Here is a 144,179-nt window from a genome sequence, read left to right as displayed (position 1 = left end):
GCATTTGCTCATAAAAAGCGCTATTTTTAAAATTCTGGTTTTCATTCTGATGCCAAATCCTTCTCAGCACAGTTGCTTCTGGTGGATCTTCTCCTCAGATCAGTCATCCTCCCCATCATGATCCTGTCCACACAGATTCTCACTCCATTCACTTCACTTTCCTTTCTCAGTCAGAGGTTCCCATCTATAAACCAGGATTTCTCAGCCTCAGCACTACTGACATTTGGGGCTGGATAATTCTTTGTTATCCAAAGAATTGTGGGCACTGTCCTGTGCGCTGTAGAATGTTTAGGAACATCTCTGGCCCCTCCCACTAAAGGCCAGTAGCACATCACCACCACCCCTCCACACACACACACCCAGGCTGTGACAACCAAAAATGTCCCCAGACATTGCCAAATGTCCCCTGAGGGTCAAAACGGTCCCTGGTTGAAAACGATTTGTCTATTAGGACTGCGGAGAGCGGGACCCACTGGTAACCCAAATTAGAGTTTCATATGATAACCCTAACAGCATAAATTAAGTCTCTGGTAGAACAGGACAGGATCCGACAACCTCAGAGGTGAGAAATTAGATGTTCTCCCTTCTGTACAGAATGTACAATTAGCTGGTTAATCCCGCTTAAAAAAGAAAAACAAGAACTTGTCACATTTCCAAACTTCTCACCAACTGATGTGAAGATTCCCAGGAGATGGTAATTAGGTACCAACTGCATGAAGGATACAATGCATAGAATTTTTGAATTGAGAAAATGCAGGGAGAGAAAGTAAGAGAGAAGGGAGATGGGGAGGGAGGGAAGGAAGGAAGGAAGGAGGGAGGGAGGGAAGGAGGGAGGGAGGAAGGAAAAAACGCACAGCCCAAAAGCAAAGTAGGAGTTCAAGTTTGTACCAAATTGAACTTTGCACTTTTGTATTCCTACATTTAACTGTAGGAGTTCAGTTAAATACCAAATCTTAATCTACGACGGCAAAATGATGTCAAATCAGCCAACTCCCCATTGCCAACAGGATAAAATTCAAATACCCTAGGCTGGCAAGCAAGGGCCCTAAATAATCTGAGAGTCTGTAACCTGCTCCTGTTACTGTGAATGCTTTACTCTATTCCTTCTTGTCCACTCACACTTCTACAAAGACACCTTGCTAATGCCTGCCGCTGAGCCTTTGCACACACACTTGCCCCCTCCTCTCCAATATTTAACCTGCGAGGCCCCATCAATGCCTATCTCATTCATTTGCCCGCTCACTGTCACACACCTCAGAGCTGGGCTGGGGGCAATGATGACAGCCGTTTCATAGTTGTACTGCCGTCACCACGGACCAGACACTGTTCTAAGCCACCTTTGCTCTGGATGCTGAAGAGGATTTCCTACTGTCCAAGGCCACCCAGTGTACTACCCACTGCTACCCCCATGAAACAGACACAGACCTACGGGGGCCAGCGCGCATCTGCCATCGTGATAGTGGCCTTTGGTTCCCTTTGAGAGCAAAAGTGCAAAAGACCAGACTCCCAGCCAGGACAGAGATGGGTCTAAAGACTGGCCCGATTCAGCTGAGGAGGGACAGTGAGGGCAGGGGGGGGGCGAGGGGAGCCGGACTCAAGTCACAGGGTGTGGGGGAAGTGCTTGTCAGCCCACAGTGACCTTCAGGGCTGGAGAGAGGAGGGAAGAGGAAGCACATTTTTGCTGCTCCTTGCTCAAGGCTTCCTGAAGGCGGGGCTCTCTGTTCTTTGCGGCAGGTCGAGCTTTCCTCCGGGCACACGGTTCTCACATACCCACACATGGGCGAGGTTCAAAGCTTGCAGCACCCAAGACGCCGCTAGTAACTCTGTCCCCAGATTCTTCTGGATGCCGAAAGTGAGGCCCTGATTCCGATGTTGAGACGCTGGCTTCAGGCTTCATAATAACTTCATTTCCCAGACTTGGAACCAAGCTGTCGGAAGAGCTGGCCCCAAACCCCAGCCTGCGTGAATGCCTCTAGAGTTTCTGGCTTCGATATCAGGATTCACTTGAAATATAAAACGGCTTTGTTGAATACAGAATTGTCTCTCCTCAGCTTCCTTTCCTCTCTCCTCATTTCCTGTTTCTTCTCCTTGTCTCCCTCACATCTGCTCACTTATCAGAAAACTGAACTACAGAAAACTACTTTCAGCAGTGTCCTCGGGCCCAGCCAGTGGATTGAGACCAAGGCCTGAGCGTTTTGGGGTGTCCACAGCCAGGTCGTACCTCTCTCCCCAAACCGAGCATGATAACCTTGACCTTTTAGGGCAATTCTAATCCTCTTATAAAGGAGCCTTGTCTGTTTGGGTTGTAAGTGGCTTTGCCAATCTGGTCCAATTCTCCCACTCCGAAGAAACGAGAGTAAGAAATATTAACCCTAAGATTGTGGAGGTGTAAGTCACTGGAAACTAGCATCTCTGGTGAAATCAATATTCTTTTATGGACCCAGTTTCTGACTCTGTTCACTTCCCCTGCCCGCCCTCCCAACCCCTCTCTTCCCCAGATCCAATTAGAGTGGTATTGAGAAGCAGGATAGAATGGCTGAGAATGGAGATTTTGGATTCGGACGGTGCTGCTCTTAACGCTCAATGCCAGCACTTGGGCTACTCAGTTTCCCCATCTGTAAAATGGAGGTTTGCTGGAGGTTTGCTAGGAGGATGAAATGAGACAATGTATATGTAAAGAGAAGAGCATTTTATTCATCAGAATTCCTCTCAGGAAGGTAGAGCTGTGTTTGTTGAGAAAATACTTCGCTAGAAGTAAAAACTGAGATCCTTAGGGCCGGAGGTGGGCGGGATGCTCCCAGCAAGACAAAGGGAGGATTTTCTTTGCAGCTCCAGAGAGGAAGTGGGGGGGGGGAGGGGCGGAAACCCTTTGCTCCAGAAGTGACCCCTCCCCATGACACCCACCTCCATCCACCAAAATCTTAAGTCAGGTTTACCAATCCATGGAATACTTGAAGTAATGAGGAAAACAGAGAAGGGGCTGAGTCTTGTCTCCAGGGAGCTGTGGGGCAAAACTATGATAGCGTTTCAGGATGAGAGAGGTGAAGGCAGAGAACACCTGAAGACAGAAGACTCAGGGACCCTCTTGGGAAGGGACCATCAAGGGCCATGAATCTCAGAACCAGACTTCTCAGGGGTAGGGGGTACCCACTGACAATCTGGTTGAGCAGGCAAGAAATTGTAGCTTTAGTGTTCTTATTTCCTGGGTCCTCCCTTGCTGACCTGCGGTCTCAGTGTAGACATCACTTCCTGCAGGAAGCCCACTGTGATTTCCCAAATATGGGTTACAGTCTTTAACTCTGAGCCCCCACTGTGTGTTCTCATCATCGGAGTTTTCACCCTGAGTTATAATTGCTTATTTGGATGTCTGGTCTCCTACAACACTATACACTCCATCTGGTTAAAGAATCTTTTACACCACTGTGTTCCCAGACCTGGCATAGCACCTTACACATTGTACGTTCTCAATGTGTGTGCAGTACATGATGGTATAGTAGAAAAAGCAGAGTCTTTGGTATCCTTCAAAAACTAGGTTCAGATTCTGACTCTAATACTTAAAAGCTGTGCACCTCTGGGCATGTTACCTAACCTCTCTGAGCCTCACTCACCTCCTCTGTAAATAGGATGGAAGGTCAGGGTCAGCGTGAGGAGGGAATAGGAAGAAATGTAGAAAGTGGTGCCTGGCCACACTGGGTGCTTAGCAGATGTTGGTTCCTTGATTCAGTCTCTGACCACTGGCCCGTCTCTTCCATCCAAACATCCCCACCAAGTCAAAGCCCTCAACACCTTACCAACTCCTACTTTGTCCCCCTACTTCATACTATTTCTCTAGGATTTATTAAGCTCTTTCTCTGTTCCAGACAATGTTCCAAACTAGGAGTTAGCAAACTATAGCCTGCAGACCACATCTAGCCCAGCACCTGTTTTTGTACTATCCCTAAGCTAAGAAAAGTTTTTACATTTTTAAATGGGGGGAAATTTTTTAAAAGGGATATTTCATGACACATGAAAATTATTTGAAATTCAAATTTCAGTGCCCATAAATAAGGTTTGATTGGCTCCCAGCCACACTCTTTTTCCTATTGTCTGTGGCTGCTTTTGCACAAGAGTGGCAGAGACCGTATGGCCCACAAAGCCGAAAACATTTACCATCTGGCCCTTTGTAGAAAAAGTTTGCAAACCTGTGTCCTAAGCAGTTCCCACACGGGATGATTATTAAGCCCTTGTAAGCGCGACATGAAGCCAGTACATGCAGTTGAGGAGCATGAGATGCAGAGGTCAAGGGGCGTGTCCAAGGTTACACAGCGTGTCATTAGAGTTGGGATCAAACTCCTACTGCCTCTGCAGTGGTCAGGTGACTGGGGACAACTGTAGACAGCCTGTACACCACGCTGAAGAGTCTGGCCTTGAAGGTTCTTGATCAGGGGAGTGACAGGATCCAGTGAAACCTTAGGCGATCACTCTGGCCAATGAACTGAAGGAGAGGGAGGGATGGGAGAAGTAGCACAGGGTAGGGCTTCAGAACTTGAACTCTGGGGCTGAGCCTCCTGGGCTTGCCTGCAGCCAGCCACTTACCTGCGTGACCTTGGGCAAGTTACTCAAACTCCTTCGGCCTAATTTCCTCAGCTCTACAATAGGGGGAATAATAGAATCTAGACTCTCCCCTAAGGAGTTGTTGTGAAGATTGGAAACTGTTTTGTTAATCTGCCTTTGAGGCGCAGAGCCGCCTGCCCCTCGGGTTGGCTGTCGTTATGCCTATAATTCATCCCAGCAAGAAGCTGCTGTTCCTGCTCGGCTCCAGGCACCATTCCAGGCAATCAGGATACAAAGAGGAAGAAAGACAAAATAATCCGACCAGTCTCCCGCCTATGGGGAGCACCCAGTCCACTGAGGGGGACAGGAGGGTAAATCCATGCCTGGGAGCAGGGTCAGGGTGGGCTGGTAATGGGAGCCGAGTCCAGAAGCGCCCCATTCTGCCTCTCCCCTCCAGGGCTCAGGTTCTCACTCCCTCCTGAACGCGCCAGGCATCCTGCTGGGTTTGCCTGTTCCCTTCTCCCCAGGCTCTTGAGCTCGCCTGAACGGGGAATACTACGAGCCCAGGCAGCCATCCAGCGCCCTGGCACGGGGCTGCGTCTAGAAGACGGTAGAGCACAAGTCAGCTCAGGGTACAAGGCCACTGGGAGAACCTGGGCAGAAAAATAACTTGGCCACTTCCACCTGCCAAATCACAAAGCAACAAATTCACAGGAAGAGCGACGGATGCTGAAAAGCCTACCAGGTTCCAACCTGGAAACTGTCTCACTCATGTGCCCTGAAGGTACAGTAAGAATCCAGGATAATTAGGCATTTTATCCTATTATGTGCCAGCATCTCCTGCTTGCCCTGGTATTTTTTTTTTTTTACAACCATTTGTTTTTGATTTGTCATTTATAAGTGTGTATTTATGTGTATACATATGTAGCTATGCATAGAAAAAAGATTGGAAAGACACAGTAGTGGCTTTCAGTTGGAATGGAGGTGGAACATTTGGAACGTGGAAGGGAAGAAGGGAGGCTGTTTATTTCAGTATCACCTAATTTTTTTCACCAGATCCTCATGCTTGCCCCTCCCCCTTGGGTAGAATACTTCAAGCATATGCGTCTTTTTAAAAGCTCCCCAAATAATTCTGATATATGCCCCTCCCTTCCACCCCACCCTCTGCCTGAGTTATAATCATTAATATACACCAAATGTTAAAGTAGTTATATCTGATACTTAAACATTTTTTTCACCTTTTTGCTTTGCTGGTGTTATTAAAATTCTACCTCGAACATGTAGACTAGCGTAGTAAAGTGTGTTGGTTCTGAAACCAAACTACCTGAATTTAAACCTAATAGAGGCAGGTCACTGTGCCTCAGTGATGTCATCTGCAAAAGGAGAAAAATAATAGTAGCTACCTAACTGGACTGCTGTGAGAAGTAAATGATTTAATACATTTATATGATTTAATACATATAAAGTTCTTAAGAACTGCATATAAAGACAGCACCTGGCACATGTGATGTTCAGTATGAGTTACCCATTATTATTAAGACATAAGGAAAGAATAGCAATACAGTTTTTAATTGTAGAAAATTAAAAAAATAAAACAATGGAATACTTGAGAGTAAGAAAACACTGGCAGAAATAGGTACTTGTGACACTTAGGATAAGTGTGTGTGCAGAGGTCTGTACTCTGGGAACTTGGCTGAGGAGCAGCTAACAGGTATCCATTTATCCAGTTTACTGTTATAAATATTTTTAGGGTCTAAGATATGAGGGTTAGTACTTTGTTTTTATTAGACTGTGACTTTGATACACAGTATACCTCTAACTAAATTTCATAAATTTCCCAGGTCGTAGGTCAATGGGGGCATCCACCAAATATGTTCACGTTGACCCTCTGAGAATCAGGGCAGAAAAGCCAGCCCCTAGAGAAATCATGTAGGTGTGTAGTTTGCAAACCGTGCCCTAGGAAACTCTAGGGCAGTAATTAGAAAACACACACACACACACACACACACACACACACACACACACACTAAAGGGGCCCTGAGACTATATATATGGTATAGATATACTATACATATATATTGGGGGGGGGAGAATCCACGATATTTGCATGTTTTAAATATTATTGAAGCTGGATAGCAAGCCCAAGCCCTGTTCTCCCCATCTGTGAAATGGGAAAACAATAGACTCTACCTGATTCTGTTTTGAGCATCATTTTGGAAGGGCTCTGCAAACTTTAAAGGGAGGAATGTAGTTATGATTAGGAGGAGGATTAACGCAGCATAAAAGAAAAGCCACACAGACTGCTGGCCGCAAAGTCTATAGCGGCAACAGGAAGGAGGTGGCTGGGCTTCCCCTTCCGTCTTGTTGGTTCCAGCCCAGAAACTCCACCCTGGCTGGAGAGAGAAGATTGAACCTTGTTGAAAGGCATGCCAACCATTCTCTTTTTTGTCAGACCTTCAACGGTACTCTCTGCTTCCTATATGCGTTTCTGTTTCTTCTCTCCCAACTCATTTTGCTTTGGTGTCTCTGCATCATTACTTACTAGCAAGTTACAAGCAACCTAATAGCTACTATTCATGGATGCCGGGCATTGTTCTAAGACTGCCTGTAATAACTAATTTCTCCTCCAAGTAACTCTAGGAGATAGAGATAGTTGTTTTTTTGTTTGTTTGTTTGTTGGGGTTTTTTAGGCCATGCCGCGCAGCATGCGGTATCTTAGTTCCCTGACCAAGGATCGAACCTGTGCCCCCTGCTCTGGGAGCGCAGAGTCTTAACCACTGGACCTCCAGGGAAGTCCCAGAGATAGTTTTTTATTATCTCCATTTTACAGAGGAGGAAGCTGAGGCATGGAGAGGTTAAGTAATTTGCAGTCTTTAGCGGTGGATCTAAGATGCAAACTCCAGCAGTCTGGCTAAAGGCTGTTGATGCTTTTGGTCACTACACTAGAATTCCTTTCAAACTTGATGACGGACAAGACAATTGGGCGGAACAGATTCCAGGAAGCCCACCATACAGCAGTCCTCTAAGATCTCAAGCTAAAACCCTGTGCAGAGGATTTACTGAGACTGGAAAGTGGGGCCCCCATCTGCCAGCTGAGCTCAGCCTTGAGACCCCTTTTGGGTTCACCAGCCCTGGGGAAGCAAGGAGGGAAGCCCAGGTAGCCTGACTCCACAGCCTGTCCTGCTCATCATGAACCTAAACTGTCTTGAAAGGAGCACAAATTGGTAAAAGGCTTTCAGAAACAAATGTTGAAGCAGGATGTTGGTATTCATGGAGCCTCCACATTCAGAATCAGTTTCCACCCATTGCTTCCGGCAATTGATGAATACGACCGTAAACACATCAGTATCCAGAAGCAAGCTGCCAAAGACCCTCTGTTTCAGGAGGAACGCCCGGCCCTCACCGCTCAGGGAGGAGCTGAGGTCATCTGATGCCAGGTGATGTTGACTGCTCTGACAGTTCCTGGGATCCATTCCTCCAGGATTTTGGTCAGCGTCTGCTCTGAAGGTGGCCTCTCCTCCTCAGAACATGATGTAACTCTCCGATCCTAAGCCTCAAATGGTTTGCAGATTTTCTGGGGTGACTATTTCCTTTGTTCTGAGATCCCAGGTGGTGAGAGCATTCTGCCTGACAACTGTGGACAGCATTTACATGGAAAGCCGCTCGTATCAGTCAGGAGGTGCTCGGTGGCCCAAAATGATGTACACGAGAAAGGGGGGTTTGTTGGCTTGTGTAACTGAACATCTCTGGAAAGATTTCAGGTGAGGATGGATATAGTGACTCAAACAAGTAACAGAAAAAAACCCAGCTTGCTTTTTATCTCTCTTCTCTGCTTTCCATGATGTCAAGTTCATTCTAAGGCTGGTTCCTATCAAAGGAACAAGAGGACTACTGGAAGCCTCAGGGAGCCAAGCTTGCTTCCTTGTTCATTTCTAGCAGGAACAGGTGTCCCGAATTATTAAATGAAAGTCCTGGGCCTCTGACTGGATCATCTAAGGTCATATGCCCAACACCGAACCAATCACTGTGGCCCTGGGCAATAAGCAGACCGTGATCTTTTTAAAAATTGTTGCGTGTGTGTGTGTGTGTGTGTGTGTGTGTGTGTGCCCGCTTGTGCATCCGTGTGTATTTTAGTTGAAGGTCCCTTGCAGGTCCTGCTTCCAGGAGAGGCTGCAAACATGGGAAAGGGGGAGGGATCATCTCTTCAACTTTCCCTTTATACACAGAACTAAACAGACAAGCACAGCATCACTACTGTGGTTAGAGGTCTGCAGTATGGGAAGGGGGAGGAACAAGTGGGGAGTCGGGGGTGTCGCTGAAAAACTACAGACCCTCCCTGAACTGCAGTGCCGCGGAGGCACTTGGTGTGCTTCAACTCAAGAGGAATCTGAACATCAGAAGTGGTTTAGGAAGCCAGACCACCAGGGATGGAGGGAGGAGGAAGGTCCATGGGGTGCGGGGCTGTTTGCCGCTGAGTGAAGAGACTGCCCTCCCCCTGCTGGAATCCCCCAAATCCCTCGGGTCAGGAAGGGGGTAGCCTGAAACCCCAGTGGGTAGGTCTGGGGCCAGATGCTCCAGGCAGGGGGCCGGGGTTCTCACAAAGGCTGTCCTCCAGGGAGAAGCAGCACTGTCCCTCCACCCCCAACCCCGCTGCTTCTCCGCCAGGGCACAGCGGTCCTTGACTTCCTACTACCAGTGTGCTTGTATTCATGCTCGATACCCTTCAGCTTCTCCTTGATGGGGTCCTTGGAGCTGGCATAGATCATTCTGCTCTTAAGGAGTTCAGACTCGGGGGTCCAGAAGATCAGTACCAGGTCCTCCTTTCACTCTCCTCGGTCTCCTAGTTTACGTCATAGAGGGCATAGCGGCAGTCCTTCTCCGGTGGTGCCCTGACAAAGTTGGCAAGGGGTCATCGTCAGCCTGGCCCACATCACCTACACCTGACCCTCCTCCCAGAGGATCTTTCTGTCCTCACTCAGGCAGAAGAGCACCACCTTCTTGCAGTTCTTCACCTTAGCAGCTTGCGCACCTGCATGTCACTGAATCCCTGATGCCACCGTCAGAGACAGCCACGTGGGAGGTCATGTTTCCAGAAGTGAGAAGGGTGCGGCAAGGTGAGCCACAGAAGGTGAGAGCCCCTGCACTGCTGCAGGCATCCAACTCAGACCATGACTGCTTTCAATCAACCTACCCCTGCATCTGGGAAGCAAGCACCACGTCCCACCCCAGTACACTGTTCCTTTAATTTCTGACATGACTTTTTCTGAAGTCATTAAAAATACCAAGTATGGTTCATGAGAGCAATAAAGTAAATGGCAACTGCATTCTTCTATTTGCTCAAGTCAGAACCTTGGAATCATTCCTGACTCCTTCATTTCCCTCACCCAGACCCATTTCCAATCAAATATCAAACCCTATTAGCTCTACTACAAAATATATCTGGAATCTGACCCCTTCTCACTTTATCCACGGTGTCACCCCAGGCTAAGTTATCATCATCTTCCATCAAAATATTGCAATGGCCTCCTACTTGGTTTCCTCTTACTTGCCCCTGCCCCCATCACTTCATCCACAGAGAAGCCAGAGTAATCTTTTTAAAATAGTAAGTCATATCATGTCACTCCTCAGCTCAAAATCTTCCAGTGGTTCCCATATCACTCCAAAGAAAAGTCAAAAGGCACAACAATTGCCTGGGTGACCCTACATGTTCCAGCTTGTTACCTCTTCAATCTCATCTCCTACTACTCTCCCTTTGCTCACTCTGCTTCAGCCAGAGTGGCTTCTTGATGCACACTCAAAATAACAGGTATGCCCCTGCCTTAAGGCTTTTGTATGTGCTATTCCCAAAGCCTGCAACATCCCTCTTCCCAGTATCTTCTTAGTTCATTCCCTTTGTTCAAAAGTGATATTATCAGAAAGGTGCTATATGACCACCCTGTGTGAAAACATACCTAGTCTCTCTTTAAGCCACTGACCTTGCTTTATTTTTCATAGCACTTACCATTATCTAAAATATTTAAGCATATGTTTACATGTCATTTTTCTCCCCTCCTAGAATAAAAGTTCTATGATAGCAAGGTTATTCACCACGATAGCCCCAATATCTACAACAGTGAAGGCATTCAATGAATAGTTATTGAAAATGAGTGAAAGATTTTGAACAAATAAGGCAGAAAAGAGGAAACGGCTAACAACAGATGAAAAAATGTTCAACCTTTCCAATAAGCAAAGAAATTGGCCAATTTCTTGTTGGCCAAGATAATATTTTTGCCCATTAAATTGGCAAGAACAATCAAATAATAAATTCACTGCTGTTGGTAAAGCAACGGAACTGGTATTTTCATGTATTATTAGCAACTGATTTATTTACAAGATATTTATTGGGTACCTACTATATACCAACGATTGTGCAATTTTCCAATATATACTCTAATCCATAATAAGGTTCAGAGTCTATGTATTGGTCAAGATAAAGTAGGTTAGCTGTGGTAACAAATTAACTCTGCAATCCTAGTAGATTACCATAACAAAGTTGACATCTTGCTCACTCCACAAACCTACCCCAGATTGGGAGAGAGGTAGTATTTACATGGCACTTCCCTTCACATTGCATTGTCCAAAACTAGTCACACAGCCCTACCCAACAGCAAGGAGGCTAAGAAATGAAGTTTCCCACATGCCCAAAAGGAGAAGAGAAACAGATATTGGTAAATATTATTAATATCTACCATAACCTTTGATCAAGAAATCTTACCACCCTACTGGAATAATCTAAAACAGAGCCACATTAAGAAAAAATGTTCATTGATGTCTTATTTATTATTTTGATAGATTGAGAGAATCTTAAATGTTGAATACTGAGGAAATAGATAATGGAACTATGGTTCATCCATATAATCGATTATTATGCAGTCATAAAAATGACAGTTAATGAAGAATATATATATAATTATTATAAAATAGTAAGTAAAAATTAGGAAGCAAATGAAATGGATAATGTGATTATACCACCATAAAAATACACCGAATAAAAAATATTCTAAACAAATACATTCAAATGTATTCATTTAACAAATATTCATTCTACAAATACCTCCTAGATGTTAGGTTCTGTATATTCAGAGATTAAACATACGTACTGTTTGGCCTGGAGATGCTACAGTCTTATAAGAATATTTAGGGTAGACTAAAAGAAACCCCTGCCTAAAATCAGAACAGTTATTCTAATAATGTTATGGTTACACCTAAGGATGAATTTTTGTTCCATTTTGACTTGACATTTTACACACACACACACACACACACACACACACAAAATGAAATATTACTCAGACATAAAAAAATCTTGCCATTTGCAATAACATGGATGTAACTAGAGGGTATTATGCTAAGTGAAATAAGGCAGCCAGAAAAAGACAAACACCATATGGTCTCACTTATAAGTGGAATCTAAAAAACAAAACAAAAACAGACTCATAGATACAGAGAAAAAATTGGTGGTTGCCAGAGGGAAGGGGTGAGAGCTAAATAGGTAAAGGGGATTAAGAGGTACAAACCTCCAGTTATAAAATAAATAAGCCTTGAGAATGTAATATACAGCATAAGGAATATGGTCAATAATAGTGTAACAGCTTTGTATGGGGTTACTAGACTTCGTATGGTTACTAGACATATCATGGAGAACATTTCATAATGTATGCAAGTATCTAATCACCAAGTAGTACACCTGAAACTAACATAATATTGTAGGTCAAATATATCTCAATATAAATAAATAAATAAATAAATAAATAAGGTACAAATTAAGAGAAGGTAATCCATAAGAAAATATGTATTTTAACATTCAGGCACAACTACACTGGAAGTCAAAAACATCTCCATGAATTCCAAAAAACATTCACTATGAGATGGTACCACCCCACTGAAAACCAGCGACCTTCGCCGTCTGGTCTCTGACCTCAGCACCAACTGTCTTGCACTTCACTCGCTCTGCACCAGCCATGCTTGTTCTCCCTACTGTTTCCAGACCGTGCAAGCCATGTTCCCATCTGGGGCCTTTGCCATTGCACTCTTTCTTCAGGGAGCCTCGTGGCTCACTCCCTCACGCCTTCAGGTCTTTGCTCAAGGGTCTCTCTCTCAGTGGAGACCATCCCTGACCACCCTCTTTCAAATACCAACCTCTCTCCCCACACAGCACTCCTGTCCGCCCCCTCCCCGCCACGTAGTTTTCTCCATACCACTTATCCTCTGACATACTAGGCATTTTATTTATATGATATTGTCTGTGTCTTCTCCATGAAGTCAGAGATTTTTACTCTACTATATCCCCATTATATAAATGGGTATCTGAAACATCGTGGGTGTTTAATAAATATTTGCTGAATGCATGAAAACAACGAATGAGGGGTATACACTGAGCAATTGAATGGATTGCTACAGACTCTTAGCAATCACGGCACTGTTCCTGAATGAATCACTTGCCTCCACGCCCCTGTATCTCACTGCTCCCCCAAACTTCTCCTCTCCCACCTGCTTTCCACTAGATACTTTCTCCATCCATCAGTTTAATGCTTGATCTGGCTTCCTTCAGCCTTGGCATCACATCTGGATTACGGATTTGTCTCACTCCTGGGTATGATCGTATTGTGACAGCTTCCTGGCGACGCCCGTCTTGTCCTCCTTTCACCTTCTGTCCTGTCTCCCTCCCCTCCACCTCCCCAAACACTCCACAGCTCTGTCCACAAATGTACTTCCCCTAACACGCCCATCCTTCCACAGTAGGTTCAAATGCCTCCTTCTTCCTCAAGGAAGTTCCACCTTCCTTCCTACGTCCACCATTCAGAAGTTAGTTTCATATCCCAGAGACCTCATCACATTATTTGTAACCCTTCTTCCCCCATTACAGCCCGTGCTGTGTAAAATCTTGGATTCACCTTATCCTTCCTGCCAGAGTTTAAATTAAGGACAGGGAGTAAGTCTTACTCGCCTCTTGCTTCTCCCATGGAACATGGAAGACGGTCAATGAATATTCAATGAGATAATTTATGTCAAGCCCTTATTACAGTTCCTGGCACAGGATGAGTGTTCAGTCAATGCTGGCTGCTAATACTAGTTTGTACATGAGGAAGGCAGAGTTTGGTCCCACCCAGAGGAGAGAGACGATATTTGAGGTCCACTAGGTGGGTTTTGAGAGGCTGTGATATGTCTGGGTCCTTATTTCTCACTCTTTGTGTGCCTCTTCCCACCTGTAGCAGGTACCCCAGCTTCCCTGGGTCACCCGAGTTCCCCGGCAGCTGTGGACAGCTCCTGGGCCAGCTGACAGCGTCCCATCTCAAGTGCCTATGGATGTCTTCTTCTATGCCTGTCAACAGGAGCTTGCTAGGCTATTTGTAAATACAGCCCATAGGTTGGGGAGAGGGTGTTTGATGCTCCTGGGGCCAACCATCAACCAACACAGATGGGGGTTGTTGGGGAGATGCCCCAGCCTCCTTGACTTCCAGAGGGACAGTTCTGAAGCATGTTCCACCTTGTTTCTCAGAAGGTCCCCACTGGGATTAAGTTGCCCCTGACAGTAACCTACTTCTGGGTTTTCTCTCTTCTCTGACCTACCTCCCCTACTTCCTTCAGTGTGCCTTCTGGATCACTCCCCCCAAAGCTACATATGCACTCAAGCCCTGCTATGGGGGAAACCACCACCACTCAACATTTCTGAAGGAATGGCTGCCCAGCGCCTTAGTCTGACAAAGCCGGAAACGCCTCGCATCCTGACACTCCTTCCCTGTGGTCTATCAGCACCAGCTCCCTGGCTCCCGACACACCAATGGGCGGGGGGTGGGGGCAAGGAATCCTTGGATTATCTGCAGAGATGAAAAGTGGAGGCAGGAGGTACATGTCGAGTTTACCCTAGGTTTGCCTCTATCCTTATAGAAATTGCCCCCAGGAAATGGTTGCAGTGACCTACCATTAAAAAAATAAAATTAAAAAAACCCACACAAAAAAAACCTTACTCTCACTCTCAGGTGTGATCAAGCACTTAGACCTCTGTGAGGACACATCTGTACCTTATGGAGACCATCATGCTATGAAGATGCAAAGGACTTCCTGGTTTGTGGCTCAGTTTTCTTGGTGTTGTATGTGTTCGTCAAAGAGGCGATCATGTGTTCACCAAAGCCTGGTCCTTCTCACTGAGCCCATGGCTAGATCATATCCCTCAGCCACCTCTGTGTTAGATGTGGACGTGACTGAGCTATGTCCAGTGGAATGTGAACAGAAATGATGAGTGTCACTTCCAGGACTGGCCATTAAAACCCTCCCATCCTCTGTGTCTTTACTGATCTACTGACTGGAAGCAAAGGACTCCGTGCCCCCAGGGCATGGCAGAACTCCAAGTGGCATTAGCCTGAGGGCCTGAAGCACCATGTAGAGGGTGCCTACCCTGGCTTGACTGTGAGAAGAAATAACTTCCATTGGATTAAGCTACTGAAATTCCAGGGTTTGTTATAGCATCCAGTTACGCCAACCAATGCACAATTGGCACCTATAAGTGGCATACTGCCATAACAAAAACCTAAAATAATATGGCATTGGCTTAGCAGTTCAGTGGTAATTGGTGAGGAAAGTGACATAATATGCTGGAAAGAAGGAGACTTGTTTCTATAAAGTGTCAAAACATCTGGTAAAACTGTTGTCTTCAGTGGCAGACAGCATGCCCACTGAGCCTTTAGTTTCAGGGGAGGTGGTTAGGAAGAGTCAGAGTAATAGGGTGTGTCGACCCTTCCCAGGGTGGGGACTAGGGTGAAGTGAGTGAGGCACCTAAGGCCCAAGATTAAGGAGGTGGCTAGTTGCACGACTCTCCTCTTAGCAAGGAATTACAGGGAAGAGGTGAGTTCAGGAAATATTGGCTGGTTTATCAAAAGTAAAAGAGGCTTGAGAATCCAGAAACACAGGATCGCAAGGGTTATAAAAGCCTACTACTACTTCTGGATCCCACATGGTAAGATTATTTGAGAGGCAAAGGCCCTTTCTGACTCAGACCTACTAACAAAGGTCTGAGTAAGAATGTGATTTTCCCATTTGCCTATTATTTCAGATGCTCTCAAGACAGGCACTCAAGAGAGAGGCATGCATGAGAAAGCAAATAAACAGACGAAACTTGAAAATTATGTATAGGAAAAAACTTTGGGTATGAACCTCTGCTCATGGAATTGTTGAGAAGCAAAGACTAGAGCTTTCTAAGTTTTTAGGGAATTATATTGCCAAAGAAACAATGAGCCTAGATTTAAAGGCCTTTGACAGAACCTGGAACCAAACCTTGAGTCTCCAAACTTGCTCAAGGAGGAAGTGGGCTTCAAAAGCTGTGCAGCCCTCTAAGAGAACGGGCTCCCCAGCGCCCCACAGGCTCATAGGTGGTCATGGAGGATAACAGTTAAGGAAGAGCCTTCCAGAGTGCAGAGGTGGACCACAGAGAGTAAAGGACAGGAAACTCTTCCTGGAGGGACAAATCAGGGCTCAATAAGAGGCGGGCAGCCAAGGAACTTACTCCTACTCCTAAGACAGGGTCATCACATAATGTCGTCACATCAGGACTCCACCATCGGCCAGGTATGTGTGCTGTGTGTCACCATTCTTCCCTTTCCAAATGGGCATGTGAATCACTTTATCCCATCCTTGCCCAACACCTTATGTTGGGTATGAATGGAGTAGAGATGGCAGCTTGTCCTTTCAATTCAGAGGTCAGTGGACAATGAGGCGAACACCCCAATCTTGATGGAAAAAGCCACATATCACCCAGAAATCCTGGATTTTTAGCTGAATGTGATAACTGTAAAGGACATTGGGTTGTCTCCTTTGGGGAGGGGATGAGTGTTTCATCTGTGTGGGAGGAAGGGTTAGGTGGGTGAGGTTATTTGGTAACCAAAGGGCGAACTGTGGCAGATATACAGTTCACCAAAGCTATTTCCTGTTTTACCTGGAAATATAGCCAGACCCTATTTCTTAAACACTTTCAGTTAGATGAGGCCATGTGTCTGAATTCTGCCAAATGTCATAGCAGAAGATGTGCACTGCTTTCTGGCCTCACGAACAGAAAATGAAAAATCCTCCTTTTTTTGTTTTCCAGTTGCTGTCTGGAAGAGAAGGACTTTGGGGCTTCTAGGGTATCGGAAAGCTGCAAGATGAAAGGAGTTTGGGTCCCTGAACCTCTTACCAAACACCTGCAGAGGAGTTATATGGGATGAGAAATAACCATCTCTTGGATTAAGCAAGTAAAATGTTAGGGTTTCTTTGTTACAGAAACTATCATTGTTCTCATACAACTTACCTTATAGATTTGTTATCAGGATTGAGTGAGTTAATATGAAAAATGGTGCCTGGTGCCAAACATATGAAAAAGGGTGCTATATAAGTCTTCGCTACTCTCATTCACTTGAGAACAGGCAAAAATTTGTCATGGACTATGGCTTGGCAAAGAGCAGCAGCAGCAATGGAAAGCAACATAATTCAGCATAGTGTTCCAGCTTTAATTGGAAAGTCTTGGAGTCTATAAGAGCCAGACCCTAAACTGGGGGCACATTCGGGTATTTATAATACCTAGTCTAATCCATCTCCTGAGCCAACCCTAATTTCCACTCCTGTAGTGCCATGTACGTTTGAAAGCCAAAAAACTATTTACTTTAGAATCCCTCAAACAAACCCAGGACAATGTGTGTTATGCAAATATCCATGTAAGTTAAAGCACTTAACTTCATAGAACTAAAAGAAAGGTGAACACTTTCGATACTGCCTGCCACTGCAGCAGAAAATGGAAATCCATTTCTATCTGTAGCTGCCGAACTTGCTGAGTTTGGTCCCTTACCAATCTAAGAAAAAAGGTAAGGCAGGCTATAGTTTCTTTGAACACATTCTAAAAGGAAAGTCAATTACTGACACATTTTGCTTACATTCTGAAACAAGTTTTTAAGGTAAAACTTGCTATTTCATATCAGAATTTGTAGCTTTGTGGTATTTTGAGAAGTTTCATTTCATTCAGTTTGACAGATACTTATTAAGGGCCTAGTATGTGCATGGCTGTTCTTATGCATTTCTGCAAAATGTCATGATAATTACAGAATATATTATTTTTAATACACAATATGCTTACAAGTGCTATAAGGAATGTTGTACGTGAATAAGCAGAAAGGGAACCATTACAAAAGGAAGAAACTACTGGCATAAGAAACGAGAACAATGTTAAAGTCCTGTGGTCTTATCAACCAATGACAGCTATTTGTGGATCTAAAATTATTTGAATAATCAGACCCCAAGGTATTAACTTAAAGACTCCAGTTCTATGAAAGGACAAGATTATTGTCAGCATCCAAGGCCTTCTGTAGGTCTTTGGACAACCTCTCCCAATTCACCCAGCCATCAGCTCTGATCGGGTTTATTTACTGCCCTTTCCAGTTAGGATTTCAAGGTCAGAGATGAGCACCACTTCAAAACATCATGACCCCTTGACTTCCTACCACACTCCCCTTCCCAATTCAAGTAACAGTCAAAGTCATTCATCGTCCTCTTCTCCTGTTTAGGTGTCAGAAATATAAATGACCTACTCCTTTGCAACATAATTGAATGACAAAAGATTACTAGCCTTACTAAAGAATTCCTACTAATCAATAAGAAAATGAAAATATTCCTAAAATATGTAAAAGATACAAATAGCAAATTCACAAAACAATTAACACAATTAGTGAATAAACATTTGAAAAAAATTGACTTTACTGGTAATCATATTAATATAAGTTAAAATAACAGATATGATCTTTCTCCTCTCAAAAAGAAAAAATTTAGAAGAGGAAAATATATAGTACTATGAGGGAGTTCAGAAATGAGCACTTTTATAGATTGCGGAAGAAATATAAATTAGCAGAAAATTTTTAGAGGTCACTGTGGCTACATAAAGCAAATGAATTTAAATAGCACATGTCTATGACATAACTTTTCTTCACCTAAGAATTATTTTCTAGGAAACAGTCATGGCTATGAGAAAACTTTAGTTAGAAAGAGGGTTATTGCAGAGTTGTTTATCTTTGTTAAAAGTTGGAAATATAGGTACACCTCAGAGATATTGCAGGTTCAGTTCCAGACCACCACAATAAAGCAAATATCGCAATAAAGTGAGTCACATTAATTTTTTGGTTTCTCAGTGCATATAAAATTTATGTTTACACTATATTGTAGTCTATTATGTATGCAACGGTACTGTTTTTAAAAAATGTACATACCTTAATTTAAAAATACTTTATTGCTAAAAAATTCTAACCATCATCTGAGCCTTTAGTGAGTTATAATCTTGCAATAGTAATATCAAAGATCACTGATCACAGATCACCATAACAAATACAATAATGAAAAAGTTTGAAATACTGTGAGAATTACCAAAATGTGACACAGAGACGAGACATGAGCAAATGACATTGATAATGACATGGAAAAATGACATTGATAAACTTGTTTGATGCAGGGTTGCCAAAAACTTTTAATTTGTAAAAATAAAAAAAGAAGTATCTGTGAAGCTCAATAAAGCAAAGCACAATAAAACAAGGTATCCCTCTAAATTAAATGTCCAACAAGATCAAATAAATAAATGAAGCTATGTCATTTTACAGACTACCATGCAACTCAGAATAATGTTGTAGTAGAATATGCAGTGACCAGAAAGATGTTCATGGTACATTACTAAGAGAGGGAGAAAGCAGAGTAAAAAGAGATGCACATAAGTATCTGATTTGTATGTGTGATTGTGTGTGTGTTTCTAGCTATATCTTAATAATTTTCATATCCATATTTAGAAGGATGTTCCCCAAAAGTTAACTGGTTATCCTTGGGTGTTAGGATAGGCTCATTGATATTACCTTATTTAATTCTTACTACAACTCTATGAGTTAGGTTCTATGTTCTCCTCTTTTGCTGTTAAGGAAACCAAAGAGAGGTTTAGAAACTTCCCCAAGATCACACAGCATGTAAGATGCAGAGCTAAGCTCAGATTGTTTGACCCTAAAACCTGCATTATTGTTGTATGAAGGAAGATGCAGTGAGTTATCTGTGATACTAAACTTATTCAATATAAATAATAAGTACTATACTATTTGAGATCAGCTCCTTCCTGCCTTTTTGAGATTAAAACAACCATTCTTTAATGAAAAGATAGAGATTATAAATAGTAACTTTCATTTTTTAATATCTTTAGTTAGGACAATTAAAAGTTGATAACCTGACATCAATTCTTTCCATTCTATTTTAATTGCACTGCTACTGAAATTCAAAAGTTAGGGAGCCATGGATGAATACAGGGGGTCAGTATCTGTGAATCTCGTGAAACTAAATGTAAAATGATGGTTGTGTAGCTACATGCTTTTTTCTGGGGAGAGTCTCCATAGCTTCCTGGCCGATTCTCAGATGCACCCAGATTGAAGAGATTAAGAGCCTCTATTTGATTTTTTCACCTTTCATAATCCAACACACACTTCCACCAGGCCATGGCATCTCATCCCCTCTCCCTTTTCTGAGACCATCCTTCATGAATTATATTCTCTCTCTCCTCTCTCTCCCCTTTATACCCTCTTTCTTTCTTCTGGTGCCTTCTCATTATCCTACAACGATTCTCTAGTCTCCCTAATTCTTAAAAAAAATCTCCCTGAGATCCTACCTCTCCCTTAAACTATCCTCCATCTCTTCATACAATAAGAACATACTGAGTATCTACGCAGTATTCAACCCCTGGAAACATAAGCATGAACAAGACAGATAAGGTCTCTGTCCTTATAGAAAATCACCTTTAGAAGAAGATATGAAAGAATTACCTTAACAGTTAAGAATATTTTGAGCTACAAGCATTGGAAACCCCACTAGGTATAACTTAAACTCTTCTCACATGACAGGAAGTCCAAAGACAGGCAGTTGTTGGCATCAGTTGCCACCAAGGACCCAAGCTCTTTCTATTTTTCTGCTCTGGCCTCTTTAGCATGTTGACTTTTTAATACCATGCTTGTCACTCATAGTCATGAGAGGCCACAGCAGCTCCAGGATTCCACTTTCAAGGTAGAAAGAAGAAGGAAACAGTAGAACAACAGTGTCTATCTCTCTTGTGAGGAAAGCAAACGCCTTCCCCCAAACATATCAGACTTCCTTCTGTTTCATTGCTAGGAGGGAGACAGGAAAATAGGCCTCTGACATTCCTGCATCTGCCTGGAAGCAGCAAGTAAGAAAGAGGCTGAGAGTGGCTGTGGGATAGCCCAGAATGGTGTCATCCAAAATGCAAAATTGAATAAATAAATACAACAACTTAAAAAACAACAAGGGCATGACGCCCCACTCCTTAAGTGTGGGCTGTGCATGCTGACTTCCTTCCATTCCTATCAAAATGAGGGGAAACGAGTAATTTTACAGAGAACCTGACAAGCACTACCTCAGGCAGGTGATCAAAGTCAACATCAACATTCATAAATCAAATCAGATCGTAAGTCATAATGTGATGAAAATGACACTTACCTCCATGTTCTTTCTCCCCAAAATCCAGAACCCCAGAATGATCATGAGAAAAACACCAGACAAATCCCAGTTGAGGAACATTCTTCATAATACCTGATGTGTACTCCTCAAAACTGTGAAGGTAAAAAAACAGAACAAAAAAAAAACAACAACTGTCAAGGTCATCAAAAACATTATCACAGCCAAGAAGAGAACTAAATGTACTGTGGTATCCTGGATTGAATCCTAGAACAGAAAAAGGACATTAGTTTAAGATGTATCAATACTGGTCCATTTATCATAACAAATGTTCTACACGAAAGATGTTAATAATACGGGAAATTGGGTACAGGAGCAGGAGTAAGGGGAACTCTTTGTACTATCTTTGGAATTTTTCTGTAAATCTAAAACTATCCTAAAAAATAAAGTTTTTTTAAAGTAATAAAGGCTAAAAGTAAATAAAATAGGGTAATGGGAGAGAGGAGGGTAGGAGGGTGACTTTAGAAGGATGGTCCAAGAAAATCTCTAAGGAGGTAACATTTATGCCAAGACCCGAATGCTTCAGATAAGCTGGCTATATGAATAGTGGGGCAAAGAGCATTTCAGGCAGAGGGAATGGCAAATCAAAAGTCTGAAGAAGTTTAAGGAAGAAAGAAGACCCAAAGTAAGTGAAAGGGAAAGGTCAGGTGATGAAGTTGGGTGGGCAGACAAGACTGATGGAGTCTGCAACCTCCTCAGGTCGAGTTTTGCAATCGACAGCATACAAATATTAAATAATAGTAATAACTGTATTGGTCTCCTATTGCAGCCATAACAAATTACCATATAAGTCAAATTAGTGGTGTAAAACAACCCATATTTATTCACTTGCAGTACTGTAGGTCAGAAATCAGACACGAGCCTCACTGGGCTAAAATCAAGGTTTAATGGGGCTCTGTTCCCTCTGGAGGCTCCAGAGGAGAATCTCTTGCCTGTCCTTTTCCAGTGTCTAGAGGTCGCCGGCATTCCCTGGCTCATGGCCCCTTTCTCCACCTTCAAAGCCAGTGATCCCGGCATTCCAACCTCTGTTTCCATCATCACATCTGCCTCTGCCTCCCTCTTTCACTTATATGAACCCTTATGATAACACTGAGCCAAACTGGATAACCCAGGAAAATCTCCTCATTGTAAGACCTTAATCACACCTGCAAAGTCCCTTTTGCCATGTAGTGCTCACATGTTGCAAGAATTCAGATGGTCATATGATCATCTCAATAGACGCAGAAAAAGCTTTTGACAAATTTCAACACCCATTTATGATAAAACCCCTCCAGAAAGTAGGCATAGAGGGAACTTACCTCAACATAATAAAGACCATATATGACAAACCCACAACGAACATCGTTCTCAATGGTGAAAAACTGAAACCATTTCCACTAAGATCAGGAATGAGACAAGGTTGCCCACTCTCACCACTATTATTCAACATAGTTTTGGAAGTTTTAGCCACAGCAATCAGAGAAGAAAAAGAAATAAAAGGAATCCAAATCAGAAAAGAAGTAAAGCAGTCACTGTTTGCAGATGACATGATACCATACATAAAGAATCCTAAAGACTCTACCAGAAAACTACTAGAGCTAATCAATGAATTTGGTAAAATAGCAGGATACAAAATTAATGCACAGAAATCTCTTGCATTCCTATACACTAATGATGAATAATCTGAAAGAGAAATTAAGGAAACACTCCCATTTACCACTGCAACAAAAAGAATAAAATACCTAGGAATAAACCTACCTAAGGAGACAAAAGACCTGTATGCAGAAAGCTATAAGACACTGATGAAAGAAATTAAAGATGATACAAACAGATGAAGAGATATTCTATGTTCTTGGATTGGAAGAATCAACATTGTGAAAATGACTCTACTACCCAATGTAATCTACAGATTCAATGCAATCCCTATCAAACTGCCAATGGCATTTTTCACAGAACTACAACAAAAATTTTCACAATTTGTATAGAAACACAAAAGACCCCGAATACCCAAAGCAATCTTGAGAAAGAAAAACGGAGCTGGAGGAATCAGGCTCCCTGACTTCAGACTGTACTACAAAGCTACAGTAATCAAGACAGGATGGTACTGGCACAAAAACAGAAATATAGATCAATGGAACAGGATAGAAAGCCCAGAGATAAACCCACACACATATGGCCACCTTGTCTTTGATAAAGGAGGAAAGAATATACAAAGGAGAAAAGATAGCCTCTTCAGTAAGTGGTGCTGGGAAGACTGGACAGCTACACGTAAAAGAATGAAATTAGAACACTTCCTAACACCATACACAAAAATAAACTCAAAATGGATTAAAGACCTAAAATTAAAGTTTTATAGGCCAGACACTATAAAACTCTTAGAGGAAAACATAGGCAGAACACTCTATGACATAAATCACAGCAAGATCCTTTTTGACCCACCTCCTAGTGTAATGGAAATAAAAACAAAAATAAACAAATGGGACCTAATGAAACTTAAAAGCTTTTGCACAGCAAAGGAAACCATAAAAAAGATGAAAAGACAACCCTCACAATGGGAGAAAATATTTGCAAATGAAGCAACTGACAAAGGTTTAATCTCCAAAATTTACAAGCAGCTCATGCAGCTCAATGTCAAAAAAACAAACAACCCAATCCAAAAATGGGCAGAAGACCTAAATAGACATTTCTCCAAAGAAGATATACAGATCGCCAACAAACACAAAAAAACAACAGAAAAGGATGCTCAACATCACTAATCATTAGAGAAATGCAAATCAAAACGACAATGAGGTATTACCTCACACCGGTCAGAATGGCCATCATCAAAAAATCTACAAACAATAAATGCTGGAGAGGGTGTGGAGAAAAGAGAAACCTCGTGCACTGTTGGTGGGAATGTAAATTGATACAGCCACTATGGAGAACAGTATGGAGATTCCTTAAAAAACTAACAATAGGGCTTCCCTGGTGGTGCAGTGGTTGAGAGTCCGCCTGCCGATGCAGGGGACACAGGTTCGTGCCCCGGTCTGGGAAGATCCCACATGCTGCGGAGCGGCTGGGCCCGTGAGCCGTGGCTGCTGAGCCTGCGCGTCCGGAGCCTGTGCTCCGCAACGGGAGAGGCCACAACAGTGAGAGGCCTGCGTACAGCAAAAAAAAAAAAAAAAAAAAAAAAAAACTAACAATAGAACTACCATACGACCCAGCAATCCCACTACTGGGCATATACCTTGAGAAAACCGTAATTCAAAAAGAGTCATGTACCACGGTGTTCATTGCAGCTCTATTTACAATAGCCAGGACATGGAAGCAACCTAAGTGTCCATCGACAGATGAATGGATAAAGAAGATGTGGCACATATATACAATGGACTATTACTCAGCCATAAAAAGGAACAAAATTAAGTTATTTGTAGTGAGGTGGATGGACCTAGAGTCTGTCATACAGAGTGAAGTAAGTCAGAAAGAGAAGAACAAATACCGTATGCTAACACATATATATGGAATCTAAAAAAAAAAAAAAGGGGGGGTGGTTCTGAAGAACCTAGAGGGGGGACAGGAATAAAGACTCAGAGGGAGGGGTAAGGGTAAGCTGGGAGGAAGTGAGAGAGTGGCATGGACATATGAACACTACCAAATGTAAAATGGATAGCTAGTGGGAAGCAGCTGCAGAGCGCAGGGAGATGAGCTCGGTGCTTTGTGATCACCTAGAGGGGTGGGATAGGGAGGGTGGGAGGGAGATGCAAGAGGGAGGAGATATGGGGACATATGTATATGTATAGCTGATTCACTTTGTTATAAAGCAGAAACTAATACACCATTGTAAAGCAATTATACTCCAATAAAGATGTTAAATAAATAAATAAATAAATATCTTTTAAAAAAAGAATTCAGATGGAACATATTTGGGGGGCCATTGCTCAGCCCATAATAATAACAACAACATAATTCAACCCATAACATTGCTTTTATGGAGATTATCGCTTAGGAAGGAGCTGTATGGTAAATGTATCATCATACAATTAAGTATGAAAATACCATTTGTGGTAAATGTTCTAATGGTAACAAGAAGAATAAGAAATTCTAGGGCTTCCCTGGTGGCGCAGTGGTTAAGAATCCGCCTGCCAATGCAGGGGACACAGGTTCAAGCCCTGGTCTGGGAAGATCCCACATGCCGCGGAGCAACTAAGCCTGTGTGTCACAACTACTGAACCTGGGCTCTAGAGCCCATGAGCCACAACTACTGAAGCCGGCGCACCTAGAGCCTGTGCCCCACAACAAGAGCAGCCACCACAATGAGAAGCCCGCACACTGCAATGAAGAGCAGCCCCCGCTCGCCGCAACCAGAGAAAGCCCGCGTGCAGCAAGGAAGACCCGATGCAGCCGAAAATTTAAAAAAAAAATTAATCAATTAATTAATTAATTTTAAGAAAAGAAAGAAAGAAAGAAATCAACTCCTAAGAAAAAAAAAGAGGGTTTCCCTGGTGGCGCAGTGGTTGAGAATCTGCCTGCTAATGCAGGGGACACGGGTTCGAGCCCTCATCTGGGAGGATCCCACAGGCCGCGGAGCAACTAGGCCCGTGAGCCACAACGACTGAGCCTGCGTGTCTGGAGCTTGTGCTCCACAACAAGAGAGGCCGCGACAGTGAGAGGCCCGCGCACCGCCATGAAGAGTGGCCCCCGCTTGCCACAACTAGAGAAAGCCCTTGCACAGAAACGAAGACCCAACACGGCCAAAATAAATTAATTAATTAATTAACTCCTACCCCCAACATCTTCTTTAAAAAAGAAAAAAAAAGAAATTCTAACAGGACCAGCTGAGCTAAGGTTGAAGGAGGTGGTCAGCAAAACTGAAGCCTGAAGACCCTCCAGGCTGGAGCCTCCCTGGGAGCCCCAGGCCGAGGAGAAATTGACAAGAGGCACATAAAACATCCCCCACAAAGGCTGGGTAGAGAAACCCTGAGAAGAAATAGTCTCTCTTGTATCACTTCAGAAACCTAAATTGTGTTGAGTAGGAAATTCAGTTACTCCGGCGGAGCCTCTGAAAGAAGGAAGGTCTGTCTTATCATCAGGTTCTCCTACTATTTAAGGGGTTATTTTGTATAGTTGTTTTAAGGACCATGTTGAGTGAGTCAAATTTCACTTACACTCTTCTCCCCTCGGGATCTGGCTGAGGCCGACGGGTGTTGTGTCTGACTGGGCAGATATGACAGAGTCACTTCCAGTTTGAAACATTTGAGAAAAACACGTTGTATTGAAGAGATTTCTGGATTAGTGGAAATTGATGCAAGAGTAGGATTTCAGTCGGTGCTGCTGGACTCACTGTGAGTTTTCAGCACAACACCGTTCCGCGAGCAAACCTCTGAAAGTATGCGTTTATAGTTTCCACCCACCCCCCTCAAAAGTCTCCAAAACTCAGCTATCCTAAAGGGAGTTAAGACTTCCTGAAGCAGGAGACAAAGCATTGAGTGTTAGGAACCGCTAGGCCAGGTTCGGATTACCTACCACGGCGACTGGGTCACCGTCTGTGGCCTGTATTTTCAGAGCTACGTGGAGAGAAGGCACGGCCGTTGGCCCTGGAAAGGCTGTGCTGGGCCTGGGTGTGGTGGGAAGTCACCCTCCCTCTTTGGGGACAAAGTGTCCCACCCTAAGCCGGATGGTGGCATATCACAACTCGGCCTCCCAGTTTCACCCACTGGCCCCCGTTTTCCATATCATCTGAGGTCAGAGAGACCCCAGCCAACAGACATGACTGCACAGCCTCACAGGAAGCGAAAGCTGTGAGCGTAAGGCTGGGCCACCCCCGTGCCCGGCCCGGAGGAGCTGTCTGTGCACCTGGCCGGGGCCGCTTCCGGGCCAGCGTCCAGGTCTGCTCCTGAGGCCCAGGTGGTGTTGGAGTTCGCCCACCACCCCTCCTGCGTCACACTTTCCAGGAAGGGACAGGTGGGGACGGGTGGTGGGTGGGGACGGGTGTTAGGTGGGGACATTGTCAGCAGTGAATGTTGGTGGGTTTTTTTTGAGCCAGGGCCAAAGCACTGTGTGTTTCAGGGGGTCTGGCCAACTGCCTCCATGAGGGAGACATCCATGACAAGACCGCTGCCCCAGGCTGCTGCAGCTTTGTTTGAACTTCACAGGGGAGGCTGGGCACGGGTGTGAGCTCCATCATGAGAGCCAAGCCTTTTTTTTTTTTTCCTCCTTCAATCTTCAAGCAAATGAAGCACCGGGGCTGAATGGTGGACTTGATGAAGTGGGAGGGTGCTGTTTATTACCAGTCTTGCCAGCCATTTGCAGGGGTTAGAAGCCGACAGAGATTTCTTCTCTTGCTAGTGTCCAGTACTGGGGTCTAGGTCTGAGCCGAGGCAACTGGGCCTTCATAATGGCTGTCCAGCTTGCAGTCAGGGGAGCGTCACCAAGCTAACTATTCCTAACTATTTATAAGAACTTTCCACCGTGGTTAGACTTCTTCCTGACATCACCTAGCACTCATGGCCTAAGCATAACCAAGGAGGACAAAAGCAGGAGGAGAGGGTCAAAATCCAGGGTGCCCAACTTGCAGGAACTTTCTGGGAAGTTTTCCACCAGAAACTGGTTGGGCTAGCACAGAGCACTTCTTACGGAGCTGGGTTGCTGCTTAAAGTGGGTTGAGCTTGATCCCCTTCACATTGCACCTGATCACAGCTTATTTCCATTTGGAAGGTTCGTTGCTGCAGGCGGCTTCCACCTGGTGCAAATCGTAGGAGCTATTGCTGCCAGCCATTTGTTACAAATTTGAGGCTTGTGGTCCTTGAAGCTGCATAATCACTGGGCAGCCTGAGCTGGTGGGGAGGTTGCGTGTCCCTGGAGGAGACTGTCCATTTTCTGAACACACAGCCTGGGTCGTCGGTAATCCCATCAGTTGGATTTAGCAGATGTAGCAAATAAAAATGCAGAACGTCCCATTAAATTTGAAATTCAAATAAATAATGAGCACCTTTTTTGTTGTTGTTTTTTAGTATAATTATGTCCCAAATACTGCACTGGAGATACTTACACTTAAAAAGTATTTTTTCTTGATCTGAAATTCAAATGTGACAGACAACCTGTATCTTCTCTGGCAACTTGAACCCAGATGCAGGATACCTCCAGAAACTTCCACTGAAGGCAGAAGTGGAAGGCAATGCTCTGTGAATTCTGCCTTCTTTATTTGATAATTAGCCTTTGAATTCTTCTAGGGGCTGGTTCTCAGACTCCAGAAGTGTTCGTTTATGGGATGAACGATTTAATGTAGGGAACCCTAATGGCTGGTTATCACCAACCCAAAGGGACTCTTCACAGAAAAGAAACGCTGGGGCTTCCCTGGTGGCGCAGTGGTTGGGAGTCCGCCTGCCGATGCAGGGGACACGGGTTCGTGCCCCGGTCCGGGAAGATCCCGCGTGCTGCGGAGCGGCTGGGCCCGTGAGCCATGGCCGTTGAGCCTGCGCGTCCGGAGCCTGTGCTCCGCAGCGGGAGAGGCCACAACGGTGAGAGGCCTGCGTACCGCAAAAACAACAACAAAACGAAACCTTCAGGTAGCAGTATCTCAACAGCAAGCTGATGCCTTAGTGATGAAACACCCAGCCCTCTCTACACCATGGAGGAATACATATGCCTGGCAGGCAGCCGGCTGTGTTTTCTCTGCTTTCCTTGCCCTCTTAGCCTCTGCCTTGGAGCCTGAGAAGGGCAAGCCCCACTCGCTCCCTCCAACGTAGCTCCCCGTTCCTCCATTTACAGTATTTCCCTGAACTGTTTGCCTGAGAATCTGGGCCAATATTTGGTGGGAAAAGCAATTTAATTTTTTATTGAGGTGAAATTCACGTAACATAAAACTAGTCTTTTTAAAGTGTACAACTCCGTGGTATTTCGTATATTCACAATATTCTGCAACCACCACCTCTATCTGGTTCCAAAGCATTTTCATCACCCCAAAAGAAAACCCCAAACCCATTAAACAACCTTGGCAACTTACTTTTGGTCTCTTCAAAAATGGTGCGCTCCCCCGTGAGGCTTGGGTGAGGGGAAGGAGGGAAATGCAAGAGCCGCACACAGAACCGGCTTACAAGCCTCCTTGCAGGCTTTTAATTGGCTTGAGCAATGGAAGGCTTCACAATTAAAGGGCTCTAGAGAGACAGGTGTGAGGATGAATGTGTCTCCAGGTGATGGAAGAGGGTGCACATTAGGCCTAGGGCTCACCAGGTAGGAGGCAGGAGCTGCCAGGCTGTGAATCAATCGGGAAAGGAGTCACCGGGCAACAAAGGGTGTCTTGCGAAAGGTGTAGACCTGCTTCTTGGGGAGAAAGGGAAGAGAAGGCTTCCCAGGGAGGTGCCCAACTTCCGGGTTCAGTGGGAGCAAATGAATTGCTCTGGGGAGGTACCGGGCCTCCCCTTGGCCAGTGACTGCTTTGAGGTTTCCTGATTTACAGAGGGAGTTAGTTCCTTCTCAAAGGAACCCTTGACTCTCCTCTCTAGAGGGACTGACCCTCCTTATTGTTTAGAAAATCTGGTGCAACTGCATTTTTGGAGACAGCTGCTATTTCCTGCAGTGACTCGCGGCAGTTTTATTTTCCAGCTGGTTCCCGCTTCCTTTATTCTTTTGCTGCCAACAGGGGTCCCCAGCTCACCGCAAAACTAGAAGCTTCCCAGCTTTGAACAGAGGTGGGAGGGTTGGCCCCTTTGTTCAAGATTTGGGGGTCAGGTGTTGAGCTAACGCCCCTTACAGTAAAGGATGCAAGCAAAAGAATGAATAAGAGGAAGATCCTCCTGAGACTGTTGGAGCTGCCAGGGTGGCACAGAGTTTAACAGTCACTCATTCAGCAAACGTGCATTGAGTGCGTGTTTTCAAGGAGGCACTGCACTAGAATGCAGGTGGTAACCGCTGAGCTTTGGGCATCACATCCTATGTACCAGGCACTGTTTTAATGGCCTCACTTTTACTAACTCACTGAAGTACAACAGTCCTGAGATTTTATTTGTGTGAAAATGGGCTTGCCTCAGGGTGGACTTGTCTACAGTGTGGTTCATCCTGGGTCCAGGTCTAATCCACCACCCCATCTGAAGCCGAGTCCCCCCAAAACCAAGTTCCCTTACTGAGTTTATGATTAATCTCTCTATCCCAAACTTTATTCCCTTTCTTGCCCCACCCCTATTCCCTTCAGGATTGAGAAGTATCAAAGAAAACAGGGGTTTGAAACCCAACAGGACCCTATGGGGCCTTCCTGGGTACAAAACCACCTCCGTGTTCCCCATTTCTTGTTTTCAGAAAAAAAAAGGCTTTAGTCTCCTAGGCCTTCCCTGAGTTGCAAAGAGCAGGTGCAAGCAGTTAATGATTAGGACAATAGAGTCACGGGACTCCTAATTCCTCCTGCAGGGATATAGATGGCAACTGGATGCACATCTTTGAGTTGTTCTGCAAAAACTAAGACCCCCACCACCACCGCCCCTCAGGTGGAGGATGGTGACGACATGCTGACCACACGCCTGTAGACCCCAGACTGGTTGGAACCAGAAGGTTGATGATTGAGATTCCTGGAAACATCACCCTGTTACCTCCCCACCAACCCATCAGAAGAAGGTCCACGAGCTGATCACTCATCCTAAAACTGTCTTTAAAAACCCTTGCCTGGGCTTCCCTGGTGGCGCAGTGGTTGAGAGTCCGCCTGCCGATGCAGGGGACACAGGTTCGTGCCCCGGTCCGGGAAGATCCCACATGGCGCGGAGCGGCTGGGCCCGTGAGCCATGGCCGCTGAGCCTGCGCGTCCGGAGCCTGTGCTCCGCAACGGGAGAGGCCACAGCAGTGAGAGGCCCGCTCACTGCAAAAAAAAAAAAAAAAAAAAAAAAACAAACCGAAAACAAAAACCCTTGCCTGAAAGCCATCAAGAAGTTCAGGTCTTTTAAGCATGAGCTGCCCATTCTCCGTTTGGTGCCCTGCAAATAAACCTTAACTCTGCTGCAAACACCCGCTGTCAGAGTTTGGCTTTCTGTGCCCCAGCACACGAGCCCCTGCTCTGCTCGGTAACATAACCGTCAAGGGGAATTCAACCTCCTCCCTTCACTCTTCCCCGTAAACACTAATCATAGAATGCAAAGAAGTTGTGGTCGTGACAGCAGAGAAGTGGTGGAACGCAAATACACTCACCGCTCTGTGCACAGAGCCCGCCCCACAGAAACCTTCGCCCTCCAAACACCTCTCCATTGACCACAGGGTCCACGGAGTTGGAGCATCTGTCCACTCGGCCTGGCCTATGCTATGGACATTTTGCTCAGGTATCAGAGAAGACAGCATTCAAATGGATATCCTGAACAAATACATCTACTTCGGCCATCAGGCAGGTGTAAAGGTGAAAAACCCTAGTACAAATCACAAGGTTGTGTTTCCATAAACAGAACTGGCCCAGCCTGGAAGGCAATCATTCATCCTGGGTTTGGGGGATGAAGGATCTCACAATGTAATTATACTCCTTTCTAATAAAGATAATTTGTTAAGTTAACAATTTGATTTTATGCTCATGAGATTTCTTTCATCCTAACAAATCCATAAATTATAAAAAAGTCTTTATTGCATCCTGCAGTGAGGATCAGGAAATATAGGTACTGTGTTTTTCCTTTCACACTGTACTTAAATAGAATTGTGTTCTCTTTAAATTATAATCCATCTGAAATTATGTCTCACTTTTGAATGCATTCTTGAATACTGCATCCTCTCACCTTGTTTCCTCTCTCAGATCAGGTTGTAGATGGGGTGAGTGTGTGTGAGTGTGTGTGTGTGTGTGTGTAATGGAAGTCTTTCAAGGAAGGGTTAAAGAGTCATGTGCAAATTAGCTTCTCCCCCAGGCGGGCACTTAGATTCACAGAGTTTAGAAGAAGTGGGATAATGAGGGGGTCGCTGGTTGTGACATTGCTTCCCTGAAAAGTTTCAGGAAGGGTGAGGAGACTAATTGGCTGGTCTGGCAAACAATTCGAGATGAGTCCAAAAGGAGGAGCCAGCAGCTGGCAGGAAGTGAATGGAACTTCACCTCCGCACTTGCCCTTCAGTGGTTGGTGCACAGATGGTGAAAAGCAGAACCCCTGGGGAGAGAGCAGACGCCTTTCTCTAAATCATCTGTCCAGAGGGGAGCAAAGGGATTTGCCTTCCCCTCCAGGGAACAGCCTTTGCTCTCCTTTCAAGATCATCTAAAGAGTTTGCCCACCTCTCAAACCTGTTAGTATAAACTTAGTGGCTTCAGGGAGTGTCCAGGCAGTGCAAGTGAAGGGCTATGGGTGAGGCTTTAGTGGCAGCAAAGTAAATGGAAATAACTAGTTTTAGACGCTGTGTGGGCACCCTCTAATCTGGGATGACCCAAATTCTGGTTACGCCACTTATTAGGTATGTAACCCTGGGCAAGTTACTTTCAACCCTTGGAGTTTCATTTTTCTTATCTATTAAGTGAAGCTATTAATACTATCCACCTCCTAGGGTTATTTTGAGGATTAAATGAGGTATACTCCTTAGCTACGCACCAAACACATAATTGTCTCTAAATGAGTGTTAGCTGTGTTACAGCAAAAAGCACTGGACAGGGAGTCAGAAGTTTTTCATTCAACAAACATTCGTTGTACATATACTATGTGCCAAGCTCAGTTCTAGAAACTGGGCATTCTGGAGAGTCAGATAACTAAGACATACACTCTGTCCTTAAAGGGACAAGTTCAATGGGGTGGTGCTGGGGTGCGGTGGCGGGGAGTGGGAAGATGAATATAACCTGGGTACAAGTCCTGGTTTAAGCCTACAGTTTTCTTTTCAGCTTTTGGATTGATGCCTGGCACATAGTAGATGCTCAATAAAATATTTGTTGAATGAATGTCTCTATATAGTGAGAATTAAAATTCTGACTCACAAAAATGTTTTGAACTACAAAATCCTATGTAAATGTCAGTGAAGTCAGGAACACTGATAATCATTTGTCATTATCAAAATAATTGTTTTATATGCAAATTAACACTATCAAAGTTTCTTCAAGTGCTTGGAAGCCATTTGACTTCTTAAATAGACTGAAATCTTATTTACATTATTTTCCTACTAAACTCATTCCCTCATGGACTGGAAAAGAAAACTTTGAACCAATTAATATCCAAATCATGGCAAATATAGGTAGGCTCCAAATGAATAGGATTCCACTATGTAATTTTTCTGTGTTTTAAATTTCTTTAAAGTTATGTTACATTCATTGATTTCATCTACAAAAATAGAGTCAAATTTGTTAGAACTTAACAAATGACAGTCTAACAAATTCTAAAAATTATTGGTGACAAAATTGAGTCTGTTCTTCCAATTTCCTTGTAATTATGTTATTCTGACTTTTACTATATATTTTTTTTAGAGAATCAAGCTGTTTCCACTTAAGTTACCTCTAAATCTTCAAATGTAGCTGTATTTAATATAAATCAGGGGGCAATTGAAAGTTTGAGAGAAAACAGAGGCCCAAATTAATGTCATGCTGTAGGGGAGGGCTGCAGGGACTATTATCACATGCCTTGTTTCTCTAAAATGTTTAAATCAAATCTGGGAAAATAAAAAAGTAAAGTGTTGTTGAATGCCCAAGGCCAGAAGTGGAAAAAGCAAAGGTAAGCTATACAGAGAACTAAAGTTGGCAGGAAATTGCAAGATGAGATTTGGCTTGAAAATATAAGTTTATTTACTGAGAAGGAAACTATGAAAAGATCAAAGCACCCATTCCCCCTTGCGCATTCTCCCAGTTGATTCTGGGTATGATTTGTGAGATTAGGGTAACCACTACTATATTAAAACTAGAGGAACTTTGAATTTTCCCCTTGCTACTTTGCCTGAAATATGGGTCACTGTCCCGAGGTGTACAGCAGTGCTCAGTTTATAGCTTCTGCCAATTAGACAGGCTTTTGCATGCATGGATAACTGCATTTCTTTTTTATACCCTATGCTCCATTTATATGTTTTTTTCCCATTAAAAAGATCTGTTGAAAGAAGAAGCATAAGTCGTAATCACTAAGAGCTTTTTTACATATTCAAAATAAAGTAAAAGCTAGATCAAGGGTTAAAGTCACACAAATAAACAGGTCTAATAGAATTCCTTCCTCATTAAGTCAACTGTTAACATTATCTGGTTGGGCCTCAGAGGATGAGTTAGGAATTCGTTGTGAATCTCTGGGACAGAAGTCTTTTATGAAGAATTCTTCACCAACAGAGATTATTATATATAACGGAAACCTTCGGAGGATTTGCCACCCATAGCCCCACCTTTGTGGCCACAGCTTCTGTTGGGCGGCCTCTTTGTGACCCCAGCTCTCACTGGTCTCCAGTGACACCTTGTCCTTCAGGCCTCACGATGGTACCAGCTTCCTGCTATTATTAATCCCTTAAAGCGTCCTCATCCCTTTTTTGTGCTCTTAACCCTGCCCATACCTACATAAAATATAATCTTTAAACTTTTGTTACTTAAGCCCTATATGTATGCCACTTGTTTCCAGCAGGGACTCTGACAACCACCTTCCCTGTAGTACTGCCTACTGCTGTTCTAACAAATTCCCACTCTTCTGGGTTCCTGGACCCGATTTCAATGTGTGTATACCGGAGGGAGGGTCATTCCCCCACACCAACAAGCAATTCTCCAGACACCTGCTGGCTGTCCTACAATTCAACTCAATTCTGACACTATCTACCCAGAAATAGAATCAGGTCCCACCGGTTAAGGGCTCAGTCCCACAAGACTGACCACCCCTCTTCAGATACCAGTGGCAAGCTCTGTGCTTCTGACCCACCGGTTACAAATTAGAGATTCCAACGGCTCCCTTCTTGGATTTGATTAATTTGCTAGAGAGGCTCACAGAACTCAGAGAAACATTTTTCTTACTACATCACAGGTTTATTATAAAAAGATATAGGGGCTTCCCTGGTGGCGCAGTGGTTGAGAGTCCGCCTGCCGATGCAGGGGACGTGGGTTCGTGCCCCGGTCCGGGAAGATCCCACATGCCGTGGAGCGGCTGGGCCCGTGAGCCATGGCCGCTGAGCCTGCGCGTCCGGAGCCTGTGCTCCGCAACGGGAGAGGCCACAGCAGTGGGAGGCCCGCGTACCGCAAAAAAAAAAAAAAAAAAGATATAGCCCAGGAACAGCTAGATGGAAGAGATACATGGGGTCAGGCATGGGGAAAGGGTGTAGAACTTCCATGCCCTCTGCAAGCACACCGCCCTCCCCAGTCTCCCACATGTTCACCAACCCAGAAGCTCTCTGAGTCACACCCTTTTAGATTTTTATGGAGGCCTCATTACATAGTCGTGATTGATTAAACCATTTGCCACTGGTGACTGATTCACCCTCCAGCTCTCTCCCCTCCCCAGAGGTAGGGTGGGACTGAAAGTTCTCACCCTCTGATCACAGGATTGGCTCCACTGGCTCATCCACAGCTCATCCACTCATTAACATAACAAAAGACACCTTTATCGCAACACTTGGGAAATTCCTAGGGTTTGGGGAGCTGTGAGCCAGGAACTGTGGAGGAAGACCAGAAGTATGTGAGAAATATATTTTGCTGATCTGAATGACCAAATATACATTTTTCTTGTAAATCTCAATATCACAACCATAAAGTTGGTGGTATTTATTATCTTACAGTTCTGGAGGTCATAAGTCCAAAATGGGTTTGACTGGGTTAAAATCAAGGTGTCGGCAGGGCTTTATTCCTCTGGAGGATCTAAGGGAGAATCTATTTCCTTGCCTTTTCCAGCTTCCAGAGACTGCCCACATCCTTACCTCACGGCCCGTTCCTCCCTTTTCAAAGCCAGCAGTGTAGCATCTTCAAATCTCTCTCCCTCGCTCTCTTGACCTCTGCTTCTGTTGTCATATTGCCTTCTCTGACTCCCATTCTTTTGCTTTCCTCTTTCCCTTATAATGTTAGGTAGCTAGTCAGACATGAGCAGGTCCCCGCCCCATCCTGGATGGGGTCATCTTTCCCTCCCCCACCTGGACACTGGTGATCAGAACATGCCCAGAGATCCTCCCTCTTGTAGTCAAGGACCACCGCTAGGTTTCCAGCCATATCAGCACCAAGCAAGATAAAACTGCCAGCACAGGTTGGTGCAGGCGCATCAAGACCTAAAACGTGACTCAAAGTGACCCGGGGTTCATTATGCTGTAATTATAATAAATTAGCATTGCAGTTACGCGCCTCCCACCCCCCCCCCCCGTGGGTTTCACTTGGATGCTTATGGGTGAGCGCCTGTGCACTAGGAGAAAAGTTACGTAACTTAAAGCTGTCAATCAACTTGTCAGTCAAATGACGCAGGATACAGGGAGGGCCCACCACTCTAAAAAACCCAACTCTACCCCATTGCAGGGCTACTTCTGGTTTCCAGACAGCTCACTCTCATCCTTTCTCAGGAGCGTACTTTTGCTCTGCTTAATAAAACTCTTGCTACTTAAAACTGCTCTATGTCTCTCTGCTGAATTCTTTCTCTTTGAGAGGACAAGAACCAAGGAATCGCCATTCTGCTGGTGACAATAAGGCTCCCTGAAATTAGGTTGAGTCTGTCCAAATAATCCAGGATAGTCACCCCATCTCAAGATCCTTAATCTGCAAAGTCCCTTTCGTCATGTAAAGTAACATATTCACAGTCTGGGGATTAGGACATTGCCATCTTTGGGGTGGGAGCAATATTATTCTATCTACCACACCTTCCTTCAAGGTTCTCTCTGTTTTCTTTCCCAGTAATCTGTTCCCCCATCCTCTATTTTACCTATCTCCCTCACAGCATTCCACCAAATTTTATCTGTCCCGTGTCTTACTCTATCTGAACTCTGAGAGGTCAGAAAGTCTGAGGAATTAACTAGTACAAAGGGGTCCAAAGGAGAGAATAGCTTTCAGTGCTGCTGCACCCACCTCGTGTTTACATTTTAACCAGATTGCTAATGCCTCAAGGAAGAGAACAATAATGGGGCTTTCAGGTAGTCAGCGAGGAGATTATACAAATGGTGTTTTAGAGCCCACTAGACTGTCCTTCAAAGCCCAACATAGGATGTTGTCTTCCTGGAGATTATGAACTTTTGCAGGAATATGACATTATTGTCCAGTTACTGGTTAGGAGTTTGGGCTCTGGATTCAAATCCTACCTGAGCTTAAATCCTTTTATTGCCACTTACTAGCTGTGTGGTCTTGGGCATGTTTCTTAACCTCTCCATATTAGTTACAATATAGGCTAAGCTTCTGTAGTGAAGACACTCCAAATACATTGGTTCAAGTAAGATAGAAGGTTCTTTCTCATTCACATAATAATCTAAAGGTAGCTTTAGGGTAGGCATGTGGCTTTGTCCCATAAACTCATCCAAGGACCAGGTTCCTTTTATGCTCTTCCCAGCCTTGCTCTCACGGGCAAAGCTGGCTCACTACTGCCCCATCCTTGTCCAAGCCTGGGGACAAAGAAAAGAGGACAGAGAGCAACCAGCTTCCTTTGAAGAATGGAACCCTAAACTCGCAAATGTCATTTCTACTCACATCCAATTGGCCAGAATTTAGTCACATGGCCACATCAAACTGCAAGGGAGGCTGAGAAATGTGACTATTCTTGGGCAGCCCTGGACCTGGTCGAAATTCATGGGCTTCTATTATTTAAAGAAAGGAAGAGGGCCTCCCTGGTGGCGCAGTGGTTGAGAGTCCGCCTGCCGATGCAGGGGATACGGGTTCGTGCCCCGGTCTGGGAGGATCCCATATGCCGCGGAGCGGCTGGGCCCGTGAGCCATGGCCGCTGGGCCTGCGCATCCGGAGCCTGTGCTCCGCAACGGGAGAGGCCACAACAGTGAGAGGCCCGCATACCGCAAAAAGAAAAAAAAAAAAAAAAGAGAGGAAGAGAAAATGAAAATTAGGTAACAGTTAGGAGTCTCTCCCACATTCTCTGCAGCTTAGTTTTCTCAACTACAAAACGAGAGCGTGGCTTTAATGATTAAATGTAATACATAGAGAGGGTCTAGAACTGTGTGCAGCACATAGTAGGTGTTTAGTAAATGCTAGCTTATACCATAATACTATATGCCTCCCTTCTCCCCCTCCGTGCTTGGGTTCTAATGTCTGCTCCAAGGTAAGTGTAGACCATGAAAGATCCAAGGATGTTGGAGGCTCATTCCATTGGGTATCGGTCTCTTGGATGTGGAAGGACGGGCTAGTTTAAAGATGCAAGGATAGGGTGCACCCTCTGGCGCTCACACAGAGCCTGGCTCCCCCAAGGTACTGAGCAAACATATGGTGTCATGAATTACATCATCTCTTTATGAACATGGAGCAAGTTCAGCCTGAAGAGGAGAGTAAAGGAGAGAAGCCAAAGAAAGAAAGTGATGGGGAGGAAGGGAAGGAAGACAATGGAGGGAAATGAGGGAGGCCAACACTTCATGTGAATTAGGAAAAGACTTCCCGGGCTTCCCTGGTGGCGCAGTGGTTGAGAGTCTGCCTGCTGATGCAGGGGATACGGGTTTGTGCCCCGGTCCGGGAAGATCCCACATGCCGCGGAGCGGCTGGGCCCGTGAGCCATGGCCACTGAGCCTGCGTGTCCGGAGCCTGTGCTCCGCAACGGGAGAGGCCACAACAGTGAGAGGCCCGTGTACCGCAAAAAAAAAGAAAAGAAAAGAAAAGAAAGACTTCCCTTCATCAAGACATGTTACTGCCATCTGTCTCAGCACGGTCATAATATACGAATATATGCTGAGTATGATATGCATGGTGCCCCCCAGAGCTGTTTAGTTTACAACCTGTACAACCAGTCCTAGAAAAGCCATACAAAGGTTGAGGGATGGGGATGAGGATAGGAAATAAGGAAGAAAAGTCACATTGGTAAGAAGTACAAAAATAGAGATTAGAAATAAACATGATGTTATGGACTGAACTGTGTCCCCCCCAAATTTCATATGTTGACTGTATTTGGAGATATGGCCCTTAGGGAGGTAACTAAAGTTAAATCAGGTCATAAAGGTACGGGCCAAATCTAATATGACCGGTGACTTTATAAGAAGAGGAAAGATACCAAAGATCTCTCCCTGTGTGCATGCCCAGAGAAGAGACCATCTACAAGCCAAGAGAGAGGCCCCACTGGAAACCAACCCTGTAGACACCTTGATCTTGAACTTCGATCCTCTAGATCTATGAGAAAATAGATGTCTGTCACTTAAGCTACCTAGTCTTTTGTTACGGTAGCCCGAGCAGAGTAATACAGTAAGAAAAAGAGAAAAGGTTCATCACAGTGTAGAGAGAGCAGAGATTAGAGGAAAAAGAGGGGCAGGAGAAAGAAGAAGTTCAGTTCTTTTCTTCATACTGTGCATCTGGGACTTCCGGAGGAAGTTTCAATGAATCTCTCCAAGCACAGTTCCTGGGGGTTGGTTCATTCCCTATTAGTGAGGCACTACAGCCACCTGGTGGCAACATACTTAATCCAGTCATTCATTCACTCGGCAAATACCTATTGAACACCTGCTCCGTGCAAGGAAGGGTGATAAGCAAAGGGAATATTAGTAAATACTGATTAACACCTACTATGTGCCAAGCTCTGTCTCATTGCCGTACACGGAAAAATGATTTAAACTTCATTACAACCCTCAGGGTACTGTTATCTCTGTGTTACAGAGGAGGAAACTGAAGTACTGAGAAATTCGGTAACTTGCCCAAGAGCCTACAGCTAATAAGTGAGACAGTCATCTTGAACAAGGGAGTCTGGCTCCAGAACTCTTTACAGACGTGTTCTCTGCCCGTACAGTTTCTTCTTAATAAGAGATAAACAACCAGTTTAAAGGAGTTGTATAATATACTAATAATTTTAAATGTCAGCATATTGTTTTATTACGGATTCTGTTTTTGATTCACCATCAAGAATCGTCCTCTTCACTAAAAGAGGTCATATTTAACTGACTCATTGTACATCCACTGGGTTAGGGCACTGGCCCAGACTGGGAGGGTTTTAAAAAATAGAAAGTCCACATTCCACAGGAGCTATGTTAGCAAGAGGGAGACGGATGGGCCCGAGGATAAGTAGAAGGGAGAGAGAGAGAGAAAGAAACTAGAGAGCTGAATTATCCAACAGGGCAGCCACTAGTCACTGCTTAAATTTTAACTAATTAACTTAGACTGAATTAAAAATGCAGTTCTTCAACTGCACTAATCACGTCTCAGGTGCTCAGTAGACACGTGGCTGATGCTGCTATAATGAACTGCATAAATATAGAGCATTTCCATCATCACAGAAAGTTCCCATTGGACAATTCTGCCGTAGCTCCCTTGTCCTGGAGAGCGGGGTCTTCCCCATGGCCAATCCATGCATGGGTCACAAAAAGACCTCACAGCTGGGAGTCTGCAGGTCAGTGACAAAGTCGGAGAACAGAAGTGCAATAATCCCAAAGCAAAATAGACAGTGCCTCTCCATCCTGCTGACCTGTCCCCGAGTTGGGCTGAAAGTGAAGATGTTGAGTCTCAATAGGATTCGGCTCCCTTTTAAATTTTTTTTCAATATCTTTATTGGAGTATAATTGCTTTACAATGGTGTATTAGTTTCTGCTGTATAACAAAGTGAATCAGGTACGCGTATACATATATCCCCATATCTACTCCCTCTTGAGCTTCCCTCTCATCCTCCCTATCCCACCCCTCTAGGTGGTCACAAAACACCGAGCTGATCTCCCGGTGCTGTGCAGCAGCTTCCCACTGGCCATCCGTTTTACATTTGGTCGTGTATGTATGTCAAGGCTACTCTCTCCCTTCGTCCCAGCTTACCCTTCCCCCCCTGTGTCCTCAAGTCTGTTCTCTACGTCTGCGTCTTTATTCCTGCCCTGCCGCTACGTTCATCAGTACTGTTTTTTTAGATTCCATATGTGTACATTAGCATATGGTATGTTTTATTCTTTCTGACTTACTTCACTCTGTATGACAGACTCTAGGTCCATCCACCTCACTACAAATAACTCAGTTTCGTTTCTTTTTATGGTGGAGTAATATTCCATTGTATATATGTGCCACATCTTCTTTATCCATTCATCTGTCGATGGACACTTAGGTTGCTTCCATGTCCTGGCTATTGTAAATAGAGCTGCAATGAACATTGCGGTACATGTATCTTTTTGAATGATGGTTTTCTCAGGGTATATTCAGCTCCTTTTTAAGGTGATGGGATGGAAGAAAGAGGGGCCTTGTTCCTCCTTTCCACTGGATCCTAGAGCTGGTTGGAGGGTGTTGTTATTCATACCTTTCATGGGTCTCCTTCTTGGCTGGTGGATAGAGAAAGCAAGGGCAACCTCACCTCCCAATCTCCATTTCACTCAGGGCCTTTGCTTGTAGTTGATGCTCCATTAAATTGTCCAGGAGCTGCCTGTCACTGCAAACTGAGTTCTGCAGGCGTCTGAGCTCCTGGCCCTGCCTTTATGAAGACCTGAAGGTGTCTGTTTAGTAAAAGCTCTTTTTTTGTGACCATCAGGCATATTTGCTCATAAGTGAGCCTCTGATTCTCCAACATTAATTTTTCCACTTGCGATAAACTGGCAGAGATGCATGCTTTAGACAGGCTGGTAAAACTCAATGTTAATTTAGGCCAGAAAAAAAGCTTACTAAAACAACACAGACACAAACACACCAAACGGGGTAGCACCTAAGCTAACTATTGTTCCACCCCACCCTGTATCACTGCCTTGAGAATTCCTTATCTAGTATCTGTCCCTTCCCTTTCAATCCCACTCCAACCTGATTGAGTCCCTTGATCACATCTTGCACCAAGTTCATTATCCTCCCTAAAGATGTCCGTGCTCTTGGGCTTCCCTGGTGGCGCAGTGGTTAAGAATATGCCTGCCAATGCAGGGGACACAGGTTAGAGCCCTGGGCCGGGAAGATCCCACATGCCGTGGAGCAACTAAGCCCGTGCTCCACAACAAGAGAAGCCAACGCAATGAGAAGCCCGCACACCACAGTGAAGAGTAGCCCCCACTCACCCCAACTAGAGAAAGCCTGCACGCAACAACAAAGACCCAATGTAGCCAAAAATAGGTTAATTAATTAATTAATAATAAAAAAACGATGTCCCTGCTCTAGAACTATATTCAATATCTTGTAAGAGCCTATAATGGAAAGGAATCTGAAAAAATATATATTCAGTTATATGTATATAACTGAATCACTTTGCTGTACACCAGAAACATTGTAAATCAACTACACTTCACTTAAAAGAAAAAAAGGTGTCCCTGCTCTAGGCTCAGTCCCCTTCAAAACACTCTTCAACTAAATTCATTCAACAAATACTCATTGAGCACCTACTGCCCTCAAAGAATTATGGTCAAGTAGGGAGACATATTGATATAATGAAATAGATATGGACATATAGATATATAGTGGAATATATCTGTTGGTTAGTATTCCTTTGGTTGCAAATGATAGAAAACTCCAACTGGCATAAACTGAAAAGGGGAATTCATTGGCTCATAAAGTCCAAGAGTATATCTTGGATTTAGGTGGGGTGTGATCCAGAGCTTCTAACAATGTCACCAGTAGACTCCCACGCTCTCATTTCTTTCTCGCTCTCTTTATTTTGGTGTCATTCTCAAGCACAGCATGATGACAAGATGGTGGCCAGCAGCCTCAGGCTTACGATGGGAATGTGTAATGCAGCACAAATTTGGCTTAAAAAAAATCACAACAAAAGAACGACAAAACTTTATCTTTCATGTGATCATTTATACAGGTGACATTATATATTGTATATAATCCCATCCCTTCTCATATAAGAATTGGCCTCTATCCAGTCATACTGTTTGTCAAAGCTGTTATCCCACGGTTCCGCATTTTATAGGAAATGTAGTTTCTCTTTCCGGCTTTTGTTTCCTAAGGTCTAATCTTGCAGACTTTTTTTAGCAAAGTGTTGCTCAGTTGAGCCCACCCAGCCACGAGACAACAATCTGACCCAAACAACCATGAAGAAAAGGAGTTTAACAGAATGTACACACAACCGACTTTCTGCCTGTATACGTTTTGTAAATGATAGGCTCTGAAATTGGGCCAATGATCTTGTAATTTGTAGTCTGTGTGTTACACCTTCTTAATTAATTAATAAATGTGTACATATTAGTGACTTTGGCCAGATGTTTTCATTATATTTCATTCTTTGGAAACCCTCCAACCTCCACCCTGAAGAAACAATGACTTTCAAAATGGTCTAAGCAAAAGGAAGTATACCTTATTCCCAAGGTTTGATGCAGTGGGGGAAAGAAAAGAAGTTAGAAAAAGGGTTGTGGTGAGGCCAGAGTATTGGGTAGTGCTCAGAAAAGGATGTGCTCTGGGGTCACACTGCCTGGGTTTGAACCCCAGCTCTGCCTGTTGCAAACTGAGTGACTCAAGCAAATTATTTATCAGAGCCTCGGTTTCCTCCTCTATAAACTGAGGGTGATAATAATGCCAACCTCATGGTAGTAGCCAGCCCCCAAAAAGGCCCGCAACGATCCCCACCTCCTAGTATTTGTGGCTTTCTGTAGTTCCTTCCTATTGTATCAGGGGTTTTCTATGTGACCAACAGAACATTGCAAAGTGGTGGTATGTCACTTTCAAGGCTCATTGATGCTAGCTTAAGGCGGGAAAGATAGCTTTCCAGTGGCCGCTAACTTCTCCTCTTCTAGGGAACAGGAAACCTCAATGAATCCCTGCCCTGATCACCAAGGCAGGGTGGAGTCGACAGTCCCAGGGCACATAGTCATCTCGTGTAAAATGCAGTGGAGCCATCCTTTGGAAATACATCTGGAGGTTCAAGAAGTGTGTTATTTTTCTGAATTTGCCTTTGGTATCTGACTTTCCTCTTAACCGTCAACCTCATTGGGAGTACTTTCCCTTTCAATTACCCATCCAAACTTTACACATTTATCCAGAAACGGTTCCAGAGTGGGATGAATACATACACACAGCCATCATTTGGGTGTGGGCAGAAAATATTAAATCTAATATTATTTATGTCTGTGTTTCATAGGCATGACTTCCGAGATGTAATCATATGCAACAACATTCTGTTCTTCTACTGTTTCTTTAACTTCTCTCAGTGGGTAGTGTCTCCCCTGCCCCTGGTTAAAACCTCCTGCAGACTCCTGACTTTTCTGGACACTCAGGTCACTCAAAGTTCTAAGGTCACGTTTCACAAATTGCAGACTCAAAGCAGAAGGTAGAATGTAGCATAAATGAGCCACAAGAAAATGAGAGAACTAAAGATTCTCCTACTCCAAGATGAAGTAGGCACACTGACTTAAGGAACAAAACAAAACAATGATGATCAAAATCAGATCTGACAAGAAAGTATCCACCCCACCATGCCAAATCAATATTATCAAGATGGTTATTTAAAATAAATGTTTAGGGTATTCCCTGGTGGCGCAGTGGTTGAGAATCTGCCTGCCAATGCAGGGGACATGGGTTCGAGACCTGGTCTGGGAAGACCCCACATGCCACGGGGCAACTGGGCCCGTGAGCCACAACTACTGAACCTGCGCGTCTGGAGCCTGTGCTCCGCAACAAGAGAGGCCGCGACAGTGAGGGGCCCGCGCACCACCATGAAGAGTGGCCCCCGCTCGCCTCAACTAGAGAAAGCCCTCGCACAGAAACAAAGACCCAACACAGCCAAAAATAAATAAATAAAATTATAAAAAATAAAATAAATAAAATAAAATAAAATGTTTATATTCATGGTCCCTGACAATGAACTTTGCCCTCAGTGTATTCTGTTCCTTAGTCATTAATTATATTAACACATGTAGAGAAGTTATAAATGAGCAAACATGTATTGAGGGTGTGCCCCAAATTTTTACTGATATTAGTTAGCAATTAAAAAATTTAGAGACCCTGTGTTATGGTTCAATGCAAGCCTCACTGCTTCCAGGAAGATGCCCACTGATGTCTCTATTGAATTCCTACAGCACTTGCAGACTGGTCCACCTGAATGCCCGTTAATTATTCAGTCTCCTACACTGATCTTTAGCGGTTTCACTTTATGGTCTCCATTTTCCCAATAGGTTTATGAACTTCCCAGGGACAAGCAGGCATCCATGCTGCTTGGTGCCCACGAAAGGTGTCTGATGTTGCTGCCAAGTTGTGGTTATGCCTGCTGTGAGTACCTAAGTTTGGAAGTTCTGTGGTTCTCTCTCTCCAAGTGAAGACCAAGGTTGGGGGGTGGTGCAGGGGGGCAGGGAGGTGAGGAGAAGGAAAACAGAAAAACTCAAAAGAATCTGGAAGATTTGCTCTGTTTGATTCCTTCAAGAACAGAAATAAAAGTCAAATCTATCACAAAATATCACTTAATTTCCAATTTCATACTATTCTAGTTTAATGACTGCTCAGAAATAAAGAGGAAGCATTTGAGGACTGAGAGACTGAGAAATTCTGGGGACCCAAAGCGTCTTAGGCAAAGCAATAACGTCAGCTTCCTTGATTAGGGCTTTTCTTTCCGTCCTTCTCCTTCCTCTGTTCCTCCCCCTTCCCCTCCCTTCTGTTTCTCCTTCCACATCCACTGAGGACCCACCACGTTGTTTGTACTGAGCTGGGTGCTGTGAGACAGTTAAGGTAGGCTTGGAAGAAGCCTACCAGCTAACTCCTCTGGGAACAGAGGGAGAGAAGTTGAAACAAACAAATGCAAACTAACTGAAGAATGAGAAGTATATACAGTTGATTGATTCTCCTTATCTGTAGCAATTATGTTTCATAAAGTCACCTTGAACACTGGATTAGTGAATTCTGAACCATGGCTCCCAGGGGAAATACAGTAGGTTTCTGAGAGCCTCTGATCATAACATTTTCATCAGCCAGTGAATATATAACCTTGTTTCATGTGTGTTTCTGTCTAAAGGCACCTTATTTATTATACAGTTGATTCATTAATATTGAACTCACGGCCAACAGCACTTGAGCACACACCTGAACAAAGTTGACCTATAACACACGTGCGTTCCCCATGGGGCACATCGCAGCCTTCTCGTGCTTAGGAACACGAGACAGCACTCCAACGTTGGCTTGGAGGATATTTTAAACAGCGAAATCACCAACAAAAAGCACGAAAATGTGAAAAACGTGAGACTAAATAAACCACAAAAATGACAAGTATTCACAGTATAAGAAGCAGCAACAAGAAAGCTGAGCTCAACCTCAGCTGTGCAAGTCGAAATTTTTACAGCTGTTTGTGTGCACAGATGACCGCACGTATGGATTTGGGGGCAGAAAATAAATTTTAGCAAGTAGACAAACTCACAAATACGAAGTCTGCGACCAATGAGGGTTGACGTGTGTGTGTGTGTGTGTGTGTGTGTGTGTGTGTGTGTGTGTGTAAAATTTGCACTGAGATAATTTAAGGATCCAAAGGGAAAGGAAAATACATTAGGAAAATATTCATGGAGAAAGGGGGCGGTGAACAGAGGTGAGAGAAGGGGGTCTTCTAGCAGGGACCTGGACGAGTACAGCTGAGCACGGTGAGGTGTGTCTGTGGGAGAGGAAGTGGGGTCTGACTGGAGAAGTTAGCTGCGCTTGGGAGCCAAGAGGAAGCAGCTTGGAAGGGCGGTGGGAACCAGGTGGAAGAGGAAGAATGTGCCTCAGCTTGAGAAATACCGAGACACGTCTGCGGGAGAAGGGGAAGACAAGTCAAAACCGTGAGCTTCTTACACGCGCTGCTCAACTCCAAATACGAAGTAAGGGGCCTTTGATAAGAAATGACAGAGTAATAGTTACTTCCTCAAACACGGATTTGTAGATGAGAAGAATGTTTAGGAGGAAAGCCATGGCGGGGGGGGGGGGGCTGAAAACATATTTCATCAGCAAGTAGTAATAACAGGCTCTGTTGGCAAAACATGAGAAATTGGGCTCAAAGCCATCCAATATGAGACAGAAATTTTACTTTTGAAAACGCAACCCTGTAGACACTTGTCAAATCCAACTCATGCTTTAGAACAAAAGGTGGAAGTACCTGTTCTGATGAAATACCACTGGCTCTTTGTAGGAAAAATGTAAGTAGAGCTGGAATCTCTGAGTCAGGAAAAAACCCGGTAGAGCTAAACCTTGCAATCAGTCACACCTAGAAAAGAAACAGAAGTGACCGAGGTGTTAATAAAGTATGATCTAAACCAGTACTTGCGAAGAATTTTATTCTTATAACTTGAAAACAACTTCCCTCCCTGCCTGATCCACCTTCACAAGTTGGAGGGTTGTTGGGTTTGTGTCCATGACTAGAGATCCTGTGTTGCCCCAGTGACTGTTTTTTCGCTTGGTGCAGGGGTCCCACAGGAAATTTCCTGGAAAAAAGCTACCCAAACTTCAAAGCAGCACATCAAAACCTGGCTACAATATGTTCACCAAGACATGTTCTGGAATGTCCATAGCAGTGTTATTCCCAGAACGGAAAAGCACTCTGATGCCCATCCACAGTAGAATGCATAAATAAATTGTGGTCTGTCCACACGTGTCACACTACACAGCAATGAGAATGCACAACCTGGAACTGCACACAACGATATGAAGGGTCCACAAACGTCACGAGCTAAAGAAGTCAGGAACAAGTGGACCTCCTGCACGTTTCCATTTATATAAAGGAAATATAAAGAGTAGGACAGGTAGAAACAATACGTTACTGCAAGTCAGGCAGCAGTTAACCCTAGGGAGTGAGATTTATAGAGACTGGAAGGGAATTTGACGGGGCATCTAGTGGGGTGGTGGTCATGTTCTTTGTCTCATCTGGCTACTGCTTGCACCAGTGTGTTCAATTCATAAGGTTCAAAGAGTTATACACTTATGTTAGGTGCAATTTTATGAATGGATAGTTTGCTTCAAGAAAAATGTTTTTAAAGTGTATACCATTAGCAAGAGGGTGGTAAGCGCATTCCCTGTTGCAAGCAAACGTATTGCCTGGTGACATCAGAGGACAAGGAAGTGCTCAGAGGGCAGTTTTCTCTCTGCCCCATAGTCAACACAGAGCAACGCACTGAGTACAAGGATGCCTGGAACCTCATATGAAATCTCATTCATTCATTTACACATTTGTTCATTCATACTACAAACATGCTTTGAGAGAGAAAATATACGTCTGGGACTTATATTTACTGACAGTTATGCACAGTGCGGTCGAGTGCTGTGCTTGGGACAACATTAAGGTGTTATGGGAGTACTGATTTTTTTTTTTTTTTGCGGTACGCGGGCCTCTCACTGTTGTGGCCTCTCCCGTTGGGGAGCACAGGCTCCGGACGCGCAGGCTCAGCGGCCAGGGCTCACGGGCCCAGCCGCTCCGTGGCATGTGGGATCCTCCTGGACCGGGGCACGAACCCGTATCCCCTGCATCGGCAGGCGGACTCTCAACCACTGCGCCACCAGGGAAGCCCGGGAGTACTGATTTGAGGGTCCAGGGCTGTGACCTCCAAGAGAAGGAGTCCTGCCAAGTCTGATTAACTCTGGAACTGAAGTTCCCCAAAGTATCCTTTGAGCCTATAAGGTAGTGGTTTAATTTAATGTGCACATGAATCACCTGGGGATCTTGTTAGAATGCAGATTGTGATCCCCTAGGTCCGGGATGGGGGTGGGGCTGACAGCTGCTGGTGCTGGAACCACTCTGTGTGGGTTACCAGAGACTGTCACGTGACCAGAGTGATTCTTGGGCTCGAACCCAGGACAGCTTGATAATCTCTCTTGTTCAGGCTGGTCTCTCCCGAGGGCACAGGCAGAGAAACAAGACAGGCCGTGGTGGGAGACCAGGTAACTGATGAGGCTCTCCTGACCCTGCCTGCTGTCAACCGTATGAGGGAGGGAGGGAGAGAGGCGGTGCCGGGAGAGGGGGCAGGTGGAGGGGCGGGGGTTTTACGAACTTTGTTCCTTTCATTTCTGCCTCCCCAGCTGCCCAAACCTTTTCTTGACAGAAAGAACAGACTGGAGATGTGAATGTAAATCTAAAATTCTTGCACAAGGCTGCACAAGCAAAACCAGATTTGACAGAAAAATGCAGAAACGAGTCAGGGCTGCCTCAACCCTTTTGGGAGCTAAATATAAAAAGAGGTGGCTGAAGCCTTCTGTTTTCTCACCCATTGGAAGGAGGATGTGAAGGCCATCACACATACCTCGTTCCATTAGGGAAAGAGATCCTGCTAGACTCCCACCCAGACCCAGGCTGGAGAAGGGAGGAAGCGTCCTGAGGAGGCAGGGGAGGGCCCTGCCGTGGAGCAGCAGGGAGACGGGCAGCGCGAAGAGGCTTCCTTCCAGATCAAGGGAGAGCAAGGGAGAGCGGAGATCTTGGGCAAGTTGTGTTCAGCATGGCTGAAGCGCGGCAGGTGGAGCTGACTGCAGGGCTCCAGAGCCAGGGAGCTTCACGTAAATAAGAAGTCACAGAAGGCTGTTTTTGGTTCTGCTTGCAGGTTTGGGGTCTGGTGACATTATTATTTTTTTAATATCCACAAATCACTTTTTTTGAATAGGTAATATGTTCACATACATCAAAATTCAAAAGGCTTAACAGATTACTTGGTCGAAATAGCTCCCTCTCACCTCTGCTTCTTAGCCACGTCACTTCCCCTCCCCACAGGCAAACCATACCGTGAGTTTTTTGAGATTCCTTCCGGAATATTTTACATAGGTATGAGCAAACTTTATATATATTCTCCTTCTCCCTTTTATATAAAAATAGGCAGTCATCCATAATCTTATTCTGTCAGACTCCCCGACCACACCCAAGCCCTTTCTTTCCAGTTATGGACCCTGATTCCAGCCGTCCTTTGGCCCGCCAGGAACTCTAATCCGCTGCCTCTACCTCTACATGGTCTCCCACACCTCTGGTGTCTGCACCTTGCCACGCTTCACTAAACCACCCCTAGGCAGCCACGTCTACCCAAAAGGTAGAGAATATCTAGTGCAGATATTGATGGGATCTTGAAGGCTTTTAAGCAGGGTAGTGAGGTGATTAGAAAGAATGCTCTAGCAGAAAACACAAGACAGGGGGAAGAAAGCCGATCTGATAACTTTTTTCAAACTTATCCAATAGTCCACAATAAAGTGGTGACAAATGGATGGACAAAAGTAAGTATCTGGGGCAAAACTGATAAACCCATCCAACAGAGACCAGGTGTCTTGGTAAAGACTGAGTTCCCAGGAGATGATAGAAAACCCCAAATAACTGTCTTAAACCAAGTGGAAGTTATTTCTCTCTTAAGGAGAGGAAATCCAGTCCACAGGGGCCTTCCACGATCACCAGAGACCTGGCTACCTCCAGCCCATAGCTCCTTCTAGGCTGCTGCTTCACCATCCTCGCAATGGTTCCAACCTCATGATACAACGTGATAGTTAGAGCTTTAGCCATCAAGTCTGCATTCCAGATAGCAGAATAGGCAAAGCGTTTATTAAAGAAATCCCTGTTAACGACGCTTCCTAAAAGTCATAACTGACAATTCTGCTTACCTTCCATTGGCCAGAACTTAGTTACATGGCCATAACTTCAAAGAACTCTGGGAAACATAGTCTTCTGGGAGGCCATGTATCCAGCTAAACACTGAAGGTTTTACTACTAAAAATGAAAAGAAATATATCTATTGGGGAACAGCTAATGGTCTCTACCATGTCAGATGTATTACCTGGATTTTAGATTCTCTACCCCCAGAATTGTTCTTTCCCAAACACATCTCTGCTTTTTGCCCCATGCCTTGATTCTTTTTCTTAAAATTAATTAATTAATTAATTAATTACTTTTTGGCTGCATTGGGTCTTCGTTGCTGCGTGCGGGCTTTCTCTAGTTGCGGCAAGCGGGGGCTACTCTTTGTTGTGGTGCGCAGGCTTCTCATTGCTGTGTCTCTTCTTGTTGCGGGGCATGGGCTCTAAGCGTGTGGGCTTCAGTAGTTGAGGCGCGAGGGCCATGCCTTGATTCTTGCTACTATTTCTACCTGGAAAGCTGCCCACCTCCCATTCCCCATGCTCAATCCTACAGCCCTTACCACTTTTCCTATTAAAATCCTGCTTGTCCTTCAAGCCTCATCTCAAATGCTACACCATCCATGTTGTTATTCTTGACCTTCCCTAAAGGGAAAGAAGCTGTCCCTCTAGAACTTCATTTATAGTTCTCCTTGGGCCTTGGCCTTCATCTCAACATCATGCTATCTTAGGTCATTGGCATAGCTTATAACAGAGTGTAAATTATCCAGCAGGTAGGACAGAAACTCCCATCACTCTATTCTAGGTAGCACAGTGTAGCAGAACACACTTAATATCTGCAAACTGTACTGGCTATTTAAAGAAGGGAAAGGTCTATGCGAAGTAATGGGGAAAAGAAATGAGAAGTCTTTATACCCTTTTAAGGAAAGTGTTAATGCACCAATTGCAATTCCCTGAATTTCCTCATGTAAATGCATTTCAAAACATATGATCAGGGGCTTCCCTGGTGGCGCAGTGGTTGAGAGTCTGCCTGCCGATGCAGGGGACACGGGTTCGTGCCCCGGTCCGGGAGGATCCCACATGCCACGGAGTGGCTGGGCCCGTGAGCCATGGCCGCTGAGCCTGCACGTCCGGAGCCTGCACTCTGCAACGGGAGAGACCACAACAGTGAGAGGCCCACGTACCATAAAAAAAACAAACAAACAAAAAAAAAACATATGATCATTGCTAATGTTGCAGACTCTTTTTAGAGGCCTAATTTAGTGTGATTTGCTTCTCATCGCCCAGGTCTTCCTAAAAACTCATGCTAACAAAACAAGGGAAAAATATGTATTAAAATGATCAAAATAGACAAAATAAAAGCCAGCCGAAATAATGATACTAGCTAACACATAACAAAGGATCATTCTAGGCCAAGCACAGTGCTGAGCATTTCATAGACATGATCTCATTTCATCCTTTCAACAACCCCATAAGGCAGAGTATCTCAATTATCCTGAGGGGACTGAGGCCTAGAGGGATTATGTAACTTTTCAAGGTAGAGTCGCAGGGCAATAGAGCTGAAATACCTCCTGCTCATATGGCTCTGTAAATACATGTGCATTTCTTTTCATGAAACTTTATGTAACTCATCTTTTGCATCCTTAATAAAATCTCCTTTTGATGGGAATTTGGGATTAGCAGAGGCAAACTATTATATACAGGATGGATAAACAACAAAGTCCTACTGTATAGCACAGGAAACTACATTCAATATCCTGTGACAAACCGTAATGGAAAAGAATATGAAAAAGAATGTATATATAAAACTAAGTCACTTTGCTGTACAGAAGAAATTAACACAACATTGTAAATCAACTATACTTCTATAAAATTAAAATCTCCTTTTGTATATACACCCTGATATTATCCTTATTTTATAGAAGCATGGAAAGCTACATTGGATATGAATAACACTCCTATTGTTTGTGAATTGTCAATTTTGTACACTCTATATTTGGGAGTCAGTGGTATCTTAGAAAACAATTCCTATTGCATATCTATCTTTTTTTTTTTTCTTTTTGCGGTATGCGGGCCTCTCACTGTTGTGGCCTCTCCCGTTGCGGAGCACAGGCTCCGGATGCGCAGGCCCAGCGGCCATGGCTCACGGGCCCAGCCGCTCCGCGGCATATGGGATCCTCCCAGACTGGGGCACGAACCCGTATCCCCTGCATCGGCAGGCGGACTCTCAACCACTGCGCCACCAGGGAGGCCCCATATCTATCTTTTGATTCATCTGTTAATCAATTTGAGGAATTCATTTGTGGTTGTCTATGGATATCTCTTCTGGAACACAGAGGCATAAACTCCGTGGGTTACTGGTAATCAATAATGGAAGATGATGATATTGACATTCTTTTATTAAAACAAACAAACTATACTTTCTCCAGTAGGAAGATTATTTGATTGTGTATTCTTCTACTAAATCAATTCTACTGCGTCATATTTGTCACCCTAGATTTGGTGACGCCAGGAACACTTTTAGGCTAACATCAATCATGCCATGAATTCTTAGGCCCTATGGAATTAGGATTTATGCACGTGTAAGGTATTCCATGTCATAATTTAGGATGTTTTTATTTTGTCTTCCTCTGGCTTGCAGGGGCCAACATAAGGATACCCAAATGTATAGCCTCTCTTTGTGTTGCTGAGGTCAAACTTAATTGTTAGGTCACTTTGATACAGAATGGAGTGATGCAGCACTTTCCAACTGCTCAATTCATCTTCTCTGGAAATCCTTTCACCTCTAAACATGTTCAAGTCTCCCTCTCCCTAAAAACATAAAAAATGCTTTCTCAGCACCGTACTCCTCCCTATTCCTCTTTTTTTCTTTCCTTCTCACGCTGGCCACACGTCTTGAGAGAACAGCCTTTGCCCTGTTTCCTCTCTGCTCTTTTATTGCTCAGTCACCGTTCTGTGGCGCCCACCTTCAACTAAACCACAAAAGTCAACAAAACCACCATCTTCCCACCTCCATCTCACTGCCACATCCAAGGAAGACTTTTTACTTCTTATTGTAATGGCCCTCTAGGCTGTATTTGACATTGATGCTTGGCTCTTTCTAGTTTATTTCATGAGTTCCTCTTACTCTAGCACCACCCAGCCCCCTTTTAAATAAAATTTCAGCTTTATTGCGGTATAACTGACAACTAAAATGTTAAGATATTTAAAGTGTGCGTCGTGGTGACTTGTTATACGTATACATTGTGAAAGGATTTTTCCCATCCTCTAGCCTTTTTTTCTTAAATTCTGGTGTTCTCCCAGCTTCCCACCTGTTTTCACTGCTCTTTTTACACACGGTCCTTGGGCTGAGTTTACCCACTCTCATAGTTTCACCCACCACATTATGTGATACTCTCATATCTACCTGAAACTTCCCCAGAGCTACTGACTTAAATACCCAAGTGTCTCAAGGACCTCTCCACTCTGACTAACATACATTCTCAAACTCCATTTGTCCCAAATTAAACTTAGAGCTTTCCCACCTAAATCTGTCCTCTTCACGTAGTCTCTTCCTTTGTTTAATGATTACCCAGCCACCGAAGCCAAGAATCTGAGAAATCATCTTAGGCTCCTTCTTAATGTGAAACCACTCATCTCTTAAGTATTCCTTCCATTCCTTCCTCTCTATCCGTACTTATTACACATTACCTATGTCAAGCCCCCAGCATCTTCTTCCTGGACTATTTTAACAGTGGTTTCCCAACTCTCCTGACTCTGGTTTTGTTACCTCATACCCATTCTCTGAACACTACCACTGTTCCTTTGATAACATGAATCTGACCATGTCACTCCCCTGCTTAAAATTCTTCAATGAGTCCCCCATTCATGCATTCAAGATGAAAGGGCCAGCGGTTTAAGGTTCTTTGCCACGCGTCCTTTTCCAGTTTTGCCAGTTTCAACTCTGAGGTCCCGTTTTTTAGGCAAGTCGTCCCCTCAACCCTTCCTCACTTCCAGGATGTCCCAGCTCTGCACACCCCTTGCGGCCACTGCACACTCATAGCATAGAATTCTCTCATTACGGTATACTGAGGTAATCCTTCTAAGTTTCTAAGGCGGGAATGTGGCTTATTTCCATTTTAGATCTCCAGGGCCTGGAAATGTACATAATGAGCACTCAATAAATACTTGTTGAATGACAGAACTGAGCTCACTTGTACTGGGTTGCCAACATGGAAAGCAGTAACAAAACAGCTTTAAAATATAAATCTTGACGTTGACTCTTTCTTTCACAATTGCTTTTGAAAAGTTTGTATGAACATTTGCGTTTTATTAGCGAAGAAAAAAAAAAAAAAAACACTCACGTGCCTCCCCGTCGGGGAATCGAACCCCGGTCTCCCGCGTGACAGGCGGGGATACTCACCACTATACTAACGAGGAACTGCACGAACGGTGGTTTTCTGGGAGGCCTCTTATCCCTTCTTACCCCGCCCCTCCCTTGCCATTTGCAACCACAATAGGCCTGACATTCTTCTACTTGCTATTGCAACTTCCATCGAAGTTGAATGGAACTCAAATGGAAGCGTTCAGTTTGATCTCCCCGTCGCACTTAATTCCATCGGCTTACTCTTCCTCTAACTTCTACTCCCTTCCTTTTCCTCCTCTTCCTCTTCCTCCCGCTTCGGGAGCGATATCAACCCACCTCTGCACCCCTCAACACACACACTCCCAGAGAGCAAAGCGCACGCCTTGTCGCGCTGCACCACGGGACTTTGTAGTTCCATCCATGCCGTACCGCACTCTCCTCCGACTTTAAGGAACTTCCTTTCCCGGCGAGCGCCGCGAACTCCTCCTCCTCCTCTGCTTTACCTCCCTCCCGCCTTCTCTCGCTCTCAGTCGAGTAGTCAGTCTGGCAGCTGAGTGTTGGGGTGCCGATCGCGTGCAGCGCAGCCATGCCCGAGGTAGTGGATACGTGCTCCTTGGCCTCCCCGGCGTCCGTCTGCCGGACCAAGCACCTGCACCTGCGCTGCAGCGTCGACTTTACTCGCCGGGTACTGACCGGGACCGCCGCACTCACCGTCCAGTCCCAGGAGGACAATCTGCGCAGCCTGGTACGGTGGGGACAGGCTCCCAGTGCCCGCCTCTCCCGGCCACCTGCCTCTCGTCTCTCACCCCGCTTCGGCCCCTTCCCGGCCCCACACCCCCGCCTGCTTTGCGCATCCCTCGGTGCTCCTCTGCAGCCCGCAACCCGTGTTCTGCACCTCCTCTTCAGCCCACACTCATTTCTCAGCGCCCCCTTCTTCAGCCCCCACGCACCCCATATCGATCCCTCCCAACCCAACCTGAGTCTCTGCAGTCCTTCCTCACCCACTACGTATACCTGCCTTCTCCTCCACCCCTTCCCCCAAAGCCTCCTTCCCAGTCCCTGGACACATCCCAGGGCCCATTCCACGCCCCGCTTCTCACCCAGCGCTCAAGTTTCATTTTAGCACGAATCCCTCTTCCCCCGCTAATCCTAGTTCCCAGCGCTAATGCCCCCTGTGGTCTCCCCATATCCTCGGCCTGCAGCCCAGAACTCCCTCCTCAGGCCCCAGAATTCTTCCAGTCCCCAGAATTCTTCCAGTCCCCAGTGCACCTTCCTCAGTCCACAGTCTCAGCTAAGTCTCGGGCCCTATATCCTGCCGATTCTCAGTCCCACCTTTCCCTCCCAGGCCCCTTTATTTCAACCCGCAGGTCTGCCGGATACGACCGATCACCGTCTCCCTGCCAGTTCTCAACCGCCCTAGAGAATTCCCAGCCCTGCTTTGATACTTGCAGTCACTACTTTCTAACTCCAGATGCACCTCTCTCTGGGTTCATGGTCCTTCCTACCTTTGATTCTTATCACTCTTCTCTTCTAATAATTTAAGCTCTTCAAGCTTCCTAAGGATGTCTCAATACAATTTATTAATAGTTGGTTCCCAGAAGCAAATAATATTGCGCTTCTTAGAAAATGACTTCTACAAGCTCTCTAGCCACTTGAATGACGAAAAACTTGTTTAGATTTGTGGAATGTTATTAAATTATTTTATCTGTACAACATAACCTGTTTTCAGTGTTCTTACTCAAATTGTCTGATAGTATTTGGATTGTACCTTTCACCTGAAGAATTTCATAGATAAGCATTTTTGAAATAAGAGGAACAAGAAAAGGCCAGTCACAATGTATTTTGCATAGAGTAGTGTGGCGATAGCTACCAAAGCCCAGCAATAAGCAATCAGATAAGGTATGTTGTAGACTTGATGGAGGGAAATGACTAGGGTCCGTTAATTGGGCATAATAAGTTTAGATAAGAGTTGGTGGTTTTCATGATTTATTCCTGCTTGAGTAATAGGCCTGTATTTTGAGTTCATTAACATGAACTAATATAGCATGTAACTTTCTTACTTTGTGATTTAGCAATTTGCTAGACTAATTATGATTTGAAAAATAGGTCGACTCCTCTATGTATTGATTTGCAGTCACCACAAGTACTATAAGGAAAATAATTAAAGCATTATAAGCAAGATGATAACTATTCAGCATTATAAGCAAGATGATAAGCAAGATGATAACTATTTCCCTATAGGCTGTACTTTGGTCTGCTTGAAGTGCCAGGCTATCATTTATTGCAGACATCTTTGCCCAGGCAGGATCAGCTGAACTGAAGTCCTGTTTCAATGCAATCTCTCTTTTTATTAAAAGAAGGTGAACTTTGATAGTTTATCACTGCTTAATATGACCTTGCACTCTCACTTATTTATAAAAATAAAACCTTTACGTCTGTTCCATGAGTAAGCAAGAGTCAGGGCGCTTACATTTTGAAAAGAATGTCCCTTCAATGTCCCAGTCTAAAAACCTACCTGTTTTTGCATTCCCCAAATCTCAAGAGAAGATTTTTAAATTACTAATTCCAACTTGTCAACTATCCAGTTTCCTTTGTTTTTCTTTCTTATTACTATTATTGATCAATTGCTTAATAACATTTATCAGTGAAATTTGAAGGGAAATTTCTTAAGTAATTTGGGAGTTATAGCTGAGGTGAGGACTTGAGATATAGAGGTTAAACATTGCATTTTCTATTTTCTCTTGGTCCAGGACTTGCTCCATGCATTACTTGGCATGTGCTGTTTCTCCGGCACTGTGTTAAACCCTGGGAATGCAAGCCTAAGTAACTTTTTTCTTTTTAAGAACCCTCAGTCTAATGGAGAAATAAATCATTATAATGTGGTACAGTAACTGCTACTGGAGAGGGTCGGGCCAACTGTTATAACAAACACAGAGGATATGAAAATGGTTTCACAAAAAATAGGTATAGTAGTCTTCTGATTCAGAACAGATTTGAGAAGTTTAGGAAATACAGAAAATAGAATGTGTTCCACCGGGAAATGACCCAAATAATTCACCCTTATGGTTATGAGTAGTATAAACGTAAGTAGTTTATATACATAAGATACTCCAATCAAGTTTTTACAACAAATCAGATATTCAGAAATAGGTGCCAAAATATAACAAAGGAGCAACTTATTCTTAAGCTATAAAATCTAATATTTCTGAATATGCAAATGCAGGAAGATATATCATTCTAATTTAGAGTAAGGGCAACAGTTGAGGGACCCCCAAAAAAGAGAGTACCCCAAAAGAAATAATTGCCCATTGGGAGGGAAACAGATGATACTCATAACAAATTTGGCTGCTCTTAAAAAAAAAAAGAAAAAGAAAGGGAAAGAATAATACAACCAGGATGGACATTTCTTCCCAACCAAAAATTGTTGACTCTAGAGAGAGAAGAATAAAATTGTTAAAATTTCCTGAGCTTATCACCACAGTTGACTGATACAAAAGAAAGGTGACTGGAAAGTGGCTGTTTCTTGGCAGTCTAACTCCTCATGCTATTCCAGGCCAGATTTCAAGGGAAAGATGCCAGAGGTAGGAAGGTTAGTGAGCGGTTCTAATAGTCCAGGGCCTGACCTAGGGTGGTGGTAGAAGAAAAGAACAAGTATGAGGACAGTGTAAAAGAAAAACTTGTTAACTGGCTGTGCGAGATTGGGAAGTGGGATCAGTTGTGGATTAGTTGAATGTTTCAAACCTTAGGTAAGTTGAGGAGTTCCATCAACGAAATAGAGAAATCAGCAGAGAGCAAACTTAGGGGACACAGTGGTGGCTTTGTTTTTAGAATTTCTAGAAGCCTATTGAACAGGAGATGACATTTCCCATGGAAATGTCAAGCAGGCAGTTAGAGATATCTGCTGAAGTCCTGGGCAGGGGATGAAGCTATGAAATAGACGGGTAGTCATCTGCACAGAGGTTCTAGGTGAAGATGTGGGCATGAGTGAGAACTAGGGAATGAAGAATATGGTAAGAAAACCAAAAGGCCAAGGCTAGCACATAGGGACGTATCCATATTTAGGAGTTAGAAAGGAGGGGGAGGAAAAAAGCATTAGACAAGGAGGAGAACCATTGATTCATAAAGTCAAAGCAGCCAAGGAGAGGGCTTCAAACAGATGCTGCGGTCCGTTAGGGCTATGAGCTGCAGAGGTCAAGGTTACTGAACAGAAAAGACCTGCTGTTCAGGAGGACTGCCCTTTCTGTGGCAGAGGAGCTAGAAGCCAGATTGGGGAAGGGAGGAGAGATTGATGAGGAATTGGAAATAGCAGCCATAGATTGCCCCTGAAGATTAAGAAAGGAAGGAGAAAAATAGAATAATTATTGAGTGAAGTTTTAAAAAGAATATGGAAGGCTGGTTTAGGTTGCTTGGAAACAGTCTTGTGGCGTAGGAAGATTGAAGATTCTAGAAAAGTAGTTGAGAGATAATGAAAGGGTATGGTTTCTAGGGATCAGATAGAGGATTATTGGGATGGAAAATCCTCAGACACTTGCTGACCCTCCCTTCCTGCCCAGAGCAGTTGTCTTTAATCGGCCATAGCAAGTAGATAGGCTCTCCCACTCCTCTATTGGGTCATTTGGTTACAGTTGCCATACCATGTTGGGCTTTTTCTAGATACACAACAGCAGTGAGGTACAGTCTACTTATTTGCCTAACAGGTGCCAAGGTTTGTTTTAATTTGGGGATATATGAAAGTAGTACAGAGCAGTAGGACTATATGAATTCTAGGTAGAAATATATGGTAAGATATATTGAGGAGTCATGATGAAAGAAACAAGTTATAGATGGATTTTTTTCCTAGTAGAGAAGTTAAGTTTTAGGAGACAGAAGCAAAGGCATTTTAATTTAGATCTGACTTTTACTTAAAGCTGGAAATTTGTGTGACTGTCCCAGAATTACCTAACAATATATATGCAAATCTTAGAGCCCCCCCTCCAAATTTAGGGAAGTTTAAAGTCCCATGAATTGGGACCTATGCTAACTTTCAACTCCTTTAATTCCTGTCTTTCACTATCTTACTCACCCTAAGCAACTAGTTCTACTCTGTAGTCATTGTAGTCAGCCCATATGCTATATTAGTTTTCTCTGGTGCCTAAAACTATATTCTTATCATATAAAAATATTAATTTAATTCTAGATTCTGGATACAAAGGACCTTACAATAGAAAAAGTGGTCATCAATGGACAAGAAGTCAAATATGCTCTTGGAGAAAGACAAAGTTACAAAGGATCACCAATGGAAATCTCCCTTCCTATTGCTCTGTGCAAGTACGAATGTTCTCATCTTTCTCTTTTATAGCTAAATAAGGGGGATATATATTTTTATTTAGATTTTTTGTATTTCCTATTTTTAGTTTGTGTGTATGTAGTAACTGATACACTACTCCTACCAATCTGCTGTTCCGATTGATGCTTATAGTGAAAATTATATGTTCTTAAGATAGTAAAGAAATTCATTGTATAAGATACTCCAGAATAGGACTTTTGATAACTGTTAACTTCTTTACTCATCATTTTAGTAATACCTAGAGCGATGGTGGGAGCATGCCACTTAAGGAGGCATTTCAGAATCACCTGGGAAGCTTTACAAGCTGCACATTTTTTACCTTCTCCCAGAGGCCAGCCACTTTTATTAATGGAATAACAACAGTGGCAAACGTAGAACCATTTCTATGTACTTAAAAAGTGCTGGAGGGCTTCCCTGGTGGTGCAGTGGTTGAGAGTCCGCCTGCCGATGCAGGGGACACGGGTTCGTGCCCCGGTCCGGGAAGATCCCACATGCCGCGGAGCGGCTGGGCCCGTGAGCCATGGACGCTGAGCCTGCGCGTCCAGAGCCTGTGCTCCGCAACGGGAGAGGCCACAACAGTGAGAGGCCCGCGTACCGCAAAAAAAAAAAAAAAAAAAGTGCTGGAGATGTATTCTTTCATCTAATCCTTATAGTAACCCTTTGTGGTATGATCTGCATTTTATAGACGAGGAAAGGGAACCTCAGAGAGAGAAGGTAACTTATTAAGAAAATGGTAGCCAGAACTGTCATATTGGGAGTATACCCCACTCCTAGATATACTGGGGAGGGAAAAAAGGGTGGAAAACCATTGGCCTAGAACAAGGTCAATCTACCTCACCTTTCAGCGGTCAGTGTTTTCATGCATTCTCTTCCCATTTAAGAAAAAGAAAGGAAACTCTCACACATAATTTGTGAGATCTATCATTAACCATATTGTACAGATGAAGCAACTACCGCATAGGGAGGTCAAATAATTTGTCCAAATTCACAGCACCAGTTAGTGGTAGATTCAAGCACAGGCACAGCCACTGGTCTCCAGGGCTCTTGCTGTTTCCTCGTTAACAGTGCTGCTCAATCTATCTGGGGTGAAGGACCGGTTTTTGTTAGTTCCAGTCCGCCACAGGCTGATACTTTTGTGAAATGCAATAAAAATGAATTTCTAGGAAGAAGAGATTACATACAAACACATACATTTTACTATAGGTTCAACAGACATAAGAATTTATTCTCAAGTTCTTGACTTGTCCAGTAACAGTTTGCAGACTAGCACTGCCCTACGTTATGCTCTGGCACCCACCACGGTGGTAGTTGAAGTTCCAAAATTATTTCTTCTACCTTCCCACCACTATAAAAGATTACACGATATCACAGAAAAAAAGTTGGGGTATTCAACTAATATTAATTCCTGTTACATCTTCATAAGCAGTTACCATGTAGAGAAAAGAACCCACAGGCTGGCATTCAAGTTGGAACATGTGAGGCAAACATTCCTAAAACTTACTCTCAATCAGTGATGAGACCTCGTAAAATATTATTTACATTATTTGTGTTATTTATGTATTATGAATTCAAATTTTAGTTAGATTGAATTGTACTCTACTAATGTATTTGTTCCTTTTATACAGAAATCAAGAAATTGTTATAGAAATTTCTTTTGAGACATCTCCAAAATCTTCTGCTCTTCAGTGGCTCACTCCTGAACAAACTTCTGGGAAGGAACACCCCTATCTCTTTAGTCAGTGCCAGGTAAAAAGGACTTGGAATGATTTATTATCCCCAGCTTATGCAGTTGAATGAAGCAAAGTAGACAGTCTTATGGATACATGGGTCTTACCTAAGATAGTACTTTATTTTATCTTATATTATTAAAACTACATATATTTTCATTTATACCTGTCATTATTGACACATTCATATATTACTTTTAAAAAGAAACTTCCTTCAAATTTGAAAACATGTTTACCTACAGTGGACCATCTAGGTCATATTTATATTCACATCCTCAGCACCTAGCATAGAACTTGGCATAGAGTGAGAACTCAGTAAATGGTCATAAAATGAAAGGAAAACATTGTTAAACAAAGTAGGTACCAGTTATGAAAATTGCTAATAATAAAGAAGGGGAAAGGGAAAGATCAGATTTCCCATTCCTCTCCAGACACCATTGCCCAGAGGTAACCACTGAGTTGGCGTGTAGCCTTTCCAGATTTTTCTTATACATTTACAAGTGTACATATTATGTAAATATATTGAATATACCTCTAAAATGATGATTTAGACTACATCTGTTTTCTGTTTAACATCTAAGAATAAAGAACCACATAATTAGAGACAATCTGTCACAAGGATAATAAGTATCAAACTTTCTTCTGAAAAAAAAGACTAATTCTTTTAGTAATCAAATAGTTTACAATTAAAGGAACTCGCTTCATTAAACATTGACTATATTTCCAAGCACTGTGTAAGGTACTTCACGTATTTAATCCTTTTAATATTCCTCTGTGATAGATACTATGGTAGGCTCACATTTGAAAACAAGTCTATCAAAAAGGAAGCAATGTTGACACCTGTATAGACGTGTTTACTTTCTATTGGCAATTGAAATTTTTTTTTTCCTAAGAAACTCATAGTTCACTAATCTGGAAGAGATATCCTGTTCTAGGCAAGAATGTACCAATTATGTACACTCTGTCTCTTATCTGATTTTCATCAGTAATTCATATGGAATGTCCGTTGGCAAGAAATGCAAGATTTGTGAGTCAGAAGAATGTGAATTTTGAACATACTATTTCATTTCTTGTTGGACACAGTTTTTGAAGTAGAGGAAAGAGATTTCAGTTAAATTAAGAAATTACTATAGTTGATAGGAAGCAGGTAGACATGATTTTGTTTGATGAGTTTGCTTACGGCCGTTCTCTATGCATATTTTTCTGGGTTTGGTCTTATCCAGTGAAATACATATAAACCCCACCCCTGGCATTGCCGAGCCACATAACCAGGGACCTTTAAGGAACCCTAAAGGCATGGTCTTGGAAACTTATTTTGGGAGAGAGAACCAGGTGGTCCTTCTAGTTCTACTTAATCCATCTAGAGGTCATCTGGGATTTCCTATCTATGGAGAATCTATTGGATTTGAAGTGAAAAGGGCTGGAGTTTGAGGATAGAAGGAAGTTTGCAGAGGCGTGAAGTAGGTCTGGGATTTATAACAACTTCAGAGAGAGATGTTAGTATCAGTGTTCCTTTAAGCTCAGTAGACCATCTCAGTGAGGCTGGGATTCCTTTGCTCACCAGCAATAGATGCAGACTTATCTGTAAACAGGCCAGGGTATAAAATCATAGGTACTCTGGTCATTCTTAATGGAACTGATCTTTATGACAGATTGATATGGAAGCAAAGAAACACTCTACATATTATGTGAATGAATATGTCTAGATGGTATTGAAAGAGACTTTTCCTTCTCCTTCCTTGTCTTCCTAGTGTTTACTTTTCAAAGTTTGCTGCAAGATCAAAATGTCAAGACTCTAACCACATTTCCCAAGCAGTGTTCCTTAGAACACTGGCGCCCCATTAGACGTTAATAATTAACCAGAGGAAAATGGGTTTTGTGTTGAAATAAAGTATGAGAATTCGAACAGGTTTCTTTATTATCGGTCTTTTCAGAGCCTTCAGGAGGCTAATGTTCCTAGTGACTCTCCCAGGCATGCAATATGCCATGGTTCTCAAATTTACTTCACCAAAGAGCCCTTTTTTGTCAGGGTTCCTAACAGCTTCTCACTGGGAACTACTGTTACTCAGGAATCACTGCTTAACACTGCTTCATGCATCAGCTGAAATGTGAAGGTTGACCACTACATTAAAAGGGAAAACCAGATTTTTTTAATCCACAGATCTACTTTTGCTACTTTAAAAGAGCTGAAGAAATGTGAGACATTTTGATCTTTAAGAGGAATATGTCTAAGAACAATGCTGCAATTGTAATGATTTCTTAATGACTTGATTTATGAGACAGGGAAATAGCTGTTTCTTTCTTCTCCTCCCTCTCCCAGGCAATCCATTGTAGAGCAGTTCTTCCTTGCCAGGACACTCCTTCTGTGAAATTAACCTACAGTGCCGAGGTAAACATCACTGAAATTATTCACTGAATTAAATGATCCATACAATTATTTTAATAGGGATTACATTAAATCTGTGGATTTCTTTGGGTAGTATGGACATTTTAACAATATTAATTCTTCCAATCCATGAACACGGGATATCTTTCCAAAATGATCCATATAAGTAAATGTGGTATAAATGATAAGTAGAGATAAGAATTGAATTTTTTTTTTTTTTTTTTTGCGGTATGCGGGCCTCTCACTGTTGTGGCCTCTCCTGTTGCGGAGCACAGGCTCCGGACGCGCAGGCTCAGCGGCCATGGCTCACGGGCCCAGCTGCTCCGCAGCATGTGGGATCTTCCCGGACTGGGGCACGAACCCGTGTCCCCTGCATCAGCAGGCGGGCTCTCAACCACTGTGCCACCAGGGAAGCCCAGAATTGAATTTTTATAGCTAGAAATACTTTACTTAATTAAATTCTACCTGAAATATGTTATAAAAAGGCTATGGATCCCATTTTGAATCTCTGTTTTAAAGGCAGTTTCAAACATAAGTATAAAAAAAAGGGGTGTCAGGGACTTCCCTGGCGGTCCAATGGTTAGGACTCCACAGCCGGGGGTGCAGGTTTGATCCCTGGTCGGGGAACTGAGATCCCACATGCTGTATGACGCAGCCAAAAAATGAAATGAAATAAAATAAATCATTCTGATTTTAAAAGGAATTCAGAATTCAGGACCTGAAAACAAGAATTTGGGAGCAACTCTTTTTAACTTAAAAAAATTGACATTTGTAGGATTAAAGTTTCTATAAATGTACTTTACAGCCATGTAACTATCTATCTAGGTATCCTAATGGGCATATATTGCAGACTTATCTGTATACATTTCCAACTTATTCTTGTTGTAGGTACTGCTAATCCTTTTAGGAAAAGGTAGACTATAATTAATAAATAAATACTATCCCAGAGGCTAGACTTACTTAGACCAGGCAAATAGAATTGAGGACCAACCTATATTTATGGGGCCTTATTGATTCCCACATCGTTCCACAACCAAACCACCCCTAGCATAGTGCTGCAGAAAACTTTACTTGGAGGCCAAGAATCCCTGGACTCCGGTGCTTTGTGACCACCTGGAGTGGTGGGATAGGGAGGGTGGGAGGGAGACGCAAGAGGGAGGGGATATGAGGATATATGTGTACGTATAGCTGATTCATTTTGTTATAAAGCAGAAACTAACACACCATTGTAAAGCAATTATACGCCAATAAAGATGTTAAAAAAAAATTTTTTTTTTAAAGAATCCCTGGGGCTTCCCTGATGGCGCAGTGGTTGAGAATCTGCCTGCTAATGCAGGGGACACGGGTTCGAGCCCTGGTCTGGGAGGATCCCACATGCCGCGGAGCAACTAAGCCCGTGAGCCACAACTATTGAGCCTGCGCGTCTGGAGCCTGTGCTCTGCAACAAGAGAGGCGGCGATAGTGAGAGGCCCACGTGCCGCAATGAAGAGTGGCCCACACTTGCCACAACTAGAGAAAGCCCTCGCACAGAAACGAAGACCCAACACAGCAAAAATAAATTAATTAATTAATAAACTCCTACCCCCAACATCTAAAAAAAAAATCAATCAATCAGTCAATAAAAATAAAAAGAATCCCTGGACTCTTCTCCACCACTTAATAACTGCATGACCTTGGGCAAGTCTTAATGCCTCACAACCTCAGTTGTCTCATCTGTATAACCTACCACTGCCTAAATGAAGGGAGGAAGCAGAACCAAGGTATTTCCTGAATAGTTTTTAGCTCTAGGATCTATGGTTGTTGCAGCACTGATTCTGGAGGTCCTGATTCTGTGCCTGCCTCAGTAATAGCTTTGAGGACTGGGCCATGCAGGAAGAGCATGAACGCCTAGCACTGTTGGAATGGATGTTTGCTAGATCATTAATACTCAGGTGATGGTCCTTTATTCTGGCATTCATTAGAAGTAAGACTTGGAGAAGCACGGAGATAGGGTACACACTTAAGTGACCATACAGTTTGCCCCGTAAGGACCTTTTCCATACAAACTTCCAGAGAAAACTATTTCACATTTCTCAGCAATAAGTTTAAAAGTTTCTCACACTCATGACCCTTAAAACGTAGAATTTGTAACTCCAAGTTTATGCTTTAAATATTTAATTTTTCAGAACTGTATTCTCTGATCTAAAGTGAGTATAGCATCCTTTTGAATCTCTTCTGAGGGTGTGGAAGGGAGCAGGGCGGGTGGCTGCCATCGCCAGGCATGGTGCTGAGCTCTTCATTTATATTATTTATTCCTTGCAACAATCCTATGAAGTATTACCCTCGTTTGATGGGGGAAACTGAGGCTCAGGGAAGTTATTTGCCCAAGTGCATGAAGTTAGTAAGTGCAGAGCTGGGATTTTAACCTAGTTTCTACCAAATGCTCTTAATATGGGTGGATGAATGGATAGGTAGATATGTCACCATCATTTTTAAAGAAGCCAGCTTTACAGATTGCCAATTCTGTTTATAAAAGTGATACAGAGCAACGTATTGGGTTCATAGTCGATTGTATCGATAGTCAAAAAGCGGGGGGAAAGGTTATTTTACATAGAACTTTTCATTTATATCTTTTCCTTCTCAATTAGGTGTCTGTCCCTAAAGAACTGGTTGCACTTATGAGTGCCATTCGTGATGGAGAAGCACCTGACCCAGAAGACACGAGCAGGAAGGTATACAGATTCAGCCAAAAAGTAAGATCTTAGGGTCTAGATTTTGTGTTTTAGTCGGTGGTGAACCACAAATAGCTTTTACCCACCCAGAGAGCAAAATGGCTTTTGAGATATTTCAGAACTTAGACAGCAGCTCCTGCTTTTTGTTTTCGTCATTTCTTTTTCTTTTGTGCTTGTAAACTATTTGGTTCTGCCGGCGGTGTTGTACTGAAGTAGGAGGGCGCTGGACAGGCATGGCAGGGGGCGGGCCTGATCCCATGTCCCTACATCCCAGTCAGTAGCAGGTTTCCTGTTGCGAAGTTACACTTTGACCTGCCCTGGTACCAGAGCTCGGGCGTGTGGTGGTGTAGTGTTTACAGATGGGAGAGCTGTCTGAGACCAGAAAGCACTCTGTTACAGTCCTTTTAAGTTAAAATTCCTAAGTAGCTGGTAGTTTGACTTGTATCTTTGACCTTTAATGAATTGTGTGTGTGTGGGGGGGGTTTACTGATGCTTTTTAAAAAATATATATATATATATATATTTTTTTGCTTTATGCGGGCCTCTCACTGCTGTGGCCTCTCCCGTTGCGGAGCACAGGCTCCGGACGCGCAGGCTCAACGGCCATGGCTCACGGGCCCAGCCGCTCCACGGCACGCGGGATCCTCCCGGACCGGGGCACGAACCCACGTCCCCCGCATCGGCAGGCAGACTCTCAACCACTGCGCCACCAGGGAAGCCCTAAATATATTTTTATTGGAGTGTAATTGCTTTACAATGTTGTGTTAGTTTCTACTGTACAACAAAGTAAATCAGCTGTATGTATACATATATCCCCATATCGCGTTCCTCTTGAGCGTTCCTCACACCCTCCCTATTCCACCCCTCTAGGTGGTCACAAAGCACCGAGCTGATCTCCCTGTGTGATGCGGCTGCTTCCCACTATCTATTTTACATTTGGTAGTGTTTATATGTCACTGCTACTCTCTCACTTTGTCCCAGCTTACCCTTCCCCCTCCCCGTGTCCTCGAGTCCATTCTCTAGTAGGTCTGCATCTTTATTCCCATCTTGCCCCTAGGTTCTTCAGGACCTTTTTTTTTTTTTAGATTCCATATACACGTGTTAGCATACGATATTTGTTTTTCTCTTTCTGACTTACTTCACTCTGTATGACAGACTCTAGGTCCATCCACCTCACTACAAATAACTTAATTTTGTTCCTTTTTATGGCTGAGTAACAGTCCATTGTATATATGTGCCACATCTTCTTTATCCATTCATCTGCTGATGGACACTTAGGTTGCTTCCATGACCTGGCTATTGTAAATAGAGCTGCAATGAACACCGTGGACATGACTCATTTTGAATTATGGTTTTCTCAGGGTATATGCCCAGTAGTGGGATTGCTGGGTTGCATGGTAGTTCTATTTTTAGTTTTTTAAGGAACCTCCATACTGTTCTCCACAGTGGCTGTATCAATTTCCATTCCCACCAACAGTGCAAGAGGGTTCCCTTTTCTCCACATCCTCTCCAGCATTTATCATTTGTAGATTTTTTGATGATGGCCATTCTGACCAGTGTGAGGTGATACCTCATTGTGGTTTTGATTTGCATTTTTCTAATAATTAGTGATGTTGAGCATCTTTTCATGTGACTTTTGGCCATTTGTATGTCTTCTTTGGAGAAAACTCTATTTAGGTCTTCTGCCCATTTTTGGATCGGGTTGTTTGTTTTTTTGATACTGAGCTGCATGAGCTGCTTGTAAATTTTGGAGATTAATCCTTTGTCAGTTGCTTCATTTGCAAATATTTTCTCCCATTCTGAGGGTTGTCTTTTCGTCTTGTTTATGGCTTCCTTTGCTGTGCAAAAGCTTTTAAGTTTCATTAGGTCCCATTTGTTTATTTTTTATTTTATTTCCATTACACTAGGAGGTGGGTCAAGAAGGATCTTGCTGTGATTTATGTCATAGAATGTTCTGCCTATGACATCTAGGTTGTTTCCATGTCCTGGCTATTGTAAATAGAGCTGCAGTGAACATTGGGGTGCATGACTCTTCTTGAATTATGGTTTTCTTTCGTCCTCCTTAGCAGAACAGGTAACTAAGCCACAGTGGACAATTTTGCCCCTACCCCAGCTTCTGGGATTCCAAAACCTTCAGCATCCTCTCGTTGCTGGATTATTTTATATGTCTCTCAAATATACCAGGAGTGGTTTTAAAACAAAGTTTTTTAATTCAAGAGAAAATTACAAGAAACTTAAAAGCATAGTTGCCTTTTTATACGTTAATTTTTGTGAAATGCTTAAAATGTACCTCGTAATACTATGTGCAATCGTGTTTTTCACATTTCAGGATCTTCCCTTGCTAATGGGATAAAAGGGAAATAGACGTTTTGAAATGTTTTTATATCGCAGTTTTGAACTATTTGACCCCCTCAAAAATGAGAACCATTTGAGAAGTACAAGAGGAAAGTAATCCACACTAATGTTTGGAGATTTGAAAGGAAATTTACTTACTTCTGAATATGAATTGTCTTATTCTGTAACATTTTTAAACACTAATTCGAGCATTTGGTGTGTGGTTTTTTTTGCCGCCTTTAGGTTCCGATCCCCTGCTACTTGATTGCTTTGGTTGTTGGAGCTTTAGAAAGCAGGTGAGCCTTTGAACACATTTTGAAGTTTATGAAAAGATTAAACCTTAGGTGTCTTGAACCTCTGTCAGGATTAATTGGTAGATCATTTTTGTATTTCTCAAGATATCAAGCCAACAGCTCTAGAAACATTCAAATCTAATCATGAAATGTTAAGTAACAAATTAATTTTAAATTTAAAAAATCTTTACCACTCACCCCTTAGACTTTCCAAGTATTATAGAATGAGCATGGTCTTACCTACCTTTATAGATCTGGAATCTAGGTTTGAACAAGTCACTTCTCATAACCTCCATTTCCTCATCCTCAAAATTATAATATCCCCTTTCCTACTTCATTGGGTGGTTATGTGCAACAAATGAGATAAATTATTTTAAAGCACTTGGAAACCTATAAATATTACAGAAATATAAGATATTTCGTTATAATTTTACCAGCAGCTAGAGTGCCCTTCTTTCTTAATTTCTTGTTTGTTCTTATTTCTAAACAACTGAAAATTAAGAATGGCTATAGTAATCACATTCTTTAAATTGCCAGGGATGTGGACACAGTGGACAAATCAGGCAAATATAGATTCCAGTTCCAGCTGTAGCAGTTCAGTATCTACATCCTTGGGCAACTCACCTCTCTGAGTTTAACCTTCTTCGCCTAAAAACTAGAAATAATCATGTTTACTTCAAGGGATTTTTGTGAGGATTAACAGCCTAACATATGTAAAGGTCCTGGCCTATAGGAGGCACTCACTAAATGATAATTATAATAATTGTCACAGCAGCTGACAGTTATCAGGTCTCATTAGGTACCAACTCCAAGGCATTATGCCCTTGAATCCTCACAACTCCGTGGAATGGATACAATTACTCTTTCTCATTTTACCAATAAAGAAACTGATGTTCGGTGAGTTTAAATAACTGGCTCAGAGTCACACAGCTAGGAAATGTCAGAGCCAGGACCCATCCTAGACCATCTGACTTTAGAGCCCATGCGGCATAGAACTCTGCTGTCTGGAGTGGCAGCTACTAACCACATGAGGCTTGAGATGCGCTGGAAGTATAAAATACACACTGGATTTCTAAAGACTTCATATGAAAAAGAAGAATGCAAAATATTTCATTAATAATCTTTCCTGCTGATTACATGTCAAAATGATACTATTTTGGATCTATTGGTTTAAACAAAATATATGATTAAAATTAATTTCATCTGCTTCACTTTGCCTTTTTTTAAAAATGTGGCTACTGGACAATTTATAATTACACACGTGGCTCACATTTGTGGCTCTCATTCATTTATATTGGCTGGCACTGGTTACCATTGCTACTCACTGTGGTCTACAAACCAATAGCTTTGGCATCACCTGGGAGCTGGTTAGAAATGAAAGTCCTTGGGTCCTACCCCAGACCTACTGAATCAAAATTTGTATTTGAACAACCTCCCCAGATAGTCTGTATGCACACTGAAGTTTGAGAGGCCCTGCCCTAGAATCCACTGCCTCTCTGGGCCAGGATATCAAGGCAAAGACTTATTGTTTGGGGTTTGGCATTGCATAACAGTTTTAAGATGAAATTTACATGAAAAAAATATTTTTGAGTTCTAGTCCTCTATAAGTGATATATAGTTCTGTTTGTTTCTTCTTTTTTTTATTGTGGTTAAAAAAAACCCCACAAAATGTACTGTCTCAACCAGTTTTCAATGTATAGTTCAGCAGTCACTAGTGTTAAGTATATTCATGCTGTAATGAAACAGATCTCCAGAACTTTTTCGTCTTGGAAAACTGAAACTCTGTACCCTTTAAACAACTCCCATTTCCACCTCCCTCCAGTCCCTGGTAACCATTGTTCTATTTTCTGTTTCTCTGAGCTTGACTACTTTATATACCTCGTAAGTGGAATTGTAGAGTACTTGTTCTTCTGTACCTGCCTTATTTCACTTAGCATAATGTCCCTAAGTTTCCTCCATGTTACAGCATGTGACAGGATTTCCGCCTCTCTCTGTTTGTTTCTTCTTATTTAAAAGTGTTCAACCTTTACGTGCATAACAGAGTCTACATCCACCCCCTTCTGGAATAATCTCCTACTGAGCCGTGACTGGGTTTCTATAGTTGTAAGATTGAGGGAAGAAACTAGATCCCTAAAGGTCTTACCAGAGCCAGTAAGCTAACCTTCGGGGGCACTTCACGTCAAGTTCTCACGTGGCCCAGACTGCACCCCCTTATAGACATGCAGACTTATTGCCGCATTCACAACAGGAGGTTTGTACCTCAGAGAAGCCGTTTAGCCTCACCTCCTCCTCATAAGCACGTAGTACATCACACTGCTTCTGTAAGGATTTGTGTACAACAGTTTAAATCGTTCCTAGAACCAGGTGAGTCATTTGCGTTGAATTTCATTTTTATTAAGCTTTTCCATTTTGCAGGCAGATTGGCCCAAGGACATTGGTATGGTCTGAGAAAGAGCAGGTGGAAAAGTCTGCTTACGAATTTTCTGAGGTTCGTCATAAAGTTCCCCTTTTTAATAACTGTGGTAGGTGGTAGATTGAAGATTTTGAGTATGAAATGCAGTGCTTTTAAGTAATGTGGTAAAAGGGTCTAATAGCATATCTTACTTTAGGTGTTTGCGGTTGATGCATTTTGGGGTATCATTTTCATTTAAAATAAGCATCATTAACTCATAGCCTTCACAGAAAGCAATGTACACTTTTAAGAAATTTATTATGGCAATGATTAAGACATACAAATATATATACATTAATTTTCCAGACTGAATCTATGCTTAAAATTGCAGAAGATCTGGGAGGCCCATATATTTGGGGGCAGTATGACCTATTGGTCCTGCCGCCATCCTTCCCTTATGGCGGCATGGAGCATCCTTGCCTCACTTTTGTAACTCCTACTCTGCTGGTAAGTGTAAATCTTTCTTCATTTGAAGTTGACTTTTCCTCAAACATAAACCTAGATATGAAGAACCTTAGACTCCTAATAATAAAAAGACTTTTTAAAATAATAAAAGTCTGCTATTTATGTGGGCCTAGCCGCTCCGCGGCATGTGGGATCCTCCTGGACCAGGGCACGAACCCGTGTCCCCTGCATCGGAAGGCGGACTCTCAACCACTGCACCACCAGGGAAGCCCTAACCCTTGTTTCTTATTTGACTGCTTATTGTGGTTATTATCATCACCTCAACTTTCTAAAGAAAATAATTTGGCCATTTGGGAGAAAAGAACATAGTGTTCAAGGTGCTTTGGGATGCTGGGGGAGGAGGGCAGTGTAACAACAGTCTATTGATGAATTGTGTGTCCAAAGAAACTACACCATTTACACTTGGCATATAGGTACTGGTTAAAAAACAAAACTCAGTTTACCATAACTAGGAACGAATTAGCCCACAGTATATAGCTGTATTTTATATGCCTTTGTTCACTACTTTAAACCCTTCCTAGAACCAAGGGAGTAATGGATTAGCAACTAAATAAGTAAAACGCACTATAGGACACTACAGACTTTTCTTAAATATACTGCAGGTAATAAGAAGAGAATGAAGGTACCTAAGAATGCATAAGAGTGGATATAAAAAAATAGAAGAGGAGGGCTTCCCTGGTGGCGCAGTGGTTGAGAGTCCGCCTACCGATTCAGGGGACACAGGTGCGTGCCCTGGTCTGGGAAGATCCCACATGCCGCGGAGCGGCTGGGCCCGTGAGCCATGGCCGCTGAGCCTGTGCGTCCGGAGCCTGTGCTCCACAACTGGAGAGCCCACAACAGTGAGAGGCCCGCGTACCGCAAAAACAAAACAAAACAAAAAAATAGAAGAGGAGAAATGTTTCCTGCAAGTTAATTAGAGACAGGTATACTGGCTCCTGTGGTATTGGAAAAATTCCCAAGATTTGGGAGAGAAAGAATAATGCTATGTTTTAATCCTGCATTTAAAAAAATTTCTTCAGTACATGTTGCTTTTGAACTCTTTGGAGTGCCACAGCAGAAATACAGTGGACCATAAATGGTGGAATACTATGTCTTGACATAGGCAGTCTTTTAGATATAGTCTGTAATTTGATTTCTGAAATATTAAGGTAATTTTCTTCTTTTTTAGGCAGGTGACAAGTCACTCTCCAACGTAAGTTAAGATTTATTATCATGGTCTTATCCTCAAGAAGTATTAAGTCAAGTGATTTTAAAATATCCATTGTGTCATTATATTGAAGACATGATTATAAAAGATAACTTGGGGATTCTAGTTGCAAGACATTACTACATAATCAGTAGGAGTTAACAGATTTAAGAACATTTTATGGTTTGATCTCTTCATATGTTTATGAAATATTTTTTAATGGAGTGATGTATCCATTTATTATTTTCTAAATAATATTTTGTTTCTAATTTTGTAAACTATACTATACTTTTTTTATCTTTGGCTAAATTGTGATTTTTTTTTTTTTGAACTGAATAATTCCTTGAATATCTCAGCTAATGTTAAAAAAACTTGAACAATGTGGAAAAAAATAAATTGAACAACGTGCAACTGGAAGAACTAGAATGCTTACATAATGAGTTATTTTAGGTTAAGATAATCAATTTCACCATTAATCAATTCTACTATTTCCTTTAGGTTATTGCACATGAAATATCTCATAGTTGGACAGGAAATCTAGTGACCAACAAGACTTGGGATCACTTTTGGTAAGATTTATTATTACTATTTCTTTATTGGTTCTTGTTATTGATCTCTTTCCCTGCCTTCCACCACCTTGAATTGTTTTGTGTGTATACCTTTGTTATCATCTCTTTGGTAGACAGGGATTTTTTTAAAATTCTGTAATACTTATCACAATGTCAGGCAGAAAAGAGGTTTTCAGTTGATGCTGTTTAGTTCCTGGTATGGTCACATTTTAATACATGGACACATAAAACCAGAGCCCTGGCTTCATTTCCCCTGCTTCCATCTTCTGGGCTGGGCTTCCCATTGTTCTAAACTGAATGCAAGGAAGCCATGCAGAGCAGTCTGCTTAGACTTGAGTATTCATACTTTACAATTGCTTTGCTCTGTAGAAACACCAAAAAGAAAATATCTTGTTGATTGCAGTGCCTTTTCCTCTCAGCTGTGTCAGTGTTTTTATTTTTCAATTATTTTCAGGTTAAATGAAGGACATACTGTATACTTGGAACGCCACATTTGTGGACGGTTGTTTGGTGAAAAGTTCAGACATTTTCATGCTCTGGGAGGATGGGGAGAACTCCAGAATTCGGTAAATGAGTCATACTTTTAAAAGCATTCATCCCAAGTTGTGTAGGTGTTCAAAAATTCAGTTTGTAAAGCAGCTTTACTAAGTAGCAGTAAGAAAGTCATTTTTACCAGTGTGGGAAATCAAGCAGATACTGGTATGATGTTCTGTTGTTAGCTGTTAGTCATTATCTTGTGTAAGGTCATGTTCATGACCAGTAGGACCTCACTGGGGCTTTGCAATAATATAGTTGGTTACTCTGTTTGAATTTTATTTGGTGTATTTATGTCATTTTTAAATGCTCTCTCCTGAGAGCTGAAGTTGCTAACCAGGCATTAAAACATTTTTCTAGTCTTTTATTGAGCAAGAAATATCACAGAACCTTGCGCTAGTAGGCATTCCATTAATAGACTTCCAGAAATGTGTACTAACATATCCTACAGTTTCCAGTCTCTAGTTTAAGTTCTAAATTCCCCTAAAATTATACCACTGAGTGTAGTAACACTTCTTACTAGCTTGTGTACATGGTGGTAACCAGACTTCATATTTGAACATTCCTCTAATTTTGCGTCTCACAGATAAAGACTTTTGGAGAGACACATCCTTTCACCAAACTTGTGGTTGATCTGACGAACGTAGACCCTGATGTGGCTTATTCTTCAGTTCCCTATGAGAAGGGCTTTGCTTTACTCTTTTACCTTGAACAGCTTCTTGGAGGACCAGGCAAGCAGTTGGCATTTTCTGATTTTTTTATTTTGAGGGTAATAGAAAGAATTTTTAACTGTTGCTTTTGCTCCATTTTATTCTTCCAGTTCATTTTTTATGTAGCTAAGAAATCTGTATTGTTTTCTAATGTTACCTCTCTACTTAAAACCTTGACTAACCTCTGCCTTCTAAATTATGCTGCTTGACTTATAAAAAGCTCGTCAGTATTTTAAAAATTAGGAAACTAGTATGTGCTCATTGAAAAAAATTTTGTGTGGTACAGAAATTTGTAAGAGTCATAAGTGAGAGTCCTTCAGTTTGGTGTGTATGGCTCCAGATCTTTTTCAAAGTGTAAGTGAACATAAAGACATATATAGATATATATACATATAATTAATTACAGAAAATGGATCATACTATATATTTCTTCTACATTTATTTTTTAATTCAATAATATTTTACATATATCCTTCCATGTCAGAACTTACAAATCTATCTTGTGCTTTTTAATGCCATCACAGTATTTCATTATATATGTGTGCTGAGTTTACGTAACCTTCCCCATTGATGGACATTTAAAAGTACTCTCTTTAGTCAATGGACTTTGGATGCCCTCCATCATCTGGATCCATTCTGTCTGTCCAATCTTATTTTCCTCTTTTCAAGTTATACAAAGATCATTGGTTTTGGAACTTGTGTTGTGTATTCCTTTTTTGTGTCTTGTGTCATCCCCTTACCTCTAATTAGGATTTCTCTTCTGCCTTCCAACAAATTACGTATGTTCTTCAATGTACAACTTAAGTCCTACCTCTGTTTTTGAACATTCTTTTACTCTTAAAGTCCTCATTGGTCTCCCTATTTTCTGAATGTTCTCTGTTCTCCATGGTTTGGTACAACGCAAGGCACCAAAAAATGTGTTAACTAATTACCTTTCTACTAATTGACTTCTTTTTTCTTTTCTCCTTTTTAAAAAACTCTTAGAGGTTTTCCTAGGATTCTTAAAGGCTTATGTTGAGAAATTTTGCTACAAGAGCATAACCACTGATGACTGGAAGGATTTCCTGTATTCCCACTTTAAGGATAAGGTTGGATTCTAAAACCTTTCTTATTGTGCATGCTCAATATATCTTTATTTAATGGCTATGTGTTAGGTTGATTTGAATTACTTAATAGTAGAATTAGTTTAGAATTTAAGATTCAATCTTTCATTCAGTGTTTTCCTGTTTAAAATGTGATCTCAACAGTATGAACTAATTGTAGAATTTTCCTATTTCAGAGCAATCTACAGGGGTATGTTTCAGAAATTTGTGTGTGTACTTAATTTTCCTATTTTAATTATTTAAAAGAACATTACTGATTACCATAAATTTATTTTAGAAAAGAGACATAGAAATTATCTTGACATGTCAGTGTAGACAAAATTATAGATTTGAGGTCCTAAAAGTCAGTTTTAGATTTTTTTTTCAAGAGAAAAGATTGTTCTGTAGCAAACTGGGTGTTCCTTCTGTTCTCAGGTTGATATTCTAAATCAAGTTGATTGGAACGCCTGGCTGTACTCTCCTGGACTGCCCCCTGTGAAGCCCAAGTCAGTACTTACCTACTAATGCTTTTCCTTCTCATTCTCCTAAATCCTAGAGCTCCTCAAAATATCTGAAAGGGTTTTATGCCTTCCTTAAGCTACTACTAGTTTGTGATGAGAGTTGAGCTCATAGGAGTTAGAACCTTAACCCTGAGGTCAAAAAAGTCATTTCCATGATATTATAAATATAAAATAGTACAGTTCATTGCAGGTAATTATTGAGTGCCTCCTTTCTGCACAAGGATGGTGAGAGATACAGAAAAGAAAAAGATATTGCCCTTTCCTTGAAAACGTTTGCGGTAAGAAAAATAACATAGAAGCATCATGTTCCTCATTACAATAGTGTCGTAAGTTACCACTCTCACTTCCAGAGGAGGCACCTGAGGCCTAGCTAGGGTAATGTGTCTTGCTGAATGCTGCACAGCAAGTCATGAGAATTGAGATTCAAATCCTCATCGTCGTAAACGCTCCATTACACTGTCTTTTAAACTAAACACCTTCCTCAAATCAGGGACCTGAACCCTGGTCTTCCAAGAATCATATTAGGAGATGCTAACTACTCCATGTTGCAGCCAGGAACTTGCTGTCCCCTCCACCCTGAGTACTCTTTACCCACTAATTCCAATCGCAACTCAAGAACCACTTCTTGGGCTTCCCTGGTGGCGCAGTGGTAGAGAGTCCGCCTGCCGATGCAGGGGACACGGGTTCGTGCCCTGGTCTGGGAAGATCCCACATGCCGCGGAGCGGCTGCCCCGTGAGCCGCGGCCGCTGAGCTTGCGCATCCGGAGCCTGTGCTCCGCAGCGGGAGAGGCCACAACAGTGAGAGGCCCGCGTACCGCCAAAAAAAAAAAAAAAAAGAACCACTTCCTCTCGAAAGCATTCCTTGACCTCTCTAACTAGGTCAAGTCTCCCGTTTTGGGTTTCTTGGTGCTGTGTGTCGCCTCTTCACAGCTCCACAGTCGTAATCTTAGATTTGTGTGAGTGAGTATTAAGTCTTTCTCCTTCACTATGTTGAAGCACCGTGAGAACAGGGCTCATACCTGATTCACTCATTACTTTTCTTAGGACCCTGCCCTAAGTAAGGGTTGCTTCCCCTCCCTGGGCTAATCCTTATTTAATTTTTTTCATTACAATGAGAAGGAAGTTTCAGGCACCAAGAAACAGACCAGCCAAAGGTCTTTTTTTTTACTCTCCTGGTGTTCCTTATGAAATCAGTGCTAAGTCATGTTCTAATTGAAGGTAATGAACTGCCTGCACAGTCAAGGACCTCTGGTCCCACTTGGTCTTGAGGGCAAACAAAAGGGCTTGCCTACTGTCCACAGCCTACTTCATGAAGATAAACTGGAAGCTGATTCAAACAAGGTCACTGCTTTGACCCCTTTATTATCTCCCCCAGGGCACAGACTCTCTGAAAGCAAGTTCAGTGGTCACTTCTAATCAAAACTTATCTCATTTAGGCCCTGCAGGGCAGGTACCCCTCTGTTCTCTAACAGTAGCATTTCACAGCAAGTAAGCACGACTTATGGACAAAGAGGGATGTTTTACAAGAATTTTGCACACATTACATGGTCTCTTCCATTGCTGCAAAATGTATGATTTGTTTTCCAAGTTGAGAACACATAAACCTTAGCACAGCTTGCTTTGCTTAATGGTCAGAGTTCGTGAATTCTGCTTTCTTCTGAAAAGAGAGGATCAAAATCACATGATTTCGGAGTCTCCCAAGGGTGTCACTGTTATTTCCCCATTGTCTAGAACAGTGCCTGTCACATAGCAGTTGCTCGCAGATCTGTTGGATGTTTAGATGGTTGGAACGACAGAAAGGAAAGGCCACGAGAGCAAGGACTTGGTGGTGTTTACCATGTTGTCCTGAGTGCCTGGAACTGTTCCTACCATCCGGGAAACAATACGTTCAACTCAGCCCCAGCCCCTTCAGCATACACTGCAGAAGCATGTGACGGTCTCTGCTGAGGTGTTTTGGCATTCTCTCCAAAGAATAATCCAGGGTTTCATTAATTTGGCATCCAGTTGGATTTCTGTGTTCTTAGAGGATACCAGTAATCTTTAAGTCAAGTAGAAGATTTCCTATTTCCATCACTCTGGAGTTGTTTATCTTTATTTTCAAAGAATTTTGAAATTTAAGTATGTTCTGTAACTTCAAAATGGCATTGATGCAAAAGCATGTGCCTTTTTCTAAAATGTAATCTCTAATATTCTGAATCTTTGCAGTTATGATATGACTCTGACAAATGCTTGTATTGCCTTAAGTCAAAGATGGATTACTGTGAGTAGTAATGTATGATTTTTGACTCCTTTTTGAATTGTACAAATGTGTCTCTACTTAATGAAGTGGGGGAGTGGTGCTTTACTTATGAAGTCATGTATTTGGAGTTACTATTCCTAAGTCAAGTTTATCCAAAATGATATTATACCAGCCGTCAATGTGTAAAGTTAAGTTTGAGGGGGAAAACAAATGGATGTTGATGGTATTAGTTCTGATTTTTCTTGCTCTTAAAAGGCAAAGGGGTGGGGGAATATAGGCCTCTTAGAGGAGAGTAAGTGATTTTTAGGAAAGATGAATGGGCTCTTAGAAGAATAGATAGGGAGGTATGATAGTTTGCACCAAAGTTTGTCTGGGTGTGGAGAATAAGAGAGAGGAGGTAGAAAGCTCCAGGTATTGGGAGACCCACGAAAGGTCAGAGGAAGGAAGAGAAACCAAATCAGGAGTAAGGCAAATCGGGAAAATGGAACAAGAAACCATGGCAAAAGATACCCTAATTTTAAATAAAATATAAACATCTTTTTGGAGATTCTCATAACATCATAACAAAGTTAGAGCATTACTGACTTTTTAGATCTAAGTTCAAGATTTTTTTGTAAGCAAATATAAAATCTAACAACTTCTGATCAGAGCAGTAGGCTGGTTGTACACATATGTACCTCCTCTGTCAATGCTTTGCCCTCCCCATCCCATCCTTCTCTCTACTCACCTTGCCCTACCATGTGACCATGACCATGAATTTTGGTTTATCATTCCCCTGATCTTTGTTTTTACCACTAATAAGTATATCCTCAATAGGTAGTTTAAATTTGCATGTTTTTGAGCAGAGAATGAGATCTGTAAGTTCTAATATTTAGGTGAGGTTCTAAAGAGGGAGGAAGTTCGGATATTACTGGTGTTTTGAAGGGGCAGGAAGATGTAAAATAATGATTCTTTACAAGGATGTATATGCATACATTAAATTTTCTGGAAGGATATACATATTAATATAGGTTCCTGAGGAGTGGGACTTGGAGACAGGAAGCAAAAGCAAAGGAATTTTTCATTTGGTCCTATTTGATTTTTTTTTTAACCTTTGCATATATTTCTTTTAAAGTTAAAAGAAACCCTAGTTTAAAACTATTTTAAAAGATTTAAAAAATACTTATTTTGATAAGCTTTTTTTAATGTTCCTCAATCATTTCCTCAAAGATAATTCACAATGAATCCTAAATTGAGAAGTACAGACCCACTTTTTTTTTCCTTAAATGATTTCCAAGATTAAGTGGGGAAAACAGAATGTGTGAAGATGAAGGGAAAGATCTGTTTGTGGCCTTACGAGTTCATTAGTGTGATATTTAAAAGCATATGTAATTTGATTATTTACCCAAATTTTCAAATTGGCCTATAAATAGTTGACATGCTTTTTGTAGCATTTCTTTGCTTTGGAAATCTACATATCGTGAATTGTACAGACGTTGTCAAAAGTTTCCTCCACTGTTACTATTAATAGTCTAATTTTTCTTAAGTAATACAGATTTAGGAGTCATATCAGCTCTTTAAGTTATAGTTACACCATCTCAGAATGATTAAAATAGCTAATGTTCAAATTTATTTTTTATAATCTTATGCATCCTTGTATTTCTCTTTCTTAACTTTTACTTTTATGTCAGATAAACCAATACATATTATTGAATCGTACACGAACGGCAGTAATCAGGCAACATTTATTTCAGGGCAGAGAAGATGATTTAAATTCATTCAGCTCAGCAGACCTAAAAGACTTCTCTTCTCATCAGGTGAATGAATTTTTAGCACAGATGCTCCAGAAAGTAAGTACTAGCTCAAAATATTAGAAATTAAAATGGGCATAAAGGCACAGCATTTATGGTTGAACCCCACTTGGAAAAGATATCCATGTGGAAGCTAACAGAAAAAAATGGTTTGGTAAAATCCATTCGTTTACTTAAAAACATTTGTTGAATGCCTGCTATGTTTAGTATTGTGCTGAATATAAAAATACCTAAGAAAGAAATATGCCGGGTCCTCAAAAAGTTTATAATCTAGTAGGAAAGGTTGCAAGAGCAAAATTTAGCAATAAAAGGAGGGATTTTAGGTGTCATTTGAGAAAAAAGCGAAGAAGGACTCCCTCCCAGCTGGGGTGATCAGGAAGGATTTCGGAGGAGAGGGGCTTGATTCGAGAAGAGCAGAGTCAGCAGGGAGACCGAAGGAGCAGCAAGTGATGGAGCGCAGCAGGAGGAGGAAGTCGTGGCCCTGGGAAAGAGGTTAATGAAGAGAACGCTAGAAACGCTGCTGGGATCTGATGTGCTGAGTCTTGAATGCCAAGCTAAGAATGTTAGATTTGATTCCAGGCAGTCGCAGAGGATTTAACTTTTTTTTTTTTTTTTTTTTTGCGGTACACGGGCCTATCACTGTTGTGGCCTCTCCCGTTGCGGAGCACAGGCTCCGGACGCACAGGCTCAGCGGCCATGGCTCACGGGCCCAGCAGCTCCGCGGCATGTGGGATCTTCCCAGACCGGGGCACGAACCCGCGTCCCCTGCATCGGCAGGCGGACTCTCAACCACTGCGCCACCAGGGAAGCCCCAGGATTTAACATTTTTAACAAGAGAGTCATCTGATGAAATGGTGGATTATGAAGACCATTCCGCTGGTGTTGGGGAGGCTGGATTGACATGAGGAACGCTGGGGGTGTAGTTGGGAGACTCAGAGGAGTACAGGACAGGCAGGAGGGAGCTGGCGGGAAGGGAAAGAGCAGGACAGTGAGGGGGAGAACACACAGGATGGAGCATGGGGTTTGGGGACTGACTGGAGTGGGGGTTAACAGGAAGGAGTCCAGGCAGATTTGAAGGTTTCAAAGCCAGGTGACTAAAAGAATATGCGAAGCTGAGAGGAGATGCTGTATGTTGAGAGGGAGATAGTGATGGGGTCTTTACTATTACGTGACAGGGAGCTCTTAGGTCTAAAGACCTTGAGAGGGATGGAAGAAGACTTTGAACAGAATTTCCTATGGAACTGATGCAAAATGAGGAACAGGCATTTAAAGCAACGGGAGTCTTAGAGAACCCATTAGTGCATGAAGCCATCACCGCGGTTTCACACATTTCTGTAGCCCCGCCTGCCGTGTGGCCTGGAGCCACGAAGAGAAAAAGCATGATGCGCTGACTGGCGAGCAGGCACAGCAAACATGGGAGAGTAACGAGGTGACCTAGGAGGTGACCTTAACCAGCTGGCCTACCCGGCTGGACTTGGGGATTGGTTCAAACGAAACAATCTGGGAAGGGTCCAGCAGTCAGTGAGAGCCGAGTGTGGGGGAGCGTTCTGTAAGACGGGAAGCGGCTGGAGCGGGAGGTTTCCATCTACCTCGGGATTCCTCCGCCTGCATCCCGCGGGCACCGCCGACGCTCCGCCTGCCCAAACTGAGCGCTGCTTTCTCTCCTTCACCCAAGCTTGTGCTCCCTTTAGCGCAGGTTAACCTGGGCACGGGAGTTTATGAACCCCCTGAAACTGTACATACAACTTGGTGTTTATACGGTAAATGTATCCCACCCGCCTCAGGAAAGGGTCCGTATTAGTCATCAGATTCTGAAAAGGGTCTGTAATATAAAAGTTTAAAAACTGCTGTTTTGGGGCTTCCCTGGTGGCACAGTGGTTGAGGGTCCGCCTGCTGAAGCAGGGGACGCGGGTTCGTGCCCCGGTCCGGGAAGATCCCACATGCCGCGGAGCGGCTGGGCCCATGAGCCATGGCCGCTGAGCCTGCGCGTCCGGAGCCTGTGCTCCGCAACGGGAGAGGCCACAGCAGTGAGAGGTCCGCGTACAGCCAAAAAAAAAACACAAACAAACAAACTGCTATTTTGTAGGGGTATAGATCATTCAAAAGGGATTTCGGAGGAAACATACAAAGATAAAGCTGGGGGAATCAGTGAGGAAAAAAATTAACTGTGATTGAATCTGGAGAACAGAACAAATTTAAGATATTTAAGGTATAAGGAAGAACTTGAAAGACTCTGGAGAGGTTTGGAAAGTTAGTGTTTACATATACCAGGAAGTCTGAAGAGAGTACTTCCCATTTACCTCTCCATGTACCTCGCAAATTAAATTATCCCTTGGCTCCTAGTAGAATATCCTTATTCAGAATAAATTTGCACAAAATTTATTTTAGTGTGCATTTGTTTCTTTTATTTTTATCTAACTTATTTCTATTTTATAAAATATTGAGGATTTTAATCTGGCTAAGAATTTCTCTCCAGCTCCTTTCTTCCAAGGAATCCTGTTGAAATGATACATTATACTTCTTTATTTTGCTCTAGGCACCTCTTCCATTGGGGCACATAAAGCGAATGCAAGAGGTGTACAACTTCAATGCCATTAACAATTCTGAAATACGATTCAGGTACATCATTTTAACTTGTCTCTGTGGAAGAAAGTGGAAAACTAGTTTGAAAAGTGGAGAAAGGGAAAGCAGCGTATGAGACATACATGAGTCTTGAAAAATCCTTTCAAATTTACTGCATCTATATACATAATTATAATGGTCTTTAAGGAATAGTTGCAATATCTGTAAGATGATAGTACTAATTTTTTTGTTAGAATTTATTCTAAGCTTCTTTTGCCTTTAAAAAATTAGAATTAAGGATTCATTGGTAAATAGGCATTCTTCCCATTGGACTCTGAAATGGGAATAGTTAGAGATCTTTGATTCTGTTCATCTTTTTTAATTCAAATTTGTAGCGTGAGCTTAAATCAAAGTTTTATTCCTTCTGAAATTGCGTATGTAAGGTCTATGAGCACCTACATAATCCAAACCTTTTAAAACATATGATCTTTTTCAAGAATAAACTCTTCTTCTTTGTCTTCTCCAATGATTGAATGGTATGTATAAGGATTTGAGATTCTCAGAATAAAGACATAATATAAAGTGGTGTACAGTGTAACTATAATGGGATTATTCATCATTACAAAAGTAATTTTCAGATATACCTGTCATATCCTGCTTCTTCCTCCTAATTTCCTACCCCATACCCCCTAAAAACCCTCCTTTTAGATGGTTACGACTCTGCATTCAATCGAAATGGGAGGAAGCAATTCCTTTGGCTCTAAAAATGGTGACTGAACAAGGAAGAATGAAGTTTACACGACCCTTATTCAAGTAAGAACCAAGTCTCACTATGCTTTGACTTTATATAAGGAATGGGGAAGAAAAATCTTAAACAGATGTTTTTGATGTTGCTAAAATACTTTGAAAAATGCAATCTAAGAATTAATACTTCTAAATATTTAAAATTTGAGATGATTTCATTAGTTTTTTAGAAGGATTATATATGGATTACCTATTATGGGCCAAATAGGGTTAGACCCTGGTGAAAAGGAAATAAATCGAAGATAATCTTATATACACAAAAAGATCTTTAAAAGCAAGTAGAAGATAATTGATGAGTAGGGAAGGACAAGAAAAAAGTGTCTGAAGTTAAATGCAAGAAGGATCAAACAGGTAAAGCCAAACCTTTTTGATTCAAATGTTGCAATAAGGTAGACTAGGTTGCTTGACATATAATAAAGGAATGCTTGGTAAAAGTGAAAAAAGTTGTATCTTGGCAACAAGATACAATTTAAGAATACCTCAGTGAAGTTGTTTTGACTATGAATTTGTCAGGAATTCTGAAAAAAATATAACCAAGACATAAATATCCATTATTAATCTGTTTGCTTTGCAAGTATAATAAAATTTGCCAAAATAAGTCATTATCCACCTTTCTTTTTTTTTTTTTTTTTAATAAATGCAGGGACCTTGCTGCCTTTGACAAATCCCACGATCAAGCCATCCGTACCTACCAAGAGCACAAGGCGTGTATGCACCCTGTGACTGCCATGCTTGTGGGGAAAGATTTAAAAGTGGATTAAGGACCTGTCCATTGCTGATTTCAGACATTTCTCTTTTTAAAATTGAATTCATAAAGAAATATAAAATTTCAGCTCACACTGTAACTAAAAATGCCTTTTTAGTTTTGGCTTCTTATTGTTTGGTCAGTGATTTTTTTTTTTCATAAATAAAGCTGATCTATCTCCCCTCCCACCCCTGGTGGCATGTTCTTTGTAAAGTGAATTTTAGCAAAGTTTAACCTTTTGATTTATAAATGTTGATTTTTTCATTAATTTCATATTCATTTTCTCCCACTATGGTCACAAGATATGTCAACATGTTATTTACCTCTTACTTTAAGCTCTTTAATTTGCATCTGTTGCACACCAAACATTCAACATAATTAGGATTTTGCTTTTTAAATAACCTTAAAGATAAATACTTGGTTAGATTTGCTCATCACCCAGCTGGTGGACATAGGATGAATTCCCTTTTACCAAAATGTATAAACTAGCGGGAGCACTCTGCTTCTCATACCTGGATCCACCTGCTGTCCTGTTTTCCTGACTGTTAGGGTCAGATGGCCAACCTGAATACCACTGCTTCTCCCCTCAGTTATACCTGACAGTCTATTCAACCAGCCTCATCTCCTTAGTGGTCAGCAAACTTTCTCCATCCATAAACAGCATACAGCACAGAGAAAGAAAGAGTTAAAAATAACAACAACTTTATCCAAGTGAGAGAGTAACAAAGAACCCCTATGAGTGTAATTCAGTGCCCCAGGGTGCCTCAGCACACAGTTTGGGAACCACTGTTGTATTAGTTAGGATTCTTTGCTTGTAAGTGACAGCAACCCCAATGACTAGAAGTCGGAAAGGGAAAAGGAGGATTACACTAAGGATACAGGGTAGGGGGAGGTTGCCAGAATCTGAGGACAGACAGATGGGAACTGACACCAGGACAGCAGAGACATCAATACTCTTATTTCCCATTTCTTTCTTTCTTTTTTTTTTTTTGCGGTATGCAGGCCTCTCACTGTTGTGGCCTCTCCCGTTGGGGAGCACAGGCTCCGGACGCTCAGGCTCAGTGGCCATGGCTCACGGGCCCAGCCGCTCCGCAGCATGTGGGATCTTCCCAGACCGGGGCACGAATCCGTGTCCCCTGCATCGGCAGGAGGACTCCCAACCACTGCGCCACCAGGGAAGCCTTTATCCCCCATTTCTGTCTCTCTGGTCTACACTGTATAGTCTGGCTCCCCCAGCTTTACTGTTGCCAATAGTTCTTACCACATGGAGAGACTGTCTCAATTCCAAACTCCCAAAGGTGAGACTCTGACCTAGCTTTCGTCCACCCCTGGCCAAATAAACTCTAGCAAAGAAAAATAGTGTCTTAGAGCATAAATGTGGGTGGGGGCATATCATTGTTAAATACCCTCCAGAAGTGCTAATGTAGTATTTAAAAAAAAAAAAAAAAGTCGGGCTTCCCTGGTGGCGCAGTGGTTGAGAGTCCGCCTGCCGATGCAGGGGACACGGGTTCGTGCCCCAGTCCGGGAAGATCCCACATGCCGCGGAGCGGCTGGGCCCGTGAGCCATGGCCGCTGAGCCTGCGCGTGTGGAGCCTGTGCTCCACAACGGGAGAGGCCACAACAATGAGTGGCCCGCGTACCGCAAAAAAAAAAAAAAGTCTTAAATAGGAGCAAACACTCTGGCCCTTCCTGTAATCCTGACTTCTCCCCTGTTCTCACACTCCCAAATGGTTCTCTCCTTTCAGACATGTTTCTACACTGCAATGTGCTTCTATTTCTCAGGCTCTGCTCTCACTTGTCTCCACGCCAGGAATATCAGAGGAGAGAGTTCAGCTCAAATCCCTGGTATATAATCACAGTCGAAGTGATTAGACTTTAGCAAATCCATGGACCCAGATGATGCTTTTGGAGGCTTCCCCCCCCAATAAGTGTACCCCATACTCTAAGCTAATGTCATTTTTCAGCTACACTGATTAGTGATACTGAAAGTGAATTGGAGCAAGGGATGCTTGAGGGTGGTCTTGAAGGATGCTATGAAGGAGGAAGAAGGCACTAAAGACAAATGTTTGTAGGGATTCACCTGGGGTCCACGCAGTAGAGTCTACACTTACTTCAGCTAATGAGCATATGTTGAATGTCTTTGTACCAAGCTGGATATACACATAATTTCTGGGTGAACAAAAATAAGTAACTTCTACATAATGCTAAAGAAGTAAAGCAACCCAGAGAGGGCCACTTACCCCAACTGAAGCGTTTAGGGAATGCTTCCTGGAGAAGAGAAGGCCTAAACTGAGTCTTATGGAATAAGAAATATCTAGCCAAGCAAAGAAATTTGGAAGTGTGTTCCATCTGGATGAAGAAAGAATAACATAAGGTATTGACTTATGGGTTTTCTGTGTCATGAATTTGGACAGAGCCAGTGGAAATAGCTTGTCTCTGCTCCACGGTGTCTAGGGCCAGAGCTGGGAATCCTCAAACAGCTGGGCATGACTCAACTTGCTGGGAGCTGGTATGATCAGGTGGCTTCTTCCCTCACGTGTCTGATGTCTGGCCTGGGATTACTCAGAAACTGGGCTCCGCTGGGGCCAGCAACTGGCGTGCCCAAGTAGTTTGGGTTTTCTCATAGCACAGGGGATAGTTGGACTTCTTATTCATCTTCTTTATACATCTGCATTCATCACCAGAGAGTAAGCACCATGAAGGTGGAGGATGTATCTTATTTGTTTCATTCCCGGCACCTAGCATAGTGCTTGGTATGTAACAGTCATTCAAGAATTATGTGTAGGATGAGGTAATGGAGGAGGACAGAAACTTAAGGCGCTTCACATCTAAGGGCCTCAGTTTTCTGAGACGTAGTTGGTAAGGACTTCCTCTGAGAATTAGAGGAGGTAGCTATTGAGAAGGTCCTTGAGGACGGGGTGGGGGGGACTGTTTGGGGAACTCTCTAAGGGGGAGGGGCATTAGGAGGCAGGGCCACCATGTACCCATCACAAGACTTTTTTTTTTTCACGCTTAAAACTTTTGAATGAAGATAGTTCACAATAAGTTTCAGAGTCCTAGCATAGAAGACTCTTGAATATTTGGCCCCTGCCTATCTCCCCATTTTTTTTTTTTCCCACAAGACTTTCTGTAGCAGAGCCTGCCTCTCCGGGTGAACACACATGGAAGTTTGTTGTGATAACCCCGGGGGTGGGGGACAGGTGGCGGTTTATTCAGGGTGTAGGAATAGGGTTAGGGTTATAAAGGAATGTCAAAATGCTGAAGAAAGTGGTCCAGGTGAGTAACTAGGGGGCCAGCTTCCAAGGAAAGTAAGGGAGAAAGCCAGTGGGAAGTGCAAAGAAGAAGGCACTGACCGGGAGCCAGGTTCAAGGGCAGAGATGACTGACCTAAGGGGAGAACGGGAAGGCGAGGAGGCTGTGGTCAGAAGGTGGGGTACCGGAATTTAAGATTTCTTATGTGGATGAAATTCAGGTGATGACAAATTCCAGAGTGTGGTCAGGGTGTAGGTGGCTGAAGTGCAAGTTTTAATGAAGCTCAAGGAGGAGCAGCTCTTTCTTTGTACACTTCCCCGGGAGGGTTTCAGAGAAGGACGTTCTGGGTGTGGGTGTTTTCTGTGATATCACAACTGTGTCTCTATTCCCAACAGAAGTCTGTTTTAGTGGAAACAGACTTTTCAGGATTTTTCCACTGGAGTAATCCAATCTCTGGACACTGGCTTACTACTAAAATGCTGCCTAGTTAAAACAGTGCCAACATTGCCTTGATTCCCTTTTCATGCTCTTCAGAGTTCCTTAATACTACTATAATGAATCGGGTGCAGGGAGCAGTAATCTGTGTTGAAGAAGCTTACTTGGATTAGGGATATCCGTTTGGATACCATGATGAAAGAACATTTATAAAGCAATATAGGTATATATTAAAGTCCAAACAATAGTCATCACAAACACTTCCATAGCATTTCCATTGTACCAGGTGCTGCTCTAAGGGCTTTACATGTACGAACTCACTTAATCCTCCCAAAAGCCCTTTGAAATAGGTACTATTATCATCCCCATATTGTAGGTGAAGAAACAGAGTTCCAGAGAAGTCAAGTAACTTGCCCAAATGTCACACAGCCGGGAAATGGCAGGACCAGGATTTGATCCCAGGTAGATACTGCAAACACTGCAGTGAGGAAATTAGCCCCTTTGCCTTTTGATGAGGAAACAGAGGCTAATCAATAACTTACTGCTCCAGGCTAATAAGCGGTGGAGCTGGAGTCCAAGCGCGGTGGCTGTCACCCCAATGGTGACCTTTAGTTGTGAAAATGACCTCCGGCCTTGCCCTCTCCCTTTGTGGAGGGACAGCTTCAGAAAACCTTCATAGTGGTAAGGGCGGAGTTGCTCAACACGTATTTGGGAATAAACAAATGCATGAAGATTGCCACACTCCCTGGTGTCACAGTTGGCCAGTGAAGAGCATTTTACAGTTGAGTAATTCCAGATAAAGACAGGAACATGGTGTTTATAAGCTGCCCTTAATGGAGGAGAACGCAGACAGAAACCGGGGGAGGGAGGCATCAGGACCCCTGCGGAGACAAGGCCAGCAGCAGGGTCGGCAGGCTCTAGGACCGAGGGCGGGAGAACCCAGGCCTTGCTGGCCGCAGACCTGGACGGCAGGTGGAAAGGCGGGCCTGCATCCCGCTCTCCTGCCCCTCGCTCAGCTGCAAAAAAACCAAAGGGACACCGTGGGGTGCTCAATAAATATTTGTCCAATGCGTGAATGAGTAAAGGCAAGGGAGGGGGCGTGTTCTGAAAGCCCATCCCACTTCTCCCTGTCAACCACACCTCGGTAGTCATTCCCGGATAAAACTCTCCCCTCCCGGTGACTGTCACCAGCGGACGACCATGCCCAGGTATACGGTGCACGTGCGCGGAGAGTGGCTGGCGGTGCCCTGCCAGGACGCGCAGCTCACGGTGGGCTGGCTGGGCCGGGAGGCCGTGCGGAGGTACGTCAAGAACAAGCCAGACAATGGTGGCTTCGCCTCCGTGGACAATGTGAGCTTCCTCATGCGCCGCTGCAAGGGCCTGGGCCTGCTGGACCACGAGGACCCGCTGGAGGTGGCCCTGGAGGACAACGAGTTCGTGGAAGTGGGTGAGTGGCCGGAGGGAAGGGGTGCGAATCACTCGGCCAGGCATTCCCGGGAGGGATGGTCCCTTGTCCTCCCCAATTGGGGGGTTGGGGGGTGGAGCAGGGACGATGGGGACGGGATTCTCGCACACCCCTGCGAGGAAGGCAGGAGTCTTATCCACCTTTTACAACGAGGCAGCCGGCTCGGAAAGGAGGAGACTTCTTACTAGTAGCAAAGACTAGATTTGAACTCGAGACCACAGGGCTGAAGCCTTTTACAGTTACTGAATCATTCTGAAAATCCCTTTGCCCTTCAAAAGAACCTCACCAGACTGGAGGCCAGTAGCATAGATTTAAAACAAAATTAAATCTATTTTGTTTAACGAAACTATCAAATATTAAAACACATAGATTTAAATATTAAATATATTTAAAATATTAAATATTAAAACAATAGAGTTAAAACAAAATAAAGCCGGTGATGGGGATGGAGGTGGGGTTGGATCTTGAACTTTCATTTAAACCCTTTCATGCCTGCCTGGCACCTACATCTCTGCCTTTTGCTCTCCTCCTTTGTAAATTTAAAAGCATGAGAAGTCGTTTTAAAGCAGCCAGTTCTGTAGAATTTCGAAGGCAACTGAAGACCCCTTTTCTTGGTTTACCAGTAACGCCAAAAGTGGCTCTCCACTGTGATCCCTAAGGGGTCTCTCCTGCATTCTTGTTTCAGTTATAGAAGGGGATGCCATGTCTTCCGACTTCATTCCATCGCAACCAGAAGGAGTTTACCTGTATCCTTCCCTGCAGGCTTGTTGGTCTGCTCTGGGGGCTACTGCTGCCAATGACGGGGCTGGGGCTTTTCCACACTACCCAGTATTTTCCTTTACCTGGCTACAGATACAGCAAATACCGGGAACCCGAAAAGGTAAGTTTCAAACCACTTCCTTTTTTTAAGAAAATTAAGTTCCCCCACCCCTCATTTATGACCAAGCATCATCAGTGAGGACAGGGCTTTATCCAGCTCTGTGTAATAGGGAAAGGCATCATGCTTTTCCACTTCTAATTTGCCTTCCTCAACCTCCTCTTCAGCAAGCTGTCTTTGTAACTAGCACATTAGTGTTTGATAGTAGTGATAAAATCTCTGACGTGTCAGAGCTTAATTCTGCTTCAGGCTTCCCTACTCTTGTTTGACTAAGCTGTTTGCACTCACGGAGATTCCCTTCTTTTGTGCAGTACATTGCCTTAGATGGGGACAGCCTGACCACAGAGGATCTGGTCAACTTGGGCAAGGGACACTACAAAATCAAGGTATGCTGGAGGGAGGGGAAGGACATCCTCTGACCTTTTTCGCGGCACGTGTAAATCTTTGACATGTTCAGCTCTGACCAATGTTTTCCTAGCTCACCCCCACTGCTGAAAAGAAGGTGAAAAACTCCAGGGAAGTCATAGAAAGCATCGTGAAAGAAAAAACTGGTACCCTTTTCTCTTTGTATTGCGCAGTTCTTTTTATAGGCTTAAAAAATGCCACCTGTGTCTAACTGTATAACGTCTGGTTTTTATTCTAGTTGTTTACGGCATTACTACAGGTTTTGGGAAATTTGCCAGAACTGTAATACCTGTCAGTAAACTAGAGTAAGTTTGATTCCTCCTCACCAAACACACACACAGTCACATGCCACTTATTCCCATTTTGGAGATTTCTTTCAACAACAGAAATAATTAACATTTGCCCCAGTTTACAGATAAGGCGGGTGAGGCTCAGATTAACTCACACATGAGTTGATATAGAAAACACAGACTTGCTGGTTTCTTCCATTGCCCCATCATGCCTATTCTGTCCCTCCAAAGACTTAACTATGTTCCCAGCTGAGGGAACATATTCACGGTGAGGTATCTAAGAGGGTTTTTTTCTCTTTCTCCTCCAGGGAGCTCCAGGTCAACCTAGTACGTTCACATTCTTCAGGTAACTCACTCCAAACATTCAGTGCCTCCTAGATCTTGTTTGATTTGAATGAAGTGCAGCCGGTCCTCAGTATCTCCAGGTTCTGCATTCCCAGATTCAACCAGCCTGGGGTGTTGGCTGAATCCACAGATTAGGAACCTGCAGATGCTGAGGGCCGACTGTACTACACCACTTTATATAAGGACTTGAACATCCGGGGATTTTGGTATCTGCAGGGGAGTTGGGTTGGGGGCCCTGGAACCAACACCCGGATGACCGCGTAGCACGGTGTCAGGCACCCTTTCACAGCGTCCAGAAGCTAGCGGATTCCAAGGAGTAGGTGCCAATTCTGCTGCCCGGGGTGGTGGTGGGGGGGGCGGAGAGGGGGGAAGCAGAAAGCATCAGACAAAACCACCTTTCAAATGAATCTCAGAAAAAGGAATGGGCCAGGTGAAAGGATGGGGCTGGGATGGGAGCGTGAATACCATCGTGCCAAGAGAGTGATGCAGTCAGGGGACGAAATTAAGGCTGGAACTCAGGGAGGAGTTGTTCGGGACGAGGTGAGATGGGAAAGTCTGTCAAGAATCCCATCAGGGGCCTCCCTGGTGGCGCAGTGGTTGGGAGTCCGCCTGCCGATGCAGGGGATGCGGGTTCGTGCCCCGGTCTGGGAGGATCCCGTGTGCCGCGGAGCGGCTGGGCCCGTGAGCCATGGCCGCTGGGCCTGCGCGTCCGGAGCCTGTGCTCCGCGACGGGGGAGGCCACAGCAGTGGGAGGCCCGCATACCGCAAAAAAAAAAAAAAAAAAAAAAAAAAAAAAGAATCCCATCAGACTGCAAGAGAGCTTGTGCTGAGGAGTCTGGACGCTATTCTAAGGGTATTGAGGAGGGTGGGGCGTTCACTGACGCTTCCAAGAAGGGGAAGTGAGAAGGCAAAACTGGATTCTCATATCTGTCTGGAAGATGAGACTTGAGGAAGCAAGAGAATCAGGAGAGAAAGCAGTGCAAGTATCTGAGCCAAGACGTGGCGAGAAATTTGAGATGGAGACGGCTGGGAGAAGGAAAAGATTTTGTCTTTCTTGGAGAAAACATCAATTCTGTTTTGTAGGTGTTGGAAAGCCACTAATCCCTGAGAGATGTCGGATGCTCTTGGCTTTAAGGATCAATGTCTTAGCCAAAGGATACAGTGGCATTTCCCTGGAGACTCTCAAACAAGTTATCGAAGTATTTAATGGTAATGCAACAGATACCCAACTGACCCTCCGATGAGGCTGTGTGTGTACCACAGGTAGACTTGATTGACGGGGTGGTGAGAAATTGGTGAGAAAAGGAGACATAAACTAATGGAGATGAGTGGAAAATGAACTTGGCAAGAAGTAGGTTAGCTAGATGGGGGTGCAAGGTAAGAGTGAGGCGGAGACTCTTTCTCCTGTGGACTTTCACCCATTCTCTATCAGCCTTCACTTAGCATTTGGCATCTTTAAGACTAGAACAAGCCCCTTAAGTCTGGCCTTAAGTTCAGGGCTGGAGAGAACCTTGGATTCAGTGGTGTTTGAATGTGGTTAGAGAAGTTGCATCAAATCATCTGGGAAACATAACGATTCCTGGATGTCCACCCCAAAGACGGATTCAGTAGTTCTGGTTGGTGCCTGGGAATCTGAAATCTTCATGCTCCCCAGGGGGTGGGATAGCCAGACTTGAATAACTGAAATTCCATCTCTTACAAAGGTAGAACAGAAATATGGAGATGAAAGACTTGCTTGTGATCAGGAAGCTGTCTAGTGCCAAGATAGGAGGCCGTTCAACTCTTCGGAGCTTGCTTCTTGGGATAGTTGTAGGGTGGAGATGAGATCTGACATGCGTGGGAGGCCATTGTCCCTTCCCGCAAATAAGGCTAAACATTCTAGGTCAGTGGAAACTTGGGGACTCTTTGGGGTGAAGGAGAGGGAGGAAAAGCAGGGCTGGGCAGTCACACAGAGCAAAACACATGCTAGATTTTCTGTGCTATAGGCACAAGTGACGTATAAATGTGATGTGCCCATCAGTGAACAGCAATTGAATGAACAATATATAGTATACAAGGCTGTGCTGAACCAACCAGCAGTGATTCAACACTTATTTCTACTCCCACCCAGTCTGCCTGACTATAAGCCTAAAATCCCACATAGTGCAACTTCAGCCGTGAATCCACCGGTGCTTTATGGGTGAGCCCAGGGTACCTCTGGGTCCTAGCGTTCTGAGAATTCGCTAGGGTGAACTATGACCTGAAAGCTGACCTGTGGGTGGCACTGCTTTGTCTTACTGACATTACGTAGCAGTTGGGAAAAAAACTGCTATCCGTGGTCTGACTTTACCTTGGAAATGTCGCCTCCTTTTTGAGTAACTTAATGGGAATTTCCTCCAAAACAGTACACGTCCATGTATAAGTGCTGGTGAGGTGGCAGACTGGGTGACCAGGAATTGCGCAGAAGAGAAGAGAGCAAATTGACTATGACGTTACCTCCCCAGAGAACCCCTGTTAAAACCCTGGTGCACCTTATCTTTCTAGAACAATTTGTATTACTTTTTTTTAATGTATTTTTAAGTCTTTATTGAATTTGTTACAATATTGCTTCTGTTTTATGTTTTGGTTTTTTGGCCGCGAGGCATGGGGATCTTAGTTCCCCGACCAGGGATTGAACCCACACCCCCTGCATTGGAAGGTGAAGTCTTAACCACTGGACCGCCGGGAAAGTCCCTGTATTACTTTTCTAATGTAAACATTTACATGTTTTCAAACATTCTCCAATAGGTTTTTTGGGTTTTTTTGGTTTTTTTTTTTTGGTGGTATGCGGGCCTCTCCCATTGCAGAGCACAGGCTCTGGACGCGCAGGCTCAGCGGCTATGGCTCACGGGCCCAGCCGCTCCACGGCATGTGGGATCTTCCTGGACCAGGGCATGAGCCCGTGTCCCCTGCATCAGCAGGCGGACTCTCAACCACTGCGCCACCAGGGAAGCCCTCTCCAATAGTTTTTAATGGCTACATACACCAATCAGTCCTATGAAAGTCTCTTAATTTCCTATCTGGATCATTTTAAATTTTATGTTCTTAGAAGTAAGGCAGCAAAGAATAACAGCTAGCTCCTGATCACATCTTTAAGATACACTGCTAGAATTTCTAGAAATTTCTAGGTCAGATTAGAACATGCCCAGTAACAGTAAACAAAGAAATAAGGCAGCAAAGAATAACAGCTAGCTCCTGATCACATCTTTAAGATACATTGCTAGAATTTCTAGAAATTTCTAGGTCAGATTAGAACACGCCCAGTAACAGTGAACAAAGAAATAAGGCAGCAAAGAATAACAGCTAGCTCCTGATCACATCTTTAAGATACACTGTTAGAATTTCTAGAAATTTCTAGGTCAGATTAGAACACGCCCAGTAACAGTAAACAAAGAAATAAGGCAGCAAAGAATAACAGCTAGCTCCTGATCACATCTTTAAGATACACTGCTAGAATTTCTAGAAATTTCTAGGTCAGATTAGAACACGCCCAGTAACAGTGAACAAAGGGGCAGAGGGCCAAGGAGAAGGAAGAAGTGAAGGGACGAGGTGGTCGTTATGGGGGTACGGGCTCCAGACCACCTTTCTTCCACGCGGTCTGACCTTAATTCTTTATGTACAGCGTTCTCCCAACCCCTTCATACAGCATATCCGAGTGTGTCCTGGCTAAAACCTGTAACACTTCCCGTTGTCCTCAGGATAAAGTCTAAACTTAACGTGGCTTACAGAGAAAGCTTTGCTCCCGGGAGGGTCCTCCTTCCTTCCCTCCTTTCTTTCTCTCTTTCTCCCCGTCTCCTTTTTCTTTCTACAGCAGTTCAGTCAGGTCCCTTGAGCATTAGTTGTGCTTGAGGAATTGTCTTTCCCTAAAGCGAGGATGGCCAGAATGAAGTTCTCTTGAAGTAACCGGTGCCTCCTTCTCTCCCAGCCTCCTGCCTGCCCTATGTTCCAGAGAAAGGAACTGTTGGTGCCAGTGGAGACCTTGCCCCACTCTCTCATCTTGCTCTTGGGCTAATTGGGGAAGGGAAGATGTGGTCTCCGAAGAGTGGCTGGGCTGACGCTAAATACGTAAGATTTTAATAACAGCTTCCACCTGCAGTAATTTCCCGAGGCTGGACACCAGGTGTACTTGCATGCTTTCTAGCACTCCATCCTTACAGCAGCCCGACAAGGGAGCCAATGTTATCCCTAGTCTATGGCTGTGACAACTGAAGCTTAGAAATGTGGACAGAGTCAGGAGCTCAGCCTTAGCGCAGTACAGATGTCAAACTGGGCAAGGCTCTTAGCTTCCATATGCAGCTGTCAGCCTTCTGGACTCGGTGACCACCTTGGTAAAAAGGTACAGCAGCCAGTGTCAATTGCGGGAATTTATTCTGCATCTAAAACATTTCCAGTGCCTATCCAGGAGGTCACATGTTGTTGCAGGTTTATTTACTTGCTGGTCTAATAGGTACAGAGCTGTGGATCATAGCACTGACTTATAACCTCGGGAAAGGAGGCTCCACTCCCCGCTTCTCCCCCCAAGCTCTCATCTGGTGGCCAATCAGAAAGGCTTGTTTTTGATAAAGCTTTAACGTTTTCTTCATTCATCTCCAAATTCATCAGAGCAGCCCAAAGGATTGTTTGAAATGTCATCTCTGATCTCTTGCTGGGAGGAAGAAGTTAAGGGAACAGATAGGCCTTCGGGGGGGTTGGGTTCTAGATCACCTTCCTTCTATGCAGACTGATCTTGATTACTTCTCTATGTACAGTGTTCCCACAACCAACTTCACACAGCAAATCCAAGCATGTCCTGGCCAAAACGTGTAATGCTTCTCACTGTCCTCAGGATGATGTCTAAAATGAAAGTGGCTTACAAGAGTCTTGCTTGTCACATCCACACCCCCCAGCCAAATCCTTCCCCAGCAACACTGTACATCACAGAAGCGAGAGGTGGCCTGCGGCTGGAGTGCCCTGTGTCCTAGGCAGAGGGACCAGCCATGTCCTTTCTCCTCTTCCTGCTTCTGATAAGTCCTCTGAGAAACTTCCCTCTCTGCTCTTCTGGTTCTTTTCCCTATAGGCCCACCCCGTCAAGTCCCTTTTGCCCCTCCTTTGTGCCCTCCCAGCATCTTATGTGATTATTTTCCACGGAACCTTACCCACTTCCTACCTCCTGTTACACTTAACATACTATGACTGTGTTTGCCCTTGAGCTTGTCTGTCTCCATTTTTCCTACCCTCAGCCCCACTCCTGGGACAGAGTTAATCATGTGATAGATACTCTAATAAGCTTGTGAAATTGACAGAGTCAGTGGTCCTGCCTCTGTGTCCTCCTTCTTCCCTAGAGGGACCTTAGCCTAGTGATTGCTTTCACTTCTTTTATTTCAGGGGAAGATCATTCTGCCCATTTCCCCTCAGGATTCTGTGTCCATCTCTTGGGCCCATAAGTCCCTCTTCACTGGTGCTCACACATGTGCCATACAAGTGAGAAGCCCTGCTCTGAGGTTCTGCTAGTGTTCAGACAAGTAGGACAAGGGTGGAGGACTTTTTAGGTCAAGCTCTGGAGGCCAGGGAATGTGGACAGTTTGGAGCTCAGCCTTAGCACATCTGCATCTGGATGTGCATCTGCTCAGAAAGCAGCAGTAAAAAAAAAAAAAAAAAAGTGAATCACTAAAGTGGAAACTGAATGCAAAGGACCTAGAAACCAACATTCAGGGTTGATTTTGTAGATACTAGCCCCTGATGTAGGTACAAAAATTACTCGAAAGCTAAGTCTGCTTGCAGAGCAAAGAACGGAACTAGAGGATAGACCAGCGAAGATAAACAGAACCAATTCACATAGGTCTAATATTTTATAAGACAGACCTTTGGGCTTAAAAATTCTTTTATTGGATTCCACGTGAAATTAGAAATACGCTGGTATTTCATTTGATACCCATTTTTACCTTTTAAATCATTCTACAGGTCCTGGCAGCTCATGGATTGAAACCAATTGTTTTGAAGCCAAAAGAGGTAAGGAGACTAAGGAAAGTTTGTTCGTTTTAACAAATCTTTACTTAATAGCTATTTTCAGTCTTAATACCAGCCTCACTGGTTTCTTAAAATAAACATAGCTTCCACGTTTGCTTAAGTTGGGCACTGAAGAAAGGGCTCTGCCATAAGCACTGAAAAGACTCTTCAGGCCACAGATGCCTAGGGGTTCTCTTACAGAAGAACTTAAACTTCAAATCGGGATCTCTAAGGACCCCTAAAGATGCTGTAAGCCAACATCCCTTGGGATGCTCTAAGCCAAGAGTCTCGGACCAGAAATTTTTCAAGGTGTCTTATCTATAATGATGAGAAGTTGAAGAAGAAATGCAGCATAATTAAGAGCTAAAGATTTGATATGCCATCTACATTGGACCACCATTGCTGCCTTAATGATGGGGATACTTAACAGCTATTCCATTTGCTAGATTTATACTAATGATTTCACATATGATGGCACTTCATCCTTGCATACTTAAGTAAGCATTACTGCCCTGCACTTTAGAAACCATGGATCAACATCATTCAGCTGACAGGCTAACTTTTCTCTTATGAAAGCAAAAGATATGAAATCAACTCGCACATACACCTGTTACAACAAACAGCGTTAGGAAACTTCTCTCCCCTTCCACAAAGGGTCTGGCGCTCATCAACGGGACGCAGATGATCACCTCCCTGGGCTGTGAAGCTGTGGAGAGAGCCAGTGCCATTGCTCGGCAGGCTGACATAGTGGCGTCCTTGACCCTCGAGGTGTTGAAGGGCACCACCAAAGCCTTCGATACTGGTCAGCATGGCTCTTTTGTTGGTTTGCTATTCATTCAGTCAGAGCTCAGGTGCAGGGGGGGAGGGGAGGCTGGTCAAGGAGTTCAGACGCGGGAGTGGTGGGGGTAGATGGTAGGGAAGAAGAAAATCCAAGTGCTTGTGCCGTCGTAGGACTGCTGCAGCTTCAAGTAAGTTACGCCACACTTGACCCTTCAAACGACCATGTTTCACAGACAAATGCTGACCCAGAGGGTTAAGTGACCTGCCCCAGATCACCAGCTCTGACTCCCATCAAACTACATGTTGTCTTAGGAATCTATGGGCAGGATTTGAGAACTAGAGTAGGATTAGTGCTGATCCCCATTTGAAAATCGGGAGAAAAAAACTGTCAGAGTGGTAGCTTTTCTAGAAAATAATGACTTGGAAAGACTCCCTACTCTTGTATATAGTAGGACCAAAAAAACTGTCTAAAAATGACTTAGTTAAATTAGGCCACTATTGAGCTCCCTTCCATTATAAGCCTAAATCTTTTTAGGGTAGGCCCAGTGTCTTGAGTTGAATTCCCAAGAGATCTCAACACGTAGTTTGCACTCAGATATTTAAAGTAGAAAGAATAAAGTCCATAAGGAAAATCTTGCTTTGGAGTTAAGGTTCTAATCCTGAGTGATGGTTAAGGACCCCTGGACTTTTGAGGGCTGTGTCAGCACAGTGGATGGTTCTGTGCCAGTGATGGTAGTTCATTCAATATAAGAATTGCTCAGACTTTTCCTCTTTCATTAATTCTAGACATTCACGCTGTTCGCCCACATCGTGGGCAAGTTGAAGTCGCTTTTCGGTTTCGGTCCCTCTTGGACTCAGATCACCACCCATCTGAAATAGCAGGTCTGGGCGTGCCTATGTGAGTGAGCTTATTTGCTTTTGGAAATAATTGGAAAGAACTGCTAACATGCCCCCTGCCATCCCTGTATCTTTTCCACAGAAAGTCACAGGTTCTGTGATCATGTTCAGGATGCTTACACCTTGCGCTGCTGTCCACAGGTAAACAAAAAAGCTAACAAGTTTCTATTCTTTCCCCCAGTTTGTCGGGATGGGGAATAGAAAGAGAGGAAGGTGTAAGAAAGTCATGTAATGGTCAGTGGTAGTCCAGGTTTCATTCCTGCCTCTATTAAAAATGATGTATATGTAATACTTCCACTTTCCAATTATCGTAAAATTTCTGTTCTATATGGTAAGCTGCTTGTTTCCCTTTGAATTACTTTGCTCAACCCCTGTGTAGAGAAGTCCAACGGACAGCTTGTTGTTTTGGTTTAGTGCCCTAACTTTAAAAAATTCTTAGTAATAGCATCATCCTAACCAGTTAACGGAGTTTTACTGGCTCTACCTGTTACATAGAACTAGAAGCAGTCTGCCAGGAACGTTCACGGGAAAATCTAACCACAATTCAAGGGCATATCCATGGTTAGATCTTATCTGCATTTAACAGGCAGACATAAGCCATTATAAATGAACCTGTGAGTCATAACTTTAAATATAAAATGCAGATGACCTGGGTTGGCATGAGGCAACCTATATCGCAGATGTTCCAACTCATCTGCAAATGGCAATTAGTTAAGTGACGGACTAACATGCATCTCAAGAGTGAAACAATATTTCAGGTTGTACCAAGTTCCAATCTGTAGGGTACTAAAGAGTCCTCCCTAGCATAAATACCCTCTTGTCCTTGTTCTCAGCAAGTTCTGTTCTAGCTTAGCTAGATGGAAAACGTCTATGGGGAAGAATTGCCAAATTAGCTCTACAGTAAGAATAAATCCCAGTTTAAATGTTCTTGCTATTCTAATAAGACTATCAGACTATGTGACAGGGACCATCATCAGTGTCTTCCACGTATTAGCTCATTTGCTCTTGTCTTTTAGGTCCACGGTGTGGTGAATGACACAATAGCGTTTGCGAAGAACGTCATTACCACAGAAATCAACAGTGCAACAGATAATCCTGTATCTTTTGATGGTTTACTAAGCTGCGATTATAGAATTCCAGCTGGTCACTTTAAGATCTAAGTGATCATTTTGTGTAGTCTCTCTGTTGCTCCGTGTCATAGACTAAGTACTTGGGCTCCGAGGTTAAATGCCTTGCTCTAGAGCCGAGCTGGTAAGTGGCAGAGGCAGGTCTGTGAACCTAGTCTCAGGTTCGGAGTCTAACGTGCTGTGCTTCCAAAACTGACAGGTGAAAGATTAAAGGGGGTATTTCCAACACTGGCTGCAGGGTTTCACGAAGACCACTGCCCTAAAACCCACTGCTGAGGTTGTTGGTAGAAGGATGAAGGTCTACATCACAAGTGTGATTGTAGAGACCCTGGGTAGGATGGCATTTATGGGAGCCCTTCTAGGGCTAGTGATACCATGGTGCACTAAACAGAGGCAACCTTTTAACACTTGGCTAAGTACTGATCAAAGAGTTCTGGCTTTCCTCATCCTGAGTTTATTTCTGACATGGGTTTACTCAAATCAGTGTTCCCATATTTGTACAAAGAACAGTAACAACGCTTCCGTCTCTCAAGGATGGAGCCCTCCTTTTCCTGGGTATCTCAGAGTCCTCTTGTTTTTGCTATGGAAGGTTCTGTGATGGCTTAGTTCCCCCAGAAGTCGATGTGATCGGTCAGGAGGCACACAGGCAAAGTCTTCACAGAGACAATACTGCCTTTGAAGACCATCCAACCCCTTAAGAATCTATTTCTCCTACTCCTCATCTGCCTCAGTTCTTAACATTGGAGAAAGTAGCCCTAAAAGTCTTGCACAGCCCGGGCTAGCAGAGAGCAGCTGTATAAGGTTTCTCACTAGACCTTTTCAATGTGGCTTCTCTGACAAGCTTACTTCAGGATGTGCGTTTTATGTCCTCTCAGGTTGTTTTACAGTTAAGTCAGACCCAAGCTAAATACCCCTCAACTCACTAACCCTCCTCAACACCATCCACCCCCAAATGGAGAAGTAGTTTTCATGAACTCTATGCATTCCTCTCTCATCTCTTATTTCTTGCACTGTAGAGCAGAGGTATCCATTCTACACTTACATAATTTAGACTTGAAAGGGTATCTTATGGAGTAATAAAAAGCAAAACAAATAAACAAAAATACCATTAAATTACTGGCCAAGGGAGGGAGGATCATTCCCTGCTAAATTCTTCCCCCACCACTTGCCTCAGCAAAAATTTCAGCCGAAAGTCCTTTACTTTCTCAGTGAAAGATTCTTAATTGTTGATGAATTTCCAGTTGGCTAATATTTGGGAGTTCTCCAGCAATACTGGTGTTACCCAAAAGAATATTTTTCTCAATCTTCTGTTGCATATATAGACCATCTATTACATAGTTGCTGGATACTATAGAAGTTAACTTCTAATTGCTATAACCTAATAGCCAACAAACAAATTTGGAACAACTAGAGAACAGATGTTGCTTAAGTTGTAAAATGGCACAGAGATCACTTGCTATAAGGATTCAGAGAATGGAGAGAAGACCAAGGCCTGTCGTTGGGGGCGGGTCCATGGAAAAGGGCAGGAGCTAGGTCTAAGAGGCTCACAGTTATATGCACAGAAAAGGGTAATTCCAAACTTGTTAAGTAACACATGCACCTCTACCTCTTTGGAAGTCAGAACCTTTCCTACACAGTGTGAGTTCCTAGTTAATAGGTTGTGAATAGTCTTTAGTCCAGTAGGTGAAAATTAGCTCTTTGGAAAGTCTTTTGCTGCCTTTGTCAGGGTTCCTGTTGACTTAAGTAAAATACATGATGGAGTGGAATGATCCCTGAGAGTCTTAATGTTCGGTGAGTCCAAAGTTGCCACTGACTTAAGTGGGTTTGCAATGACCTCTTGGCCACCATTTGCTGTGAACACTGGCACAGGATCAGTGAGTAGAAGGTTTGAAAGTTTTCCCAGAGTTGATTGTTCCAACAATTTGGTGGTTGCTCATCAGCAAAATCTTCCATTCAGCAGGTTCTTCGATGGAGCACAAGCTCGCAGTGCCCATTGAAGAAACAGAATTTGCTTTTAAACTGGTGTCCTGATTCTGTTCTTAGTTTCAGGTTATAAACTTTTTGAGGGCAAGTACTGACCACCAGATTAGTAATGTTATGGTGCTTGAGGATCTCTCATCCCAAGAGAAAACATCATTTCATGCTTCATGTTTCTTTGACCCCCCAGTTGGGTGGACACAATCATCTTTAAGGTTTTTGTTTTGTTCTGTTTACCTTTGTACCCCTTCATGTCAACACCTGCCTGTGGAAAGACTCTCCTTCTCTCCACCCTACCTTTGTACAAGGGCTACCACCTCAATGTTAGAAATGAGCAATTGGGGAAAGAGTTATACTTGAAGTGATCACCAAGTGTTATGTGAAAGCCTTAACCTATTTTAAAAGATGGTCTTTGCCAGCAGGGGAGAGACTGTTTCTGGAGGAAACTTCCATGGTGAATATCCAGCCAAAGTAAGCTTTTTAGAATTGCTCCTGACCCTGAAAGCATATTCTAATACAGGCCAACTGAATTGAGACACTCTTTCAGGCCCTGGACTATTTGGCCATTGGCGTCCATGAACTTGCTGCAATTAGTGAAAGAAGAATTGAAAGGCTCTGCAACCCCTCCCTCAGCGAGCTGCCTGCCTTCCTGGTGGCTGAAGGTGGTCTGAACTCTGGATTCATGATAGCCCACTGCACGGCTGCAGCCCTGGGTAAGGACACTGCACTTTGCCCAGAATGCAAGCCTTTAGGTGGATACACCTAAAGGCCTTTCCATTTTACCTAAAAGTGTCACATTTTGTCTTTGAGATCTAACGTTTTCACCACCTCCATGTGCATCCTCAATACAAATGCTGCAGGTTTAGAGAAAAAAATATAAAATAAAACCTAGGCAACATTATACTGAAACATAGTAACACACTAATGAGGTTGTAAATAAGGAGGTTTCCACGATTTCTCTGTAGGAAGCAATGTGACATCACATGTGAACTTCATCTTTGTCGTTTTTTCACTAATCTCAATTTGAAGATTATCAGAATGAAAAAGGCAAAAGAGGTTTATAGCTACTGGTGAAACTTGAACTGATCCAAATGATTAAAGTTTGGATACATTCCATAAGACATACCAACCACTAAAAACGTAAGGATGTGATTACAACATGCAAAAATGCTTATAAGAAGCAAGATGCCCTCCATGAAAATTGAGCTTTAGTACAGCAGATTTCTGACTCGAGACTGTAAGGGACAGAGAAGTAACATCGGAATAGAGACTGGCACAAAGGAAGTGCAAAGGGCTTCACTTATATTTACTCAATCGTCAAACAATACCAAGAGGCAGGTACTATTATTTCCTCCATTTCAAAGATGAATACTTGAACATCCAAGAAGTTAAGTGACCTACTCAATATTGCATGGCTAGTAAGAAGTAAAGCAGAATTCAGAGCCAGGCATTTTGGCTTGCAAATCTGTGCTCTCACTTCAATTAATGAGGATCTCTTTTTAATCAATATTTAATCCTAAAATATGGTTGCCAAATTTAACAAATAGAAATGCAGGCTGCCCAGTTAAATTTGAATTATTCAGCAAATTATCAGGTACTAAAAAATTATTTGTTTTTTTTTAATCTGAAATTCGAATTTAACTGGGCATCCGGTATTTTTTCTGGCAAACGTACCCAAGAGGCAGGATAGCATAGTGGCTCATAAAAGCATAGACTCTGGGTCCGAATCCCAGCTCTGCCCATTTACCAGCAGTGTGATATGGAGCAAGTCTTTTAATCCTGTTGACCCTCAGTTTACTCCTGTGTAAAATGGGGGTGATAAATTTACCCAACGGGGCTGTTTTGAGGATTAAATTAATGAATGCGTGGAATGCCTTAGAATTGTGCCTGGAGTGTCATGAGCACCAAATTAATATTAGTTGTTGTTACTATGACTACTCACCCCTTCCTCAGTTAAGTCTCACACTAAGACTCAACACAGCCAACAAAGAGCCAGAGTTCATTTTCTGTCCAGTATTTTCTATTTACTCACTTACCTCCTTAGTAAAATACCCCTCTAAGGGGCAGCAACTTCTCACATTAACATGGGGGGTGGTAACTGATTTTCAGAGAAGCGTTATGAATTTGGGAAGCCTTGTTTGAATGTGTTTCGCTGCCCTAGCTGTCATCTGAAGTTGCTCAGCTTGCTTTCATTGTAATAAAACTGGTGGTTTTCTTTTTTTGGCCACTTGTAAGTTACATTTCTGAACAAGCCCCACCAAACCAGGTGATCCACATAGCAGGTTCAGGGGCCCAGGACTTGCAGTGCTGAAACCTGAAAGTTCTGGGCAAACCAGGATGAGTGGATCACCATTTTTTATAGTATATTATCTCAGGATCCCCTATAGCATAGAAAAGAACTGCAGCTTCACTCAGAGCTGCTCTCAAAGTTCAAAAAAAGAGGGGAAAAAACTCTTTGCGTTTGACCTTTCCCAGCTTCTGAAGCTGGGGAGAAGGAACTCTGTAATCTAGGTTCTTGCTACTTAAGGTGTGGTCCTCTGGCCCAAAATACAGTCATCACCAGCAATTTGTTAGAACAGCAGAATATCAGCCCCCATCTAAAACTCAACATTTGCACTTTTAACAAGACCAGTGATTCATCTGCACATAACATTTGACAGCAACCTAAGCCAACTCTAGACTTCCCCCCACCTTCCCAAGACATCCCCGCAGTCATCAAGCCCTTGCTTAAACCCAGTACATCCACTTATGTCATCATTGAACAGTCTCAACTGTAAATCTTCTCGCTCAAGATCTGTGGGTCCAGCCTCAATCCCCAAACGCCACGCCTGAATTCTGATCCCACCTCCTCTGGTCACATAATCAGACTGTCCTCCAATACCTGGAAATGACCATCATCTTTTTTATCCCAAGTCTCCCTGTCATGCTAAATGCTTCTAGTGTTTTCAACTTGGCTTTGTAATATGAGGGTTCCCATCCCGGTCTTATCTCGGAACTCACTAGAGTTTTAGAGTCCTTCTCACTTTGGGAAAAAAAAACAACCCCAACCTTCTTCCTTTTCCCAAAGTAACTTTGGACCATCTGGTGCTTTGCTGACGACCAAGAGCTCCTGGAGAGGGTATCCCACGCTGAGGAGCACTTTGGGAAGCCATGTGTCATTTTGGCAATTTTTCTATTAGGAACACACATAAGTATGTCCCTAACTTAACTTCTCTGGCCTCTTGCAGTTTCTGAGAACAAGGCCCTATGCCACCCCTCGTCTGTGGACTCTCTCTCCACCAGTGCTGCCACGGAGGACCATGTCTCCATGGGAGGATGGGCAGCAAGGAAAGCCCTCAGGGTCATTGAGCACGTGGAGCAAGGTAACCCCAGCCAGCCCGGGACGCAGGCCTCCCTGATAAACTATACGCCAGTGGGCCTCAGAGTGGGATCCCCACCGGCAGTATCAGAATCACCTGGGAACTCAGGGCCTGTCCCAGACCAGCTGAATCAGAGAGCCTAGGAAAGAGAGCAGAACAAGCTGGGTTTAGCAAGCCCTCCAGGTGGTTCTGATGCTCGGTGAAGATTAAGAACCACGCCTGCTGGCTAAGCCAGTTCATCAGCTGGCTTTTTTTTTAATAAGAAAATTTTAAAACATATTCAGAAGTGGAGAGATTAGTACCAGGAACCTTCACATGCCTCACTCTAATTCAACAGTTAACACATTTGCTTCATTTTTTTTTCTTTTTTTTACTTTTCCCAAATTATTTTCAAGCAAATCCCTGTTGTCACGTTTTCTTCCTGCATGCTTTCTCTCTCAAATACAAACACTTTCTTATCCACCATGATGCCATTATCACATCCGACAAATATCAACAATAAGCCTTGGTATCATCGAGTACATATTCAAAATTTCCCAAATTATCTCAACGTCTTTACAGTTTGTTCAAATCAGGATTCAAGACCCACCTTTTAAATTTGGTGGCCAAGGTTTTAAGCTTCTTTTCATTGACAACAGTCCCCTCCCTTTTTTTTAAATTCATACCATTGACTAGTTAAAAAACCACGTCAGTTTTCTGACAGAAGGACGTTCTGGATTTACCTGTGAGCTTCCTTGTGGTGGTACTTCTGTGCTCTGTCGTATCATTTCTTGTGTGTTGCAGTTGGTCCTAAAGACTTGACAAGGGCTTCCCTGGTGGGGCAGTGGTTGAGAGTCCGCCTGCCGATGCAGGGGACACGGGTTCGTGCCCCAGTCTGGGAGGATCCCACACGCCACAGAGCGGCTGGGCCCGTGAGCCATGGCCGCTGAGCCTGCGCGTCCGGAGCCTGTGCTCCGCAACGGGAGAGGTCACGTGAGAGGCCCACGTACCGCAAAAAAAAAAAAAAAGACCCACGTGAGAGGCCCGCGGAAAAAAAAAAAAGACTTGACGAGATTTAGATCCAGCCTTTTCAGCAAAGAGAGTTCATAGGTGGAGCCGTGTTAAGTCAACCTCTTCCAGCCTTCTTAATCACTGCTTGTTTGGTTTCTTAAAGAGAAACTGCCTTCCTTTAGGCATTGTTCTCTAAATTCCTAAATTTTTGCAACTGTATTGGAAGCAATTGGCTGACAAAAGAATACCACTATTTTAAGATAAATGTGAGAGAGTTGAGTATTCTTTTTTTGGTAACCGCTCTGTTGACATATAATTCGTATACCATACAATTCACCCATCTAAATTGTACAATTCAGTGGGTTTTAGTAGAGTTGTGAATATATCAGAGTTGTGAGTCAACCCCACAGTCGACTCTACAACATGTTCATCTTCCCAGAAAGAAACCTTGTGCCCTTTACCATCACTCCCTTCTCCTCCCTGTCCGGCCTGGTTCGGGTGGAAAGGCATGTATCACTGAGCACAGTGGATTAAGTGGTGAATGAGGTGTTCTCTGCCCTCTTGGAAATTAGAGTCTATCTAAAGAGGAAGACATTGAACAACAACTTGGCAACTCTTTGTAGCACTTCACAAAATTCTGACTAAAGAATTGAGTTAGGGCTTCCCTGGTGGCGCAGTGGTTGAGAGTCCGCCTGCCGACGCAGGGGACACGGGTTCGTGCCCCGGTCTGGGAAGATCCCACATGCCGCGGAGTGGCTGGGCCCGTGGGCCATGGCCACTGAGCCTGCGCGTCCGGAGCCTGTGGTCCGCAACGGGAGAGGCCACAGCAGTGAGAGGCCCGCGTATAGCAAAAAAAAAAAAAAAAAAGAATTGAGTTATAGGAGGCTATAACTGAACCTGACCTAGTTTGAACGGATGAGAAAAGGCATTTCCAAAGAAGTATTTAAGATGAAGACCTGAAACGAAGAGGGCCAGCTAATTGGGAAGAGGGGAGCAGTATTTAATAAGGAAAGGGGATGTGTGTGCACAAAATACATTGCTCTGGGCTGCGTGGCAATGATGTACAGATGCCCACACTCAGGAAGGAGCTGGGATGGATGATGAAGGGGCTGTTCTCTACGTGGAGGCAGCTGACGGCCGCAGGAGGTCAGGTGAGAAGAATACCCGGAACAGGGAGGCGGTTGCCCTCCGGGGAAAAGAAGACCTGAAATGTTACCAGCCCACGGGAGGGAGGAGGGAAAACTTTTCAAAGGGAGCAGCTTAAAAAACCCAGTGTGGGGACTTCCCTGGCGGTCCAGGGGTTAAGACTGGGCGCTTCCACTGCAGGGGGTGTGGGTTCATCCCCCTGGCTGGGGAGCTAAGATCCGTGTGCCCTGTGGCGGTCCAAAAAAGATCAGGAGTGAGAGGGAGTCTGAAGCCCAAGCACGGACATCAGTCAAGGCCAGGGGATGGTGGGGAGGTGGGAAGGAACGGGATGTAAGGTCAGGAGAAGCAGCCTTTTCTTAGTGAAAGGGACACAGGTATAAATTAGCCTCAGATGTCCATAAAGTGAATAGCGTCAGTTTTGAAAACTTTAAGAACATCCTTGCAATATATCTAAGTAGAACTATTACTTATTTGCTCAGGATGGTTTTAGTTCATGTGACTCATACTCTGTTAAGGTGAAGAAAATATTCATGGGAAACTAGAAGGTATTTCCATGATTCTTAGGATATTTTAAGTGTATTTAAATTTTTGGAAGGGAAGGACCAAGGTGGTTATTAGGCCACTGAATATCAGCTTATTTCAAAATAAATGAGAATCGTATTTTTAAAAATCCAGGTAAATCAAGATACACTGAACACTTTGCATCTGTATCAATGAAGTGTGTGACTTTTAAATCCCAACTAATGGCATCAGGGAGAACTCATGGTTGTGAATAGCAACAAAGAACAGTTAACAGAATGCTGGGAGATGGTTACTCAAGGTTTTCCTGACATGTTTCACGTTTATCTTGCAAACCCATCTAAGAAGCTGTTATATGCACTAGCAAAATCTGCCATTTTCTTACTCACATTTCTCCAACCAAGAGGCCAGGTTTGTGTCATGTGGGTGAGGGAAAATCAGGAAGATTAGCCAGTTCTGATCTTGAGCTCCAGCTCTATGAAATAAGCATAAGCACTTATTTAATAAGATGCTTTACTTCTCAAAGTTTCCAGTTCCTTACGTGTAAAGTGAGGGGACTGGACTAGAAGATGTGAAGTTTCTTCCAGGTCCTAATGGATTCTGTAACTTCATCCTCTCCCATCGTGACCTGTCTGTACTCACCAGAGTTTGGAATGTGCTTTATAAAGTTTAAGACAAGAAGTCAAATGTTTTTTGGGTTTTTTTTTTTTTTTTTTTTTTTTGCAGTACGCGGGCCTCTCACTGTTGTGGCCTCTCCCGTTGTGGAGCACAGGCTCCGGACGCGCAGGCTCAGCGGCCATGGCTCACGGGCCCAGCCGCTCCACGGCATGTGGGATCTTCCCGGACCGGGGCACAAACCTGTGTCCCCTGCATCGGCAGGCAGACTCTCAACCACTGCTCCACCAGAGAAGCCCTCAAATGTTTTTAGTACTCCATTTTGGTTAACCACTTAAATGGCCTCTAAGCTTCTAAATTATCTTCTTGGCAAATAACAGAACCCAAAGTGGTTTAATTTTGAATTATATTTCTATAAAAAATTCTTCATTAGACTGTATCAAATGTAGAGAGATTTAGATTTCAATATTCAGAGTGGATCTCAAGGTATGGTACATTCCACAAGCGTTCATAGCTAGGAAAAGACAGTGTAAAGATTGTTTTATCAAGAAACTTAAAGTTGGCAAGATGCCAATGGCTAGAATTTCAGTTTTAGTGGATTTGGGAGCCTTTAAGTTTGAAGGTTTGAAACAGACATTGGAGAATTAGTTCCAGGGCAACCAAAGACTCATCTGCTCATTCACTGGCTCCTTCAATCCTTTGATGAAAGTCTATCTGCCGGGTATTTCAGGCCATAGGGAACAGCAAGACTGAAAACAAATTAAAATTTACACAAAGGTGGAAATAGGAAACAGGTCATCCATCTTGATCAGCTGAGGGGAGAAGGCGAAAGTTGATTTACCCGGACAGTCCTCCCCTTCTCACCATTAAAGATGCAGCCAAGGGGTTAGAAAAGCACATTTAAGATGGTAACCAAATACCAAGGGATCTTCATTCTCCCCATAGACTGGGAGAACCAACCATCTGTTAGTTGGCTGGCGATGGCCGTCAGCTTGCATGGGATTTATATCCCTCAAGCATGAAGTCAGACTCTAATCAGCCGTCCCCTCGTCCTTCCTTGTTTCAGTGCTGGCCATCGAGCTTCTTGCAGCCTGCCAAGGGATAGAGTTTCTACGCCCTTTGAAAACTACCACTCCACTGGAGAAGGTCTATGACCTGGTGCGCTCAGTTGTAAGGTAAAGTCAAAACAGATTCCTGGAAAGTGACACTGTTTTAGAACTTTGAACCCTGGCAGCAGTTAACGCTGGCTCATGGTTTGATGTGCCGTCCCTGCAGGCCCTGGATAAAAGATCGCTTCATGGCCCCAGACATAGAGGCAGCGCACAGACTGCTCACAGAGCAGAAGGTACGTTGGCTACTTGGCTTAGTTCCTAGTTTGGGGTCGTTATGGGAAAGCAAAGTGGGAGTGGAGAGTGGAAAAACATTCATATTCTTTTGCTTCCTGGCTGTTCCTTGGAAGTGAACCAAAAGGTACTCATGCAACTTTCAGGGTCACTAAGAAACTATTCGATACACGCTTAAGTGTCCCATGTTGCACCCAAACATGGACTATCTAAGGATTCGAAGCTGGAATGAATTTTAAATGGAATTTGGGGACAAGTATTTGTGGGGAGAAAATGAGACAAAAGGTTCATGGATCCCTCCCCATCAAGAAGGTTCTCTCTTATTAAAAATACATTCTCTTTCTGTAATGCTATCGCCACCACCACCACCTGGTTCAGTGACTGCGTAGACCTGAAGAGAAAACAAATTTCCCGAGTTTTTATTCAAGGGGATCTGGATGTGTCTAGTGCACTGGTGTGTCCTTCCCCATCACACTGGGTGAGATACAGGGTCTCTTTATTGCTTCTTCCCTCTGGCTACATTGACCGCAGACACGTCTGATAGGGACAGATGCCTAGAATGCGGACTCATTTTTAAAATATAGTTTTAAAGTTCTTTAAGCCTTTCATTTGTAGGTATCATGTTCCCTAGAATTGCTTGACTTTCCCCTGGAACCACTGCGCTGCTCTTGGGGAACCACTGTTTTCCTTTGACCTTCACCCCTGTCATTTCTAAGTGTTCCCGGTACCCTTTGAGGGGAATTCCCTTGCTTGCTGCCAACTTTGGTGCTAGAAGAGAGGTGTGTGAGAGCTCAGCCTTTTTTAAAATTGAAATAGGATTGACATATATCATTATATTAGTTTGCAATATAATGATTTGACATTTGCATATATTGCAAAATGGTCACCACAGTACGTCTGGTTACCATGCACTACCACACACAGTTACCATTTTCTTCTCGTGGTAAGAACTTTTAAGATCTATTCTCTTAGCAACTTTCAAATATACAGTGCAGGATTATTAACTATAGTCACCAAGCTGTACATGACATCTCCAGGAGTTGTTTACTTCATAAGTGGAATTTTGTACCTTCTGACCCCCTCCACCTACTCCCCCAAACCCCTGCCTCTGGCAACCACCGATCTGTCTCTGCATCTATGAGCTCTTTTTTTTTTTTTTTTTTAGATTCCACATGTAAGTGAGATCGTACGATATTTGTCTTTCTCTGTCTGACTTATTTCACTTAACATGATGCCCTCAAGATCCATCCATGTTGTTGCAAATGGCAAGAGTTCCTTCTTTTTTTAGGGCTGAATAAAATTCCAGTGTGTGTGTGTGTGTGTATCTCACAATTTCTGTATCATTCATCCATTGATGGACACTTAGGTTTCTTCCGTGCCTTGGCTATTGTAAATAGTGCAGTGAACCTGGGGGTGCAGATATCTTTTCAAGGAGGTTAGCTTTTGAAAGAATACATTTTCTAAGGTAATACAAAAGAATAGGAAATGCTCCTTCCCTGTCAGCAGCAACCAGATAAAAAGCAGCTATAATATAAACGAAAAGCCAGACTTTAGTTTGAGAAGATGTTATGCTTGAAAGGAAATAGGTTGGTGGGTGGAGGTAAACACTAAACAAGGCTGTGAAACAGTGCTTTTCAAACTGTAAAGTGCACGTGAATTTCTAGGGGATCTTGTTAAAGTGCAGGTTCGGATTCAGTAGGTCTGCAGTGGGGCTGACATTCTGACTTGTCCCAAGCGATGCTGACACTTCTGGTACAGGGGCCACGTTCTGAGGAGCAAGGGTCCAAAGAGCAGAGGGCATGTGGCATGGAAAGACAGCAAAGAGTAAATCCACTGCCTCTTATCATTTAAGGCTTGCCTTAGAAAACACACAGTCCCATCCTTGAGCGACTTTCCTTAATTCCATCCACACTGAATTCTCTGGGTTTCGTTTGTTTCCTGGCTTGTTTTGCTTTAGAAGAGTAAGCAGCTGAAAACCTTCATGGTAACTTTAGAAACATTTTGGACTTTGTATTTTAAAAGTTGTTAAAGCAACCAAAGACTCATTGACAGATCATGTGTCAAATGGCTCATAATAAAAGCAACAAACAGCCGCTGTTATCTAGTCAGTTAGAGATAATGTTTTGACTTCACATGAAGTTGATGTTTAATGGCATGTGAAAGCAATGTTGTCAACACTTGGACTTTGTTTTGTCCTTGCATTTCAGGTTTGGGAAGTAGCTGCGCCATACATCGAAAAATACAGAACGGAGCATATTCCGGAATCAAGACCTGTTTCTCCAACAGCATTTTCATTGGAATTTCTGCACAAGAAATCGACCAAAATCCCAGAGTCTGGGGATCTTTAATGCTTTTTGTCACGAATTAGCAGATCAGATGGTACTTAGTTTAACAGCAAACAGTATTATGCTGAAGGAGAGACCTGAGAACTTTCTCAGGTGGATCAATCAATTATATAGTTCAGTTCTGATACCTGCTCTGGTTAGGCTGGTGACAGTATTACATTTACTAAATCTAGTACTGGTTACAGATGCAGCTGGTGTTTCCAGATTATAGGAGTTTTCTTATTTCTTAACGAAATCTACAGGCCACTCACTCTCAGGGTGAGAAGACTAACCACAACTGCATGGACCTTTGACTCAATATTAGATGAACTCAAATCTTGAGACAGATTGATGGCATTGTTTTCCAAAAACATTAGACTTTTGTGAATCTTTTTTTTTGTTTTGGGTTTGTTTGTTTTGTTTTGTTTTGTTTTGTCAAACTCTCCACTAGTTAACTTTGGCTGATTGTACTGTGCCATGCTATGATGAATGTTCCTTAATATGTCTTTGTAAACAATACTTTTTAGGTCATAATTAGTTCTTAAGCTGCTTTTTCTTTTATTCATTGAATCATAGTAAAGAATAGTCAATAGGTCAACAAGAGATTCTGTGTAAAGGAGTTAAGGAATGAATATAAAGATTGCTGTTGGAGTGGTTCTCAGTGAATTGTGCATTTCATATTTATCAGATGTCACTACACATATCAGAAAAAGGATTCAGATGCTTAAACTGGAGTAGGAGGTTAGTGTTATTGCTACTTTACCATGTGTTAGTACTCTATTCACATTCTTGTAATAACCCAGCTTAAGACGCCTCCTCATTTCACAGCTAAGGAATCTGATGTTCAGAAGTGAACCAACCCCCTCTCTATAATGGTAATCATTAAAACAAGGCCCTGTTGACAAAGGTCAGATGCACCCTAGGATGTTACCCAATCTGTTCCCTCCCCTCCCCCCAAAGAAGATAAAGAACCTCCTGGAAAGGCTTAAGTGTAATTGTCCCGATGAAGGATGGGTCACATGACTTCTTGGCTTCCCGAAGCTGTGACTTTGCACCCTTCTGTGCAAACATTAGCAAGGCGCTTTCCAAGTGCAGGAATGTGAGACCATGGCTCTAACTGCAGCTGGTCAAGGAAAGGGCAGGCACACTTGCCAGCTTGCCTACCTGATTACAGCCTTTTCACAGTAGAGTCTTCTCTTAGGTTGCAGCCTGTCCACAGGAAAGGTAGAGACAGGAGTGCAAACCAAAATTCAGTGAAGCAACATGTGTTGAGGAACCTGTTTGCCGAAAGGTGGTTCTTGATGCTGTTCTTTGCTGAAATGTAAACACACAAATGAAGTTTATTCATTCTTATCCACGAGCGGCAGTGGAGCCAGTAAACCCAGTGGTTTGATGGCTGTTCGTCACTGGTATGGGGCGGGTTGGTTTCCCACAGGCCCGCACGGTCCTCTGGGGCCCTCTGTCATTTTCTATACAGCGCTGTACTATGCCATCAAGGGAGTTTCAAGGTAAATGTGGAATAAACTAAGTCTCAATTGTCTTATGTCATTGCTGTATTCTTAGATTTTTATAACAAAGTTTAACACTTTGTCAGGGAAAGGTTATTCTAACTGCAGTTAATTACATTTCTGAAAGATTTCGTCAGTCAATGTTCACACGGTACAAAGTGTCTTTAGAAAATGTGATTGATTCGGTATACATTCTCTCTCTTCCCCATTGAGCAGCCCAGAAGAGCTGGAGGCATCATGATTTCTGCCCCAGTGAGCTCACCTGGGCTTCTTCACCTGTTCTCTCGGGGCAGCCACAGAGCAAACCCCAAAGCGCAAGGGATTTTCAAGCTTCTTTTGTGCCACATTTGCTAATGTCCTGTTGGCCAAAGCAAGTCACGCATCAAGCCCAAGTCAATTTGGGAGAGTAACACACAAGGGCGTGGGTGTGTGGTTTGGGGGCTGTAGCTGTCACAGTCTGCTGCATACATGAAATTCTACACATAACCTGAAAACTTCCCAGGAAGCTACTTTTCATTACTACTTTAAACTTGTGTCTCCTTTCTGAATCCGGTCCCTGGATTATTAGCTTTTTTATTAAACCTTCTAATTATCTCATGAATAGCATGATCATTTTGCATTTGGGGGTTTACTTTGGTTGAAGGTATTAACTTATTAAATGGAAACACTGAAATTATACCAAAAAACAAAACCACAAAAAGAGTTGGAGGAAATTCGTTTCAGCTCAGGGCACAGGCCTGGTTCGTCTCAAGGGGGTCCCATTCCCTTTACTGGGTGATTAGTTCAGGAGACAGCAGAGGTTGCAATTTGGGCCAATGAGACAGAAGAATTTTACTGCAGGCTTGAGAAAACGCTTTCTCTCCTGAAAGCCTTGACAGCCAGGCTTTCTCCCTCTCGTGCTTGACCCCAGTGAGAAGGCACAAAGCCCCTCTGGCTGCTGTGAGTCAGCCACACCTGGGGGGACCTGGCCTTGGGGCGCCGCCAACACTGGACGACAGAGCAGAGGAAAGGAAGGGATGTGGGTCTTCAGGGTCACAGAGCCGCTGCGTAAACCACTCCCGAAGCCTGTCCTTCCTGTGAAATTCCGAGGGGGAGCTAATGAACTTCCTTATTTTTTTTTTAACATCTTTATTGGAGTATAATTGCTTTACAATGTTCTGTTAGTTTCTGCTTTATAACAAAGTGAATCAGCTATACATATACATATACATATGTCCCCATATCCCCTCCCTCTTGCGTCTCCCTCCCACCCTCCCTATCCCATCACTCTAGGTGGTCACAAAGCACCGAGCTGATCTCCCTGTGCTATGCGGCTGCTTCCCACTAGCCATCTATTTTACATTTGATAGTGTATATATGTCCATGCCACTCTCTCACTTCATCCCAGCTTACCCTTCCCCCTCCCTGTGTCCTCAAGTCCATTCTCTACGTCTGCATCTTTATTCCTGTTCTGCCCCTATGTTCTTCAGAACCATTTTTTTTTTTAGATTCCATATATATGTGTTAACATACAGTAATTGTTTTTCTCTTTCTGATTTACTTCACTCTGTATGACAGACTCTAGGTCCATCCACCTCACTACAAATAACTCAGTTTCGTTCCGTTTTATGGCTGAGTAATATTCCATTGTATATATATACCACATCTTCTTTATACATTCATCTGTCAATGGACATTTAGGTTGGTTCCATGTCCTGGCTATTGTAAATAGAGCTGCAATGAACATTGTGGTACATGACTCTTTTTGAATTATGATTTTCTCAGGGTATAAACCCAGTAGTGGGATTGCTGGGTCATATGGTAGTTCTATGTTTAGTTATCTTAAGGAACCTCCATACTGTTCTCCATAGTGGCTGTATCAGTTTCCATTCCTACCAACAGTGCAAGAGGGTTCCCTTTTCTCCACACCCTTTCCAGCATTTATTGTTTGTAGAATTTTTGATGATGGCCATTCTGACCGTGTGAGGTGATACCTCATTATAGTTCTGATTTGCATTTCTCTAATGATTAGTGATGTTGAGCATCCTTTCATGTGTTTGTTGGCAATCTGTATATCGTCTTTGGAGAAATGTCTATTTAGGTCTTCTGCCCATTTTTGGATTGGGTTGTTTGTTTTTTTGATATTGAGCTGCATGAGCTGCTTGTAAATTGTGGAGACTAATCCTTTTTTTGTTTGTTTTTTTGTTTTTGTTTTTTGGGTACGCGGGCTTCTCACTGTTGTGGCCTCTCCCGTTGCGGAGCACAGGCTCCGGACGCGCAGGCTCAGCGGCCATGGCTCACAGGACCAGCCGCTCCGCGGCATGTGGGATCTTCCCGGACTGGGGCACGAACCCGTGTCCCCTGCATCGGCAGGCAGACTCTCAACCACTGCACCACCAGGGAAGCCCTGGAGACTAATCCTTTGTCAGTTGCTTCGTTTGCAAATATTTTCTCTGATTCAGTCTTTTCATCTTGTTTATGTTTTCCTTTGCTGTGCAAAAGCTTTTAAGTTTCATTAGGTCCCATTTGTTTGTCTTTGTTTCCATTTCTCTAGGAGGCAGGTCAAAAAGGGTCTTGCTGTGATGTATGTCATAGAGGAACTTCCTTATTTTTCAAACCAATTTTAGTCAGTGCGTTCACATCTCACTGTGCCATTTCCAGAGCTTTCCACCCAGATTTCTAGCACCTGATCCCTCCTACTGTCTCCACCAAAGGACTTGGTTAAGGTGTCTTGCCAGAGTCCACTCACACAGCACATACCTGAGTGCCTACTCTGTTCACTAAAACCAGATTAATCTTTCTACCACAACACTCTTGTCCTGGGCCTAACCTGTTCAGAAACTTGCAGTGGCTTCCCCTGACTAAGAATGAAGTTCTGGGACTTCCCTGGTGGCGCAGTGGTTAAGAATCCGCCTGCCAGTGCAGGGGACATGGGTTCGAGCCCTGGTCTAGGAAGATCCCACGTGCCGCAGAGCAACTAAACCCGTGCGCCACAACTACAGAGCCTGTGCTCTGGAGCCTGTGAGCCACAACTACTGAAGCCTGCATGCCTACAGCCTGTGATCCGCAACAAGAGAAGCCACCGCAATGAGAAGCCCATTCACCACAACAAAGAGTAGTCCCCGCTCGCCGCAACTAGAGAAAGCCCGCGCGCAGCAAGTAAGACCCAACCTGAGTTGATCTGACCTTGTAGTCCCCGCCCCCACTGAACCCTCCACTCTAGGAAGACTCAGGCAGCCCCCTTCTGAACACCCCATGATGCTCCATCTCCGGAGCCTTTCCCTCACATCAAAATCTTTCCAACCTCTCATGCTGAGGATGGCCATGCCCCTTTCCACCCAGCCATGGAATTGTTTCTTGCTAGGTTTCACTTTTCCACTTTACTCCCCCATAAGCATCATCCATTATATTCAGGAATTCATATGCTTTTCCCAATATACATAACAAGTATTTTCCTTAACACTGCATTCCTGGGTTGGCCTGCTGAGTGTGTTTTAATAAGCAGTTTTCACTAGGGCCGTCTGTATGCTTGTGCAGCCATTCATTAATTCATTCACTGATCGCCTGCTACGAACCAGTCACTACACTAGATCCTGGGGACATGACCAGGCCCCTGCCCTCTACTAACACACAATCTAAAGGGAAAGACAGTTTGACTGCAATGCTATAGAGGCTATCATAGAGGGATGGGAGCTTGGTGTGGGGGGCAGTGACTAGCTCTGATTTCCCACTTAGAGAAGAGAGGGCAAGCACTCCAGGCAGAGGGAACAGTGCTGCAAGGCCTGGAGCAGCAAAAACAAATGGCGATTTTGAGGCACAGTGTGAAAGTCCATGTGGCTAGGGTCTAGACCACAGCCCTTCTCAGACTTAACGGGCATACAAATACCTGTGGGCTTCTTAAGACCAGATTCTGTTTCAGCAGGTCTGGAGTAGAACTGAAGTTCTGCATTTCGAGCCAGCTCCTATGAGTTGCAAGAGCTTACAGGACACTGCCCTGGGAGGACTAAGGCAGTTCCAGGTGGGTATCTTCTGCTTTCATTCAAAAAAGACATGAACACTAGTGTAGAGTGAATATCTCCTAGAAAGAAAATAGGAAGTGCTTCACCTTTTTATTCCGTAGTTATAAGGATATACTTCTACGTGGCTTGGGTTCCAGGACAGACCTAATCTTTACTTTTGGCCTTTATATGTACCTCCTGCATCCCAAACTCCCACCATCGACTGGGAAACCGGTCATAGGCGAGGCGTCTCCCACAGCAACTCGTGCTTTCCATACCCCCTCACGGCTTCTTCGCCAAGCATGAGAGGGGCAGAGCTCCAGGTACCCCACGCTACTAGCCCGTGATAGCGATGTGCACTGTTACCCTTAACCTTCTGACAAGGGGTATCTTGAGTTGATCTATGTTGAATACAGTAAAGCCTCATTGGTTCAGGCTCTACTAACTTGAAATAGGTGATAATGTGGGTACTTAATGTTTACTTCTCTAGTCATTTCTTCATAAATAGGACAAAGTTTTAGCATGCAGTTGTGATTGTAAGAATGATCAAAGCGTTTAAAAACATTTCAAGTAAATGGCTTTAGAAACGCTCATGTATGTAATCATCCACTTTTTCTTTATGTAATCCACTTTCTTCTGTAATTTGTTCATTTCCTGAAAGGTTCTAATAGACAACACCACTGACTGGCTTCCAGGGCTGTAAACAACAATAATAGTGGCAGCAAATATTTTTTGAGAGCTATAGGTTTTTTTATACATTTGTAATGTGAAGAATCAAAAACTTTAAAGCTTTTTAAAAAATTACATTATTGGATTTGGTCAAAATGCATCCATTACAAGAAGGTCCCTGTACTTGTGTACAAAATGACGAGTCTTGAGCTCTGCTGTGAAGCTCTATTGCGAGGGTTGAGAAGAAAACAGAAGAACACCCTCCCTCAGAGGACCCTAATGCATTCGAAGAGCATCTAGAAAAACTATTTGAAAATAGAAATAGAAAATAGAAATAGAAAAACTATTTGCTTATTACAGATGGCTACATTTTACCTTAGTTTGTAGCATTTGACTTGGATTTCCCACTCCCCCCCGCAATTTTCAGTAAATATAGTTTAAGAACTGAAATTTGAAAAGTAGAAACAAAATGGGAATTTTAAGCCATGTCTACCTATTTGCCAATCTGCATTTCCCCACAAAGGCATTTCTGTCATACTCCCTCATATTAATCTACAGAATATTTATAGAAAATCTTTGTGAAGTAATTTAATCCTTTGAGATTATCATCACAAATGGTTTACTTGCTTATACGTCCAGGTGCACATGTTAAAATAAGTGAATCCCCTGGGTTTTTCAAGTGGATAAACAAAATACAGAAATAGATTTAGGTGACATCATTCTGGTAAACTACTAAGGTATTTTAACTTTTAATATAACTGTATTGACTTAAACAGAACAGTGTGCTCTTTCCTTACAGATCAATCATTTTTTATAGATGACTTTTCCTTTAGCTATAACATAATCAATTAATTCGTGATGGCCTCCAAACTGGTAAATCAAATGCTCCCATCTAGAAAGAAATCAGACATAAACGGATACAAGTCAAAATTATCACTCTGTCAATAAATGCTAATTTCAAAATACATTCTCTAAAAATTTTTTTACACTTAGTAGTTAATATTTGGGCTTTATAAAAAATGGTAGAGTACTATGATAATTAGTCTATGATAAATCCAATATTGTTTAATGATATTAAGTATTTGATCTTAAAATATTTGATTCACATTAGAACAATGACTCTAGATCAGTGTTTCTCAAACTTTAGCACGTATCTTTCTCACCTAGAAGAATTTTTTTTTTTGGCCCTCAGGGTACACGGGCCTCTCACTGCCATGGCCGCGGCCATGGCTCACGGGCCCAGCCGCTCCGCGGCATGTGGGATCCTCCCGGACCACGGCACGAACCCGTGTCCCCTGCATCGGCAGGCAGACTCTCAACCACTGTGCCACCAGGGAAGCCCTAGAAGACTTTTTAAGACAGAGATGCTAGGCCCACTCCTGGAGTTTCTGGTTTGGTAGACTGTCCAAGAGGCCTGAGAATTTGCATTTCCAGCAAATTCTCAGAGGATGCCCTTGCTGCTGGGACTGCACTTTGAGAACCACTGGTCTGGACTAGCAGTTGGCAAACTGTGGTCTGTGGGCCAAATCTGGCCTGATGCTTGCTTTTTATTGTTTTTGAGCTAAGATAGTTTTGTTTGGGGTTTTCTAAATTATGACTTAAAATGAAAAACAAAGACAATAATATTCTGTGACATAAAAATTATATAAAATTCAAATTTCAATGTCCATAAATAAAGTGTTACTGGAACAGTAAAAAAAAAAAATTTGCTTCAGTTAAATGATGCATGAATGGTAACATCAGCATCACTTTCGATAGAGACAATGGCTTATGACCCTTGAGAGTAGAACTATGGAGCCACTCTCTTCTGTTGAACATGAGGTCCAAGGCCTGGCAGAGGCTTGCTAGGGTCCAGACACCGTAGGATTCACAACTTTAAGATTTAGAACAATAAAACTCAACTTGTTACACTGGAGGCCCAGGAGGCTGTGAGTGAGTAATACAAAACAAGAGGCAGGAAAACTGAAGCAAGGCTTTTGGGATCCAGCAGGAATGAGAAGTCAGAGAGGTAATGAATCAGAACCAGGATGACAAGCCAGAGTTGGGACCTGCGTGGCCCAACACAAGCAGAAGAGGTCAGAACTCAAGAAGAAAAACAAACACAGGCCAGAGGGCGCAAGTCCAAAGTCCAGGTAAACAGAGCAGAAACCTGGAGATCTGTGAAAGATATAAGATGGATGAAGAGACCAGAAAAGTTGGTCTACCCTGCAGTTTAGGAACTGGAGGGAGACTTTTTGCTTAGAAAGGGGTGACACTGAGAAGACTGTGTAGCTGCTGAGCTTATACAGAGCCTGACACTAATAATCAGTGGAAAAGGGATTTAAACCAAGTCTCCATATTACAGTGGGCATACAATAAAATGGCTCAGTTGGGAGAACACTCACCTGGATGAATTGATGATAATGAGATCTCCCTGTTTGCCTACTTCCAAAGATCCATGAGTGTGAGATTTTCCCAGGGCATAAGCGGCATTGATGGTGGCAGCGGCCAAGGCCTCGGGCATGGACATTCTCATGTTCACACAGGCCAGATGCATGACCATCGGCTAAGATGGGAAAAGAAAAGCATTGGAGAAAAGCAACAAAACGGCAGGTGCCACCTAGGACATTTCTCAACACGGCACAACAAATAATGATAGTTAAATGTATAAGTGGAGCTGGCTAAATTAGCATGAGAAAAGTTAAATTTACATTTACACATAAAGATTCTTATGCTTTGGGAAAGATTCATTTATTATAGAGATTACTTACCCACCCACCCCCTATAGGTATTTAATATTTATTTATTACTTTTCAAGGCCACTTACTGTGTACGATGAAGCTCACCTCCACATTTACTTACTAAAACTTACTAAACTTCCTTGAGCTTATGCAATTCTGAGAGGGGAAACAGGTTACTATAAAACCACAATGCCCAAAGGCTGCATCAAAGCATAGTATCAATAGAACCTTCTCTCTTCTCTCTCAGCCTGGAGGCATTCAAGTGGCACAGAAATATCCAATTACACTGCTGTCAACACTTTTTTCTTGTTTCACAGGAAAATCTTTTCAGACCTTTGAAACATTTTAACAGTTAGTGAAATACTTTTAAGTTATTTATATGCTTGGTAGAAGTTTCATAGACTATGAAAGGCACATTAAAAATAATTACCATTGAAAAACAATATGCATTAGGGTTGAAATCGCTGCCCAGAGCGACTATTACCCCTTCATCTAACATTTTCCTGGCTCGAGGTTGCTTCAGTCTAAGGAGAGGGAAAAAAATGATGTCAGTCTCTAGAAGTGGAACTTTTGAAGAACAGATGTTCAGAGTTGAAGCAGACTTAAAGATATCCAACCCCTTCATGTTCTGGAAGAAGAAACAGAAACTCAAGATTAAGTGATTAGTGGTGGCGGCCAGCAGAACCCCAGGACTCCTGATTTTTATCATCCTGCTTTTGAAATCACTTGGCTATGGCCTACTTTTTAAATTTGGGATTATCATGACAATCTTTATATATATTCAGAGATTCTTGCAAAGGAAGAAAACTTAAAATTGTTTTCAAATGTAATAAACTTTTTTTGACTCCCAAATATAAACAATGAGGTTTAAATAATGCTTTTTAAATTAACATTTTGCAATTTTTTTGTTCATCTCTCTCCCTCTCCTTTTTTTGTCGGGGAGAGGGGGTCTCAAACACTATTATAGGTCCTTTAAATTTTTGAAGGCCCAAGAAACTAATATGTAAAATATTTGTGCTCCTTCCTGGATTGGGTATCTCCCTGACCTCCTTGTAAGCTTTTTTAAGTAACTGCTCTAAGAGGAAGCTCAGAGGCCTATCTGCCTATCACCAGGTTTTACTGGAACAAACAGTTAATTTTCCTGGCAGGTTGGGCTTTCTCAGACAGGTATTCTAAGGGGGCCTGGGCTCATTCTAGGGAGGCATCCTGCAGCTGTTAGAAACTATGCCAGTGTTTGTTCAAGTCTCATAATGTTGGGGAAGGTGGGTGAATAAAATCATTTGTGCTAAGAGCCTGTAGGTTTATAGGCAAGATTGAGGCTTAGTGGAGAGAGGGGCTCAGAGGAGTCTGAATAAAGTTTGGTCAAGGAGAGACCTCCGCTGGAAAGCCTTCCCAGTCACCCTGTTGGCCCTCATTTCCTCTGGCTTCCCCAGCACCCCCATACCCCTCCATTTTAGAAACAATAGCTCTTGTTTCATGACAATGATAGTGGACTGGTACTCAGCCATTATGAACCTGTACTGCCCAGGAGCTGTCTTTAAAAAAAGCCCCTGAGGGTAACCCTGATCCCCCTTTGAGACCCTACTCTAGCCTTAAGTTCAATTTGACTGATCGGTTGGTTGTAAAGTATTGAGACTATTACACCCGCCCCTCTGCTGGCAAGTCCAGCAGGGGCTAAGGATCACTGAAAGGATTATTTCTTTTTCTTATAATTTGTCCCAGCACCCAGTCCTGTCTCTGGCTAATTAATATTTTTGATTGATTGAATGAATGATACTGTTATAGTCTAGGAGTGTACTAAATATGGCAAAGAATAGAATAACTTTATAGCTGTGCTCAGAATAGGTTCTATTTATGTTTTATACAAAGTCCACCTAAGTTTGGCATTCGAGGCTCCCCACAAACTGAGCCCACACTTCTTTCAGGGCCTCCTTTCTCATCCCTGCCCTACCCAATACTGCCCTCGAACCACTGGGGTTTTCTATTTGTACATTTCTGAGTCTGCCATTCTCTTTGCCTAGAATATCTACCCCTCCCTGAAATGCATTCATATTCCCAGGCCCAGCTCACAACTCACCCACCCATGCTCACTTTCCCTGGTTACTCAGCCAGAAGTGATTATCCTTTTCATTACTTCTATAGGTATTATTGTCTATTCATTTATCATGTTTCATATGCTTAGACTGCAAATTCCGTGAAGGACCATGTGTGTCTTATTCACCATTGTGTCTCTAGTACCAGTACAGTGGCTGGTATTAATAGCTGATTATGTTTTGTTAAAGGAATTCTTTAATTTTTTATTATTGTGTCTTCATTGCACTTGTTTTATTTTCTCCCCAAAATACAGGGACTTCTTGGCAGCCTCAATGAAAAGCATATGGTATCTAACACATGGAGATCAATAAAACTTGCCTGGTCATTAATTCAGCCAGTCATTCTAAAACCATCCCATTAGTGAAAACTCTGTGCCAGGTACTAAAGCTTCAGAGTCATCCTTGAGTCATTTCTCACAGTCCACATCCAACCCATCAGAAAATCTTGTTGGCTCCCCCTTAAAACTATATCCAGAATCCAACTCCTTTTTATATCCCTCTGCTACCACCTTGGATCCAAGTCACCATCATTGCTTGCTAGGATATTTGTTAAGACCATCCTAACTGGCTTTCCTGCTTCTACCCTCAAGCCCCTTAAAATATATTATCTTCCTAGCAGCCAGAGGGATTTTTTAGAAAAATAAGTTAGATCATGCCGCCATGCTTTTAACCACTCTCAGTGGCTTCCCGTGGGCTTCCTGTCTGCACCATGAACTCAGCCCTTCAAGAACTGCCCCTCTTTCTGGCCTCGTCTCCTATCTCTCCCTGCCTGGCTCATGCCTCTCTGGCCTCACTCTTGTTGCTCCTCAAACACTCTCAGTGCATTTCTACCACTGCACTCACCATCCATCCACTCAGAACACTCTTCTAGTTATCCTGGCTCCTTCCCCCAGATATGGCTTGCTCCCTCACTTCCTGGAGGTCTCTGCCCAAATGTCCCCTCCTCCGAAAGCCTTCCCTGACCACCCTAAAAACACAGCACCCTCCCCTCAAACACTCTCTATCCTCTCACCTTACCTGGATTGTTTTCACGGCACCAAGCATCACCTGACATTTTCTGTGTTCGTTGGTCGGTTTGCACATCCCCATTAGAATGTAAGCTCCTTGAGGACAAGACTCTGTTTTACTTGTGGCTGGATCCACAGTGCCTAGAACAGTGCCTGACAAGTAGTGGCCCCCCAACACGCGTGTTGAATACAGAAATTAATCAAGGATTGGGGGTACAGAAGTGACACTTGCCCTTGAAGCATTCCCAGTCTACGACAGGCAGTTTCCAGGACCAGTTAAAATAGCGTTTCTCTGCTAGGACAATGCGTGAGAGAGGTGGGTGAAGCAGAGATACAGAGTGAGGAAAGGGTAGACGTTAAAATTTCCCTGCTGGTCACTCTGATGGCCTCCCCTCCCTTTCCCGAACTACTTAAGGAAGAGAAATATATGTATGTACAAAGAAGTAAAATTATAAAGGGGGCTCCAGATAAACTAAGGTGAATGTGTCCTGAATAGATTTAAATATTATACACAAAGATGCATAAAATAATGATTAAAAGAAGCCCTTGAGTGGCATAAGGCAATGGTTATTCTGGAAATGAGAGTCAAGAGAGTTCAGGGCGCAGCGGGGAAACCTGCAGCTCCTCCTGATGGAGAGATCAGAGAAATACAGAAACAGAGAAGCCAGAGAAGAGCATGACTTTCTCTATGGTTGCCCCTGTCATCCAAACAGGATGTTAAACCCATCTTGTGGTGACGGCACGTGGCAGCTGCCACTGGCATAGGGACAAAGTGCAGACTTTTAATGCTGAACTGCCCTCCAGCACCACAAGTCTCAGATATTTGCTCTGCCTTAAGAGATTCAAGGTGAGTTAAAGGAATCCTTTTCTTTTGTAAAAACTTATTCCTTGGGTGGTGGAAAACTAACCAGATTAAGTCTTGATTGATGACGCTGATGACTATTGAGATTTGCAAGAAAAGCAGCTGATCATACTGAGAACAGTTATTGATGGATCTTTCCTGACAGTAACCTACATTATGTCTACTCTTTAAGAGAACAATAATAAGAGAAATGTATAATATTTTATATATATATATGTACATAAAATCATAATAAATTTGAAAAAAGCACTGCAATATTCCTTTCTTCTCCCTTATCAAAGTTACTTGAACTTGTTTTTCCAATCCCTCAGGCAGAGTTTCTCAATCGCAGCACAATTAATGTCTTGGACTGGATGATTCTTTTTTGTAGAAGGTTTTTCCGTGCACTGTACGATGTTTAGCATCATCTCTGGCCTCTACCCACGACATGCCAGTGACACCCCCTAGTTGTGACAACCAAAAATGTCTCCAGATACTGTCAAATATCCCGAGGAGCAAAATCACTCCAAGTTTGAGAACCACTGTCCTAAGGCCATAACTGCGGAATCACGCTCCTCCCCACAAAAAACCATGTATCACAACCACAGAGAAAGCACCCAGTCCTAAGAGGAAATCAACTGCCCCTTGAATGCTGGACCTTCTGACCACAAATTCAGTGGCTGTCATGGAAGTGATTCAATGAGTCAGGAGACCTCAGGTCTCATATTTGAACTGGAGCAACGGCAATGATAAAAGATGCACTACATGGACTCAATCCATTGAGGGCACACAGCCAAAACCCCAGGGAGATGTCACAAAATATACTTAGACATCTCCTCTTTCCTCCCACTCCCAGGATTTATGAGGATTATGGTCCCCACTTGTATCCTCTTAGAAAGCAGCTCATTCAGATTCAGAATACTGTGAAATATCCCTAATACCTTATGCATGTTTTTTAAAGTATAAAGCCTATATCACTATTTTCTAATTATAAAAGTAATGCATATTGATTTTTAATTGGAGAATTCCAAAAATGAGGAAGAAAGAAAAAGAAAGCGCCACTCTCCCCAGTAATACCACCACTCAAACACAATTTGGGTCTAAGCTCCTTCCTCGGGGTAATTCATTACAAATATCATACCAGTATTAGCATCCTCCATGAGCTAAATTTTCCTGATCTGCATTTTTAAGGGATTTGTAAGGGTGATGAATATTTGGGCATCTTGGAAGTCTGTGTCTCCACAGCTTATACTTGCAGCTCTCATGCTGGGGGGAGAAACAACCTCACCTCAGCATGTAGGCCGTGGTGGGCAGGAGGACAGCAGAGCACCTGGCCACTGCCATGGCAGCAATGCCTTCATCACTCACTTCTTCCAGGTGACTGATTGCCTGGGCTCCCAGTTCCGCCCCGAGCTAAACAGAATGGGAAGAGAGACAGAGAGAAGTTTCACCAACAGCAACAACAAATCAATAACGTGCCAGCAAATGGTTTTTCCTGCAAAAATAAACAGCACTCTATTATTAAGATTTCTTGCCAACTACCCCTCATGAGCACAAGCTCGGTGATCTGAAGTGGGCAGTGTGAAGTGGATCCAGAGATATTTAGGAGGAGAATTGGGAGGACTTGCTCGTTGGCTGAAATGCAGTAGGTGAGGGGGAGGGAGGAGTCAAAATTATATCCAGGGTCTCGACTTAGGCAACAGATGGATAATGACGTCATTCACTGGGGCAGGAAACACAGGACAAGATTTGGACGTGATATTAAGAGATCATACTGAACGTGTGGTGGTTGAGACACATGTAGACTATCTGTATTTATGCCCCAAGGGCAGTTGTTTATGTAGCTCCAGGGCTTAGAGGAAAGAGCTAGACCCCCAACTGCAGGGATTTTGTGCGTCTTACTGCTGAATTCTCAGTGCCTAGAACAGTGCCTGGCACACAGCAGATACTCAAATATTTGTAGAAAGCATGAATAAATTAATCTGGAAAAGACACATAGATTTGAAAATCATCCTGTGGCTATTAATGGTATGCTCCACTCAAAGTCCTCTGGGTGTTGCCACAGAAAGACCCTAGAAGCTACATGTGAAATTAACAGACTGAGCTAGGGTGGCTTTGTGTGCCAATCAAAATAGGTTGTGAATTTAGTAAATGAGATCACAAAGGTACTTCTTTTTTCTACTAGTATCACCAGGAGGAAATAATAAAAGTAAATAATCAGCAAAAAAGTCTGGGATTCCAAGGCTCAACCACACCAACCTGCACATATTTCAAACAAATTTCCCCATTCTCTATCTTTTCAGATGGTTACTCCTTCCTTTGAACAAACTCATTAAGTTTTCCACAGCACGAGTGTTGACAAAGGAAAAGCAAAAGGTCACCCATACCTCAGCAGCCTTCATTGGGTGGAGTTCATCCCCATGGAAGTTAATCTGTAACCCTATATCTTTCCCACTTTGAAGAATCCTTCTGGTGGAATCGAGATCAAAGACGCCCTTCTCACAGAACACATCTATATTGTCAACGTGTATTTCCCCATTTCTGCCAAGTTCCTTCAGCTTTGGGAGGTGGTTATTAATGATGTCATCAGCGGCTTCAGTAGCAGTTTTTCCTCTGAGGGAAGAAGAAAGTGAGATTACCGTGGGCAAGGTTTTTTTTTTTTTTTTTTTAATTGGAGAAAGGGTTTTTTTTGGCACTTGGAGAACCTGAGAAATTGTAGGTAAATGACCCCGAGCCTCAGAAAGGTAAAGAGAAGATTAAAGCTATAACTCAGGACTCTTAGCAATCGGGATGAGCCTACATAGCAGAGGTATTGATAAGACTTCTGTATACACTGACCCTATAGGCAGAGACTCAGATGGTTCATCCATTCTGGCACATCTGGGTTGCCTTTGGGAATGCCTGGCTGAAAAACTGAATCTTCTCGTCAAGGACACGTAGAGGACATCCTGGATGCTTCCCTGACAATCCAAACATGAGCCCCTTACCTGGGCCAAGCTATTACCTTGACTTTTTCTTCCTCCTCACTGTTTCTAGGAGCATCTGCCTAAGGCTTTCTGTCTCATCAGACATAGGGGAAGAAGATAGTAGGAGGCCCTGAAATTCTTTCTAAGACTCTGGGGTAGTTATATATGAGAAAGGTATGGGCTTTTGAAGTCAGACACAGAGCTGCGCCACTTGCTAGCCGTATAACTTTGTACACATGATGTAGACACCATTTGGCATCCTCTGGGCCTCAGGCTTTATCTTCGGGGATCAAGATCAGACCTCAGAGGCTCACTGGCAGATGGAGAAATTTTCTGTAAAACTTCAGCCTTGTGCTTGGCACACAGAAGGCTCTCAGCAAAAACCATCTGGGTGGGTAGATAGAAGTGGGCTCTGAGGAGACAGGTACTTATATATGCTGTTTCTAATTCTCAAGACAACCATATAGGATAAGCGTGTTATTTAGCTGGTTTACAGATAAGCAATTCATGTTCAGAAAAGTTAAGCGATCAAAACTTAACTCAAAATCACCCAGCTGGAAGTAGCTAAGCTAGACTCGAACCCAGGTCTGGTGTCCCTCCAAAGCATGAGACTTTTCTGCCATGTCACATTGTCTTTCCTACTAAAAAAAAAAAAAAAAAAAAACAGACTATAATAGGATATCCCAAAAGTCTTAGTGCAGTTTCAAGCCATAATAATTTTGGAAGTATAAATGCTAAAAACATACAACAAACATCATTGGAAATATTAAGTATTTATATTTCTTTTCTACTTAGTTCTGTAAATTTTTCATAATAATTTCAATGTTAATTTTTTTAGTTCCTTTGAATAAAGATGGTAAATGAAATATTAACATTAAAATTTTGTCAAAGTTCACAGAACTAAAAATTTTTTAATGATTAACCTTAAAGATTTAATTAACTTATTAATATGACTTAATTAAATGGCCTATTTATGTGATTAAACCATTTTTGTAAGCCTGCAGCATTTATTATCTAAGTTAGTCATCACAACTTAAAACTGCAGTAAGACTTTGGAGACACCCTGTAAATTTTCAAGTCCTGGATTTCTTTTGGATCGTTTGGTTCTGGGACTGCGGGCCTTCTGATCTAGTAATTCCGGGATGGATGAGATGCAGAAGCAGAAGGGGAGAGAATTCTCTATAGCAAATCCATACAGGAGGAACTTTCCACATAAAGAGGAAAGCTGAAAAAAACATTTACAGCAATAAAACAAAAATGTTTGCTGCTAAACAAGCAAACAGATGAACAAAAATAAAAACCTCCCTAAGTCATCTTGACGTCAAGATTTGATCTACCTCCCACGGGGTGTTACTCAATTCCTGAAGTGCCTTTGTGCTCACTGTCATGGGAAACTATTTAAATTAATATCTGTCATTTTAAAGGACCTATCAGGGGAACTTCTTTTTGTTAACCAAGAGTTTTGAACATCTCCTCTTCCTTCACTATTAAGGGACTTGCAAACGAACGGGTCTGGTGGGGTCCGCCTTCCTAAACCCATGTGTGTGAGATGCCTGAAGGTTGGAATCACAACACCTTTCCAAGGGCTCTACTGGTCCCTCTGCAAGAGCTAACGTGCTGGTGCACCTTCACTCCCTGGAGAACGCAGCCCCACTCAGGCACCACATGAGCCCTTCTGCATTCTCAGTACCCTGAGTTAAACCCCGGTCCCTTCGGCGGAGATTACTTTGGCACCGAGTGAGCCCCGCAGTAAGTGGCTGAGATGCCGATGTCCAGCTCCCGCCGGGCGCGCTCAATCACGCGTAGCATCTTGATCTCCGTCTCCAGGCTGAGGCCGTATCCGCTCTTGCACTCCACCAGCGTTGTCCCCGCCCTCATCATGCACCCAAGCCGCTGCTGGAAGGAGCTGAACAGCTCCTCCTCCGAGGCCTGGCGCGTGCGCTCCACCGTGAGGTTGATCCCTCCTCCGGCCTGGTGGATATCCATGTATGTGGCTCCTGCCAACTGAACACACGGTCCACCCTTAGGTCTGCAACATGCAGGGAGGCTGCAGGCAGGTCTAGAGAACCTACGAACAGGGGTGATACTCGACATGACTGACCATCGATACGGCACAGACACCAACCGATCAGGAAGGATGGTGGGGCCCACAGTTCTGGAAGTCCCTACTCTGCCAGGGTGGTGGGGAGTTGCAGGGGTCAGAGGTGTTTCAGGAAGGGACTGGGGTGGCAGAAATGGGAGATGTGGGGAGGACTCGGGGCTTCAGGCTAGCGACAGTTTGCCAACAGGTACAAAAGTATTTCGGTATTTTAACAACACAGTCAGTCTCGGTGTGCACCAGCTAGTCTCGGTACCTATGAGAAAGCAAAGCTTAGGCGATTAGGGACCTCACTGTGGTTAGTCAAGTCCCCACTAAGAGACCCAGAGCATTTCCACCCCTCAGTATTTGGCCACCTAGAGTTTCGGGCCTGACCTCTGTCACTCAAGCAAATAAAGAGGCACTTTCTGGGATCCCACTGGACCCGTTACTCTGGGCAGCAGGGAGTGTGGTGCAAACAAAGTGTGCCGGCCTGCGGGGCTCCCTTAGTCACACCCTTCCCTTCTGTTCTTAATTCTGACACGTTCAAGTTATTGCAAACTCGAGCTTTTAAGGAAAGTTTCAATGGTTTTATAATAAATGATCTTCATTCATTTCGTGTTAAAAAAAAACACCACCACCACCTGATGGGTTCGGCCCTTTTTGAATCACTTTCTGCATCATAGAATGAGAGAATTGGACCGTAAATCTCTAAGGTTGATTTTTGGCTCTGAAATTCAAAGATTTAAGAAAGTCTTAAAAACAGTTCTAGGTTGTTGAGAAAGGTAGACAATTTTTGAAGAAATTTTTTCTTTTTCTGAAAGAATCTAATTTAGCTGTTAGGCTGCACAGGTTTTTTAAAAACAGTGTGAAGAAAAGACATGGAGGGAACAAACTGAAAAGGCTACATACTGTAGGATTCCAACTCTATGACATTCTGGAAAAGGCAAAACTATGCAGACAGTAGAAAGATCAGTGGTTGCCAGGGACCGGGGGGAGAGAGGGATGAATACGCAGAGAAGATTTTTGGGGCAGTAAAATTACTCTGTATGATACTACAATGGTGGGGGCATGTCATTATACATTTGCCCAAACCTAAAGGATGCATAACACCGAGTCAACAGTAATGAAAGCTATGAACTCTGGGTGATAATGATGTGTCAGTGTAGGTTCATCCATGGTAACAAATGTACCACTCTGGTCAGGGATGTTGACAATGGAAAAGGCTGTGCTTTGGGCAGGGAGCAGGGAGCAGTGGTATATGGGAAATCTCTGTACCTTTCATTCAATTGTTCTGTGAACCTAAAACTGCTCTAAAAAATAAAGTCTACTAAAAACAAGGAGATAAACAATGTGAAAATGGCTCAAACCAGGGATTTGAGGGTTGACTGCAGCTAATTAATGACTGACAAAGACTACAATTTATGTTTCTTAATAAGTCTCATTTTTCTGGAAAAAAAGTGGAAACAATATAAGACATTTTATTTTTGCGATTAATAATATGTTTTTCCAAGTTTGACCCCAATGAATGGTGATTTTCAAACTGTTTCCTGGAGTCCCTTCAAAGGCTACCAAGGGATGGAATGAGGAAAAGAAAAGAGAGGAGAAATTAATGAGCAAAGCAGGTCAGCTCTATTTTAAAAGGAGGATTCGGCAGGTAAAACATCTTGAAAACTATTATACTTGAAATGACTGATAGCCCTGGGCACAGTATTAAGATTTGGTACCAAGTTATAAATTGGTTAATTTTGTTGTAATTTATTTCCATAGTCCAAGCCAGTAAAAATATCTGTTAAAAAGACATGTAGACATTTGTTGTAAAGCCTAACAGCCTACAAACTCTAGAAAACCACGTCTATATTTGTGCTTTATTTTGATTTGCCATTGTTTATTGCAGTTACCTTCATCGCAAACTCATGAACTCTTTCACCAGCCCATACTGGATGTGTGTGTGCATCCACTAAACCTGTAATCAATAAATCAAATCACGTTTAAAGTTAAGAAACAGAAAGCACTTAGACAGCAGGCAGACTCTACTACACAGTTCTTAGGAAAGCATGAGGGTGGTCAGCCATCTTGGAGGAGGGTGGAGAAGGGAGAATTTGTCTGCGGGGTTCCAAGAAGACTCCCTGCATGGTTGGTCTAGAAGGCTCTAATGGAGGAGGGTGACTCAACATGATGAAAATATCCCCTAAAGAAATACAGCTCCTTTTGCCCAATAAATCCATGCTCACCAAGCAACCTTTTAAAACAAGATGTCAAATCTATTAGCTGAGCAAAACCAAGGACTATATGACCAAGGAAGAAACTGGGTGTGAAAAAGAATACTATCCCTACCCTCAATTTTGAGCAGGAAAAGTATAAAATCAGAAAGATGAATCTTTCTTTAAGAAAGAAAAATATTTTAATTAAAGAGAAACTATAAAATGATCACTTGAAACTTTGGTTTATCCCAGTACAATTTGGTAAAGTCTGTCCTTCCAGAACTTTCAAAGTGCCTTATGGATTAAATGGCTCATTAGTGGTTCCGACCGGAGTAAAATCAAAGGTCCCTACCATATATTCTCTACCATATTCTGCTCTTTCTCCTGAGGTTTCACCCTGACTTTCTCTCCTGACCCCCAAGGGCCAGAGAGTAGCTCTGTCAGATGCGCACAGCACACAAGTATAAATGCTAGCCTCTGTGTTTGCGCAGAACTCAAAATTTGTGAAATTTGTTTCAGAGGATTACATAAAGCCATAAAATATAGAAAATGTAGGAGATAATGGTTAATAAACTGATTCTGTTATCAATCACTGAAGATACAAATGAACTTCAGTGAAATCTCTAGGGTTACTTGGTTTATGTTTTTTCTGCCTGGAGATGGGTCCTTTGTTTCATACTCTATACAAATGTAGAGTGTATTCTGGAATTACAGAGAGCAATTTGCTGTCTTTGCCTCCCCTATGCCATGGATTAATAAAATTCTTCCAACAGCTTTTGAACCCAAGCCCAGCACAGCTGGTCCTCTTCAGCATATAAGTAGGAAGAAGTGGAGTGAATGAATGGGTGTGACTCCCAGCTTGCCCTTTACCTGTTTAGAGATCTTGGGTAAGATATTTCACCCCTAAACATCAGTGTTCTAATCTGCAATGTGTAGATAATGATACTTACCTTCCAGGGCAGTTCAGTTTCATTCAACATGAAAGTGCGTTTGTAAAGCAGCTAGACATTTACTAGTAGAAATTCAATAAATGGTAACTATTACATTTTCATATTATTGTGAAACCTTGTTTAAAACAAGTTACTACTCTTCCTCTTTACACTACTAAAACTGCTTTCAGGGCTTTACTGAAAAAGAGGTTAATACCTGGCAAGATGCATTTCCCAGAACAGTCAATTCTTTCTTGAAATGTTTCTTCTGAAAACTGTTTTTGGATAGCATCAGCAGGACCGATGGCTTTTATGAACCCATCTCTGAATAAAAATCAAGAAATTATTACTAACTTTGGGGGAAATATTGTGAAAATTTTGACCAATGACCACGTTATCAATGCCTTTTGGTGTCAGTCAATATTTATCGTATTTCCTTCTTGAGTGTGTGTCTTTGGAAATTGACTCTAGCCACATGCAAGGCAAAAAGTCAAATCAGGTGTAGCAGAGATTGCTAATTGTTCCTCAAGATCAATGTTCCCTTTTCCCACAGTGCTAGATTCCTAAATTTTAGCTGGAGGCATGACCACCCAGAATAAAGACTACCTTTCCGTGTCTCCCATCAGCCAGGTGTGGCCATGTGACTAAGTTCTAGCCAACAGGATCGTTTTCTCTGCCTACTTCCTACTGGCTGGAATGTAGACACCATCATGAGAGATGGCACAGCAATCTTGGATGTTGGAGTAACGGTGAGCAAGAGGGCAGTGCTCAGCTGAGCAAGACAGTAGGGGTCTGGATCCTCAGAACTCCGTGGAGTATGGCCATCAACTAGCCCTAGGTTCCTACATCCAGGCAATTCTGTTAACTCATTTTAACAAATTTTTGACAGTAACACTGGGAATGTTTTTATTCCTTTGTTAATTAAAAACAAACACACACAGAGTCCCTAAAAGCTGGGCTCTTACACAACCCTAAGCAGCCTCAGATAAGGGATGAGACTTGTGTAACCGCAGTGCCGTGGGCTCTCCAATTCAGATGGGCACCCAACCCCCATTACCACTCCAAGTCCACCCTTCCGAACTTTGGCTGTCCTTTTATTCTCAGAAGTTTAAATGAAAATAACTGAAAATGTCCTCTCTTTCTGGTGGCTGAATCTTAATTATCTATCACCCCAAACCATCACCATCTGAACGTTTTCTGTGGTTCTCAAGCTTTGGGGTGCAGACGAAGGGGGTGGGAGACGTGCTCTGTAAAAATTCAGATCTCAGAACTCCACCCATAGAGATCCTGATTCAAAAGACCTGGGGATAGGTGGGGACTGGGTGGAGGGGATTGGATGAAGGTAGTCAAAATGTACAAACTTCCAATTATAAGATAAATAAGTTCTAGTGATGTAATGTACAGCATGATAAATATAATGAACACTGCTGTATGTTACTTATGAAAGTTGTTCAAAGAATAAGTCCTAGGAGTTCTGGTCACAAGGAAAAAAATTTTTTCTACTTCTTTGAATTTGTATCTATATGAGAGGATGGATATTCACTATACTTACTGGTAATCATTTCATGATGTATGTAAGTCAAATCATTGTGCTGTTCACCTTAAATCTATACGGTGCTGTATGCCAACTATCTCAATAAAACTTGAAAAAAAGAAAAAAGATCTGGGGATAAGGGGGGAGGGGCGGGATCAGAAGTCTGTCTTTAAAAAAAAAAATCTCAGGCCGTCTGAGGCAGGTGGTCCCCCGTCCGCACTTCAAGAAGATTGGAGAGAACCCCTACGTCTTCAGATTGCTGCAATTATATTTTATCAGCAGAAGCGGGACCTTGATGCTCCCCAGTGGGATGTGCAGCTTGAGAGAGGTTTCCTTCAGCTGAATGACAACCGGAGGCGGCCAAATACATTAGCAACAGGCGCCAAAAGGCAGGAGTGCCAATGACTCCCTGGGTGCGGAAAGGCTGTTACCGCGTTCCCCTCCACAGCGCACAAGTTACAGAGAGAGCACCAAGCTGGGCCTTGGCTGACCGGTCCCCCCAGCACACGACCCGGGGCGCCCGCAGCTCCAGAGCGCGCGGCCACTTACGTGCCCACCACCAGGCTGGCGCCCTCCAGCACCGCCAGGCTGCGCAGCGCGTTGCGCGCCAGGAAGCGCTCGCCGCGGGCGCACACCAGCACCACTTGCCGCGCGTTCTCCAGCAGGAGGCGGTGGCCGCCCGCCATGTCGTCGCGCACCGTAGGTCTAGCAGAGGCTGCGCAGCTCCCGCCGCGGGCGGCTGGCGGCAGAGGGGGCAGGTCCGCAGGCGGCGCCGCCCGGGGCCAGCAGGGAGGGGAGGGGCGGGGCGGGGCGGGGCGGGGCGGGGCGGGGGTGGGCGCTCGTAGCAGCTGCCAGTCCAGACCACTGGGGATGCGCACCTCCTCCCGCTATCGAGCCGGCAATAAGAGTACCAGCAACGAGAATGATGATTAGTAATAAACGTTATAATGGAATCATCTCTTTCCTGGTCGCTTTGTCATGCTCTGGGTAAATGTGGTAGAGAGTCCTGTCCCTATTTTACAGGTAAAGAAACTGCGGCTCTGCGGAGGGGAGAGAGAAAGGCGGGCTGCGACGATCACGTGACCTGGCGGAAGGGAGTCACCGAGGGCGAGGGGGCCCGGAGGGGGGAGAATGGGGGAGGAGGGGGACCTGGGTAGGGGCAGGGGCCGGACCTGGGACAGAGTCCCGGGAGGGTACAGAGTCCCGGGAGGGTACAGAGTGGGGAGAAACCTCTGCCCAGAAACTCGCGGCAGCCTGGGACTCGGGGGGCCGCCCTCAGAGGGAACCCGGGGATGGAGAGGAGAGGGAGGTGGTGGAGCGGGGTCGCTCCAGGGTCCGCGCGGCCGCGAGTACCGCGGGTGCCGCGCACTTTGCGGCTGGCCCGCTCCGCTCTCGGATCCCCTACCACACGGTCCCCGAGATGAAGGGGGAGCGGGGCAGGGGAGGATAGAGCCGAGACTAAAAAATCGACTGGCGCCTTCGCCCATCTTCCCCTATGCTTCCGCCTTCCTGAAGGATAGGTTGGAACGGCCCCTGAATGCAAACTCGTCGAGGTAAGATTGGTTTCAGCTCAGTGTCGCCCACCGCAGCTGTATCCGGTGGGGCCTGCCCTCACCGAGATTGGAGACCGAATTAAGTTTGTTTAAGGAAGATGGTCTGTAATTCTTAGCCACATCTCTTCCTGCCTGTCAGTTGCTGTGAATACACTGGCAGGCACTGGGTTTTGAGTTTCTCAAATATTTTATTTTGTTTATACACTGTTATTAGAAGCTCTGTGTTAGGCCTTGCAGGACATTCAAAGATAGGAAGGCCCTTTCCCTGCCCAGCAAAAACTTTACAATCAAAAGGAAGACACTTTATGGATGCAAATAACATATGATAAAAGAAAGCTGCGGCCAGCAAAACCACAAAATCTAAAAGTCCATTTTTTGTCACTATAAAGCCATTTAAAAACGAAGAACTGAAAGCAAAAACTCCTTTAAATGAACACAATAAATGCGAATATGCCTAAGCTTCATATTATGGCCACGAAAGAGATCAGACAGGTAGGAAAGAGAGAAAAAAGAAGAGGGGGGTGGAATTAAATAGATAATGTGAATAAAAGAGACCCTAAAGGGGAAAAAAATTCATAGATTACTCACAGCTCAGACACACAATCAGAAACAGATGTGTGTCTTTCACAGTTTTAAAAAGAAAGGTATAATATATACAGAGAAATAATACTATAAGAGAAGTATAAAATCCAAACGGAACTTTTGGGCCAACCCATAGAAACAGTGGAAAATAGAAACACATAAAGTCACTAATTCATAGAGAAATATTAACATTTTGTTTATAAAATTTCTGCTAAAGACTTGAATCTGCTACATTTTGCAATTATAGGCATATTTGCAGATGTTGCAATTAGAGGTATAAACTAAACACGGGGTGAAATTATAGGCACATAGAAGGCTGTGGGGTTCAGTAAATTGGTCATAATCCCACTTCTGTAACTTATGAGCTATTTGACCTTGGGCAATTTACTTAATTTCTCTAAGCCTCATTTTCCTCATCCATATCATGGGAATAATTGATTCTACTTTATGGACTTGTTTGAGCTTTAAATAAGATGAAATGTAAATGACTCGGCCCAGTGCCTAGCTCTAAAGAAGTATTATTATTATTATTATTATTATTATTACTATTAGTTTATTTTAATCCTGCTATTTGTCTTGCTGGTCAATTAAGTTAAAGATTTGATTTCAACCAATAGTCCTTCAAAGAATATACCATGTTCTTTAAGCTTACAAGCTCTTGGTAAGTCTAAAAGAAATCATACTTTTTCTTCATGGGAATTTATATCTGTGGGTGAACTGAGTGTATCCGATTACAGTCTAGATAGACAACATTCCCCAAAAAGCTCCTGCAAACAAGAAGTTTGCAGAAGCAAGAAGGTTAAGAGTGGACTTCTCTCCTCCGGTCATTGTTAAACAATTATAGAGGGGTGAGGATAACACAGTTTTCCTCGGAAATAACCAGCATCCCTGTAGCACTTTTTGGTTTACAAAGTACTTTTCACATCATGGGACTCAAACTGGCTGATTTCTTTCCCCTACTCTTCCTTCCTCTTGAACTCCAGTAATATTTTCAGGTTGCAAAAGGTGCAGTCAGAAATGTCAACAGAAAAGCCCATACCAAATAGCTAGCTTGACGCCAGCAGGTCCTTAAAGGTCAAGCTGAAGGTAATTTCCTCACCATCACGCTCTGCTTCTGACCTAATGAAAAGAGGCGGGTCACAGAGCAGGCCAAGGACCTAGTGGCTCCCGGCTTTCCTGTAAATAAAACATTGCTAGTGCCTGTCCACACACTATCCCAGGACACAGTTCACAGCCCTTTCTCCTAGTATTTGTCCAACTGGGCCGGAATGAGGTGGGAAAAACTTGAAAGGCACTGAGTCTGAGAGAATCTGTCTAAATCTTCATTTGCACGTGGGGGACAAACAGAGCTTTCTATCTCCTAGTAAGAGAATCTGCAAATCCATTTTCATTGAACTGTAGAGAGAGTTGTCAAGAAAATCAAACACAAACTGCTTCAGATAACATGTGCTAGATATTGTTATTGTGAATTCATTTAGAATTGGTCTGGGACTTTAGGTTTGGACATTATAAAACCCCATTCCTAGGGCGTCCCTGGTGGCGCAGTGGTTGAGAGTCCGCCTGCCGATGCAGGGGACATGGGTTCGTGCCCTGGTCCGGGAAGATCCCACATGCCGCGGAGCGGCTGGGCCTGTGAGCCATGGCCACTGAGCCTGCGCGTCCGGAGCCTGTGCTCCGCAACAGGAGAGGCCACAACAGTGAGAGGCCAGCATACCGCAAAAACAAACAAACAAACAAACAAAAAACCCATTCCTCTTTCTCCACTTCCACAAATATTGGAATAATAAGAATCAGCCCTAAGGTGAGTCAGATTCCCCAAATTTGTATGGATATTGGTGGTCAATTCCTCTCAAATGACCGGGTTTCAATAACTTTAATTCAGAGTTCCTTAGGAAAGCTAGTTGTCACCTACCTCTCCTATTCTTTTCAAGTGCTGTGGTTATTCACAAGACAAAGTGGACCAGAAAGAGGACAGATCTGGATATCTACTCTGAAGAAAGTATAAGCAATTATTTCCCTATCAGTCTATCATCAGTAGGCACTTCCCATACATTATCTGTGCTTGGAAATTGCAACAAGGCTGTAAGAAAGGTATGAGTATCCATACTTGATAGAAGCAGCAGCTAAGGTGCTCTGAGTTTACTCGGGTAGGCCTAAGAGAAAGAGCTGGGTGGAGTCAAAGGCAAGATTCAAACCTGCCTGTTCCCAAAGGCCAGGGTCTTTCCACAGTGCCATTCATGCTGCCTCTACGATGACACGCATCAAAGGTCCTGACTCAGTCTTTTATATAATGTGGTGACCACGTGTGATTGCATAATGTTAGAATAATGCAAGAATTAAACCAACCAGCATGGTGTTCACTTGGAAGAACAGTATATTTTATACCCACATCCCCTTAGATGTCTAATATTGATAGATATCTCAAACTTACCATGTTCTAAACTGAAACTTTGCTCTTCCCACCCACCCCTTTCCCCAGAGACAGCCTTCTCTGTCTCTGTTGATGGCAACTCCATTCTTTATTTCCTGGGCTCTTTGTCTCATACCCCACATCCAAACCATCACAGTCATGTAGTCTCTACTTTCCAAATATATCTAGAATTTGACCACCTCTCACCACTTCCACTCCTATCCCAAGAGACCCCATACGCTCTTGCCTCTCAATGGCTGTAACCTCCCAACAGGTCTCCCGACTTGACCCTCAACCTCTTCTATAGTCTCTTCTCAGCTCAGCAGAGTGATTCATGTAATGATCTTTATTCCACTGAGTAAATGACCTACAGGGCCCTTGTTGTCTCTTTGACCTTGGCTGTCACTCCCCTTCGTTCACTGTGCTTAAGCTCCACTAGTTTCCTTGCTGTTTCTCAAACACACCAAGGACCTTCCCTCCTTAGAGTGCTTTCTCCATGAGCTTACACTTACATAACACTTACTGTACTCCTGATGCTGTCCAAGGGGCAGGACATATGCTAACTAACCCCCCTAACAATCCCACAAGGTAGGTGCTATTCTTACCATCTCTTTTGAAAGATGGGGAAATTGAGGGGTGAGGATGAAGGAGCATAATGAGAGTCCATGCTCTTAATCACAAGCCTATAAAACTGATGGCTTGCAATCACATACCACCATTTTCAATCCATGGTTTTCTGAGATCTTTATCTTTTTCATCCATCAGAAGTTGGATTTGTACATGTATTTTAGATGTGAATTTGCATGCATTTGCTGTGCAATCCAACATTTTCCCTCTCATTTGGGTACAGAGCCTTTGTTTAGTCATTCTGCTATTTTTGTTTTGCACAACAAAGACATTCACCAGCTTCTACTTATTTTTCCTGATTGGTACACCATATTGGTTTAGTTCGGGAACTTTATAATCCCTTCCTAAGCATAGTTGGTTCTCTTCTTCTCCTTTATGATCATCACCAACCCCTCATTAATCAATAGGGGGATTAATACATATGGAAATATAGAAGTATAACAACTTCTAGAGACCACTGATTCTCTTTACGTGTACTATGAATTACCCAAGAGATGGAGTAAGAGCAAATGTCTGCTATTAGCAGTTGGCTTAGAGGAATGAGAACTTCCAGTTTTTCTATGAGTTAAAAAGTGCCAGAACCCATGGATAAAGATGTTTATTGCAGATAGACTTTTAGGATAAAGGGAATCAGAGTAGGGATGAGGAAGGGAGTGAATTTAAATAGGCAGAAGGATTGAAGAGGGGGGAAATGTGACAAGAAAGAGGTGAGCAGGATCTTAAGGGTGGGGATGAGTGCTAAGCATAAATTTAAGGAAATCTCCTACAAATTTTTAGTATTAGCCATCCAAATTCCAAATACATCAACCCAACAGATTGTTATCAACTTTTCACCAACCTTTTCTACCTGTCAGAATGAACCTAATGCCTGTGAAAAAACTTCAGTAATCTGGAAAAGTATAGTATCAATGTTGTAGGTTTTTATTAATATTTTCTCTTTTATACGCTTTAACATAGTTTCTTTTTCTCCTGTTCATCTTTGTGTTTATAGTCACTAGAAGTAAAATCACAGGCTAATTAGTAACTATTAGCACCTGGTAGCTCCCATTTACTGACTTCATCCCGTATTCTAGGCATCCTGCTTGGTCGTTTATGTGCACACTCATTGAATCCTCATGAAAACCTTAAGAGGTGGAACAGTTATTCCCATTTTATGGAAGGAAACTGAGGCTCAGAGATGCTAAGGGATTAAAATCTAGGCTCCATGAAAACAATGGTTTTTGTCTTTTGTTGTTGTTGTTCTTTTAAAAAAAAATTGCCCTCTCTCCAGCACCCAGAACCGTGCCTGACACACAGTAGGCAGAAATATATTTTGAATGTTAACTGAACTTGCTTACACATCTGTAAGTACCAAATCAAGATTCAAAATCAGAGTTGTCCACTCCAAAGTCTGCATTCCTGATCACCTGCCTCAGTGTTGCGGGGACATTTGGGTCTTAAACGTGACTCGTTGAGATTACGGAGGCTTATGTCAATATTTAAACGAGCAGGACTTCCCTGCTGGCACAGTGGTTAAGAATCCGCCTGCCAAGGCAGGGGACAAAGGTTCGATCCCTGGTCCGGGAAGATCCCACACGCCATAGAGCAACTAAGCCCATGCGCCACAACTACTGAGCCCATGAACCACAACTACTGAGCCCTCACGCCACAACTACTGAAGGCCGCATGCCTAGAGCCTGAGCTCCACAACAAGAGAAGCCCCCGCTCACTGCAACTAAAGAAAGCCCGCGTGCAGCAATGAAGACCCAACACAGCCAAAAATAAGTAAATTTATATATATATATAAAAAGACTGTTCTAAATGCCTCAGGCATAGATCACATTATTTGCTTTTGCTCCCAGACCCGTCACTATCACCGCTGTATCGTTTGCCCTATTGTATTGTATTGTATTGTATAGTATAGGTCCAGGGTGCAGAACTATGTCCTATTGGTCTTTGTGTACTCAGAGTCTTAAAAAGAACCCAATACATTGTATGCCTCCAATATATACGTGGTGAGTGGGGGAAGAAAAGAAAATGGATGAAGAACCAGTGGATTCTACCACTGCCATAAATTACCATCTTAAGCTTTTAAACTGATACTGGAACACATATTACTAAAATGTCTTGTCAAGGGATGTTATTTAAACTGAGTGACCTCTATATTCAAGATTTTAAAGAGAAGAAGACATTGACCCCACCACCTACTTCCTCCACCCCCCTCCCCTACACTCTACTCCAGATCCTCTAACAGGCAAAGTAATATGTCTTAAATAATTTGGGTCCTAATTGGCCTCACAGTCTGAAGGAACTCACTTTCTCAATCCGCTGGCCAAGTGCACTTATATCAGGGTTGTTTCTGGGCAGGCAGATTGCACTGTTGAGCTTTACCTGCACCACTAAATACCTCCAGTGGTTGACAGCAGGATAAAGGAGAAAAGGAGTCACCAGAAGTCAGCCTGCATGGGGCGGGGCGGGGTGGGGGTTTACAAACTCGAATGACTACAGGGCAGGGCGGGCTGAGGCTGAAGGCATTCTTGGAGTTGATTATGGGCATGGTAGAGCTTCCTCGGTTTTCCCAGTTACTTCCCTGAGTTACTGGCCAATGGCAGTCACCTGGTTGCCATTGACCTGGTTTGCTGGGCCCTGGGAATGGGTCCATCAATACCAGAAGGCAGGCCTGAACCAGAGGAATGAGGAGGTCCAGCCAGGAAGGACCTCAGGGGATGTGCTAGTCAGCCAGGGACAACTCGTGCCAGATCCTTTGCCCCTGACTTCTCTGCCAGTTCTGTGCATTCGCCCACCTCTCTGAGTTTTGTAATAATGTCAAGAGAGAGAGAAACAGAACTCCTAGCTCCCCAGGATTAAGGGTGATGTGGACACTACCCTGTTTTCCAGGTTAGTTTATAAGTCCTGGATCTCCACTTTGAGATGGGCACCTTTTCTGGCTTTGTTTTTGTGAGTCAAGTGCCAAAGCTCCAGTGTCACCTTGGCTACCCCTTCCCAGAGAAGAGTCTTCTGAAAATGATATCCTCCTGGACTCCTCCATGTTACCCTCTCTTCTCCTTGTACTTAATTCTAGAACAGAAAATAAACAAGGTGGGGAGCGGGGAACACTTCTGAGAATGACAACT

At 43.2% G+C, this 144,179-nt stretch overlaps 3 protein-coding genes and 1 long non-coding RNA gene across 4 annotated transcripts; 2 read left to right on the top strand and 2 right to left on the bottom strand.

The window, feature by feature from the left end:
* The first annotated feature begins 55,300 nt into the window (after positions 1–55,300).
* LTA4H (leukotriene A4 hydrolase) lies at positions 55,301–85,409 on the top strand. Its single transcript, XM_082635356.1, has 19 exons — positions 55,301–55,530; positions 59,962–60,092; positions 61,737–61,857; positions 64,159–64,227; positions 66,852–66,956; positions 69,513–69,565; positions 71,978–72,050; positions 72,321–72,461; positions 73,648–73,671; positions 74,164–74,234; positions 74,689–74,800; positions 75,355–75,499; positions 76,463–76,566; positions 76,996–77,066; positions 79,287–79,341; positions 81,054–81,149; positions 83,647–83,729; positions 84,381–84,485; positions 85,120–85,409. The coding sequence occupies exons 1-19, from the start codon at positions 55,372–55,374 to the stop codon at positions 85,235–85,237; spliced, it is 1,836 nt and encodes a 611-aa protein (XP_082491482.1). The 5' UTR covers positions 55,301–55,371; the 3' UTR covers positions 85,238–85,409.
* A 4,357-nt stretch (positions 85,410–89,766) lies between these two features.
* HAL (histidine ammonia-lyase) lies at positions 89,767–113,466 on the top strand. Its single transcript, XM_082636024.1, has 20 exons — positions 89,767–90,354; positions 91,058–91,118; positions 91,225–91,252; positions 91,561–91,635; positions 91,728–91,800; positions 91,893–91,959; positions 92,253–92,290; positions 93,373–93,498; positions 96,233–96,372; positions 98,248–98,295; positions 98,947–99,094; positions 99,859–99,954; positions 100,052–100,110; positions 100,986–101,066; positions 103,479–103,544; positions 103,621–103,786; positions 106,301–106,435; positions 110,769–110,877; positions 110,978–111,047; positions 113,253–113,466. Exons 1-20 carry the CDS (start codon positions 90,108–90,110, stop codon positions 113,391–113,393), a joined length of 1,974 nt encoding a protein of 657 aa, XP_082492150.1. The 5' UTR covers positions 89,767–90,107; the 3' UTR covers positions 113,394–113,466.
* LOC309812335 lies at positions 107,150–115,095 on the bottom strand. Its single transcript, XR_014295316.1, has 2 exons — positions 114,534–115,095; positions 107,150–109,562 (listed from the first exon to the last, which is right to left on the bottom strand). It is a non-coding gene; the product is annotated as an uncharacterized lncRNA (long non-coding RNA).
* Positions 115,096–119,260: 4,165 nt separating this feature from the next.
* Positions 119,261–136,683, bottom strand: AMDHD1 (amidohydrolase domain containing 1). Its single transcript, XM_082636515.1, has 9 exons — positions 136,444–136,683; positions 134,578–134,684; positions 133,129–133,193; positions 130,877–131,154; positions 128,572–128,797; positions 127,473–127,597; positions 122,674–122,767; positions 121,908–122,068; positions 119,261–120,415 (listed from the first exon to the last, which is right to left on the bottom strand). Exons 1-9 carry the CDS (start codon positions 136,578–136,580, stop codon positions 120,328–120,330), a joined length of 1,281 nt encoding a protein of 426 aa, XP_082492641.1. The 5' UTR covers positions 136,581–136,683; the 3' UTR covers positions 119,261–120,327.
* Between the last annotated feature and the right edge of the window lie 7,496 nt (positions 136,684–144,179).

This window comes from Mesoplodon mirus (assembly GCF_964341445.2).
Source record: "Mesoplodon mirus genome assembly, chromosome: 11".
Lineage (NCBI taxonomy): Eukaryota > Metazoa > Chordata > Mammalia > Artiodactyla > Ziphiidae > Mesoplodon > Mesoplodon mirus.
This window is presented reverse-complemented; position numbering and strand designations above follow the sequence as displayed.

What these genes read in the sequence shown, in the direction of transcription:
- HAL (XM_082636024.1), top strand. Translation starts at nt 90,108, where the DNA reads ATGCCCAGGTATACGGTGCACGTGCGCGGAGAGTGGCTGGCGGTGCCC. An exon ending in CAACCAGAAGGAGTTTACCT is followed by an intron (nt 91,119 to 91,224) that starts GTATCCTTCCCT and finishes ACCTGGCTACAG; the next exon opens with ATACAGCAAATACCGGGAAC. An exon ending in AGGGACACTACAAAATCAAG is followed by an intron (nt 91,636 to 91,727) that starts GTATGCTGGAGG and finishes ATGTTTTCCTAG; the next exon opens with CTCACCCCCACTGCTGAAAA.
- LTA4H (XM_082635356.1), top strand. Translation starts at nt 55,372, where the DNA reads ATGCCCGAGGTAGTGGATACGTGCTCCTTGGCCTCCCCGGCGTCCGTC. An exon ending in CTTCCTATTGCTCTGTGCAA is followed by an intron (nt 60,093 to 61,736) that starts GTACGAATGTTC and finishes CCTTTTATACAG; the next exon opens with AAATCAAGAAATTGTTATAG. An exon ending in GTTGGAGCTTTAGAAAGCAG is followed by an intron (nt 69,566 to 71,977) that starts GTGAGCCTTTGA and finishes TCCATTTTGCAG; the next exon opens with GCAGATTGGCCCAAGGACAT.
- AMDHD1 (XM_082636515.1), bottom strand. Translation starts at nt 136,580, where the DNA reads ATGGCGGGCGGCCACCGCCTCCTGCTGGAGAACGCGCGGCAAGTGGTG. An exon ending in GGGGCTCACTCGGTGCCAAA is followed by an intron (nt 128,798 to 130,876) that starts GTAATCTCCGCC and finishes TTCTTCCCTCAG; the next exon opens with AGGAAAAACTGCTACTGAAG. An exon ending in ATTATCATCAATTCATCCAG is followed by an intron (nt 120,416 to 121,907) that starts GTGAGTGTTCTC and finishes ATTTCTTTCTAG; the next exon opens with ATGGGAGCATTTGATTTACC.